General features: G+C 38.6%; 2 protein-coding genes across 3 annotated transcripts; both read left to right on the top strand.

Annotated features, from left to right (window-relative positions):
* Positions 1-1,280: 1,280 nt before the first annotated feature.
* gm2a (GM2 ganglioside activator) lies at positions 1,281-11,665 on the top strand. The gene is made up of 4 exons (XM_041990774.1): positions 1,281-1,465; positions 4,319-4,471; positions 9,715-9,897; positions 9,979-11,665. The coding sequence occupies exons 1-4, from the start codon at positions 1,370-1,372 to the stop codon at positions 10,132-10,134; spliced, it is 588 nt and encodes a 195-aa protein (XP_041846708.1). The 5' UTR covers positions 1,281-1,369; the 3' UTR covers positions 10,135-11,665.
* A 14,623-nt stretch (positions 11,666-26,288) lies between these two features.
* On the top strand, positions 26,289-46,386 carry pcdh12 (protocadherin 12). Of its 2 annotated transcripts, none has more exons than XM_041989891.1 (5): positions 26,289-29,583; positions 35,894-35,979; positions 40,130-40,278; positions 45,493-45,660; positions 45,786-46,386. In XM_041989891.1, the coding sequence occupies exons 1-5, from the start codon at positions 26,722-26,724 to the stop codon at positions 46,040-46,042; spliced, it is 3,522 nt and encodes a 1,173-aa protein (XP_041845825.1). In that variant the 5' UTR covers positions 26,289-26,721; the 3' UTR covers positions 46,043-46,386. The 2 variants fall into 2 exon arrangements, with proteins under 2 accessions (XP_041845825.1, XP_041845824.1); XM_041989890.1 differs by having other exon boundaries at positions 26,289-29,589.
* The last annotated feature ends 75,725 nt before the right edge of the window (positions 46,387-122,111 follow it).

Below are 122,111 nucleotides of genomic sequence, written 5' to 3'. Positions count from 1 at the left end.
AGACATGCATTTATATTTATTCGGTCTCGCCGGTGTGTTTGTTTTCTGGTTATTAGAATCAATGTAAACCTGTTTTTCTTGGCGTTTTTATTACGATTATTTTATAATAATTTTCTTACCTATAATATTCTGATAAATGTGTAGACCCTAGCCAGCTGAAAACAACGTAATGTTATCATCTGTTAAATCTTTAGAATGTATTTATTTAATTATTTGTTAAAATCATTACATAAATTGGTTAATAAGAGGTTCCACCTTTCACATTGTGCTTTTTTACTGTGGCTGCATGACTGAAAACAGCTGTCCTACAGCGACATCTACAGGCGCTACGCGGCAGCTGCAGAACATTTTCACCATTTCTGCATGGGGCATTTTCAGGAGCTCGAGAGTCAATAATTGGCAACATTTAACAAAGCCTGAACACTGATAGACACGTTTTCTTGTTATTTTCTTCAGGAATAGTTTACATAATCAATTATAATAGAAACACTGATAATTTTACAAACTCGATCTCATAATCAGCCATATCTTATCTGAACAAAATACACACAACATAGATAAATACCACATATGAAAACAGAGGAGAAAAATCAAGCTACATTAATACAATGAAAGCAACATATGGCTACTCTGAATTTTAGGAGTTTTCGGGAGGGAATAATAATTTTCCGTTTCCAATCAATCTTAAGGGCCCATTTTTTTTCTTCACTTGGAAGAAAAATTTTTATAAGAAAACAAATTAGCTAAAATGGAATGGTGTAATGCTAAAGAAAGTCATTAAGTAAACAGAAATCAGACAGAAAAAAAAAAAAAAAAAAAGACTGGTTTTGTACAGTGGCACCACACGAGTTTCCAGAAGAGTCTTGTGATTTTTGGAAATAAATAAATACTTTGGTTGTGCTAAAAATGTCCCTTTTATCCCTGAATCTTCTATTTGTCTTACTCATGTTTAATGACTGGCTCCTGTTTTGAATTGCTAAATTTGCCAATATGAAATAAAAGCGTCAAGGAATAAATTTAAATACATTCAAGTGATAATATCACATAAGCTGAACATGCTTTTATTTAGTTGTTCAGTCAAACTAAAATTTATTTTTTAAATTTTCTCTATATGAGAATTTAAAAAGATAAATAACTATAGACATGCATAGCGTCACAGAGTGAACTGAATTAAATAATGAATGTGAATAACAGTTTAATATTTAATAGTTCGCTTTAACAAGCTTCCTGAAAATGTCTGCACGTGACCGCCGAATCACGTGACAGGCTGGGGCGGCAGCGAACGTAAACACGGAAGTTGCTGTGTAGAAATTCGCTTGCCCTGCGTTAACTGTTTCATACAGGGTCGAGTCTCTGTGAGAGGGTCAGGATGGACATGTCTCTGACGGTCTCCGTAGTTGTCGCTGTGCTTCTGTCGCAGGTGAACTGCGACTCCTTCCAGATGACGAGAGTCAAAAACGCGAAGGTGAGTTCAAACCCGGCAGTCCTCCGTGGAAACAGCCTATTAATTTCTCCTGGATATACACCGCCTGACTCAAGTTATTTAACCACAACTGATGCAGTAAGTTGCTTCTTATTTCATGTCAAAAGACACACGCAAGAAGCGTCAAATCACTGGGATGCATCAAACACTAAGAACATCTGAGGAGATGCAGGTGCTACTAAAATGGGGCTAAAAACTGTCCAATGCGTTATTTAAAACTCCAAGCGTAGAGAGGAACCGCCATCCAGGAAGAAATGTGGTCAGAAAAACATCTTGAATGATAATCAGTGATCACTTAAATGTTTGGTGAAATCAGACTTCAACTTGAGAGATTATGCGTTTAAAATATATCTAAATTAAGAATATAGAATTACAACATAGATGTACAATTTTCTGACAAAGTAAAAGATGAACATCTAAAAGAAAAACATCCAGCTAAACAACGAGGAAATGTAATTTATTTAGTCAATAATAATAATAATAAAACAGTTGTTTTACCACATAAATAACAAAACCAAAACTTCAACTCCTCCACCCTGCACTGAAGCTGCATTTCACACCCGAATAATACAGAAAAACCACGAACAGGACACAAGGAAAGAAAAGCGACAGCAGCCACAGTCAGAATACACCACAAAAGTAATTTAACTTATTTTCAGTCCATTTCTCGTCCCTGACCATTTCCAGAGAAATGTGTTTTTTCTGTGTAAGCACTTAACACTGATGAATTATCATTCAGGAGTAAAAAAGCTCCTAACTCCAGGGATGAACCAGAAAGATGGAAGACGTTCCACCAGCAGAACCATCCAACGTGGACTCATTCTGCTTTTGTGCAGCTTGTCCTGCACTCGGCTGCTTTTCTACAGTCAGCAAGAAGAAAACTGGAGCACATCGTGTTTGCAGACGCAGCCTCTATCTTTTTACCAACAAGTATAATTTCAGGCTGTGTTTTAAGGCTGAGACAGTTGGGAAAAACAAAGACATAAATTTTATTTCTTCATGTGTTGACCTCCAGTGTTTCTGTAGAAATGTCGTCAGTCACCGTTTAACCTGGAATCCAGCTTCTTTGATCTTTAAGGTCGCTGATCAGCCGTGTCTTTAAAACAAATCTGGGTGAAAGTTCTACTGTAATCTTTAAAAGGAAGATCACCGGTTCAGTCTTTGATTACCAAACAAACAAACATTACAGTGTGAGTTTGTTCTCTAAAGATTTCAAATGATCTAAGATGAGGAGGAGGAGGAGGAGACTTTCTGGATGTCAACTGTTACATTTAGATAAACTTTCTTTAATTTTCTTTTGATTTTTTAAAAAATTGTTTCTTTTTTAAGTGTTTGGGATTAATTCATGTTTATTTTTAATAAGCTTTTTGAAGCCAGAGGAATAATAATATAAATCTTTGTCATTGCCCAAACACAAACAAAAGTTAAAATATGCATAAAATAAATGATAAAATGCAATATAAAGGCAGCTAATCAGGTCAGGTGTTGGATTGATAGTGGCTGTTGCTCTGGTGTGAGTCTGTTTGTCCGTGACCTCAGTACCCTAAATCCCCTCCCAGAGGACAGTGGCTCGAACGCCTGCTATCCTGGGAGGACGGAGGGGGGCTAAGAATTTCCTGGCCGGGGTTAATGACTCTTTTTTTGTGCACCTTGGTGCAACTTGAGAACCCCACAGAGATGCAATATGTCTGCACACTCTGAATGGAGGAGCGGTAGAAAACAGTGAACAGCTCGCTCTTCAGATTGATCCTCCGGAGGATCTTTAGAAAGTGGGGAAGTTCTGAACCTTCTTCACAATCACTGAGGTGTTTGAGCTCCACTGGACTTGGCCAACATAAGTACAGGAGCTAAATCGTAAACTGGAGGCTATTCTAGCACAGAATGGCAAGCTGGTTGCGATTCCGGAGCTCGTACGCGGGGTGGACACCAACTTGGAGAAGCTGTCGACTCGGCTGGATGGAAATTGACCCGCAAATTTGGATGATTTAGAGTCGCCAGTGGGACCACTGAGAGACTCACGGCAGATGAAACAGCTCTGGCCTGAAACTAAAACAAATGCTGTTATCTAATTCGGCTCCCTGTACTGGCCATGGATGGCTGGTTATAAAGTTCTCCTGGACCGTTATGTTGACAGATGCTCAGTCCCCCCACCCTCCTCTCGGGCGGTGGACTTTTCCTGGATCAGCTCCCAAGGATGTCCCACTATCATCAGGTGGCAGAGACTGGAGAAAGGAACTGGAAGAAAGTTCACAGGCTCACTTACTGGTCGTCCCCTCCTTCCCTACACACTGAATTATGTGCTTTTATGTACTGAGGAGTGTTTTTTTGTGTCTATCTGGGCCCTTAGGCCCAACGTGGAGATGCCTTTTTTTCTCCAGCCTCATCTTATTCCCCTCATGTTATCTTTTCCATCTACATCTAATACTAATATAGGTGTGCTGCGCTGTGGCCGCTGCCTAAGTCTGCCTGATCCTGTTTGTGCTTACATGTTGTTGCTGTTCTGATTGGCTATTGTTATCATTACATATTATGTAATAAACACTTATTATTTTCTACATAATCTAAGTGTTTTGGTGGAATAAAAACTACAAATGAAGTCCTTTCCAAACATAAAAAACAAGTTGAAAAGTGAGCACATGACTTGTTTGTTTGGTGCAAACAGCAGCTCTGAGAGTTAAAGCAGATGTGATGAGATGCAACACGTTCACAAGTCTGTACAAGTTGGTTTCGTGCCTCAAAAACTGAAGTGAAGCCTGTAATGAAGGGAGGAAAAAGCAGAAGTGTAAAATGCTCCAAATGCAACGATGTGAAGTATCTGGGTCTGCTTCTTTGCAGGTTTTGGGTTTTGACTGGGAGAACTGTGGACAGCCAGATGCTCCAGCAGTGCTGAAGACCCTGACAGTGGCTCCAGACCCAATCACTATCCCAGGAGACCTGAAAGCCTCCGCATCTGGATCCACATCTGTTGAACTTGCTGCCCCTCTGTCTGTGAGTTCATTTATAACCGATGTCTTAAAGAGGTTATTTTTTATTTGTTAGTGACATTTCAGCTCAGTGAAGAGCAGAGAGGAAGCTTGTTCCTCATTTCTCTTCATTCAGGGTCTCTGTGTTTATGTCCTCATGCTACCTCAGTCATGTTGGATCAGCTCTGTGGTTAGAGGACTTCTTCTTTAAAAAAAAAAAAAGAAAGTACAACCCCATTCAGTTCTGAGGTGCTATATGTCAGGACATAAAATAAAAATCATCGGGTTTTAAAATGAGCTAAATTAAATCTCAGATGGAGAAAAAGCACAAATTACACATGTGGATTGTAGAAGCTCCTTTAGCTTCTAATTGTTCTGTCATGAACTTTTTGTACTTTTGAAGAACTTTGGGAGATTTTTCTCAGTGGGGAAAACCAACAACAGCTAAATAGTTATCCATTTTGCATACTGTCTCTTTTCTGAGCTCTATCCAGCCAGTAAAAGCCAGTCTGATGTTGTCTCTTGTCTTATCTCCTGCCCCGTCCCTTTGTTCTGTCCTGCTATCTCTTTATTTTCTTGCTTCGTCCAATAATCTCCTCTCACCATGGTGTGTTCAAAATGGCCAATGTGATGATATCCAGTAAATAGTGTGTGATGTGGTACGCAAAGCGGAACTCAGCTGAGCCGTGACACAGGGTGTGTTTTCTCAGCCTTGAGACGCTGCAGGGCAAAATGGTTCCAGGAATGTAGACAACGAATGTCACTGTGTCTTCAAAACAAGTCAGAAACACATGATTTTAAGGTCAGAAAGCTGCGTAGTGACACTTTATCATGACTGTACGATGTTTTAGCTGGTTGTCCTGCTGCAGAACAAATCTGAAAGAAGCAGAAAGAAAATGTTTGCTTAACAGTGTGATACAACATGCGCTCTGATGAGCTTTTCTTTGGTGCTGCCAGATTTGTTTAGAATCTCAAACCTGCTGAATCACCACGGAAGTGATCCAGTTTGGTTGGATTCAGTTATAAACTCATCCAAAACATAAAACCCTTCAATTCTGCAGGTTCGCTAATGTCATAGCAACAGCAAGAAAGCGTCCCATGAATAAATTTAATCATGGTTAAAGGTTAAAAAAAAAAAAAAATGGAGAAAAAAAATCCAATGAATGAAAATACAAAATAAAATATAATAATAATAATAATAATAATAATGATAATGACAAAATAAATACTACAAAAATAAATAACTTGTCAGAAAAAATAGTTTCCAATATGAGAGTAATATTTCTGCTTTTTTTTTTCCTTTTTTTTATAGCTTGGGTCAGATGTAGTGATAATATTTAACATTAACTGACATAAATGATTATAGACCTGTCGCTAGACAACAATAAACTGTTATTTTCTCCCTTGTGAAAAACAAATAAGCATCTCCAGCTCCAAAAGAACTTTTATTTATTTATTTTTTTTCCCCCCTAAGTCCCAAATATATTAAAAGTAAGAAGTTAAACTGAATAAAGCAGCAACATTTCTAACAAAGAGCTACAAAGATTAAATAGTTTTCCTAAGTTTTGTTTGTGACACTGATCAAATGATCCAAAAACAAGCTTGAAGCTCTCAGCTCAGTAAAGTGATGGTAAAACTCAGAAATCCCAGCTGCAGCTGAAGTGGTCCTTCAGTCAGTGGTTGTTAGTTTGAGACGGACATGAATGCAGCAAGAGAGGCGGATCTGCTGCTGATTGTCATGTGAGCCTAATGCCAGTTCGACTGCGATCACATGGGAACACAGTTTATAGTCGGGGAGAAATTCAGGAAATAAAACACTTTCAGCACATTAGGAAAAGGTTATTTTCTTTACCATTAGGTGTAATTAGAATGAAGGGCAGCATTATAAACAGTTTTAGGGATGTGCTGCAGGTCTGAAATGCAGACATAGATGAAAATTAACAAGATGCAGACAAACATTTCATATGCTGGGTTTAAAGTACCTGCACTGAGGTAAAACTCCAAGTAAATTTCAGATTCACTTTGTTGTTTTGCATTTTGGATGCAGTCCCAACTTTTTCCCAAGTTTGTGACAACTGCAAAAAACAGCGGTATAAAGTTTATGAAGCAGTTTTGATGGTAAAGTTGCAGTAAAATTTCTCTGTCATAAACCTGACTCATTTAGAGCTTTAGTTACTGTACATGAATGCATATTTTCCATTTCTGCTTGATTGAAACCAAATTTATGAACCTTTTAGGTTTTCATTCCCCCCTGCTGCTCTGAGGATCAAATACAAAGACTGTAACACTCATAAGGGCCATTTTTTCTATTTTCTAATTATCTCCTTTTATTCACTCTATTTTATTTTAGCTATTGTAGTAATTTTGTGTCTCTGCTGTTGGCAGTCTGACATCATTTTTATTTTTAATGAATCTGTCTGAAGTTAAACCCAAATATAAACATGATAAAGTGAGGTGTCAGTTAAATAATACCCAGTGAGTTCAGATGGTGAGTCAGGGCTTTAACTTTAAGTAGCTTCTGTTTGTGATCTGATAAGAATAAATGTCTTCCTCAAAGCTGAGCCCCACTCTTCCTCATTCCATGTAGTTTACAGTTTATACAACCGGTTTATTTAGTTATGGTTAGTGTTTGTCCATGTTTAGATGTATTTTTTTCTAGTTAACATTTTAAGCAGAGAACTAATTGGGGCTTTTTTAATTATTATTTTTTGTTACTTGACTGAAAAACATAAAGACAGGGACAAAGGATACAACATAAAGGACAGAAACTTGCCAGAACAAATATTGTGTGTAGGTGAAAGAAGTTAGGGGTGTAGTTAATGTGTTGTGTGTACAAACATGTAAAAATATATTAATTGTTAGTAATTTGTACAACTCAAAACTATTCAGTCACCATAGGTGTTCCCCATAGCTCAGTCCAGGCGTCCCTCTTTTATTTAACTTTCATAATTTATCTACTTCACCTTTTGTTCCATTTTTAAGAACTACAGTTTAGGACCGATTTGGATTTTTTAAGGCCAGTATTTGGCAGAAAAAATTTCCGATAACCGATTAAAAAATATAATGAATAAATTTCATTTTTGGTTCCTTAACGCTTACACCAACAAAAATATTAATTGCAGGCAAAACATTTTACTTTTCATAATATTTTGTCCTTTACTATATGTTTAAATTTACAACATCAGGAATTTCCAAAAACAAATACTGGGAAATTATATAACCTTTAAAAAAGTCAATCTATAAATGAATTGCATAAATAAATGATGAATTAATTAAATACATCTTGTTTTGTACTTCTGGCTGATGCAAATTAGAAGTAGGTTAAAGTACAGGTAGAAAAACCTGTTTAAAAAGTTGTAAACAGGGTAAATGTGAGAGGAAATCAACCAAAACTGTGGTGGTGCCCCAATGACCGGACCGGTATAACTCCTACACACAACAACATAAGTAAGATCAACAATATATCTAATATAAAGCAAAATTACTTATAGCTAGCCAGCTAATTTAGCAATCACTATCCTCTGCGGAGAATTGATGAAGATAGAGAAAGGAGAATTGATAGATTTTTGTGGCTCTTCTTTTTAGAGTAGTCTTGTGAGCTTCAGTCTCGGGGTAGACTGCCCTGAGATCAGACCTCCTCACCGGAGATTATTCTATCCCTATCGGTGGGAGTATCTTCAACCGACAATCCCAACTCCCTTGTCTCCTTTTTCCGTCGCAAGATATCCTCCAGATTTCTCCCTGGTTCCTCAGTAGGAGCACACTGGCTCCAGTGATACCATGTAGAGCCCTTGCCCTGGAGTCTAACAGCATGAGATGTTCTCTCCAGCATCTTGAGGGGTCCCGTCCACCTGGGTTCTGACCACATTCTTTTGATGACCCGTAACAACACCCACTCTACAGTGAAGGGTTCGGTTCCGTCCTTAGTTGTTTTCCGGTCTCTCACCTGGTACCCAAACCCTGTAACCAGAGCTCTGAGAGTTGGGGCATTTTATTTAAAAATTTGCGTTGTGCAATTTTTCTACCGATGGCGCACACATGAATGTAGCTATCAGTTGTACTGATTCATTTTATCTTTAGATTTGGCCATGGGTGTATGCCTTTTATAACCAACATGAGTGAAGTTGGCAAAACGTTATTTATGCAGCCTTCTGATGCCCTTTAATGTTAAATTACATTTTCTTTACTTCAGTATTTTCTTTGCCATGAATATGTCATGTATGAAGCAAAATAAAAAACAAATATGCTTTTCTCAAATGTCAAAAAGATGTTATTTTTGATAGACTTGTATTTTATATATAATGGGCATAAATGGTCTGGCACTAATTGTAACAGTGAATCACTGTTACAGTCTGTGTCACGTTAGTATTTTCTGGCAAAGTAAAACTAAGGGAGACAGACTGTAATATTAATAATAAGTTTTCGGTGCTGCAGTGAATTAACCTCTACCCCTCTGCGTTCACATCTCTCCTAAAATATGCCTCAACCTGCAGCTGACTGAGTGATGAACGGTCATTCTGTACTCTCAGGTGTTTCTGCAGTTACTAGCTACTTAGCTAATGCTATGTTAGGTTGGGATACCACAGCGATTCTGTTGCTAACATAGACAGGAGCACCTTCAGCTAATTTAGCACAACTTTAGCAATGCAGCGTAAATAAAAACCTGACTGACACCATGAAGCACGTGTCACTCGTCATTACACATGGCAAACAGAGTTCAACTGAAACTGAAGACATGCTGAGTCATTAATTTCACAACATTTTTATAAACTTACCTGTCAGCAAGCTCCACTCAGCCCGCTGCTGTAATGTAACCTGGCTGTAGCTGCCCTTGTTGAAAAGACAGGGATGACTGTGGGATTGAATGGAGTCAGAGCTCCATCTAGTGGACAAACGCTGCAAGGACATCATTCTGCACAACTCCAACACTTAACAGCACTTACTGTTTTATGAGAAATTAAGAATAAATCAGCATTTAATCGGCAAAACAACGGCCATTTTGAAAAGGGCTATTATCAGCCAATTTAATCGGCCAGCCGATAAATCGGTCGGGCCTTAATAGTTATAATTTTCACTGCTATGCAGATAACACTCTGCATAGCTCCTCACCTTTGGAACTCTCTTTCACTGGTACCATTGAGTCTCTATGAATGTGTTTGGTTTAAATATTATTTCAGCTGAAAACTATCCTCTGCTTTCTCCAGATCTTTCTTTCTTCCTGACAGATTCTGGAAATCTTGACTGATTTTAAAACCTCTTCCTCCTCAGCTGAACGTGACTCTGGAGAAGGAGGTGGCAGGTTTCTGGGTGAAGGTGCCTTGTGTGGAAGACCTGGGCAGTTGCCACTATCAGGATGCCTGTGATCTCCTAAACCAGCTGATCCCACCGGGTCAGGACTGTCCAGAACCACTGCACACCTATGGCCTGCCCTGCCGCTGCCCCTTCAAAGCTGTAAGTCTCATCATCAGATTTAGACTGAAATGGTTTAGAATTGGAGCGATACTATTACCTTTCCTCTCCGTCTCATCTCAGGGCTCGTACTCTCTGCCTGAGTCCGACTTCTACCTTCCCTACTTGGATCTGCCTTACTGGTTGACCAACGGGAACTACCGCGTTCAGGGAGACCTAGGCAGCGAGGGCAAAGAGCTGGGCTGCCTCAAGATCTCCCTCTCCATTCACTCCAACTGATCTCACCTCAGAGAAACAGCCAGGAGCTTCACCTTTCTGTTAGTTTGCACATAAATGTGATGAAAATTGGGAAATTGGAAAAGCATAGGTTGCACAAGGCAAACAAAGTGATTGAATCTCAGATTTTAAGGTGACAGATTCTTTTGACAAACATTTTATCGACATTCATTTAAAAAAAATCCTGCATGGTAATTAAGAGGTATGTTTTTGTTTTGTTCTTTAAAAATAAAAGTGGAAGATCGAAGATCAGAGAGGTAACTGTGAATTTACTAACAATCCTTTTTAATGCCAATATAAGTTTTTCTGCTTTGTTCTCTGAAGTTTTTTTTTCCGTCTTGGGTATCATTTTGTATATTCTCTCAATTTGCTTGATCTTCTCTGAAGCCGGGTTTAAGGTGTAGGTTATTTGGATATTTGAGGCTTTGATTCTTTTGTTTGTTCAAAGTTTTTATCAGTTCATCCGGCAGGAAAGATGTAAACAAAGCTGAGACTGAGATGGCAAGAGTCAGTTTCTCTTTGATTCCGTAAGTGATTTCCTCCTCAAGGATGTCATATCAGCATTTAATTTTTATAAATGTTTGGATAGTAATGACTTTGTTTCTGGTCATGTGTAGAAGAAAAGGGTGTTTCAGCTCCAGATGGAGGAGATTTTCTTCCTTACTGACACACATCTTCACTCAGATACTTCAACAGCTGTGACAGACATGTTTATTGCCAAATTTGAAGCCTTTAATAAACAGTATTTTGCTATACCAGAGCCTAATTTTGTTCCCAAGAACAAAAACACAAATAATCTAAAAATGATAGAACAAAGGGAAAAGAAAAGGTCGTACTTACACAGAAACGGTTGCAAATATTTCATCAGACATTCGTACATTAACGTTGAACCACCTGATGCTGGATGTTTATCCTCTGGACTTCATTTTTCTAAATGTTGATAAATTCCAGTTTGAAAAAAAAGACTCATGTTGGAGCTCATAACCATAGTATTCTCCCGTTTCTTATAGAAATAGGACTAAGAATCTTTTGTATGGCCAGAGTTTTAGTTGTAGATTTGTTTTCTTAATTTTGTTTTTGTCTTTCATTAAACCTAAGCCATGCTGATGCAACAGTGAGAAGAGGTCTTCATATTTAAAAAATGAAATTGTTGGTTTCTTAGAGAAGTGCTCACGTGCATGTGACAGGAAAAGAAACTGAGCATCTGCTGGTATTCCTGGGTTTTGAATATTCACAGAATATTTTTGAGTTTTCATCACTTTGTGCAGCTAAACTTGGTCTATGTTTTTAAATGAATTGTTTATTTTGATGATCACATGTCTTTATTTTATAATGGGGAAGTTTGTTATTAGTATGACAAATAATTTAAATTTCTACTTATTCTGCTAAAGTGCCTCATCAGATCCTTTAGGTAGGGAAACTATTGAGTTCTGGAGATTTTAGAATAATTAAAGAAGTTACCAAATAGTTTGTTTTTAAGGTGATAAAAGATCATTTAATTGCAACAACTTTTAATAAACTATTTCACAAGTTATGTACTTTTTTTGTGGTTTTCTTGTAATCAATGTGAATATTAAGCAGTTCCATGTGCTCAGTGATTCACCACAAGATGGAAGCATTTCACATTGAAAGTCTGGTCGCAGAAATAAAGAGCAGATCAAAGGAAAATATAGCATGTCATTGCACATCTTTTGTGGTTTTTATGCTCAAATAAAAGAATAGAAAGTACAACAGCAACACCAACGTGCTGCAACACAGTGTAAAATCAGTTTTCAGGTCAGTGCATTGATAAATTAACAGGAGGTAGCAAAAAAAACTGAAAACAAAAGGAAGAAAATGAGGATTTACACAAAACAAATCCAACAAACTGCTTCACTGGCAGGATGTGAGTCAGCAGGACAACTATCTACTCCAGCTGAAAATAGAAAAACACAGATTAAGGACAAAATGCTATATATTCATTTAAAAAAGAAAAAAACCCTCATGTATCTGATTTGATGCTTTCAGACTCTGGAAATGTTCATTAACTGTTTCTTTAATTGTTTCTTTTGTGGTCATTGGTGGAACCACAACTTTCTACCATTTAATTGGCTGACATGCTGCATTCGGCCTGGTTTGGGGGATTGGAGTTTGTCTGCGGGGTATGGATCAGTGGTGGGTAGGCTTTTGTGTGCTTTACCTGTGAGAGCGAATGATTGGATGTTTGTTTTTGTTTTGGTTGAGTTATATGCTTGGGTATGTGAAGGCTTATCTTTAATTTTGTTTTGTTGTTGATATTTTTTTGTTACTTTTGTGTAAAGCACTTTGTGCTGCTCTTATGTATGAAATGTGCGATATAAATAAAAAAATTATTTGATTTTGATTTAAAGTAATGTAACTGAATTATGTTGGATCTCATCTTGGATAAGGAAATTTGCATCCACAGTGATCCTGAAAAGTCTCAAAAGTCTTTCTTTTCTAAACTTAACACTGAAAATAGCTTAGAATAACAGTTCAAATAAATTCAGTGCAACAAAAGATTAATTTTTGAAGATGCATCTTTTGACAAATACAGATTTGGTGCAAAAAGGTTTTTAACAATTCTTTGGTTTTCCTGAGATTGAAAGATCTCCAAGCTGGTTCTTGGGCTGTGGTTTTAGGTTTAACTTTCTTTTACATTGGTTTTGGACAAAGATTCAGTTACTCTGCTGTTACATGCAGTGCTTTTTTTTTATATCATATACACTCACTGGCCACTTTATGTCCACCTGTTCAATAGCTTGTTACCATCATGTAGATCCATCTTGCCTTGGATCAAATGTTTAGCCTGCTGGTGTAATGATGTGGGGATATTTTCTTAGCACACCCTACCAGTCCCTCATGGTTTAACCAGCACAGCCTACCTGGATGTTGTTGCCGACCATGTCCAACAGCCTCCACAGTCTCCACAGCCTCCACAGCCACCAGATCTCAATCCAACAGAACAGACTTGTATGAAGTAAAATCTCTGAGAAGTGTTTCCAACACAGTGGTGGAAACATATAATATCAAAACTTAATGCAGTTCTGAAGGAAAAACCCAAACGAAGTGGACTTAAAAAAGTCTAGTGAGTGTATGGGTCCTTAAAACACTGTAAAACTGTCTTTTGCCCATCAATCTACACTTCCGGCTTAGACAACTATGCATATTTATTTTATATAGTCTTCAGGCCCTTTAACTGTCAGATAGACAACACATATCCATAAATCAGTGTTAAACCTTTCACTGATTGTGAAGAAGTAGGGGCATATTTTCAACATAACACCTGAAACCAGAACACAGAAAAACAAGTTATAAGCAGATGTTTAAAGTTATTTTCTCCCGTTGCAGAGCAGCCAAACACACAAAGCAGCGACAGCATGTTAAAATTGTGAATGAAGTGTGAGTAGTTTAGGGGTATCAGGGGTCCACATGCTGTGGCTGCTGTGCAACTGGAGCAACATTACCTTCTCTGTGGTTATAATGCTGCAGTCAAACCAGCGTACTTCCTGTCTGGGATCAGACCTACAACAAGTGGTCCACAGCTGCGTCCTACACATACTTAAAAGTCTAGAAATACTGATGTGATAGTGTGCAGACAGAAGGTAGATTTAATGAGACATATAGATCTGGTTAATCTTAAGGACTGAATAAGTAGCCTGTAATTTACAGTATACACTCACTGGCCACTTTATAAGGTCCATCTTGCTAGTACCAGTTTGGATCTTCTTAGGCATTCAGGACCATCTTAATTCATGGTGTGATAGATTCATACATAAGATTTTTCCTTATGTAATTGTTCTCATACATATCAAGCTACTTAATAAGTAACCGTTAACAACAATTGCCTTCAGTCTTTGAGGCATCGATTCACTTGGAAACATTCCTCAGACATTTTGCTCCATATTGACATGACAGCATCACACAGTTTCTTCAGATTTATCGGCTGCACATCCATGATGAGAATCTCCCGTTCCACCACATCCCAAACCTGTTCCATAGGATTGAGATCTGGTGACTGTGGAGGCGATTGAAGTACAGTGAACTCATTGTCATGTTCAACAAACCAGTTGGAGGTGACATAGTGCCTTATCCTGTTGGAAGCAGCCATCAGGGCAGGTCAATACAGTTGGGCAACACCCTTTAGCTCTCTGCAGGTCTCTTGAGAGGTGGTGGTGGTGATTACTATATTTTTGTTGGAAACTGAAAGAGTTAAACCGTACTGAGCATTTTGATGGTCAAAAGGTTTGAAAATTTTGAGTTGGAGTATCGGTAAAGCAAAAAAATTTGCCTGCAATATACAGTATGGTTCCATCCCATTAAAAAATGTTCTTTTTCTCTAATTATATAATTACAGAACTGATTTGATGTCACTGCTCACTCCGAACTGCTGTCTTCTTACAAATCTTACTGCATTAAATGGTAGGGAAACAAGAACATGCATGACAGACACCTACCAAAAAAAAAAAAAAAAAAAAGGAAAAAAGGACATTCTCTGACAAATTATTCATAAAATCTAACAAAGACATTACAGTGTCTTTAGCTGAAAATTAAATCAGTCCACATTTAGTTTCTTTCTTTAGCCTTTTCTGCAGATTTAGAATTGAACATTCAGAATTGGATTAGAGATGAATGTGCAGAACTGAGCTGAATATGTGGCTAATGCTGTCAGGACATGGCTTTGTTTAAACTCGTTTTAGTCAGATAAATGCTTCTCTCATCTCAGAGCTTTGTGTGTGTGCAGTTTTACCTAAATTAAATTAAGTTTAGCCATACTGACATCTATAGTTTGGCTGAGGATGCAGAGATGAAAGCAACCAGATGAACCAGATTTCAAGATACTTCATCACTACAGTTTTTTGATAGCTACAATAAAGTAAAAGCCAGGGGTTAATCTGTACATTACATATATATGACAATAAACACATTCAGTTATACTCTATAAACGTTTTATCCATTCAAAACTGTCAGAGGTTGAATTATAAGTCACTAATGTATTATTTTAAAATTGCCAAGGATGAGAAAGATCATTTCTGTATTAAATGTGTCATAATCAAATCAGCAGTAGCCTTGATTGAAGGAATAAATAGTTCTTATTATCAGCAAAGGTAAGTTTAACATAGTGTTTCTTTGTGGTAATTTGATCATAATATGTTAAATATATTTAGAAATTGTCACCTTGTGAAAAAACAGCATATCCTATTTAAGCTTGCATGCATGTTAGTCTTTACTTACATTTAATTAGTGGACATTGCCCTCTTGTCAGTAATCTTTAAAGAGTTCTACCTCATGTTTGGTTATTTTTTGTAAAAAAGTGTTGTTAAAAGAAAAAGCACTGCACTACACAGTCCATTGATAGCCTGTTTGCTAAATCTGTTTTATTTAACTATGCGATCTTTTATTAATTAGGTTAATATAAACATACTTTTGAAATATTATCAAAAGGACTACTGTGGATCATGATGAATTTGATATATTATGATTCAATTGGACTTGAGATGATTTTTTGGTTGACATACAAATAAAGTTGAACTGAATAAAATATTCATTTGAGATTTTCACTTTAACCCATAAGAGCCCGATGTGACATATTGGTCACATACAGTTTCTGAGACATTTTGCTTCAATTTATGGTATAAACTTTGCTTAAAATCCTGTTGAACACAATCTGATACTTGTCCCCTAATAGATACCCCGAAGCAGAAAACCACAATACAATATTTTTAAACTATCACATGGTAATAAATGGTAGATATCCCCCCTCAAAAAATGTTTTTTTTTTTTTTTTTACATTTTGTTAAAGGGCCAAATAAAGACCTCAAATTTAAAAAAATGGACTTTTCTTACCATTTTTTCATGGGTCAGGCTTTAACGGGTTAAAATGTATTCCAAATTTAGTGATCAACTCGACTGTTAAGCTAGTTTGCTTTACTAAACTAGTTCTTTAAAGGGACATTGTGTAACATTTTCTGTTGTTTACTGCATGTCCGCATGTATGAATGCGTTATCATTGGGCCTATGCTAATGATCTGACACATTCTCATAAGCGAAGAATTTTGCATTTGTTCACATAGGGTAAGTCAGAAGGGAAGCGCCATGATGGTCTGCCATGTTGAAACTACAGCTGCCGGCAAGGGACAAATAGCACCAACATTTTCCCTGCAAGCCAGCGCACAGTGATTGAAACACAGAACGAGAAGATTAACAAGAGCGGCTTACTACACGGGCAAGTTGGAAAGTCTGTTAATTTGTTATTCAGAAAAATGCAGGACCATGCATATGCAGCGGCAGCACAGGAGCCATTTTACCATCACCAAAAAAGTTAAAAAGGGGACTTAAAAGCTAGTGAGACCAGACGATACAAAAAGAAGGATCAACATTGCCCTAGCCTTACCCAGATGGAAAGAGCTCAAGAAGGGAAAGATTTTACAACAGCTGCTCAAGTTGCCAGCTTTCTGTTCAACAAATAAGTCTGCCTAAATAAGCCTAAAGCTAACTTTTTTCATTCGATTTTGTTAGACAGTGCTGCTCGTTACCATGGGCAGCATAACAGTTGTTTCTGCTAAAGTACACCAGTCTCGTTTGTACAGAAGTGTATGAGTGTGTCTCAAACCGCGCACTTACATGAGTGCACTGGAAGGTAGTGCGTAGTGCGCACTAAGCACTGCCTTCTGTAGTGCACACTATCGTGGGTAAGTCCTGATCCAAATTGAGCACTAACGTTTTGCACTTTCCGGTAGTGACGTACCAGCTTACCAGAGCCGCGTTAATATACTTTTTTTCCTTCCAAAATCCAAAATCACGTTAACATACGTGTTTGCATGTCATCATACTTTTATGCTATTAAATGCCTTTTAAAAGGCCTCATTAGTGAAACGAAGAACCGTGGCCTCCACTGTATTAATCTATCTCAGTTGATAACAATAGAAACCATTAGCACACGTTCATGTGTCTTTGCATGTCTCCCCCATACTTGTTAGTATAAAGTGCAATTTAAAACACTAATAAACAGCTTTTAAATAAGGAAAGATATCTTACCTGAATTAAAGTATTTTACATTATACATCTGTTTTCATTGGTGTTTACATTGATAGCGTTCACGTCTGGCAACAGGAAACCAATTATACTAGAAACCATCATTTAAAATATAATATGCAGTAATGAAGACGCTAAAACAGGGATGCAGAAAACATTTTATTTAAACTTTTCTCTCTTGCCGCCTCCTCTTCTCCACAGCAGCGTCAAAGCCCGCAGGTGGTAAATGCCTCAGTGCCACTGCTGGCTCGGTAGTTTGATGCCAAAGTGACCTACGGTGAACACAGAATGGCAGTTTATATAAAAGCAAACATTATTATATATATGTACTTTATGGGTACTTTGCAGACGCTTATCTAAAGTACAATCAGCTACGGCTTCGTCAGCGGTACCAACGAAACGGGCCGGTTCTCTAAACCAGCGGTGTTTCCTAATCAGTTTTCAGATTAAGGACCATTTCGTTTACGCCAGAGACCCCGCAGTGTTTTATCTGGAGGTTCAACAATCATGAATAAACATACGGAACCTATAGTATTTATCATTTTTAACACTTATAGCTCATCTACATCCGCGAAATCGGCTATAAAACTGCTAACATTTACGTGGCTAACTTTACTGCAGCCTCCAACAAATGATCAGATCCATAGCTGTCATCAGGGATAGAAGAGCTAAGAAACATGCTGCAGTTTATATTAGAATTTTGATAAAATATCTTCATACTTAGAACAGTAGAAAACACCCTCCGTCTGCATCGGTACCGCTGAGTCGGTGGCTGCCAGCTCTGAAAAACTGGTTGAAAGTCCCTCCCCTTCCGCTACGTCAGCAAGATGGCGTCCGTTTAGTGTGTGTAGTGTCCATCGTTTCGCACTAGATTTTTGACCGAGTTTAGGGCAGCATCCGGGTACTTTCAGTGCACTGAGTTTTTATTGAAATTTCTGTGTCAGCGCACTAAGCACTTAAATGTAGTGTCCGAAGTATAGAAGTGCGCGGTTTGGGACACACCCTATGTTTATGTCAGATGGCGGATGCCGTTGCTGCAATACTAGATGCAACACTCTAGATTCTAGAGTGCACTATAAGTTAGAATGTGATACACGATTACAGCATTAAATGGCAGTAATATTTACACAATGTCCCTTTAATGTCTTAGCTAGTTTAAGAATTTTTTTTTCGTTGGCACAATACAAAAAGTTGAATTGAGGTTTTCACTTTCGCTAGTTTGCTTGCCTGCTTGTTAAGCTAGTTAGTTAGTTTATTTGACAGCTATGAGATGATTTTGATTGGCAAAATAATGCTGAATTGAACAAATTGAGTCCTGTGGCGACCTGTCCAGGTTGTACTGCCTCTTGCCTGCTAATGGCTGGGAAAGGCTCCAGCCCTCGGTGACCCTGAATTGGACTGAACGGTATAAAGAAAGAAAGAAAGAAAGAAAGAAAGAAAGAATGAATGAATGAAATGGGTGATTGAAGCTTTCATTTCAAGATGATTTCTTGATTGGAACTGCTAATATAGTTGAATTAAATGATCATTTTGGTTTTCACTTTAAAACATATTCAAAATTAAGGCATCAGTTTGACTGTTATGCTAGTTATATAGCCTGCTCATTGAGCTATTACACTAATATGTTTGCTAGCCACAAGATGTTTTATTTTTTAATTTTTTTATTGGCACAATACAATAAAATTGAATTGACTGAAAAATGGATTTGAGGTTTTCTCTTTAGAAACATTTGCTAGCCTGCTTGCTAAGTTAGCTCTGTAGCCTGTTTGCTAACCTCGGGAGTTTTGAATTGGTAAAATAATGCTGATTGGAATTAATTATTCTATTCTACAGTCATTTAGCAGACGCTTTTATCCAAAGCGACTTACATTTGAGAGTAAGAACAACACAAGTAAGAATTCAAACAAGATGGGACGTCATCATTAAGTTGTAGTCAGACTGCTGTGAGTCCAGTTAGACCCAGGTGCTGTCATGTAGCAACATACACACATCCACAAACACTGAAACACACAGTAATGTTGTGATGATGCTGCTTTCTCCGCCTGCCAGCATTTTTTTTTTCCACAAATCAGATTGGACAAGAGAAAATAACTCACAGTTTATCCAGTTATTGTTCTATTTTTCTGGTCATTCAACATAAACAGGAAACACATCATTATGAACTGCCTGTTTTTATGAATTAGTAGACACAAGCAAACATGCAAAAGAAAAGTCAAAGGAAGAAGGACTCAAACATCATCTATGCATTTATATCCTATAACCAGGTGTAAAACATTAAACTCAAATGTGTCACCTGGTAAAAGCATTACTAATGTAACCTGCAGTCTTGCTGAGACTCAGATCAGCAAGTAAAATCTACTTGTTTCATTTTCTAAATAATCCCATCTAAGTTGCAGCTGTGAAGTGTACAACACTGCTGATTTCTCCCTTTTTATCCTCCCCTCTGCAGGATATCCTGTCTCTGACCTTCACCATTAGCCCGTTCCTGTGACAGGAACCTTGTTCAGGAAAGAATGCGGCAGAATGTAAAAAGAGGAAGGTCAAGAGGAGAGAGGAGGGGTAACATCTACAGAATTTTAAAGGAAAAGGCAAGGTGGAGGAAGAGGAGGCGATGCTAAGGAGGAGGAGGATGGAGAGAGGTTGATGGCAACATATAAAGAAACAAAACAGCAAAACAATAGAAGATGAGGTGAACAAGTTCAGCTCTGTGACTTAATGGATTTCAACAGACCCGTGTCATCACCTGTTGTCATGTGGGATCGACTAATGAGATGAGAAGAAGGTTTAGGTGAACGTAAACAATGTCATCTAAAACCATCAACACAAGGTTGATGGTAAACCTTTTGACTTCAGTTTCATCGGGACAATCCTTACGAAATAGCATGTTGGGACCTTTGTGGTGGTATAATGCCTCCATTTCAAATGAGTTCATAAACTTCAGGATCAAAACAACCTGATCAACTTTATTGACTCAGTCTTGTGACACAGTACATCCTCTTAATGTTCCTTGCAGGTGGAAACATTAAAGCCTTTCTGTCACTTCTTTGTGTCAATCTCTAAATTTTACAACAGTGTTTGTGATAAAAGAGAGAATTACCCAGTTATGAAAAACCTAATCTGAAGTACAAGTTGATTTATGCAAAGCATTTATTTTTGACTAATTTCTCTGGTATATCTATCTTTGCCCTATTTCTTGTATTCACTGATGCAATATTGCAGGCTCATGTACATTATTTCCAACAAACCAAAATGAGTTGCAAGGAAGACGGGACAAATTTTATGACTATTTACAAAGTTTAGACACAAGTTGATGAGCTGTGTGACACAGATCCTTATATGTGATCCAATAGCAGAAGACTGTTTTTTGCATTTCTCCCTTTGATATGTGCTGACAAGGATTTCTTCTTATTTCCTCTTCTTAAGTAAAGTGATTCACAGACTTTTAACTAAGTAATCACTGAAACTTATCACTTGAATTCACTTAGCTTCTCTATAATCCCAACCAAAAGTTCACAAACCACTTTTCACAACATCTTTCTGTAAAACCCTTGGCCTGCTCTCCCATTTTTTTTATAACTTTATGAGAAACCTTGAAGTAAATTCAATGAGATTCTTGATCTGCAAGACTGGAAAACCCCAATCATTCCTAAGAACAAGAACAAGTTTTTCCATACTCTCTGTGGTCTCTACTTCATATTAAGCAGAGCTAATGAGGCAGATGTTATATAATGTGAATAAAAACAATTCATAATATTTAAAAAGATTAATGCACTTTTGCATCAGAGGAGCCATTTGTGAACTGCAGCCTGCATCAGTATGTACTATTTACCCAAAACATGCTAATTTGAAGGGAAAAAAAGGTTAAAAATGTAACTTTTTCAAACTTTTTTAACTCTATGGGACAAAGGATTAACATAAGGGTGTCACTCACTACATTGGTCCATAAAATCAATATTTTTATGTGACTGTAATTAGACTGGTTGAAAATGTTGAATGTTACATGATTTCTCTTTTAAGTTACAGATTTCTAAGGATATCAGCTGAGTAAAATATTTTTAGTTTTCAGCCGAAAACTAGATTTGATAAAAACAGTCACACACAGTCACACACAGTCAGTCTTCCCTTCAGTGTGTGGCATTTGCATTCCTCCAGTCTGATCTTTATCTGGCAACATGTGGGTCAGCAGATCAACCATATCCTGCTACACCCACCCACCCTGTCATTGTGGAGGCTTTCAGATGCTTTCAGTGAGGCTTCAGGCCAAACAAAAGGCAAATTTACTGCCAAGTGATGGCAGCTAATGGGGTCACATATAAACACACACAATCAGGCGAAGCTCTCAGACTGTTACTGCTTTTCCACATAACTTTTTTTTTTTTTTAAATAGGTGCTTTTTCATTTACATCTTTGCAAAATTGGTGTAGTCACCATTTTAAATAAAATGCAAAAGCAGATCTTTTATTCCACATATTTTTGCATCTCTGTATAATATTCAGGTGTGTCATGTTGCTTGTAGCAAAGATAAGTTTTACCCAAAGGCCTCAGGCAAAGGTGAGGTTCAGCTGAGATAAAATGACGTGGCTCCTGGGCACAGACTTGTTGGAGTCCCCATGACCTCCTCTACAGAGAAGCAAGGAATCCAGACTGAGACAGAAGGCTCTAACTCTTTTCAGACATGTAATACATAACAATAACAGATCCATCAGTCTGTTATAATCGCAACATTCAGACAAGCCCGAGGCAGTGATGGAGCAGGGTTTGCACAGTGTGTGTTATACTTTGGACAGTACGTCAAATTAAGGGCATCACTTTAGTTGTTAAAAAAAAGTCAGTCAAACAACTAATCAGAGAGCAGAAACTTCAGCTGTAGCTTAAACTCTTAAAACACACTTTTCTTTATTTCAATTTAGTCAGATGATGTGGTAAAAAACAAACCTCAATGCTGCAGCTACTGAATGTCTGTAAATTTAAGGAAGAGGAAAATTTGGCTCATGCTTTTGGCTACTTATTTTACAACAGACTGTGTGATTCCTGAACAAACAGCCAAATGAACTCTGATGCTGTGTTATATGCTGCTGATTACAACCTTGAAGCACACTGACTATAGCAGCAGAGTGCCACTCCTGTTAGCTAAGGACAGCAAACTGAGGCTACAATTCACACAGACTTACAAAATCGAATAGGAGATTGGAAAAAAAGTTGCCTGGTCTGATGAGTTTCCATTTCAGTTGCAACAGGCAGATGGTAGGGTCATAACTTGGTGGAAACAACATGAAAACATGGATCCATCCTACTTTGTATTAACGGTTTGTATTAACATTGTGTAATCTTGGATTAACATACATTGCTTTCTGTTTCTAAATGAAGAAAAGGAGAAGCTGACATTTAAAGATTCAAACTGGTATTAGGGGAAATGTCGGGCCTGCGACATGTGGATGCTTTTGGCTGTACATCTGTTTTTGCAGAAACAGGAAACCAGCACCTCAGACTGAGCCGAAGCAGACAGACAAGGCTGATAACAGAAGATGCAGAAAAAATCTGCCTTGCAACAGTTGATTAGTTAGTCATTGAGTCCAATCACTATTTAGTTTAGACTAGGTATATTTGCTGGGTTCAGGGAAAGCAGCGGGGTTCTGATTTTGGCTATCAGCAGCAGAACTCCTTCCTCTGTAACCAGAGAGGGTAAGATAGTCTCAGAACCCAGAATTCTGTAACATTTCCAATTAATTGTAAAAATAAATATCTTGATTTTGAGAGAAGTTGTTTGTTCTCACTGATCAAACCAACGAACATGTGTGGAAGGAAAACCGCAAGTTTTCTCTAACACTACTTCCAGCAGGATAATAATAATGTCTTGCTTTGAAAGCAAAATAGGGGTCCAACCTGGTACAAGCAAGGTAAACCGCCATCTTTGTCCGAGTGTCCATGCACATTCAGACTCAATAATACATTATTAAACTCCAACAGGAAAATGCTTCATCAGAAATAATTGTAACTATAATATTTATAATAAATAAATAGAAATGAAAATAGACACATAAGCAGAATTGGTTTTTAAAGCTTGAATTTAGTTTGATTTCAGTCAGACTAACACATTTACATGCTTTTTAAAAGTCCAGCTTTGGTCTGACTTACACATTTCTTATAGTGTCATGTAAACAGATGACAAATCTCCTAGACTTTTAATCCACTCAGGAATCCATCCAGGTATAACTTGAAGTGAGGACATCACATTACTGTACCCAGCTTTTTTGTGGAGGCACAAAACATTATAGAAAAAAACCTATTTTAGTCAAGAGAGAGAGAAAACAGGTTGTGCAGACATTAATCTGTGTAATCAGTCACTTTGTGGGGCTTTGACTTCCGTTCCGGAACAAAAACATTAGCTTTAGATGTTAAGGTTTTAACTTTTGCTGGAAAATGTTTAATCAGTGCAGCATGACTCCAGCAGCTCCATCCAGATGATCTCCAGCTGAAGATGAATGAAAGCAAATGTTGGAACGCTAGTAAAAGGTACAGTAATGTGAAACAGCCTCAGCTGTGTGGCTTTAAGTGAACAAAGTGGTTCGTGCACACAAGAGCACACACAGTTTCATGCAGGTGGTGGATTAATTGGAGGCAGACCTGTGTGTGTGTTCTTTTCTTCAGAGTCCTGTTCAATAGAGAAAGGAGCCACACACTCAGTGTAATCTGATGGAAGCTGATGTTTGTTTTGGAGATAACCTCATCTGATTGGCTGACCTCTGCTCAGCCTGAACAGACTCCAGCTCAGGTTTGGGTCGAGCCAAACTGACTGCAGACATCAGAGGAGGTTAAAGGTCATTTTACATGTTTCTAGCCACGTTTAGGATTTAATCAGTGTTTTTCATTCAGGTAACAGAGGATGCGGTAATGTTTTTCTTCAGTATGTTATTGGAATCTGCTATTTTTTCCCCCTTTTCCTAATCCATGATATGAATTTGCAGCTTTCACTGTGAAGCTTAAGGGCTTTTTTACTGAATTTAGATTGTAAATCCTGCATACTTTATCTGTTTTCCATAACAACTGCAATAACCTCCTCATTCTACTCTGATATGTCTGATCAAGTCAGCTGAATTGTGAAGCTGTGTCTGTGATTGACTGAGGTTCCTGACTTGTCTTCAGTTTAATCTAACTTATGCAAATTAAATTATTAAATGATGAGTATTAAATGATTTTACTCAAACTCTGTTATCAAGGGTTTCCAAAAACTCCACCATTTGCTTTTCTTCCCCACTTAGAAACATTTGTGTAAGTATACATGTTTTTTGAATCATGATATTTGCATTTTTCATCACCATGAAACACCTAATCTTATCCAGTCGTCTTATTGATCTATTTTGGGCTCAAACTCTCAGCTCTGTCAACAATAGTTCTCACCTGTCTGTCATCTCCTCCATCATCCATCTCTTTTTGCTCTGACGTTGGCAGGTGAGAGACGGCAAAGTGTTTTCAGGCCTCAAACACTCCTCCTCCCTCAAAGCCCAAAGGAAAAGCGATACGCTTGAACCTTCCTTGGCCCAACTGTCTGTCAGCCTGCAGGATGTTCTGAGGGTTGAATGTATGATAAATACTGTGTATGATGCACTCAGTGGATCTGCAGTATTTGACCTTTTTTTTTATTTTTTTGTTTCATTCTGCAAGTGCAAGAAGCTCAGAAATCACAAAAACAGCTATTTTTTTCATGCATCTCTATAGACAGGTTGTGAACTCCATGCAAAAAGCTGCACATTCTTTTAATTCAAAGTATTTAAGTGTTGAGAGGTTTATTTTATGTCTACACCACATTTAGATCTCTAGTAGACGGGCTGAGACTCATCACACATTATGAAGCTCTGTGTCAAACCATATCAAACCGTCATGTTTTCTGAGACTAACCAAGGAGGTTTTCATGGTTTAGCCATACACTGAGTGAAAACAAAAGTTTAAAACGCCAACTAATTTGAGGTGCCAAGATTAAAGACAGGGCCACTGTGTTAACAGTGTGTAAACATTTGTATTTTATATTGACCTAAACTGACTACAAGCTTAAATAAATCTGCAAAAGAGAACAAACTTCACTGTGTACTTTGACAGCATGTTACCTAAACGCCGTCACTCTCGGTCTTTGTGAGTTAAGGATTCATGTAAACCACCAGAGTGGGTGACAGATTAGTTTCCCTTCCTAAATTCCTCTCCATACATGTAGAATAATTGATATGTCTCACCACATAAATTAGTTAATTTGTCAGGATATATGTTAGATTTAATATAAATCACAAATCTCATACATAATCAGACCACTCTGACTTAGACCTTTAATGCAAATAACTTCCAAGTGAAGCAGGATTTCTTCCCACTTGGTTTGGCTCCCAGCTCTTCTTACTAATAAACAAACCTGGAACTCCAAAGGAATGACAGAAATGAGCATCTGCCATAATTTCCTGGAAATGTTTTGACCTCTGTGGCCATGCGGTTCAGGACAAAATACTGTAATTATATTTGGGGGAAAGTTGGAATGTGAATTTTGTCACATTGTGAACAGACTTCTGGATTTTCTGTCTTCACTAAATTGTCAGTTTACTCATCAAGAATTGTTGTTCCCCTCCAAGAAAAACAATCACATTTACCTACAATGATTTACAACACTCTTCATGGAATAAAACACTGGTTTTTAAAGAGTTGAAAAGAAAAGATCTATGGTTTATTCTCTAAACACAAAGCCTGTCTGTTATGATGACGACTTATCATCTGATCTGTGTTTCTGTTTTTGCTGTCAGAATGGCAGACCATACGTCATTGTGATGGAGTTCAGGTGAAGTGCTGCAGGCTTCCATCCCACTGGGATGTAACAAATTTTCCAAGTGATTTAAGGGTCGAGACTGCAGCCCGTGATTAGTTTATGCAGACTTTTTGGGGGAGTTAATTGATGCAGAGGTGGTGTCATGTTTCTGTGAAAGCACTCGAGTTGTGCAGTTTCCTCAGGGCAGGAGGAGTTCTCTTTGTGTTGAGTCTGGCTTACTTTGCATTTGACCCGCCTCCTTAGTTTGGATTGGCTGGAGCTTCGCTGGCATGTGGAAACCCAAATCCAAACTTTCTCAGTTGGAGGAAAACTTCCCTGAGTTGAGGAGGATGAACTGAAAGGCAGGACGCCAGCAGCTGTGAGACTGAATAACAACAGCAGCAGGCAGACAGAGGCTGGACGTTTTTAGAAAGAGCAAGGATGATATTTTAATTGTAGCTTTTTGTAATTATAGCCTGACCAGACTAGAGGATTTGTTTTTCATTTTTGAAAACTATCTAGCAGTTTTCTAAGTTTTTTTTTTCTTCTTTCTTAGGTTGTTTGTCTGTTAAGCACTAACTATAGACTAAGTTGAATGAAATTTAGATTTTATCATAATTTTATTGGACAGACTGGATTTTTTAATTTCTATTTTTAAAAATCGTCTATCATTGTTATTATATAAAAAATTTGAAAAGTTTATTTTTCATGGCAAAAAACAAAACTGAAGAAAAAAAAAGTCAACTTAACCAGTCGGGAAGCGTTCATTACTTCACATCATGATGCTGCTGGCTTTGCTCATGGTTCTGAGTCTTTTTTCTGGGACTCTGGCCTCTGAGTCATCATCAATAACTATCCACTACCAGGTATGGGAGGAACAGCCCACGGGAACCCGGGTCGGCTGTCTGGTGGACGACCTGCGGGACAGGGACGAAGATGGCCCTTTGGAGGATTTCCAGGTGGTGGAGCATGCAAAGGCACTTCCTTTCTCTATCACCACTCGAGATGGAGTGGTCTCCACCCAGGGCCGGTTGGACAGGGAGGAGCTCTGCCGGGGGTCGGACCTCTGCGAGGTGGCCTTCAGTGTCCTCTACAGGAAAAGTGGTGTTGTGAACTGTTTGTGGGTTCATGTGCAGGTAATGGACCTGAATGACCACAGTCCCACTTTCCCAAGTGCTCTGCAGGAAGTGGAGATCTCAGAGACAGCCAGCATCCACATGCGAATACCTTTAGATCGTGCAGTTGATCCTGATGCAGGACCAAATGGCCTCCAGACCTACACACTGTCCCTTAATCAACACTTTGCTCTGGATGTGATGGCTGCTCCAGGTGGGACAAAACAGGCAGAGCTAGTAGTTATCAAAGAACTGGACAGGGAAGTCCGTGATTCCTTTGACCTCACCCTGGTGGCATGGGATAAAGGGAATCCCCCGATGTCTGGGAGTACCTTGGTGCATGTTAAAATCCAGGACTCGAACGATAACAGCCCAACATTTGAGGATAGCAGTCCCACTGTGACACTATCAGAGGATACAGCTCTTGGGACAACCATCATTAAGCTCAAGGCCACTGATCCAGATGAGGGAACCAATGGGGAGGTGGAGTACTCCTTCAGCAAGCACACTCGTCCAGCGGTTCAAAAGCTATTCCATGTGGATCCACAAACAGGAGAGGTGATTGTAAGAGCACCTCTGGATTATGAAGTTCATTCATCTTATGAGGTAATCATACAGGCCATTGATCATGGTCCCAACGCGATTCCTGCTCACTGTAAACTGCATGTCAAGCTTATAGATGTCAATGATAATGCACCAAGGATTCGAACAACCTGGATTACATCTGCCTCGGCTGTTGGGACTGTACTGGAAGGAGCACCGGTTGATACTTTCCTCTGTCTAGTAATGGTTTATGATGCAGATTCAGATAGAAATGGGGAAGTGAGTGCTGCCCTTAAGGAAGGATCTGGACCTTTCCAGCTTAAACAGATGCATAGCAACACTTATAAGATTGTCACCAGTGGCTACATGGATCGAGAGAAAGTTTCAAATTATAACATCACAGTCCTTGCTCAGGATCATGGCACCCCTCCTCTCATTTCTGTTGAACACCTGACTGTTTCTGTTCTGGATGTGAATGACAATGCCCCAGTGTTCTCCTCCTCTATTTATAAGGCTTCCCTAAAAGAGAACAACTTAACAGGCTACAAAGTTCTCCAAGTTGAAGCCCATGATAATGACCTGGAGTTCAATGGTAGAGTCTCCTACTTCATAAGAAGCCCCACTGACAAGAAGACAGAAAAAGAAGTTTTCTCCATTCACCCCAAAACTGGTGTCCTAAGTGCCCAGCAACATATAGACTTTGAGGAATCTCACACCTACTCTTTCATTGTGGAGGCTGTGGACCATGGGCATCCACCGTTGACAGGCACAGCCACTGTGCAGATTGAAGTTGAGGATGTAAATGACAACTATCCGGTCATCCACGAACCAAGACCAAGAAAGGGTGTAGCTCATGTTAGCATACCAGTCAATGCATACAAGGGTGAAATTGTGGCTGAGTTGGGGAACGACACAGAGGATGAACCCACCACCTTGCCAACTGATCACTCTTTGAGAGAGGGATTTACTGGGTTTCTTGCATCCACAATAAAAGCTGAAGATCTAGACTCAGGACTCAATGGAGAACTCCAGTACCTCATTACTGATGAAAACCCATATGACCTCTTCTGGTTGGATCAAACTACAGGTCAGCTCTTTGTTAATACCACTAATGCCACTGAGCTCATAGGGAGAACTTTTACAATGAACCTTACTGTATCTGACATGGGCACGCCTAGTTTGGCCACTAAGACATCTCTTGAGGTGACTTTCATCAACCTTAAGGACCATTTGAAGAACTCATCACCAGGAAACAGAGGGCAGCTCAGCTTCACCATGATGATTGCGATCTGCCTGGGTGCAACATGCTTACTCCTGCTGTTGGCCATTGCTTTGGTGACAACTTTCTGCCGCCCTGAGAAACGGGACAACCGGGCTTACAACTGCAGACAGGCTGAATCCAGCTACACCCGCCATCCTCGGCGCCCCCAGAAGAACATTAGAAAATCTGACATCCAGCTTATTCCTGTCATCAGAGGCCGAAAGGAGGAGACTACTGAGGACAGCGAGGTCCAGCCACTGACTCCATCTCCACCACTGGAAGACCAACAAACTGAGAGAGATTACAATTTCATACCATCGGTTATGAATACAAGCTTTCATTCTCAGGGCTATCTAGAAGGGGATACCTCCCAACATGTTGCCCATCACTACAAAACCCTAAGAAAACCTGGAAACATTGAACTTGACGGTATCTTGACTCTGACCCCTGCCACATCATTTCAGACTCTACGCAAATCCAGAAACCCTTCATCATCCTCTTCAGTCTCACATTCTAGCACCTTAAAGCACCACAAGCTGCAGCCCAACGGAGAAGAGAGAGGACCACCACGTTCGGCATCCCAGGCAACTCTCAGGAGGCCGAGGACGTCGGACAATCGAGGAGGACATGATGCAGAACATCAGCAGATGCTTAGGAACCTGGTTCGTCTCTCCATGGCAGCGCTCGGAGACTCCATTGAGCTTTCCTCAGCTTCACCAGAGGTGCAGGTAAGATTTGATACTTCACCTATTTTCAAATAAAGTGCTTCAATATACATGTTATACACCCATGTGACCAGAAAGATTTTAGCCAAAAGCTCAACAAAACCAATTTAAGAAAACAGAAAGACAATTCAAACCATAAGCACTAAAACAAATGTTCATAAACAGCTGAACAGGGCTTAAGGGATCTAAACATGCAAAGAAAGACAAAACAAGACCCATGTTTTGAGACATACAGGGAATCCATAATAGAAACTTGCAATGTCTTTGGATAACAAACTTAATGCTGAAAACTAACACAGCCTTCATTAAAACTATTTCCATTATGCCTTTAGAATAAAACTTATCAAGTTCAGAAGCTGCTTCCATAGTAGAACATGGTAACGTTACTGCAAGCTGAACTGACAAATGTTCCCATTTATGTGACATTAATGACTTCACTAATCTACATTATGTCTTTTTAATGTGTCTTATTTACATTCTACTCTATAGAGTAGACATTAAGGCTAATGTGCTGCTGCTGGCTCTCATTTAAATGCCATTTACTCAGAACTAAAATGTGTGATCACATTTATTTCAACATGTGCTTACAGTTAGCGTTGGTGTAATTAAGTGTCCCTCCTGCAGGCTTTGAGATTAATCTGAAGTGAAGTCCATTAGAGAGTAAAGATGAAGGGCCTCCCTCCTCCACCACCCCAACACACACCTACACACACACACACACACACACACACACACACACACACACACACACACACACACACACACACACACACACACACACACACACACAGAGCAGCTTCCTTCACATTTTCCCAGCAGCCTCTCTGCTGTTTTAGCCTTCTGTATGATAACTTACTCAGGGAACTCAGAGGCTGGGGTTGGGTGGAGGTGTGTGTGTGTATGTGTGAGAGAGTGAGAGAGAGAGAGAGAAAAAGAGAGAGAGAAAGAGAGAGAGAGAGAGAGAGAGAGAGAGAGCGAGAGAGAGAGAGAGAGAGAGAATAAAAGGGGGTATAACTAGCTGATGGATCAGTATGATGCCAAAAAACAGTAAGTTTATTCAGGTGCTCATATGTCACAGACAAAAATCCCCCTTGAGAAACTCAGTCTTTTTTTCTTTTTTTCTTACCTGAATATCACATATCAGATTAATATTAAAAGCAGGTAAGGAGGAGGAGGAGGAGGAGGTGAGCTCCCCTTATTCTCTATAGAATGACATGTCTGAGAATAAGGATGAGGGTGAGGGGGAGTTTGAAGCCAGTCAAAGTAAGCTGTGATATGTTTTTAGTGTAAGCTAACACCACCCTGAAATGCTGCTCTGTCACTGATAAATGGCCCCCAAATCACTTTTACTGAGCTGAGCTGCAGCAGAAGGGAAGAAAAACAGATCAGCCTAAAAACAGCCACTCAGAGCAAAGCAGGATACTAAACCAGAGCCGTCAGCTGCAGACACCAAATCCACTCAGACTTATCTACAATGGAACAAGCTAAAATTAACTTCTTCAGTTTTGCTAACATGAAACAAAGAGTGCTAAAATAAAAAATTAACACATAAACATCTCTGTATCTAAAGCATGAGACATTATTGTGTAAAACAGCAGCAATGTTGCACCAAACTCTACTAAAACACAAAAACATGAATATTTTAGTATATTTTTAAGGATTTTCAGTTCAATATAAACCCATGTGCTGACAGCAACAATTGCAAACTGAAATCTAAAAAAATACAAACTGTTTTGTTTACTTGATTTATTTAAGTTTTTCTATAAAAAACAAACGCATTTTTAAAAAATTGTCAAGCAATTAAGATAAAATGGACTTTATCATTTTAGTGATCCAAATCTGCTACAACAGAAATGTATGAATGGATGTTGCAGTATTACCCTGATTTGAACTATAGATTACTTCTTTAAAATATCTAAATTATAGATAATATAGTTAGATCCTTTTTATAAACATGATCTGTTGCAGATCATGTTCCACATGAAGGTCTGACCTGTGTGACTGCTAATATGACTGCAGAGGTTCAGATTTGTGTTGAAAGTGATGCAAAATGTTAATAGGTGTGTAATTACTATAGCAAAATAGTACAGGGAAGTACTGCAGTGTTCATGCAGACATGTTGCTGACATTGTTAGTGACTGTTGGATGGATGGAAGGGAGTGCATGTCTCATTTCCAGTGAGTCTGCAGTTGTGCCTCATCTTTCACACATTCTCTCTTTTATCAGTCAGGTTTGTAAGTAAATATTGTTGATGTAGTGACATTTGGCTGCTAATCAACACCTCACTCATGACTATAGGAGCTTCCAAGTCATGAATACAGGCTGTAAGAGTCATACAGGTCCAGAACAGCCCTCAGTGTACTTTAGACAAGCCATACATAGGTGTCAAAGACAATTACACCAGAAGCAGAAGGATTAAAATGTAGGTTTAACTTTGAATTGAAGAAACAATGTGCGGCTGAAACACAGACTCGCGTCATCAAGGGCGAAAGTCACTGCCTACGCCCAGCAGACAGAACAAAAACCTCAGCCAGGCCCAACATCCTCACGTGAATCCTATTAGAAAGAGGACAAGGCCTCTTTGGTGTGTGCCCAGTTTACTCTCTCCCCAACCCTCCAAGTCGGCCCAGTTGGCACTCATCGAGCTTCAGATGTTTCTCTCCTCACTTGAGGTCACAGAGGAAGAGGTCTGCTGGACGCCTGGGAGGAGGGGGAGTAACTGTTCACACACACACACACACACACACACACACACACACACACACACACACACACACACACACACACACACACACACACACACCCCTCCCCATATTTTGGCATCCATCCTGGATGGAAGCCACCAAGTGAAGAATGGGCTTTTACGAAGGCCATTTCCTGTTGCTGTAGCGGCATGCACGTGCAAAAACACACAACATTTGTGGCTACAACAAAGTCATAAATTAGCATGTGCACATATGCACACACTCACCTTTCCCTCTGTGTGTGTATTTCCTCCCTGGTGTGCGGCGTGTATCCGCTCTATAGCCGAGCTGTCAGCAGAAAAGCCAGCAGTGAGACGGACACATTTGCTTAGTTCTCACACTGTTACACTTAAAAAAAAAAAAAAGCACTTTTCACCTGAGTGTTGCTATGTTCATTGTTCAACTTGCCATAGAGCAGAGTGATTCAGTCACTGGTTCTAAAAATTCCAAGGACAGCAGACAAAACAAAGGACTTAAACCCCACTGAATCCCATATCAGACCCTTTTCAGTTCAGCTGATCAGTGTTCATTAAGAATACAGAAGAATATTTAAAACTTTCCTGCACTGTTTTAAGAGGTGACCAATTTTTTTTAGAAATAAATACATTTAAAAAACACTCAGATTAGGTGAGGTCTTGTACTTTAACACAGGATCACTGGCTTATCAAAATGGCTTCAGGCTCAGCTTGGGAATTCCTCTTTCATAAGGCTGTTTAAATTTTTTTTTTTTTTTTACCAGTTAGTATCTTGATGGCAACCGATGCTGGAAACCCAACCTGCACTGGAGCAGGTTATGTAACCTAAAACAGATACTGAGTACACTAAAGGTTATTCACCCCAAAATTTAGAACTGAAGTCAAGTCTTCTTATATTTTACAACCATCAGTGAACTGTAATATATTTCCTGCAGTCTTTTCCTACCATGTGTGACTGCAGAGCATCAAACTGTTTCAAATGATTTATCTTACTGAATGTATCTGGAATTGATTAGAATCTCTGCACAAATCTGGGCTTTTATTCTGTACAGAACTTTGATCCACTGTTGTTGTTTAAAAGTGATTTGTCAATAAAGTTGGATTGGATTGGAACTTCAATCCATTTATTTAAATTTATTTTAACAGGTGGACATTCCCACCGACAATAGTGTTACAGTTTTGAGAGTTAAGACTGATGAATTTTTCTCATGTATTTAAAGAATATACCTGCTGCCACACACTCTTTTAATTGGAAACACACAAACATTATCATGCTTAAAAAAAAAAAAGTATGTTAAACCTCTCATGTGATTATTTCTTTTTATTTTTGGAGCGATTACGTAATGCCAGGATGTTTTTCTAGGTGGAATTCCAAATATTTTTTGGCTTTAACTGTGAGAAGGTTTGGTCTCTTTTGAATTTTTTTTTCCTGACTTTGTTGCTGATGAAGAATAGCAACAAGATGACATGAAATATAAAACTTATGACTTGTTGGCGGATGTACAATCTAAACACATTTTACCACCAACATAATGCAACCTGAGCCAGTCTAGATACGTCGACTGATACTTGGTCCTGTAGTTTATGGATGTGCTCTCTTTTCCTGAAGACTGGGCTGAAATATGACTTCTCATCCCACATGCCGTGAAGGTGTTAGAGTGGATTCACACACAGAAACTGTAAAATGTAATATTTAAGGAGTATATTTAGTGGATATAACTTAATTTGAATGTAGTTGTTAGTAATACTAAATAAATCATATTGACTTTGGAGAACAAATTGTCCATTCATCTAAACTAAAATGTCTCAAAGTTTTTATTGTTTATCTTTCTTTTATCTCATTGATTTCCACTGTTCCCACATGAATAACACTACGTTTTAGGGATAATAAAACATTTAGAAACATCATCTCATGTCACCCTTGATGATCTCTACCTGCAAAGATCGTTTTCTTCACCTTTAATCACATTTTCAGTGTAGAGACAACATGTTAGGGACATGATGATGATGATGATGACAATGAATGATTTCTAATACATTTTTCTTGTGTCATGTGACTGCTCTGAAGTTACTGGGCATCACTGTGTTTAAAAATAATTAGCTGCCACTGCAGCAGAGATGTCTGTGGTCTGACCTTAGTTTTAGCAAAGAACACTACCATACCAAGTTCCTCCTGCAAAGCAAGAACAATTTTGAGTCCATCAGTTTCTTTAAATATAGTGAACTTCGTGTGCATTGACAATAAAACAAAGATTTTCTGAAGTATCGCCTCTAATTTATGTAGAATTTATTAGATCAAGTTTCTTTCACAACCTCATGCACTTTCAGCAAACTAAGATTTATCAAGTTAATTTAAGTTATACAAACTCATTTCATTCCAGTTAATTGTACCCAGTTAAGTTAACAAAACCTTAAATTCTTTTAATAAATAAAGTTTGCAAAGTTTTTTTTATTTTAGTAAAGCCAGCTTGTTAGATTTTACAGTGCATGCATTTCAGGGAACAGTTTTGTGACATCTTGCTTTGCCAAATTGAGTTCTAGCATTTTGTTGGTTTTAGAAGTATTTAGTAAAGTTTGTGATGGCAAGCTGAGCACAGTTCAACTTTTTCAAGCAGCATCACATTCTTGTGTCTGATCTTATGCTGCAGGTCCAAGCTGACTGTTCAAGTATCAAGTCTGTAAATAATGCAGGATCCAGACAATGTATTTAAAGTTTGATTCTTTTTGTATTTAATCTCATGACTTTTGCAGGCTTGCATACTTTTGGCAAACCAAGCCAGAGACCAAAACTTTTAATGTTGTACAAGGAAGATGGGAGACGTCCAAGTATTTTCAAAGTTTAGATGTGACTTCACACACCAAATACCTTATAAAACAATTTATCTACCTTAAAAAACAAGTTGAGCAACATGATTTCATAGTAGGAGTGCTCGATACAGCAAGATTTGGTATTGATCCCATACCAAGTAAATAAAGGGCTTGTATCGTTTTTACCAATACCAGTACTTTGTTATAAGGCTGTCAAAATTAATGCATTAATGCAAAGAGATTAATCAGTGGAATTATTGCATTATTATTATTTAACACATTAGGCACGAACAACATAGTTACTACTTATACCATAAAAACTGTGAATTATACTCATTATCTTAGTGAGAAAAGCTGACTTTCGGCATGTAGGTTAAATATAAGTACATTAAAATAGAGATGTTATCGATATTTGGATCGACTCCCCCACTATTTCATGGGTCCTTAAATCTCATCCAAGAAAAGATGTAAACTTAGAATTGTAGGATAACCCATCATATCAGTTCCAATATTTATGTTTTACTTTAATCAGTAAAACAAAAAAGTAGCTTTTATACCCACATGAACGTTAATTTAACAAACAAAAAGTTTGTTAGCCACTTTTCTCAACATGATTTTGTGAAATCCTTGATTAACATCCATCAGTTTTATACTTTGAGCAGCATTAACAACACGTGTGAAGCATTTTTCAGCGGTCAATAACATGTTCGACAGTTCTGGTCCCCAATGTGCTGGGTTGACCTCAACTTCACCCGCCTTTTCCTTCTTTTCCCATTGCAGCAGATCTCCCAGCTCCTCTCCCTCCTCCACCAGGGTCAGCTCCAGCCGAGACCTAACTTTCGTGGAAACAAGTATTCTCATCGCAGGTAAGTCAGATCCCCCCCCCCCCAATTTTTGTTTTCTTACGACTAAATGACATCAACTCAGTCAATATCTAAAAAATAAAAAGATGGTCACTGTTGTGTTTTTACTCAAATCAAATTTTCAATCAAAATTTCTTCAAATTTTTTTATGTAGAACCCATTAGATGTAGATGCAAGCCTTCTGCCATTATCTATTCTTATTTTATATAAGTAGAATTACAATTTGTAAAAATATGATATTGACTGTAGGCACAAGTGTAAAAGCAGGAAACCTACTAAGATTTCACCTCATTTCTTGCTGTTTTACCAACATATGAGGTGAGCAGAAACCCAGATGGTTAGTATCATGAGTCATATTTATCATGTTTTCAAAAGCACAGCGATGAAACAAATACTGATTTTAATGACTTTTATGGTCCATTTTCCCCCACAAAATAACTTATGATTTTAGTCTCTTTAAATGAGCCCTTAATATCTTCTAATCGTGTTCACATACATGGTAGATGCCATATTTGTGCCACCGTTTTTACTACGGTGTCTCTGAATGAACAAACAACTCTGTTTTGGATAAGCAACACCTTAGAAGGCACATAAAAGAAGTACATGTGTGTTTCCTCCAACATCTTAGGTTCTTTGGGACAAATAGGTCCAGTTGTTATTTTATAATCCTGTTCCACAGTACCGTAATACCACTTGTTACAAAAATTTGTTTAGCCTCTGATCAAGTTACCGTGCTGAACAGAGAATACAAACTCTTATCATCTGGTTCAAAACACTCAGAAACCCCAAAGGAAAGAGACTGTCATTGACTCTTAGCTTCTCTTGTCTCTTCATCGTCATCCTCATGTTTGTGTCAGAACCAGCTGGCTGTGATCACTGCTGGACTCTCTGATCAAACCAGGATTCCTCTGATACCAGAACAGTCGGACATTAAAGGGGAATGCCACCAATTTTAAGAGCTTACAGATGTTTTCTAAAGAGCTGCTTTAACTGACCAGTCTGATCCACCCACACCACTAGACATCAGTTCTCATGGACTGATAGAGTATTTTTATTACACCACCAGCAACCTGAACTGCTGATCCCAGGCTGCAATATGTCTTCATGTCATTTCTACCAAATGTCTACATGACTAAATACAGTGAGTTGCTGCAATGTGACTGGCTGATTAAAATATTTGTGTTAACAAGAAACTGAACAGGTGGACCTAATAAAGTGGCTGGTGAGTGTATATTCATGCTTTATAGGATCAAAACCCCAGAAACCCCCCGAAACAGGAATTTTCTGCACCAGAGAGCAAATTTCCTTGAAATGAATGTGGTCCCACTTTGGAATGGGACATCTACTTTGTACACCCATGGTCAAATTTAGCGTCAACAACATTATTTAACTCCCACTGAGTTGGATTCCCTGTAAAAGCATTTAGGGGAGATAAATAATTTTACTGACGACTGTTCAAGCTCACACCATAAACTTGCCTCATTGGGTGAGGAGCAAAGTAAAACCTCCAAACAAAACATTAAAAATTGTTTTGGTTCACAATAAAAATATATAATCTATTTTTTTTTTTCAAATACAAGGATTTTGACATTTTATCATGGGACCTAGCTTACATTTTACAGCATAATGCTTTATAAATTATTCTAGCATTATCAAGAAGATGTTTATTCAAGATAAGTTTGTCAATTTAGGACAACATTAGGGCAAGAGATCTTATACGCCTGGTTCAGACACTTCTGTCTGAAATTAACTTAATATTGATGGACTAATACTCACAATTACATTTTAGAACACAATTCCTTGGAATTATAGTTAGTGCACCCAGCTGAGAAGTGGATTAAAAGATCATGCCTTATAAATTTAATTGTGAGGTTTTGGAATGTGGTAACGATTTTTAAGACTTTCTCCACAGGGAATTTAAATTTGGCCCCATCAACATCCCGCTATCCAGTCAGCAGATAGCATGCATGACTGAATCTACCAAGTGCTGCAAATCAGATCAACGTGAAATTTGGATTAACTTTAGATACAGTGTTTAAATATTATAAGCACAGAATCTAGGGGAACTGATTCAAAACTGAACACAAGAAGTTGTGACCAACCTCTGCAGGCCTCACCAGGTATATCTTTTATTCACACTATCACAGGTAACACTAATTTAAGCAGTTAAGACCTTCAAGCCCATGTGCCCCCTTGAAGGCTGTTTTATTGCATATACAGGGCCGCTGTGGATGCAGAGGCTTGAAACATACAATTAGAAAGTTTTTTTTTAATGTATTTAGGAAAATTATTGACAGATTTATAGTTTTGATATTTATATAAAGGTGTAATAAATTACTTTATGCCCTCTCCACTACCCTGTTTCTGTCTCAACACAGTTCTGGGATAAATAAATGAGGCAAGTTGTGAGAAAATTACAGAAAAATAGTCTTTTGTTAACTAGTGTTTTGTCATGGTTAAACCTTTATCGACCTTCGGGTTTGGAACTTCTGCTCTTGTGTGTCAGAGTTAGGAAATTGTCTTCTTCCATGTTTCTGACCAACTGAGACTGAGCTGAGACTGAAAAGACAACAAACAGGACACAAAGTCAAACAGTCATTTTTACAGGAAGAGTGGCTCATAACCTTACAGCAATGTTTGTGTATGAAGACAGGTTGAAACAGCTTTATCTGAGTGATTTAGAGTCTCTGACAGGAAGCAGCTACCGCAGCATCACCGTGGCGATGAGATAAGATCTGACATCACCTTGTTACACACAGAGTGCTGTTTAAATACAATCACACACAGACAAACACACTTTGCTATTAGTGAATACCTTTAAACTTACTTGTAGGCTGGAAATTTGAACTTTTAATGAGACGTGTCTTCTGACAATGAAATCAGATGAACTAAAGATGATTTAAATAATTTATCTTTTAGTAAAAGAATTGAAGTGTTTGTGCTTTCCAGTGAAATTCCTGTGAGCCTTTATCTGTTGAGCACTTCCTGTCTGAGCCTGCCTCCTGCTGCGGTTTTGTGTGGCTATCAATATATTTGTTACCAGTGACCTCGGGAATTTTATCACCTTATCTCATACAAACTCTCCCTGGAGCTACACTAGAGCTTAAGGAAAAAATAAAAACGCTAAAAAAGCTTATTAGAATCACAGTAAAAGTGCTCTGAGAAGGTTAACTTTACACTATTTATTCACTGAAATTTCTTCTAAATTGTTCTTAAATTGTTAAATGAGCATGCTCATTAGCAACCCATGATACATGGTACAGCATGGTACCTTTTTAAAAAGCAGCCAAATATTGCAGGAAAATAATTGGGAAGGAAAACAGAAAAAAACAGTAAAAAAAACTATTAAGATGGTTGCAAAGCTATTGGAATTACCCTAAAATGTTTTTTTATGAAGAGAAATCCTGTTAAAAACTTTAAACAAAAATAATTTCAGTCAAAATCAGATGCATCTTTTAGAGAAAATATTCTCTATGCTAGCATATTAGCTTTTCCTACTTTTCCATCAGCAGGACAACACCTACTTAGTGGACCATTTATAAAGATTTGCAGTATGAATGAAGTGAACTCAGTTCCTGAAATGCTGGAGAATAGTTGGGTTCATATTCTCTTGATAATTTTAATAATATGGTTTAACTGAGGCTAGCCATTGTGCAATCACAGCCTTAGTTAAAATTAGTAAGGATTTAGCTTGTCTGAGTTCGCCCACTTTTCCATGACTTAATTACTGACTTATAAAAAGATAAATGATAGGAATAAAAAATTAATTCAGTTCCTGAAGTTTTGAAAAATCATAGTTGGGTATTTGTGTTGTTGTAATGATTTGAATAATTAGCTACAGCTGAGGATCGTCTGAGTTCAATCACAGTTAGCCTTAGCTAAAATAATAAGCTTGAGTGTTGTATATTTGGTATATAAACCATATTTATTTGGTTGAAACCAAAATTAGAACAGTAAATGTTTAACCAGCGTTTAACAGTTAAAAATGTTAAATGTTGGTTATGTACAGGAATAGTCTTCACTTTTAGTCATTTAAAAGCAAAGACAAGCAAAACTCTGTTTTAAATCTAACTTCAGATGTGCTAGACACCAAATGAAAGTAGATGGTTCAGACTACTGAAATCAGCGTTTTCTTTTGTTATGTTGTGGACAGATATGGGGGCCAGGACTGCGCAGACTGGCAGAGCACCAAAGACAGTGGACATGGTGAGAGTGAGGCTGGAGACGATTGGGAACCAGGGCGAGACTCGCCTATAGACCCACAGCTGGAGGAAGGGCTAAACAACCTGCTCAACAGCCCAGGTAAGTTCACAATAACATACTGTGCGGACGAGGGCCAGCTAGGTATGTTCTTAGTCTTTGTGTGTGAGATGTGTTTAAAGAAAGGATGGCTGTGCCTGGTGCCTAAATATAAATAATTCCTCTCTTATCTTTGTTCCAAGTAAAAGAAAGGAATCTTTCCTTGTCCAACAAAGTTAGGAAGGATCCACTGATGTTAAGAAGCACCTTAAGCTGCTGAAGTGAAATACTCCTTCACCATGACTGTATTAAGAAATATCAACAGCTGCTTCAGTTAGATGTTGCGTACTCTGCATCATTTATTTTCTTTCTGTAATGACTTTAAACTCAGTGATTAGCTGCAACCTCCTACTCAAACTTGACTGGTCACTTAGAATAAACTTACACCATAACTGAAGAAAACGGGACAACAATAACTCAGACACATGCATGCTCCGGCCATCTGAGATTCTTACCACTTTTCAAGAGGTTTTTGAGATCCATACTACTGATGGACATGTTTTATTTCTTTCTAAACCAATTAAAAAATGAAAATACAATGTTATATGTCCAAAAAACAGCAAACTTGCATTGTCCAATCCAACATGAAGTCTACCCACTGGCTTTTGTTTGTGTGAAATATTACAGTGAATATTCAGCACATACTCATGAAGCACCACTACAGTGTTGATTCTCACACCAAATGTGGTTTTAGGAATAATTATCATTTAGTTTTAGTCATCTGAATCATTTGTGTTTTAGTCTAATTTAAGCAAATCACATAAAATATTACAGTTGGCTAAATCAGACGGCTACAGCAGAGTTACTTGCTAGTAAAATAAAATGTAAGGATACTGTAAGTAGGGGGTAGATCAAATCTAGTTGCCTTCCTTCTTACTACACACACAGATTAAGAGTGCATTCACACCAGCCCTTCTTAATTGAACTCCAGTTTGTTTGCTTGGAAATCCTGGTTAGTTTGGGGTAAAAGCACAGTCAAACCCTAACTCGGTGTGCTCCATATGGACATGCAGGAAGGAGACTGCAATGTATGTGGAGGAAATGGGAGTTACCTTACCTTACATTAATCAAGAAAATAGTGAATAATTCTAGATGCAACAATACCATTGCTGAGGAGGAGAATACATTATTCAAAACGTCTTTGACCACATGTAGCGTAAAATCAAACTCGGACTGACTGTAAACAACTTAAGTCTGATTTAGTCTCTGCCAAACACTATTAATTCATTAAAGCAGCAACACCTAACTTTGGCACATTTCCTCACATTGACTCCTCCTAAGGGGAATTCAGCCTCCATCTTGCATACTGTCTCTTCTCCGAGCTCTCTCTGCCCAGTAAAAGTCAGTGTGTTGTTGACTTTTCTTTTATCTCTAGCTGTCACTTTCTTTCTTTTCATCGCTTCCTTTGATAATGCTGCGGGCCAATGATGGCTCCAGGATTGTGTTGTCAGTGTAATGAATATCAGTGTGGCAGTGAAACTATCGGAAGGTTGGAAACTTACAAAGTATGGCTTAATACTCAGAAAATTAACTTAAATGCAGTACATTCAAGTAATGTCCAAAATGCATCAGCAGCCTCTACTTGTGACTCTTCAAACGCAGCCAGGGTTTGACTTCAGAGTTTATTTGTACATAAAGGACAATAATAAGGAAATCAAACAAAAAAATAGCAAATAGCTATTCATATAGCTATTTGCTGCTCAAAACTTAGGGGAATATCTCAAAGCTTGATTTTCCATACCACTATAAATTACTAAAACTATAATACTCATAGTCATTATAATATTATTGTCATATTTATTTTAGTAGTATACACAAGGCAATACAATACATCATATTATAATGAAAAAATAATGTTAATAATAAAAACAATATTCAGCATATATATATCAATATTACTTAAAAAATTGTTTTTAAATAGGACTTTGCAGTTATAATAATAGTACATATGCTAGCAAAAAAACAGTATTTGTAGCAATAACAACAATATGCATGATTTTTATAAACCTATGTAACCACAATACTTAAAGTGGAGTATAGTATTATGAATATATTTATTATTATTATTTTTGTTATTATTATTATTTTCATTATTATTATTAAGAGCAACACATGGTATCAGTGGACTGTATTGGTTCACACTTACATTATATTCCCCAAGCTACCTGTCTGTTTGGTGGTCTTCTAGTTATAAATTTATGTGCCAACATGTAAAAAGTCAATTTAACAAGGAAAACACCTTCATTGCCAATGACTGACATAGCCAGGCAAAGGAAGGTGATAACAATGCAGTCTGACACATCAACATCACAACCAGTTTTAATTTCACCCTAGTAGGATGTTTGTAAAGGACTTCTTTTCAATCACCAAAAACTGCGTTTGTGTTTGGTTAAAAACCGAAAGGACACATAAAGAGAAATATAAGACTAACTTTCATTTTTACCCTAAAATTCTAAGCATGGTATTTCATTTGCTAAACCCTAAACACACTTTAAGTTCATTGTTTAGCTGGGAATTCCTGAGTGGTATGAAGGCCAACATGTCTTTGTGTAGCCGCCGAGTGTGTATAGTAGTTGTGTTAAACAGTTTCTTCCTGGCATTGTGGTGGTCAGCGCCTCGGGGGGGGGAGCAGAGGGACTTACCACCTGATGACTGAGCTTTGCTTTACGACAGAACGAAAGAGAGTTGAACAAAAGAGTGAGTGGGAGTTTGTGTTACGTGTGATGCTTGGCTCACCTTCTAGCCCGAAGGCTCTGAAATGTAACTCACACCTGAGCTCTGACAGCTCAGAGTGTGTTGAAGCTTTGATGGCGCCGTCGAGGCACTGCATTCGTCTTTTTGTGCCTTATTTTTCATGACCTGTATCTGTATGAATCACACACATAAATACACGTTTCTTAGCTCGTGTCTGGAGGTGATATTATGTGTTGTTAAGGGCAAAAAGGTTCTGCATGCAAATGTGTCTGCAGATCACAAGGGAAACAAAAAAAAAAAAAAAAAAATGTTTGAATAAAGCAGTTTCAATTTACAGGCTAAACATATGGATAAATAGCAGAATTTTATCCACAAAGAATTATCTGAAGCTCTACATGTTTAGTAATTTAAAGAAGATTTGTGTTTGGAGGGTTTGTAGCAAGAATGCTGCCAAACAAAGGGAGGAAAGGGGGCGGATAAAGGAGAAGGGGTTAACTTCGGGGGCGGTCTGTACCACATGGGTGGAATCGTCTGTGTGTGATGTTGTGATGATATGTTAATTCCCCCATCTGGTTGTGGTTAGATGAAGGAGACCACAGCTCTTGAGCAGGCTGATCTCTTTCTAAGCTGAAGGTCACCATCAGATGGCTGGGGTGACAGCGTATTTGGAAAATAGATCCCTAATATCGCTATAGTTGGATATTTCCTTTCAGAAAAAAACATTATCTGAAAAGTTCTAAAGGATTTACAAAATCCAGGAATAATGTGGAAACAAGAAAAGCTTCTCACATCCCAATCTTTGGAGTCATGTCAGCCAAAAGCACATAGATTCAGATTTCATGGTAAAATAAACAGAAAGATAAAGCAGCTGGTCAGACTTGCTGACAGAATATGAGTTCGTTGTACCAGCTGCTCATCTTCCTCAAACAGCTTCAGAAACTTGAACTGGTTCCAGCTTCATGCTGTGAGCATCTTTCATGTTTTTTTTAGTTTAATTAGTCCATGTGAAATATAAATAACTTTGAAGAGAAATCAAGCTGTCACAGCAGCACACCACCAGGAAGAGTAAAACATGAACAGGATGCAGTGACAAAATAAACAACAACAACAAAGAAAGATTCAAACAAAAGGAATTAAGTTTCTAACTGCTTAACCTCTGCATGTTTTTCCAGTAGATAAATAAGTTCAGTAATGTGTATAATCACCTCAGCTCTGTTTGTTTGAATTGGAAACTTAGGTTGTGTGTTTCAACACTCACACACCCGCTGTTTATGCCTCAGACCGTCAGGCCTGGAGGTTTATTCTGGCATTGTGGACGTGATGTTTAATGTTTGTTCAAAGGTGCGCAGGACGCCACGGATGGCAGGAAAAGCCTGTTAACAGCAGGCAGATAAAACCACTTTGTCGTTTCCTTTTTTTCCTCCTTTGTTCTCATGCTGCAGCCAAACAGAAACAGAGGACATTATCGTCTCACCTCTAATCTGAACTGCACCTTCAGAAAAGTTAAACTAGGCTAAAACAGAAGAATTCTGATTTTAATCTCAGTTAAATTAACCTAGAAAGGAGGACCAGACTATTAAACTTTCAGATGCACAAACTTCCCTTTATATGTCCCTATTATGGTCACTTTTTAAAAATGAGCTCCATGTCCTAAATTGTGCTGGTGCCCCCTAGAGGCTAAAATATTGATGACATCCAAAATGACTGATCTGCAAACACTTGTGTTTATATGAGGTCACATCCACCTCATTGGTCCTGTGTAGCATGAAGTGGTGGTCAGTCTAGCTCATTGTAAACCAGAATATGTGGCAAATGTATTTTTGTTGGCTGTAAAATGCATTATGTTTTTTGGCTGTTCCAACAGTTCAAATCATGAAACTCATCAAGGTTATTCTTCTTAAAGTTAGACAAAAGGTAGAGAGCCCCAATATGAAAAGATTTCATGAAAAATGACTTGGAAACCTTTTGATGGGGTCAGAATATTTTGAGTCAAATCAGTAGAATCATGTGTAGAAGCTCGTCTGAAGGAGGAGAAACTGACAGATGGGTATTTCTCCAAATCTTTCTTAGATAGTGATTAAGGATCTATGCCATCCAAATAAAAAAAAAAAAAAAAACTCTGGCAATGTGTCACACCTTCCTGCACATTAGTCATTTTGGTTTGTTTGATCACCACTATGTTTACTGGAAGAACATGGGCGTGCAAAAATCTGATGATTGCTGAGACTGAGTCAGTTTAACAAGCACAAAGGAAAGAGCACCACTCTGCTTTCAAGCAAACTCTAAAGCGGTTTTTTATGTATGAAAGTTGGACTTGAACAATTTTTTCATACAGTAACATATTTCCATATGGATCACCAGAAGACTTTCGACACTAACTAGCAAATCCCCCAAAAAAGAAAAAAAAAATGTTTCAGAGATGATGCACATATGATTAAATATGATATAAAAGTGGGAAACTCCTCGAAATAAAAAATACTTTTTTTTTATTCCTGCTGCTCATGTGGTTCTTTGTGTTTGTAGATGATGTTTTCTCAGAGGTCACTGACCCTGCCTGGATGGCTAGACTCTCCCTGCCCCTCACAGCTGATTACCACGATAACGTTTTTGTCCCCAATGGCCCTACATCCCCTGAAAGTGAGCTCCTTCCTCGGGATGGCCTAGACTCCTCGTCCTCCTTCTCCACCTTTGGTAAAATCAAAAATCTGCCTTGCCATAAATCTTCTATGTCTTCTAAACTGTTGTCAGGAGAATTTCTACAGCAGGGTAGCAACAATCAGTGTGTCCCAGTCACTAAATAATACTGTTCTTTTTAGGTAAAACTCCAGAGAAGGATGCCATGCTGGGCGGAGCGCTGCTCTCAGAGGTCAGCACGTTGTTCGAGATGCTGATGACGCAGAAGGCTGACGCTCACCCACGCCCTCGAGCAGATGTCCTGTATCGGCTGTCAGCAGCCTATCGCCGCTCTCTGGGGCTGGATGCCAACACCACCTCGGGCGCTGCAGGAAACGCCCCAAAAAACTGGGCTGAGAAGAGACCAAACCCTGTTTCGCCGTCACGGCTGCATCAATAAGTCGGTTCAGTGAACTTTGGAAAAGACTGAGAGTTGGGGACAGGATGTTGGAGCTGTGATTTTTGTCAGGAAGGATGTGACACTTTGAACACTTCTGTACTGAAAAGAAGGCTGAAACTGTGCTGATCCATAACACAGGTTCAGCCAAAAGCGTCAGAGATAACACCACCATCTGTTGGCAGTAATGAAGGTTAACATTAAGGAGTGTGCTTTTATGAGGAAGGATTTCTGTTTATATCTCATCAGACGTTGACACTGGAAGTCATCCTTCCATGCTACTAAAGAGAGAGAGAGAGAGAGAGAGAGAGAGAGAAAGAGAGAGAGAGAGAGAGAGAAAGAGAGAGAGAGAGAGAGAGAGAAAGAGAGAGAGAGAGAGAGAGAGAGAGTGTGTAGGGGGGAATAAACACTGGCTCCAGATTAAGACTTTTTGTGCCAGCTGTAGTTTTTCAGACATGCTCAGATGGGTAAAGGGAGCTACGTTGGATTAGCTTGTTGCAGTCCATGATTTATGTCACTAGATGTCACTACATCCCAAACACTGGACAGTTGTTAAAATGAACTGCAGGAGCTATAAACAGTCCAGATGTAATTCTGCAACTCCAGCTCCAAACCTGCCAGCCGTTTAACAAGCATTCTTTATTTTAAATTGAAAGAAGTGGTGAAAACAGAAAATAAATGATATACCAATAAAAGATGGAGCTTTAATATCAAGAAAAATTACTTATATCTAAGCTTAAAATTGTAGCATTGTCTGGTTTTGACTCCCATTTTTCTCCATTGTGACTTAAATAAACTGCCAGGATGTGAAACAGAAAACAGAAAACACAATGATAGATTGCTTAGAAAATAAAGGACCTCTTTTCTGCTGAACACACTTAAAAAAAACAGAGAGGAAATGAAAAAGTGGACAGTGTGGGAGTGTCATTGCCTCAGTCTTTACCCGCAGTGGATAGAATGAGCACCATGCTCATCGTTTAGCTGATTTACCGGCTAAAATGTGACACTTTTCCTCAAATAATTGATTACTGAAAATAAAAAGTTGCAACAGTACTAAGTGCATCAGGAAAACTTGATCCATCGTTCACTTGGTTTCGTGTGTTACAACAATGTAAAAAGACAGCGGATGTAAGCAAAGACAAAAGTGTCTGCAGGCTGATAAACAGGAAGTAAATCAGCACCAGGGGGAATCGGAGCGTAAGAAAGCACTAAAACTGTTACAGTATGTAGGACAAAAAGCAGGAAGAGCAGGTGACCAAAAGGAAATGTTTCTTTGTCTTTTTGTTTTTCTCCTCAGGACTGAAAACAAGCTAAACATGGGGGGTAAACAATTGTTCTCTCAGTATGAACAGTTTCAGATGTAAAGCAGCCAAAACTGTCTTTAAGTTATTGGTTTGGTTTTCCTCCAGTTGTCCAACTTTAGCTGTTTTCTTTCTGTTTCACAAACAGCACTTTGTAAATATGTTCTTCTTTGTAAAACCTTTTGGAACATAAATCTTTTTTTTTAATCATTGGAGACAAGTCTTGTAACATTTTCAATAAAATGCAACCTGTTTAAAGTAATTTATTTAAAGTGTGAGGTCAATGCATTTTTAATAGTTATGAGTAGTTAGTAATGGTAATCCACCTTCTTTCATTTAGTCTTTACAGCTGCTTTTTCAGGATGAAATTTATTCTGTCTTCTCAGGCGTTTCCTTTGAATAGAGCGCCCTCTGAAGTTTGATATGAACAATTACGCCACATAAAATTTTTCATACTGGTCCAGTCTGATTTAATGCAGTAAGAATAAAGTTATTAGCTGTGAGAAACTTTTCAGCCAGCCGTTGTTTGTTTATGTCTTTACATGAAAACATAAAATAAGTGCAGGTTTACTTTGAAACATAAATGGAAATACAGTGTGAGGCAAAAACAGAGTTTATGCAAATCTAAGGTTCTTGAAAGTGAATATTTGGTCTGAAGAGCTTTATTCTTCAATACATGTCATTTCATTAAGTAGTCTTCAGAAATACTTCTCCAGACTGCTTGTAGGCCTTTACAAAGTTCTTCTCTGAATGTTGGCTGCCCTTTGTTCTGTTCTTTGTCCAGATCATCACAAACTTATGTAGTCTGTGATGGTTGACACTCCTGTCTTTGTCCATTTTCTCTACTCCCAGTAGTATATCCCAGTCTGTGAAATCAAAGCAGTCTCTCAGTGCATCCCTCTCCTCTAGTGGTCACTTCCTGAAAGATCTGGTGGTAACAGGAAGCTTTTCTACACAAGGTTTGTATGTCGGTTGGAGATAGACCCTGCTGTGATCAGATCTGCCCAGTGGTAGGAGAGGTACACCTCTTTATGCCTCCTTCAAGTTGGCATTGAACAGATCTAGTGTCCTATCGCCACGTGTTGGACAGCCCACCGTGATTATGGTAATCCACAAATGCCCCGTCATCACAATGAAAGCATCTGGTTATTGGTTCTGTATTCTAGCAACTGCATCATGCATGACGTCACAGCATCATGCATGACGTCACACGCCACAGTAGGTGTAGCTCATGGTGGAATGTATGCAGTTCAATAGCTGTGTCCCAATTCAGGGTCTGTACACTTCGGAGTGTGCAGACTACGTAGGCTGCAGAGTGTCTTCTGTAGTCTACACACTTCAAAGTCTGCTTAACGTTTGTTAAATGGGACAGTCTTCCTAGCCAATGAGAACTTTCCATTGCAGCAACTGATTGCATATCATAGGACTCTTTAGTGAATGTTAACACCAACTGGGTAAAAAAAAAAGAAAAAAAAAAAAAAAACGAAAAGAAAAAAACTGTCTGAGGCTCTGTTGTTTTCCAGCTGGTAGACACTTCATTAATCCCTTAAAAATCCACGAATATCAAATATTACAGAATTTTAATGCCACCATTTAACAAGCATGTTTTGGAAACAACCATGTACTTGGTTTTGTCACATTTCTACTAAAGTGTAGCAAAAAAAAAAACAAAAAAAAAAAAACATACCTACTCTAATGAGCTTGGTTGCTGATTCGCCACCGTCTTGTGTGCAATGAATTCTGGGAGAAAAGACGCCGCGAAGGATGCATCACCAGCAACCTTCGTTTGAGGCCAAATGGAGTGCTGATTTAAAGGGTGGATTCGGAGGCTCCTTCAAATGGGGACAGTGCTTGGTGCACCACGATTTGGGAATTGGGAGACAGGGGTTAACCCATCTGGGATAAAAAAAAAATCTCCTTTCCACATCCTCAACTCCTCTTCCTGTCTTTATCTGCTTGTACAGCTGTGAAGCTGGTATGTCCACGCATGAGTCCGGTGTGTTGCTGTTGAGCCAGGACTCTGATAAACAAATCAAACTGCACTCCCGGTACAGCTGTTGGCTTCTCACAAGCACCTCAAGTTTATCACATCCAGAGTGAGGTGGATGGTGGAGGAGGATCTGAGGGAGCGGGCTGGAGTGGTGATTTGGACGAGGTCAGAGAGACATGAAGGGGCGAGGGTGTGGATGGTCTTAAAGATGAACTGGAGGAGTTTGTAGTTAATATTTTAGGTAACTGGGAGCCAGTGGAGCTGTTAGGATGGGAGAGATGTGATGAGATGATGAGGTTCTTGTAATGATCTTGGCAGCAGTGTTATAGACCACATGGAGCTTGTGGAGGGACTTCTAGCCGAGACCAAAGAGGAGGGAGTTATAGTAATCAATGCATGAGGTGATAAGACTATGGACAAGGATGGAGGCAGAGTGGATAGTGAGGCAGGGGAGGAGGAGGTTGATGTTTCGAAGGTGGAAATAGGCAGACCAGGTGATGTTATTGATGTGGGAATAAAATGACAGTGTACTACTGAGGATGACAACCAAACTCTTAACCTGAGGGGAGGGGGCGACTGAGAGACAGTTGATAATGAGGCAAAAGCTGTCAACAACATGTTGAGGTCCAGGCTCCATCCCTTCATCAGACCTGTTGCCACTGATTTTCAGTCCAGTTCTTGTGTCATGTGGTATATCTCAGCCTTCTCTCTCTGCTTTTCTTCCTTAAGAATGGCTTCTTGACAGCCACCCATGGAGACCATTTCTGATCAGGCTTCGGCCAACAGTATAGGGATCAACGGAAGGTCCAGCTGCATCTCTCAGGTCCCGTGTCGTATCTTTGCTGGATTTGTTCTTATTCTTCAGGGCATCACTTTCAGATCCTGTTCATCTGCTTTAGATATTTTATTTGGTTGTGACACTTCATATTTTTTTATTTTTTGTTGTTGTTCTTAACTTGTCCGGTTTCTTGTTGTTTTTAAGGACATACTACACACCTTCCTGACACATGCCAAGTTTTTAGCTAATGTCTCTTTGGGAATCACATTGTTACTGTAAAAATCCTATTTTATATATGTCAAACTGTGTTACTTTTGCTGTTTTGTAGAAATGCAACTAAAGAAATACAACAAATTATATGTCTTTGTGAGAGGCTACTAGTAACAGCAGCCTGGGACCACAGATGGAAATTAGCCAGTGGCTAAATCTGGTACAATGCACCTTTTCTCACCTGAGAATAATTTACTTTGTGCATTGTCCCTAACAAATAAAAAGAAATAAAAAGTAAAACAAAGAAGTTAAAGATCCTGTTAAAATAGGTTTGCTAAGTTTGCTAAGTTGTCTGTTATGTGTCAACAACACTGTTTTATTCCTTAAGCTAACACCAGTGAAACTAATATTTAACTTAAATATGAGTTGTGATTCATCTGCATCATTAAACTGTTGTTTTGTTAAACCAGTTTGATATATTTTATGATCTCTACCATTTAAGTATTCAGACATTTATGTTCAAGTTGCAGTACAATAGCTGCAGCATCATATAAGCAATGGATTCCTTGATTAAGTCAGCATATTTTCTCAGTTTCCAATCATTCTCTCTAAACTCTAGAAATGCTTGTGTTTGAAAATCCAAGCAGATCAGAAGATTTTGAAACACTAAGACCAACAACCATGCCATATTTAAAGTCACTTAAATCCCCTTTCTTCCTCACTCTGATGCTCAGTTTGAACTATAGCAAGTCCCCTTGACCATGTGTTTGGCTGGTTAGGAATTACAAATGCATCTAATAAAGTAGCCGGTGAGTGTACATTTAGATTATGGCCAAATTAAATAAATAAATACACTGGGTTATTATTAACTAAATGTTTATTTTTGTGACATACAGGTTGTGTCAACTGAATATTCCTTTCTAATTGACTCCTTGTACACCACTTTCTTTTACCATGAGCTCAATTTGTATTCTGTGGACCATGAGATCATTGATTGCATCATTTCTGTTAAGTTTGTGGAGAGTGTCTGCAGGAGTTTACTTTCTTGTAGGAACGTTGGGGGAGACTTGAGAGCATTCAGAGGGATCCCAGCCTGTAAGGGAAAATATTAATTTAAAAGACAAACTGGTTCATTTTGAATTTACTGAGCAACAAAAAGAGCAAAACACTTTTCCTCCACCATAGCTATATAGTATAAGCAGGTAGCAGCAGCAGCAGGCCTGTGGTAGGAAATAAATCTGGAAGCTGCTAATTCACTCTGCTGTTAAGTGTGCCACCAGTGATTTACTGAATATGAGAAAACAAACAAACAAACAAACAAACAAACAAAAAAATCCCATAAAAACTCAATTAAAAACAACACTTGTATTTTATTTGTAAATTGCAACGAGACAAGCTGAGAATGAAGTCATTCGAGGCAGAAATGTGAACATGTTTGGGCTGTAGAGAGAATCCCAGGAGGAGGAGGAGTCGATTCCCTCGCTGCAAAATTAAAAACAAAGCAGGTCTGGCTGAAATATGAAAACACACAATAAATAAAGGTAGATGCTGAAACCGTGTTGGAACAACAGGTGTTTAATTTTGCTCCAGTCCTTTTAGATGATGGAAGAGCTGAGGAACAACTTAAAGCTGCAGTAATGAGCTGTTTGAAGAGGAAAACGAGGGGGAAAGAAAAGAAAATGGGTTTAATTTACACACTGATAGAAGTTTTCTGATTGTTTAGCAGAGTTATTACTGTTACAGCGGCTGTTTGTCCGTCATGGTACAAATTGGGAAACCAGTTATTTTATAACCGATTACAATGTAAATATGAATTCGGTAAAAGAAAAGCCATATTTCCATTTTTCCCTGTTTGTTGACGTATGTTTTCATCCTGCTGCCTCCTTTTTCACGACAGATTCATGACAGATTAAATACTCAAATTTAATTAATCACAGCAGTCATGTTAAAATAAATCAGACAAGAATCACTTTTCTTTGCTCTCTGAACACACATAAAAACCTGTGACTTTTCCTGTTCCAGTTACTCTGTAATGGATTGGTTGCAGCTATTTTTGGATTATCATAACCTGTCTGCATAATCAACACAAGAGTTTATAATCAACTTTATTTTAAACAGCTGGGTTCATGTTGTATTGAAGTTTGACTGACATTTTAACGTCACTATCTCATCATGCACCGTTCATTTGCACCTCGGATGCACCAGACGCTGTCTGCTGTCAATCTGAAAGTGCTTTTAAAGTGGAATACAACCATCATCCACTAGCAGCTGGCTTCAACATTTCTGGGTTGAGTCAGCCCCCTTAAAAAAGCCCCAACTTTAAAAGTTAAATACAAAGCCAGTAAATTTTCCATCGGTTTTGTTAGTTATTGCTGTGTTTCATCTGGAGAGGTAACCATTATTGTTCCAGCTGGAACGAAAACAAGAAGATTTGATTTGATTTTTTTTTTAGTTTCATGAGTAGGTTGGCTGTTACAAACACTACATGCTGATAACAGGTTAGGCTCTAAACTCACCGTCCAGCATCACACAGTTGCTGCAGATTTGTCTCCCGTTCCATTAGAGTGCAGTGAACTCATTGTCATGTTCAAGGAAACAATTGGAGATGATTTGAGCTTTGTGACATGATGCATTATCCTGCTGTATATATATATATATATATATACACACCACCGTTCAAAAGTTTAGGGTCACTTTGCCATGGGATTCAATAGGGAAGTGACCCCAAACTTTTGAACGGTAGTGTATATATATATATATATATATATATATATTCTGTTCATCCACAAGTAAAATTAGAAAAATCTACCAGGAAAAAAATATATATATATTAAAAAGAACTATCTTTGTATTTAAGCTGACTTAGATACTGTATGAAAGATTTGTTTCATACCGTTCCATCTCTCGGTTTTCCCACCTTATTCCTGCTGCATGAAGTCTAAGACTTGATATTCAAATTCGGAGTGCCCAGAAGCACTGCACCCGCCGACCTGAACCTCCTCATCCAGATTTATGAGCCTTCACTACAGTCTGCAAATGAACCACAGCTTCTGAGGCAGGAAATTTCAATTCGATTCTCCTCAGTCAGCACAATTAGCTGAAAGGGCTCTTTCTTACCTCAAATGCAGTTTAAAATCCCGAATGTATGAGCTGCAATGTGAAAGTTTTAGTATCTTCTTATCAGTTTATCTGGAAATAGCTTGAGCTTATGGTTATTTCTATGCATTTTAAGGTTTCCGTGTGTCATTTTATGTCATTAAATAAGCTAAATGGTTATAATTAGCAAAATTAGAGGACAGGGTGGTGTCCTCTGACATTATATAACATGAAATGCAATCCTAAACAACAAAAAACTAACCATTAATAAAGCATGATGTTACTTTTCATGCAATAACTACATCTTTACGAGAACAGGGACTGCAGGAAACTGTCCATGCCAATAAACTTAATCATCACAACACAACAGCTTTGTCCTGCAGCTTACAGAGCCCTGATCATGATCATGAGCTAACAGAGACAATCCTGAGTCAGATCAGGGCTGTATATGACCTGCCATGCCCCTTAAATAGCAGTGCAAGCAGGGGAATATGTGCCACCTGAAAACCTGGCACAGAACTACATCCACCTCCATCTGCAGAACAAAAATAGGCATTTACTTCTAAATAACATGCAAATGCTGCTGCAACAACACAAACTAACCTGTCTCACCACATGTTTGCTATGTGACAGCAAAGCTTGAGGCACTTGTTTCAGGTGGAATGTAGATGCTGAAAGACTTATTCTCAAAGGTTTCTCCTTGAGCTGCTGTCTTAGGTTGCATTTGGACAAAAGTTGACGGAATAAATGTAAAGTAAGGTAAAGAAGCAGGAATAAGATCTCCAGAGGTTCATAAATGCTTGATGTGATGCTAATATTAATGCAACAAGTTCTCAACCTAGATGACTCACACACTTACTGCATGTGGTGAAGAAACATTTTAATAGAACAGAAATACAGCAGCTTCTTTTTAAACACTTCTGATTCATTTTATGTAAACACACACACAGTTTGCATTTTCTAGCTGTTCCTGACTGCTTGTCTGCTTTTGGCCTCCAGGCTTGCCGTAGGCTGTTTCTTTGAGTTGTCTTTGTTGTTATTTTGACTTCGCACATGTTCCTCAACATCCCGTGCATCTCAGACAGAAGCTATCGATTGTTTTGGGCAAAACTCACGGCAAATGACGGACCAACATAGAAGGAAAAAACAGTCTGGGTTTGCTTTTGTTTTGTGGCTGTTTTCTCCACCCTGGTTGTAATTCAGCTCATAAGCTGCAGAAGAAAATGTTTATTGGGTTATTTTTTTTTTTTTTTTTTTTTTTGACAACATGACTAATGAATATACCCCAAGTTTTTTTCTAAATCTATCTTTATCGACTGAAGCAGTAAATGCCACAGAAAAACTAGCCTCTAAACTTTTCTGTTTTCTGATGCTGTTAAAGATTTCCTAATATCATGTTTGTTGTTGTGTTTAATTTTAAAATTGAATATAAAATGCTCAGATTTTTAGATTAGAAGTAGATTTCATCTTTTAGATTGCCTGTAAAACAAGTTATCTAGTCATCGCAGCAAATATATCTGTTCTTTTTTTTTTTTTTTTTTTATCATGATGGCATTTTAGTGCATTTAAGGACACCAAGAAAAGAAGGAAATTGTTTACCCAAAATGAGAGATAAAACAACATGTGGCTCCAGTGATGCACAGAGAGAAATGGTTAATTAGTGACCACAATTCACCAGCAGCAATCATCTGTTAATATTTAATGAACTATTCTGACTGGAGGTGGCTGGATTTGACAGGCTGCACATTATATAGAGTTTATTTTTGCACATTTTTTTGAGTGTGAGACTAAAAAGCTGTTTGGATTGGAGCTGTGAACGCTGAGTGATGCTGCAGCTGCAGAAAAACACTGGAGGGCAGCAGCTGCCTGCGAATGAACAGGTGCAGCTTCAAAACTCAGAGAGCTCAGTCAGGTGGAACATTTCATCCACAGCTTCTTCTTCAACTGGGCTTCACAGGGTAAAGTGCCTCTATACAGATAATTGATTGATAATCAATCACACAACCAAATAATGCATTTAGAAATACAGTAGCAACACACAACAAGGAGAAGTATTTCTGTCTGTCCAAACAACATCTGCACACAGCTGCAGCCACGAAACTACCACTCACCAAACTCCATTCATATAAGCATCATTTTAATAACACAGCCTCAGATGTCATTGTCGGCTCCCTGCTGAGCACTGCAGACAGCACAGAGCTGTTTACAGCTGTTACCACAGCAACAGCATGCATATGACACACCAGGCTGCAGCCGAATGTTTTTTTTGTTACGTTTGTCTCACATGCACCACTGTCAATGTAAGAACCTCAACATGTTTGTGGCCATTTTCTGTAGGTTTTTGATGTTGTGGAATCAGCTCAAATTGTGGGTCTATTCTCTGTACTCAGGGACTCTGGTCCTCAGAGTCTGCTGTTATTATGTTGTAAATAAAGTCTGTAAGTGTTTGAACAAGGGCAGACTTTTTATCATTTTGTCTCTGTTCACCAGTACAGTGGATTTTACACAAAGGACTACAATCACTGTAAAAATATACACTTAAAATACATTTACCTACAATAATCATCAGAAGTGTAACATGAATGTGAGGCAGTAAATATCAAGTCACTGCGGCAGTCCTGTACCCTTATTTAATATACTTTTTTACTTTAATAAAAATCATAACTATTTTGGTATAAATGTAAAAATAAGGTGACCTTCTGGAGAGAGAAAAAGGACGAGGCATTGATTGGTGTTGGCTCGGCCAGCAGTGATGTTCATCGCGAGGTAAAATCACTGCTGGTGACAGACAGACAAACGGCCAAACACACACACTCAGAGCCGAGGACGATGTCCAACTGCAGCGACAGATGTAAACGGCTCGCTGCCTGGAACAGCGTGGACGCTAACGGCTGCTACGCCCACTGATCTGCTGCTGGCGCCTGTGTTTGTCTAAACAGCTGCAGAGAGACAAGCTCAGGATGCCGCCTTCAAATTCCCCTCCATCCTTCATAAACATTTATCCTGAGCTTGATTTGAAAAAATATGTTTTATTTGACTGGGTTTTCCCCACAGCAGCTATCATAAAGCCATGTGCTCACTGATCCAGCTGTTAACACAAACTGAAATATGTTTATGGATCCAGTGTTTCAGGTTTTACACATTTGAAAATCTAACCTCATGTGTCAAATGTGTGGAAGTGTTTTAGCACTCCTAGATTAACTTCTAGTAGGTTTTCTGACACCAGCCTCTCAAAGTAAAAGGGTTTAGAGGAAATTGTACAATAATCTGTGCAGTATAAATCTTTCAGGGACTTTTAGTTGTTTAGAGTTTGATGATAATAGTATATTTGGTATGTCTGACCTGCCAAAGAGATTTTTCTTAGCATGTAGTTACATTGATGTTAAAATAATAGAGGTACAACCAGTTTATTTTTCCTCCTATAAATAAAACAGTGGTAACTCACCAACATTGCTTGATCAGATTCCAGTGATCCATATTACTTAAAGGAAAGGGAATTATTGTATTCCTTTCTCTAACACACACTTGCATACACTGCTGGGATAATTGTGTTTACAGTACCTGAATAATCCAGATTATTCAGGTACTGTGAGGTAAGTTGGTTGTTTTGGGGTGCAGTATGTGGTGTGTGGTCCTAGGTTGCATGGCTAGCTCCACATTAAAAACTGTTGCTGACATTGGGGCTGGAGTTTGTCCTGGCCTGATCTGTCCTTTTTCTTAACAACAAAGCTAAAAAATAGCTCTTCACTCACTGAAAACTAAATATGGCATGGTTTCCCCACATTATCTTAAAACTAATCTATACTACCATATAACCATATAACTAGATAAGCACTACTACGTAACTACAGGCTAACACCAGGTTAAAAGCCTTACACATCATTAGTAGTTGTACTTGTAGTTGTCTTCTAGAAATGTAAATTAACTGTGTTAAAATCATGACATGGAGGTGTCTACAGAAAACATGGAAAAAGTGAGCCGACTGGCTCTGTGCATGGATTTTGAGGGCATCACACCTGAGGATGTGTCAACATCTGCATTGTACCTGCATTAAAAAAAAAAAAACAAAACAAAAAAAAAAAAACGGGCCGATTTCAGGCATAGTCACAAATGGTGATTAATCATGATTAATTAATTCATAAGCTGTGATTAATCAGATTAAAAATTTAAATCACTTGACACACACACACACACACACACACACACACACACACACACACACACACACACACACACATATAATACCTGGAGATACCTCTGTGACCTTGCTCGTATCTCAAAGCTATTTTCCCCATTTAAATTAATTGAAATCCCATTAATCCGTTCCAGATCGCAAAATTCCACTCCAGTTGTTTTGTTTATGTGTTTATGTGTTTTGAATATCCTGTTTTAATTCAATAGATATCATCTTCTTATTCTTCACAGCACTGTCCTTTACTCTCACTTTCTTAGGACCCATGGTTTCAAATGCAATAAAGTTGTACTGTACGCAAAATAAAAGCACAAAATACGAGCACAGCTTTACACAAATGTTAACAAAGCAAGCTACATAAACACTAACTGTGTGAGACGCGGGAAGCTGAGGCATGGGAAACAGAGCACACGTTGTTGTTGTGGGTCTTTGTTTGGTGGCGTCGGCTCGGATAGTCGTAACTCAAAAATTTGTTCGTATCTCAAGGCAAAAATTTGGTTGAATCACAGCTCATATCTCAAAAAATTGGTATGTCAGTGCACTCATATCTCTAGGTATCACTGTATATATATATATATATATATATTTATAAAGTATTTAATACTGTATTTCATTCCTTCGTGCCTGTTGCAGTGACAACGAGCACAGTCTGGTGTGACAAGGCCCATAATGGAAACCTGTTCAACCACAAAAATAACCAAAAATGGTTTTCACTCTGAACACAACCTCAAACCATAAGTGTGGCTTTTACTGCTGCAAAGGTTTTGAAACTCCTGGGCCTTTATGTGCCATTTGGAGCCAGAAAAACACAGATTTTAGTACTGCCAAATCCTCCACCAGATGATGCCAGTGATAAACACACACAGAGGAGGAAGCAATCCATGTAGTTCTGATGAAAATATTATTTCACATGTAGTGCTGGCTTTATGTCTTTTCTGTGGGTGTTTCACAAAGAACCAAAGCTGCAGATAAACCAGCAGGAGTCACAGAAATGAAAAGAAAATACAATCAAACGTCAAGTAAAACCCTGAAGGAGTAAAAGATGCTGGCCAGAACATCATGTCTAGCTTGTCGAATTAACATGTTTTCTTGCTCTCTTTATTCCTGACTCCACTGAGCAGATAAATGTTTATTTGCTCTCAGGCCTCAGCAGTGGAGAGAGCATGAGAGGCCCAGATGGGTTCTTTCAGATGTGAGTTCAGAGGCTGTAAAGCTCAGCGACAGAACAGACTGTGGTCAAACTCCAGCAGCCAGCAGGCAATTTACTCCACACTAAACATTTATTAGAGTCCAAACTGCTGCTGATGATACCGGTTTATCTTCTAGGTTCACTTCCTGCACTTATCCTGCACTCTTTTCCCTTTTCTTTCTTCTGTGTTTATCTGGAATCACAGGTCCAAATGTTTGAATAAATCAACTTTCTTGTCTTGCACATAGCTGCTATAACACTTCTGTGTTGTTTGGCCAAGCCTGGATGAATCACTATTCACTAACTAACCTTAGTTCAGATCAGATAATGAAATGAAATGAAAACACTTCATCATGGTAGCCAGCCATGTTAAAAACTGAATATGAACATATTCTGTAGTGCAGGGCGTAATATAATATCAGCTAAACAACACCAAAGATTTTACAAAAATTGTGGCGTTCACCTAAATCTTTCTATCTTGTGTTCCAAACACTCAGGAGCACTCTCACGAACATCTGAGCTGATGTGTTTGCACAAAATCAGCATTTGTGCTGTTTTCTGCTGTTCTGTTCATTAACATACAATAATAAACCTATAGTAATGTTTTTGTTAGATTTTTAAATAACTTTGTGTGAACCATAAAGCCTTTTGCTATTTAAAATAAATACCAATATATATCCAAACATTTTAATTTCCCTCAAGGGAAAATGTAACTATGTTTCATCTATTACATTCATTCAAGAACAAGTCGCAGTCAGACTGCACACACCAGAGCTGTTCCCTCAACCACAACAATATCACACCATAATGTCCAAGTCACCTGTGGCTCCCAGATCCACCTGCTGAATCTGGTCTTTAATAATTAAAATTTACTACAACCCTGCCTTTTTATTACAAAAAATACTTTTACTAAGAAATCTGGTAGCTCTGGGTATCGTCACTAATGTCCTAAATCGATTCGATTCACAACAGCCTATCTGAATTCAATTTTGATTAAATCCTATTCGATTATACTGTTTAAATGTCCTGATGAAACCGTATCATTCAGAGGAGTCACTCTAAATATTCTTAAAGATCAGATCTCAGATAACGTGTTGATGCTCATAAAACCTACAAAGAATATTGGATAGATTCAAAGTCGTAACACAACTCAGAATTCCCAGAATGACGAAAAATTAAGCTTGTTTAGCTGTGCAAGTTTCCATGACGACCATGACGCTATTGATGCAACACGGAGCAGGAGAAATACTCCATCTGCTCCTCACTGGAACAAGATGCTTCCATCTTCATTTGCCTGAGAGAATTAAGAAAACTCATATTTTTGTCATGTAAATCAGATAAATAGCATCAGACTGTTTACTTTTTGATAAAAGGACAAATTGTAAAACTTTTCTAGAGGAAATGTGACTTTAAATGACCATATCGGATTTATTTCAAAGTATGTACAGGTGTGGTGACATCACTTCCTGTTGATGAAGATGGTGGTGCCCTGTGGTCTTAGCATTAATGTGAGTGGTAATATGCTACAAAATACTTTACAGGTGAATGTAATCCACACTGGTGAATGAAAACATCTGAGCAAGAGAAGCAGTTTTTGGTTCGAGGCATGTATGTGTATATATGCTAAGATTTCGCCAAGACTCAGTAAGTCACCAAGAGGAGGATCACGTCATCGGAAAAGAGGACGTATAAAAAATCATTTAATCTGTTTTTCTTCTGTCTTTTTGCACATGGCCTGTAAATCATGACCTTTTATGGGCATTTTTTGGGCATAGAGTCAACTGGCCCATCCTTTCAACTTATGAGAGATTGGTATTCATCCATCTAAGAGGAAAGATACGAACAATTCTGCAGTCTACGAACCTGTTCATGAATCTGACACAGGGTTTTTGTAAAAACTTCTCAAGTACAACTTAAGAACAAATTTAATAAGAAGATATTGATGAATGAGGCCCGATGTCTATTGGACAGACCGGACCAAAGTGGAGATGTTTGGTCATCATACACAGCAGCACATAGGGTCACCTTGCAGTCATTAAGTGGATCATGAACTCCTCTGGATACTAAAGTATTCTAGGGTCAAATGTGACGACATCTGTCTGACAACTAAAGCTTGGCTGAAACTGGGTTAGTGTGCCATCCATCCTTCCATCCATCCATCCATCCATCCATCATCCACCCACAGCAGACTGTGTAACACTCTTTGAATAAAAATGAATCATCTCTTTTAAAGTACTTGTGTCCACCTTATTCACCCTCTCAGTTTATCTAACAGCATCTATCATATTTGACAGCAGTGAAGCTCGACTGAAGCTCATTGGCGTCAAACCACTATGGTTCAGAGCGCTCTCATAATCGCTACAGCTCTTTAATATTAAATTTATTAAGATTGATAAGTGTAATATAATATGCTGAAGAGGCAAACACTTAAACGTTCATGATTCTTCCTTCCTTATGGACTCATAGTATTTGGTGTTAAAGACTTCCTGTTTCCTCCACAGAAATGATTGGCATTAATTTAGTCACTATCCTAACTTTCTTCTGCTTCTTTTTTTAATACAGTTTCAGTTCAGATTTCAAGTCAGCTTTATTTGTATGGCGCTGATTCATGACAAAGTCACATTTTAAAAGAGACCAATCTACTCACATTTTAGTCTAACTCACATTAGACAGTCTATTATATGATCCATATTAATCAAACTTATCAATAATTGTATTCATATTTGAATTAATAAAAAGATTGCCTAGCTAAGGAAACCAACAGGTTGCATCAATTGTTCTCTCTCTGTCCTGAAGATCCAACTGTTAACAGTAGGGAAAACCTCCAAGACAACAAGACTCGGCAAGAAATTTACAAATCAAAAATGTCTAATCTTTGAAAACACAGTTCATGAGATCATGAAATCAGGATTAAAACTTCATCCCAGCAGGAAATGTTTTACTGTTTTTAGCCACGTCATTGATAAATAAGTTAAATTGGAGGAAATAGAAGCTCCATAGAGGGAAAAAAATTATTTCAATATTACATTTTGAGAAATAAACAACTTTCAGGTTCGCTCCCTGTTTTGGTGACCAACTTTTCTCATTTATGGAACTTATTTGTTGGTCCCACAAGGCAGGAAACAGTTGGAGGAAACAGTCTGTGGGCTGATTTAAGGAAAATATTTTGATTTGGCTCTTCACTTTGGATCGCTCACTTCCTGTATGGGGGCGGAGTTTTTCCATCAGTGGCCAGACTAACTCCAGAAATGAATTTAAATCCAGGAGAACTGGAAAGCACAATTAAATGCCCAGAATTTATCACTGGGAGATGGAGAGAACAGCCGGTCCTCTGATCGGGTCCAAAGCTAACCATGCTACGTGGCCAAAGTACTGTTGACATCTGAATATCACACTCATATGTGACAGAGAAACATTTATTTCCAAAAGCATGTTTCCAACCATTAATCTCCTGACTTCAGATGAGGTCCCTCCAACAAACACAAGCACAAGAAAAAAGAACAAATTATCCCAAATAGGCACTTTGTTAAAAAATGGATAAAAAGAGAACATTGGTAAACACCAAAGCAGCCTCTACCCTGCAGTAACTGCAAAGCTTCCCTTTGAGATCCACGCACATCAGAAATAAGTTCTTTCTTTCGTCAGCTTTGCACTTTGTAAAGTAAAACGGGATTAAAAACAAATCCTCCAGGGGTCACCATGTAGGAGAAGTGCACTGAATCCTGAACTGTTGTGTACTTTGAAGGGGCTGCTTTATATTTTTCTCCAGTACACCTTTGTACTGAAGTTCAAATAACAGGGGGTGATGCAGATATAATCATCTCCCTGTTTTTATTAGCAGATTGATTTGCCATCAGGCCGCTCCATCAGTTTAACCTCCTAATCAGGTGTCACCTGACTCGCTCTGCCACCACTGCTGCTTCGGCTAAAGCAGAGAGTGAGATGGAGAGGAAATAATGAGATGGTGGAGGAGATGCAGGGAAATGAAAGTGGCTGACAGAGACAGATAGATGGAGAGATTTTCACATTCATGAAAGAGCAAACAGAAGATAAAAAAAATGAAAGAAGGAAGCCTGAAGGATGATGTTATTCTGCCGTTTTTCATTTATTTCTTTGTTTCAGCATGTTTGTCTGTTTATATTCAGGCTTTTTTAATATTTCCTATTCATATATCTGTTTGTTTTAATATCTAAGATGTTGTGCTTCTGTTGTTTGAGCTGGAGTTTATCCTCAATATGTTTACACTGCAACATTATTAGCAAGCATAAAATGAGAAACAAACTTATCTAATCATGCATAGGTTAACTAAACACATATCTGGGGGAAATTACATTACATTCATGTTCTTTGTGTCCAAAAGAGCCAGGCCTGATGCTTGCTTGTTCACTTGATTTCAAGAATTGAGCTTCCAGTTTTGACTTTTATTCCCCATTTCCATCTCAGATATATTGATCTATTGCCAAACTATTTCAATCTTGGGACACTTCCCATTTGTTGCACTGGTATGACAAAACCTACATATAACATATAACAAAACATGAAAATAGACAATGTTCAATTTAAGGTTCTGCTAATTTCTGCGTGTCAAGCAAACACACATACCATGCATCATGTGAAAGCAGAGACTGCCAATCTCATCACTGTGCAACAAAACTCAGGGAGCTAGCAGCCAAAGAGAAGCAAAATGCACTTCACAGAACCACAAAATAAGTCTTAGCTTGTGTTTTAGAACCAGACAAAGGAGGTTTTACAGTGGAGAGCGCACTCTTCATACGACATACAAGTTTTGGGTTTACTTCTTGCTTTGTATGGTCAATTTGGGAGCGATCCCTTTATTCTCTGTACTGTGATTAGTTAATAGAGGTGTCAGTCATGAAAATCAGCCAATGGATTGCTAGATTTTTTATTAGTGGGTCTGCTCCATTTACTACCAAGTGGCTAACCGGGTGGGAGGTGTTCTACCTCCATTTAAAATGAGTGATCAGGTGGGGCCTCACCTGGATGACCTTCTTAGATCTGCTGATTTTTTCAGCAAGAACCTTTGAAACATATGCAGGCAGCATACAAATCAGAGTGAGTTTGCACATTAGCCTAAAAAATGCTTCAAACTGATAAACTGCCTGATGCTGCTGTGTGGCCCTTCATTTAAGTTCTGTAACCACACAGTAAAATGATCCCAGCAACAACTTCTGCTCTATGATGCTCTAAGCAAGAAAGTTATGTGCCAATACAACTCCTTTATTCTGCATTTTATTTTAGGTATTTCTTTTATATTTCACTTTGTTCTGAAAGATCATCATTTGTTTTGGTAACACCTTTTCCCATGACAAACACTTTCCCCTCCATCCATGCGGCACAGCTCTCTTCCCCTCGTCATCATCTATTCTGCCTGAGCCATCACCCGGCTGACTGAAGAGGAATGGACAAAGTGAAATATAATAAATTTTCCAGCATGATACCTGAGAAAGGTCTAATGGCACTTTTAGGCTCATTAAGGTGGTTCCTCACGAACATAACTGTATTAAAACATCTGTAAAAGTGCTCAAGTTCACTTTTCTAGCTTTGCCTTGGCTCAGTTACTCATCAGACATTGCTGTATTAATTTCTAGGACTGGGCTGCTATCTTATGTCTCAAAGGTACATAGTCTTTGGTGGTGGTACATACAGAACATAATTTATTTTAGGTATGCCATTTTAGACAGAAGACAGAAAAATAGGCCTTGTGATGAACAGTTTAACCCAATGGAAGCAATGGTCTTAATGATAATTTAAACCTTCCAACACAATGTCATAGATTTATACATTATTTTAAGCTTCTGGTGTTTCATTTTAGGCCATTGTTTTAATATAATTTTATTCCTGTTATTCATCTAATTTTCACTAAAAATTACAGTCAGACTGATAATATTCATTCAGCATCAAATCTCCACACAGGTTCCTCCACTTCATGAGATTTACCAGCAGATCAGATGCCCCACAGCCCTGTGCTAAGTCTCACAGCTGGACCGAGACGAATTGATCCACAGATACAGGAAGGTTTGTCCATTGAAAAGTATAATAAAGGTCTCTTCAAACAAAACAGCATATTTGACAAAAGGTGCATTTCAACCAAGAGCACCCAAAGCTTAAATGTCCAATATCTTTATTCTTGAAGATAAAATATGATTTCAGCTCTGAGTCCTCAGCATTTCCACTGAAGTTTGAGGTGCAGGATAGATCAGGGAGTTTAAAGGCTCCGTTCACACTGCAGCTCAATTTCGATTTTGAGCGTAACGTATCCGATCTGTGTGGAAGCAACCTCTAAACGGCCATGCAGCATTTAATCCGTACATTTCCGTGAAAAATTAAATCCAACCGGACACTTCAAAGAGGCTCTGATGCCGGGGGGCGATGTAAGGAATTGTGTTAGTTGAAACACCCAACAACCGCACATTTTGACTTGACTACTGGTAACTTCAGCATAACTAAACGTGGACTACAGAATCGCTTTGAGAAGCAGATTCAGCAGACACACAGCAAATACTGTGACGTAATAGATAAGAAAACGTAATAGAAAACAGAGAAAACTAAACAGACTGAAAAATATGACCCCAAAAGAATATAAAGATACACAACATCTGGAAAGAATGTTTTTAAAATTTCTGTATTGATTTACACTAATAGTGCACAAAAACATGTATTTAAAGGCTAAAAAAGTGGATTTTTCATGATATGTCCCCTTTAATAATATGGTACTGTAAGATTACCAACTAAGAGTTTTCATAATGAATATGTTTCCAGTATGTCAACAGTATGAAGACGTACTTGATGCAAAGCATTTGTGCTAACAGGAGTGCTGAATATCTTCCTTTCATCGGGCCCACCTTGAAAAATCTGTCCTGCCCTATAAAAGCACACTAACAGCACAATTTTTGACTGTGGATCATTAACTTACCCCTATATTCCACCAAATGCGAAAGCTTTTTTATAAAAAAGGTTATAGTAAAGGCTGTCAGCATAGCAACAATATGTAAACCAATGAATAACAATGTGTAATCTTTATAACAAAAGACTGCCCCCCTACCATCTCCACCTCAGTCTTTAGTCGACCTCCTGTGAAGGTTTCCAGCAGCTCCTCTGTACACTGCAGCAGTGAGTCTGGAAATCACTGTGCTGTGTGTCTAATTACGCCTCTGTAATGGATCCACCTGAGCGAGTTCATCGCTGGCTTCTCTTTGCTGCAGGCAGGAGACTCTAGCTTGGTTTAATGGGGACTTTGTCATTCAGGCCTGCAGCTCCCTGATGCAAACAGCCAGGACTTAACTGGCTTGCTTTACCTTCCTCCTCCACTCCGCCTTTCTTTATTTTCCTCTCTTATTTCACGCTCTGCTCTGACTCCACCTGGGATTATCCTCATATCATTATTTCCCTCTGCTGCTCTTCCACCCTCCTCACTTAGTACTGTTAATTTTAATTATTATTTCTTTCCATTTGTCTATCTTTTGTTATTCCTCCTCGCTGTCCCTCAGCTCATCTCATTCCAGATTTAATTGCATGGATTTTTTTCTTCATTGCCAGGCTTCCATTAACAATGTTTGCTAAATGCTGCAAAAACAGTCGACATCCTCCTCAGCAATTACTAGAGACCATCAGTCGATGCCAGAACTGTTGTCAGTCAATGGAAGACATTTGGAACATTTGTTAGTGTGTTAAACCTCTGGGAGGGTATATAAATGGAAAAGGAAGAGATGAAGTGAGGTCTTTCTGTTACTGCAGCTCTTCACACTGTAATTAATGACTGACTGTACAGTTAGCTCAAAACCAAATTTCTATGACAGAGTTTAGGTGGAAGGGAGTTTCATGAAAATATTATGAGAGCAGTTAAAGCTGGATATGAAGATAAGGCTTACATGAAAGGCTTACATTAAAACAGGATATGAAATACAGTATATATATATATATATATATATATATATATATATATATATATATATATCACCTACACGGATTTTCAAGCATAGCTAAACATTCTTTGCCATGCTTGTAACATCCTGTGTTTTCCCACTTCTACTGAGAATCTGTTGTGGGGCCTAAAACCTTCTGTTCATAAGACTATACATATCATGTCCACAATGAGCACCCTTTATTAAAGATATATTATGAAACAAAATAAACACAAAATAACTCTTCAAAAAAAAATTATATATATATATATATATATATATATATATATATATATATATATATATATATATACATATATACAATAACACAATAAACACAAATAAACACAATAAACATCAAACTGAGTCAGAATTACAGCGTTTAAAAGTTGGAAATTTATGTAGTTTCATTTATCCTAAAGGATGCCAACAGCTGAGGTTTGGAAGAAACTTTGTATAAAGATTAGTTTTTTGACAGAGTTTGAAAGAGATCTGGTTTGAATAAATGAAAGTTTCAGGCTTTTAGGGCTAAGAAAAAAAGCTTTAGAGGAAAATTTGGAAAAATATTAGTTCTGATTTGTTTTTAATAAAGCTTGAGCTTTGGGGAATAGGTGTGTTTTGTAAAAAAAAAAAAAAAAAAAAAAATGTGTATATTAGAAAAACATATTTTAAGTGAATGCCTGGGCGATCTGTGAAATGTACATGTGACTACTTAAAAACTTTGTTTTTGATTGTTTATTTGTAGTATTCAACAAGCCAGACAGATACAGGCAGTTTTAATAACTGCAACCAAACAGCCGAGAGCTGAAATGCTTCTTTTATCAGACTTTTTCTGTTTTCAGCTAACATGTACAGGTCCATTTAATCAGCCCAGCAACCATAAATGACATTTTGAAGTCTAAACTCATTGGAAAACAGCCTTCCTTCCCCCTCTCAGCTGTTTTCTAAGTTTACATTGATGCCAACCCTCTCAGCTTGGACCGCTGTAATAAGACTTAATACGTGAAGCCTCTGGCCACTCAACCAACACACTGACTTACTGAGTGGATGCAGTGTGATAATAACAGCCAAAAGGTAATGTGCATGCAAGTATAAATGCTATATCATATTTGTGCTGGGTGAAATCTATATCTTTTGTTTGGCAGGAGAAGCAGCAGGCGGATGCCAGAATTTAGCTGATCATCTGCAGCATCTGGACTGAAAATAAAACCTCTGCTTGTAAATGAGCTGGAGTCGGATGCCATTTAAAAACACTTAACGGAAAGATTAGCCACTCTCACATGAACTGATCTGAGAGTACAATTAGGGTATGATGCTGATATTTGCAGACAAGTAAAATACTTTTGGTTTAAAAACTGGTGGACGAATGGTTAAAGTGATGAAGGCCAGGTGGTGGAAGATGGAAGAATTTATGTTCGGAAACACCAGCTCCATCTTTAGCTGCATTTTTATCATTGTGTAGGTGGATTATAAGCAGACACTTCTTACTTCTACTGCTTACTTCTTACTTCCTACATAACTAATTCACAAAATCTAAATCAGTTTTCTGACTCCAGATTCAGAGTGTAGATTGCATTTACTGTGTCACTTTGTCCTACTGTTTAAAGAAGAAGCCTACCGTCCGACGCAAAGGATATTTGGTTTACAGAACTAAAATGCTTCAATTTGAATTAGGTGGAAATGATTTCCATATTTTCTTCAAGTTCATTCAACAAAATAAAATAAAAACGTGTGTGTGCTGCTAGAATAAAAACACAGATTACATGTTTCAACTTTATTTGAGCTAAAAGATTTTAGTTTAACAAAATATTAGACTAAACCAATGCTTCTCAAACTGGAGGGCATGGCAACATGACTTAAACATGATTGGGAAAATACAGCAGACAATCTAATGTTGTGACATCTTGGGTTCTTAAAAACATTTTATATATATATATATATATATATATATATATATATATATATATATATATATATATATATATATATATACATTTATATATATATATATTTACACAATTCCTATTTCTTTCTGTTATGAGTCTGTCAGTCCATTAGACCTCTGACACACAGCTAAGCTAAGCTTGAACATTAGCCTGAAAAATTCAGCAACAAAGGCCCAGGACTATTGAGCAGCTAGAATCTTGCAATAGACCAGAATGGGACTAAATTCCTTTCCTAACACTCCAACAACTGGTCTCCTCACTTTCTAGATTTTTACAGACAGTTGTTAAAAGAAAAATGGATGATACACCACGGTAAACAACATCTTGTTTCAAGTTTTTAGAGGTGTGTTGTGCTAATAAAATTCAAAGTGAGCTAATGTTTTCAATGAAATGGTAAAACGTTTTGTATGATATGAGCTCACTGTTGACAACTCCTCGAAAAGTAGCTATGGACTGTCCAAAAAGTCACTAAAAGTTGCTAAATGATGTCACCAAGTAATTTGCATAATGGGCCTGATACATAAATTGTAATGGAAGTTGCAGAGGAGAGACAATAAGAGAGACAATAAGTGAAGAAAAGGCTAAATATGTTTGAAACAGCAAAAAACAAACAACAACAAAAACTTTCTATTGTCTATATTTTCTTTGTTTTTAGTGTAGTTTTTATTAAGTCTGGTTTGGTTTTTAATTATAAGTCTTTTGTTCACACCCTTTATTATTAGGCATAAATATGTGATGGTAAGCCCAGATGGTATCAGCCAGTGGCAACTTTATATGTTTCACTTTGAGTCTGGTCATGAAGCAAAAGTGAACATTTCTAGCTCTGACTGCAGCTCACAAGAGTATGAGTGCCTGAGGTGAGTGCTTTTAGGTGGGTTAGGGACCCCAGCAACACCAGCTGCTCATTGAGAAGAAACTAAACAATACATGCTTTCACGTCAGTCTCCAAAAGTCTCCAATCAATAACGCCAAAAAAAGTCACTAGATTTGTTGCTAGGCACTTAAAAAAAAAAGAAATGTTACTACAAGTGTCTGAAATCTCACTAAACATAACAATAAAGTCACTTGTTTATTTGGAATAAAATAAACATTTTACTCTGTTGGAATTGGGGGTTGTAGAAATCAACTGTATAGAAACTGTTTTAATCCAGGATATTTCCTAACACATGTTGTAATGACCTTAATAACACACTCTTGCATACACAGGCAAGAGGCTTTACAGTTAGAGGAAATATTGGAAACCATATTTTTGGATTGATGAACATCTTCTTGTTGCATGTTGACTGACAGCATCCCCGCCAGACCCCTCTCCTGTTAGTAGAGATGCCCTCTACTTCTGTTGGTGTTTGAAAATCCTCTCTTGTTCTGCAGGAAGATGAAGCAAAGCTGTTCTGCCTGCAGAGCATCTTTGCCTCAGGCATCATGTCGGAGATTTCGTTTTTTTTTTTTTTTTTTTTTCCTTTTAGTTTTTCACCTTGCACCTCTTCCTCCTTTTGTCTGCGAGCCCTTCGCTGCCTCCCAGTCTGCAGAAATAGATACGAGCTCAGTGGGGTTTGGTGGTGCAGAAAAGCAGAACATCAAAACTATGTAGAAAGAGTCGAGTGTCATGGTTTAGTAAGCTGTAGTTGTTGTGTAAATTATTCGAAGAACAAAAAACTGTATAAACAGACACAAATTATCTGCATAAAGTGGCAATAACATCAACCCATCACGGAAATGAACAAAAGAAGGGTTAAGCTGGGCAAGAGATAGGAATAAGCTAATTAACACACAATTAACATCTGACTTATTAATTTTAACAGTGCAAATGAGTCAGGCAGTTTTAGTACCTCATTAAAGCTGCATTTATCAAAACCAGCTGACAGCCTCTTCATCATAAGCCAATGAAAGGTGTTAAAATGGTGGATTCCTTCTTCTGCTTCCACAGACTCAGAGCTACCCGTGTCTACCACTGTCTACATTTTAATGACTTAAAGCCTTAAGTCAGAATTAAAAAGAAGGTGAGAGTGAACAATATACCTTTTCCTGGTTAAAACTCTATATATCAGCTCACCCCATAGGATGGAAATGGGGTTGTGGTCAGTTTTCTGTCCAGTCACGTTCTGTCACTCCAGACTGAGTAAAGTAAAGTAGAATCATTGTTTAAGTCATTACTTTATATGTTTTAGCTTTAATATTTCTCCTAAACTTAATTATACTAAGGATTGAATCAAATAGTGACTGTTCATACAAATGTAGTCATTGTACAATGATTCCAAGTTATCAGCTCCGTGCAGGTTCATTAAAGTGTTACCAGTACTCAATCTTGGCATTTATGTGGGCAAGTAGCAAAATGCTCTACTTACTGGTTCACATCATGGATTCTGGTTTTAACCCAATCACATGGGCAACAAAGAAAAAGGAAACAAAAGTAATGTAACAGTGTTATGAAATAATCTTTTTAACACACCCATTCTTTTCCGAAGCTTGACTAAAGGCGACCACACCTGGACCAAACTGGATGTGGATCCATGCTGAATGGTGATCTAAAGAATTGATATAGACAAACTCAAAATGAGAACCAGAATAGGAAAGAAAGGATGATTAAAGTGACTTTAAACATGGCATGGTTCTTGGTGCTAGATGGATGATATATTCTTTTAACCACTTTAAAGATCTGATCTATTGTCTGTTAATAAAAACCTGAATTTTAGAGAAGATGAAAGACAGAAGATGAAAAAATGTTGTCAAGTCTGAGTCTCCATGTCAGCTGGGACATTCAGATGGTAGGGTCATAATTTGGTGGAAAGAACATAAAAGCATAGATCCATCCTGCCTGGTGGTGTAATGGTGTGGGGGATATTTACTTGGCACACTTTGGGCACCTTAGTATGGTTTAATCACCACAGCCTACCTGAGTATTTATGCTGACCATGTCCATCCCTTTATGACCACAGTGCAGCATCTTCTGATTCTTCCAGCAGGATAATGCAACACGTTACAAAGCTAAGATCGTCTCGAACTGCTTTCTTGAACATGACAATAAGTTCACTGTACTCCAATGATCTTCAGTCACCAGAGCTTAATCCAACAGAGCAGCTCTGGGATGAGGTGGGCTCACAGCCCAACACCATGCAGCCTGATTGGCATTTTCAAGAAAACACCAGGATTGAGCCATTGGTGCCCTGTGTTCTCATGCCTGTCACATGGAGTATGTTTGACAGACATGAGAGATTCTGGAGACGCCGTGGAGAATGTTCTGCTGCCTACAAAATCCTCCACCAACCTCCAGCATTTGTGATAGGTTGGTGATGGCCTGGGGGAGGCATATACTTGGAAGGCCGCACAGACCTCCATGTGCTAGCCAGAAGTACCCCGACTGCCATTAGGTACAAGGTTAAGATCCTCAGACCCAGTGTTAGACCATTTGCTGCTGCAGTGCGACCTGGGTTTCTTCTGATGCATGGCAATGCTTGGTCTCGTGTGGCTGGAGTTGATCAGCAGTTCCTGCATGATGAAGAGCCTAATGCTAATCCACTGGCCTGCCCATTCACCAGACCTGAATCCAATCAGCACCTCTGGGACATCATATCTCATTTCATCCACCACTGCAATGTCACACTACAGACTGTCCAGGGACTGACTGATGCCCTGATTTAGGTCTGGGAGGAGATGCCTCAGGAGAACATCTGTTATCTCATCAAGAGCATGCCAGATGTTGTGGGGAGTGCATAAAGGCACATGGAGGCCACACACACTACTGAACCTTATTCTGAATGATCTCTAGGAAATTCCACAGAAGTTGGATCAGCCTGTAATCTCATCTTTCCACTTTTATTTTGAGCATGATTCTGAGTCAAGACCCCTGTGTGATAATGATGGTTGATTTCCATTTATCATTCTTATATTATTTTGTTACATTCCACTATGTAATAAATAAAGTTTTTATTTTTACTTGTCCTGTCCAGCATTTTAGCAAGCAGAATGATGGTCTGGCTGCTGTGGTATGCTGAACAAATTTGCTTTACCAAGGGGAGGTTTATGGGTATAATGCTGCTCTTGATAATCTGATTTTTAAATTTAATCTTATTTATTTATTTTAAATTATGAAATTCATGTGGTCTTGCTGAACCTGACTGGAGGGGACAGAAAAAGGAGGAGAATAATGAAGAGAAGTAAAAAGGAAAGTAGAAAGAAGAAAGATGAAAAGATGAGGCAGTAGGTTCCCCCTTTCCCAGGAAGCCCCCCAGAACAGGACAGCTTAGGAGCAGCTGGTCCCATGACCAGGACAAACAGCAACCGCAGCCAATGAGCCGCCACCAACCCCAACAGACACCAGCCATCCAGGGCAGCCTGAGCGCAGACTCCCCCAAGGCAGAGGACCTACACCACACTTAGGAGGACCAGGCCCACCAGACGGCCACCCGGCGCAGGCCAGCACCCACTCCAATGTCCCAGCCTCACATCCTGGGAACCAGGGCACCATCGATCATTGACCATCGACCCACCCCCTACAACAGCACACACAGGAACCGCAGTCAATGAGCCACCACCAAACCCAAAAGGCACCCACCCACCACATGTGGGTGAGAAGAGGAAGGGGAGGAGGAGAGAGGAAGAGCCCAGACCTATGGCCCACCACTCGTGAGCCCACACAGGCCTCCCCCAAAAGTGCATGTGAACGGCAGGGCCAGACCCCCCGGCACCGACCAACCCCTCCACCCCAAGAGAGGGGGCCACCCCCCGGCACCAGCGCCCATAACCCCCACCCAGTCTGGTTCAATAATCGAGGCGGCCCGAACCGCAGACCCCCCACAGTTCCTGACGGAGCAGCCCAGATTCCCATATGTGGGAAACCACCAAGGACCAGCAGCCATCAGGCACCCCCCGACAATATCTATAAGCAACAAGATTACAATCCTCCACCTACACTAAGTGATGGAGCTAATAGCAGGGACCCGAAGGAGTGAAATTCTGCTAATGATTCCTTGAGTAGCAGACATTGTCTCAATACTGATGTGGTCTAGTAAGAGATTTCTAATCAGCTAATTTTCATCTGGAATATTTTATTTATGAAGATGTAATCTAAGATGTGTTGTTTAAGTGTTCCCTTAATTGTTTTGAGCTTATAATCTTAAATAAGGTACATTTTCATGGTGTAGCTTATTTTAAAATGAACTAGCAGCCTTGGAAGCTACTTTAAAATTGACTTCAAACTGGTGTAGTGACACTGGTGATTCATACATGTCTGGAAAGATGTTTCTGTCATCCTACAGTGTTCTGTCAATCACATAAGGTTGCAACTGTGGTGTCCAATCAGATTTCCGAGGTAGTCAGTGCAACCCTGGCCTCCCCTCAATCTCCGCTCCTCCCGGTACTAACACAGTGGGCATAACAAAGTGGCTGGTGAGTGCCTTGTCCAACTGAAAAAAAAGCTCCACAGTGGAAGGTACCTGCACATCTATAATGACTGCATTTTGTACAGAAACATATTTTAATCTCTTTTTTTCTTCTAGATTTAGCTACTGCAAAACAGAAACAGCTACAAGCTGGGTTAAATACAAGTAATTCCAGCTGTATAAATTCTTGCAAACACACCCACTTCACTTGCAGCATTTCCTGATTTTTATTCATTTTTTTAATGCAGATCTTGCACAGCCCGCAATTAGTTATACATACTGGAAAACCCCAAGCCTGGGCAATACTCAACCAAATGCTTAGCTCTTTGACATCAATTTTGGCATGTGCTGCAGTTCACGCATGCATGCATGACCAGATTCATCATTTAGATAGTCAGATTCTGCCTAATTGGTGTGCCATCGCCTATGATTTAAAATAGGTGTATTAAACATATGGCCTGGGGGACCAAAATCAGCCCACCAGAGGGCCGAAGCTGGCAATCTGAATTAATTTGGTAAATATGACAATGACATGAAGATTACCTGCAATTTTTTAAATAATAGTTTGTAAAAATCAACAATGGCTAGTTTGTTCATGTGAGGTTGCATTCTTTTGTTTAAATATAAAACATTTACATTTCAGGGGGATAAATTGTCATTTGTTTTATATTTTTCTTACTCAATAGATCTGACTTCAGTTTGTATTATGAGATTAATCAGTTCAGGTGGTCAGGATTACTACACAGATGTGGAAACATACAGGTCCATAAAAAAAAAAAAAAAACTTCTAGCTCTTGGCAAGTGAATATAATCAATGTGTGAAATACTGTATTTTTTAGTTCCAGCTGCCAGTGATTTTATTTATTTATTTTATTTTATTTTTTGCGATTTTGTAGATCCATTGTGAACTGTAAGCTTTAATGCTTGTGTGAATGATAAACTGAGGGAAAATATTGTTGAAACTGGACTTATGTTTCTTCAGATTGTTCATGATTAGTTTTTTTTTTCAAGTTTAGTTCATAAAATGTAAACATCTTAATAGTTGTACTTCTTTGCACTAAAATGAAGAAAAAATGTTTAGTTGTTTTCATCAATATGTTATTATCCTATTATTTTACTGGTCTGGCACACTTCAGATCAAATTGTGCAGTAAAACATAGTTTTACAACCCTGATCTACAGTAACAATGTTATTTTCCACCTGTGTTTGTGTCACATATAGGGTCAACTACTCTCCTCTCAGAAGATCTTTCAGTGGCTTACCATGACACCCTCCGATATGCACAAGTTCCAAAAGTTGGAAAGCCATAAAACAAACTCACCCATGAGAAATACCTTTGAAAGACATTTCTGGTGCATCATAAATTGTGAGACCTCCAGCGCAAAGCCACAAGAACATGCATGGGTTTATTGTGAGAGGAAGCAAAAAAAAAAAAAAAAAAAAAAAAAGCCTTGACACTGTTTAATTATCCCTCAACGCTGATGTTGCTAAAGGACTCGGGGATCTTCATAAAGTCTGTAATATTGAACGGTGTCTTGCTTTTGTGCTGCCAGTCATGTTTTTATTCTCAGTCTCATTTCAAAGTTAATACCTTCAGATCGAGCTGCGGCTGATCATCCTCCATCCTGATGCTAATGCTACCAGAGACACAGAGCATCTGTTGAAAATCGCCCAGCGGACCTTCCACCTCTTGGCATTCTTCTCCTCGCTCTGCCGTTCACAGACTATTAGAGCGTTTACGCTGCCAGTGGAGAGGGAGCCGCTGAACTCATTTCACAGGTTAATTAGAACAAAAGGATCAGCCTTTCAGTGGGCGAGAGGCTTTCGATTATTGAAAGGTTGTGGCTTGCTCTCGTCCCTGCAGGCCTCCGGTGAGAGGACTGAGTATATTGGGCTCCATCACAGATAAATGCCACCTATCAATCACGTGATCATGCCTGGCTGCCATCATTAGCGTGTTGTGATTGAAAGCTAAGCTTTGTAATCATCCTCAGGCAAATGCAGAGTGAGGTTATTAATATGCTGCATGTCTGTGGGAAATGAGATGACAAGTTGGGTCAACTTTTTAAAATGAGAGTGACCAGACAGACTGGAGAGGCTGAAGAATTGAGAGCCAACAGAAAGGTTCAAATGCAGAGTGAAAACACAGAGACTGTAATGCCTTCAGTAACGTTTTCATAAATATCCTCAATGTTTCCCACAGATAACTAGTCTGGGGGTTGTTTGGTGACATAATTTATGTCTCAATGCTTTGATATAAAAAATGCTTACACAGTAATAAAGAGGAAGAAAAGACCTGCTCCCGGCTGATACAAGGGTCTATGGTCTCTGGGTGTACAGGCCAAAATAATATTCTTACAGCAGATTGGGGTTATCATATTGCTTCTTTCTTCCTTCAGTACTGACTGTGACCCACAAAATGAATCTTTAAGAAGATCTGAATAATAACACACGTGTGATTCATGTTTTCTCAGAATCCATCAACCATCAGACGACCCTGCAGGCAGGTCAGTTCTGATCTACATCATGTCATAGTTAGATTCCCTCTGTAGCTTTTCATCGATTAACTTCAGCCAGATAAAGGTCAGGAATTAATCTGCTTCCGGGTGTCTTACCCTCAGCTTCACCTCCTCCTCATGGATAAAGCCAAAGGTCTCCTGTAAACACTGTGTGCTCTAATAAAGTGAGTAGAAAGGAGAACTAAGAAATGAAGCTAAAAGCAAAAAGAAGCATTCAGACTGCTGTCAGCAACAAATCCAAAAGCCTGGTTCTGTCTTTGTATGGTGTTCAGCGATCTAAATGAACACCCACCAACCATGCAGTGGAGACTATCACTACAGCATGAACACTACTCCATGACATATCAAACATCTACTCAATGTGTGATTCCTTTAGTGTGTTATGTGGGTGAGGTGATACCATTTTCCGCCATTTACCAAATTACCCAGGTAGGCAGTTTTTAGTCTATTTAAAACGGCGATCAGCTGCATGTAATGTAAAAAATCAAAGGTCAATGACAGAAAAATGTAAGATATGAATTAAAACTGTGTTTCCATTTATATCCAATCACTTTACAAAAATAACTGTTGTATTTTTATTCTCTTAAAACAAGCCATTTTTATGTACTTGGCGTGGTTCCACATCCATGGCAGCTGTCATATTTGTGCCGCCATTTTTGCTTTATTTTTACTGTCTGAATGGACAAACACCAGAGTGTGAAGTGATAACCTTCTGATCTTTAAAACTGCAGTAATGGCTTTGTTTGATAGGTGCTAGAGCAGCATCTGGTATAAGCAACACCATTAAAGGACCGTGAAAGAAGATAATACACTAAGTACCTGTAGTGCAGTCATTGCTGCACCTGAGGCCGCTGGATCCACTCGCAAATGAAAACATCTTTCTTGGTGGAAAAATTTTGTCTACAGATGGCCACCGTCCATTTGAAGTAATTTCTTTGCCCATCTTTACCACTATATGTCAGGAATGCTTACAAACTGTACCTTTAAGTTGAATAGATAACTGTGCATTAAAATGATTTCATGTGAATATAAATCCGCCTTAAGTGCTCGGTAACTGCCAAAAATTAAACAAATTACAACAGCCTGAAACAAATAAATTAAAAATTAAGATTTCATTATAACCCATTTTTTTTACTTTCTACGCTCTGAGAAATTCATGCTGTTGTTTTAATCTTTGATCTTGTTTTGTTTTGGCAATGCTTCACCTCACTGACAAACCCTTTCCCCTCTTGGGATGCATACAGGCAGCTAGCCCCTGGGTTAGCTGCCTGTATGCATCACTGTGTGGTAAGACAATGTCGGTGGCCCCAGTGCTCCCGATGGGATCGCCCGCATGCATGACATTAGGAACAATGGTGATGGTCCTAAAGGGTTAAGCAACCTGTGAGCTGAGAGGTAAGGTCGTGTGATGCCTAACTTTATTTTAAGCCTATTATATACTCAGCAAGAAACAAGTACTTTTTTCTTGTTATCAAGGTCACAAGAACAAAATGACGTAATTTTGTTCTTGCGTATGTGGATGGGGACATCTTGCGGCTCTTTCTCGATGCATCGACCAAGCAGAACTTTGTTCTTGTTGGCTCCGAGAAGTATTGTGTGATTGGTTGGACATTTGAACATTTGAGGTAGGTGTACTTAATGTGGAAAAGCGTGAAGCAGAAATTTGTCACTTCTGCATTTCTGCTGACATGAGGTTGAACAGATAACTTTAATAAACAGCTGACTGAGGTGGAGAGAAAGTACGAAAAAGAATACAGCATGTTGTACATGTACACAACCTCACCCTGCCACAGACAAAGTTTTTCATTAAGAATGAAACCACTGGGTCAATATAAATACACAGACCAGGGTTTGAATTACAGGGGAGCTAAGGGGAGCTTGGCTCCCCTAAAAGGCAGATGAGCTCCCCTAAAGACATTTCAACTGATACTTTAGGGGGGAAGCCTAAACATAGTACAACTTCACGTTACATTTAATTTTTCTACATGGTTCCTGATGTTTCTTGAAAAATGTGGTTAATTTGCCAGCGTTGTGTATTTATTCATTTATTTATTATAAGTAATGCAGGTGATCCTGTTTCCCTCAGCATCGTGGACTGCAGCATTGTTTGTTGTGTGCTGTAAGTGTCCATACAACAAAAAAAAAGAACTTTTCATCCCGGTTTCTGATTAAACAAGCTGCATACAGTAGTCGTTGAGGGTTTTTTGGTAGTATTTTTGACCGAGCTTCGTGTACTAATATATTTGCATGTGACTTGTGAAGTTGTAGCGTACGCTCGAAAAAAACTCTCCCTCAAAAGCCCTGGTATAATTTGAGCCCTGAGATAGACACCCTTTTAACAACAATAATACCTGCCACAACTTGGAAGAAAGTTCCTGTGAAGTATGAATTGACTGGACTAAAATGAACATTTTAATTTTTTGCAGCCTTGAGAACAAGAACAAAGTTTTTGCTTCTTGGCAAAGGGATGTAAAAAAAGGTTGACTTAGAGGCTTACTAGTCTTGGTTATCTAATGAAAAAGTTCATTGTAATGAGATGCCACAACAGTTTTTGCCATTTAAGAAGTCTTCTATGACATGTAACTCTTTATCAGCTGTTAAAGTTTAACAACACAAAAAGACAAGTAGTGAAATGAATCAAGGCCAAACTTCCTTCTCTCTTTTTTACACAATCACAAATATTGTGAAGTATTTTAAAATGAAAAATGTTAAGTTTTGAATGGCTTTTTAAAGGATTTGTTTAGTATTTTGGCTGTGACTTCACTAAAAGAAATTGCACTTAAAAACCTGAGAGTGATTCTTAATGGAATATTTAACAAATGCATGGGGAAAACATATTTCCACCACTTCACTGTGCATCTCCATGCACAATCTGGCAAAGCTGAGTAGTGACAAATCATTTTTTAGCAGCTGAGTTCAGAAATGACACCTCTATTCTAAGGATGCCAGCTCTGAAAATGATGCTAGTTTGACTGCTGGTGTGTAAGTTTCTTCCAGGTGTCTGTGGTTGGTTTCACTCCAATCAATGTTCTGGAAAATAAGAGGAAGGCTTTCTAGACAACCAGAAATGCTTTTTCTTTGCTTCAGCTGAGCATGTTCAGTTTGACCAGCAAGACATTTTCTTGGGGATATTACACACCCTCTGAACATCCCATTAGTCACAGCAGGATGAAGTTTTCAGCCTCTGACACGATGGCTAAAGGTAGCGTTAGCAAGTCGGTGACAGGTTGGACTCAGCCATCATGAACAAGAAGCGCATCCAGGAAGTGTGGACCCCTGAACTCCACAAACAGCACAGTAAGCACGTTTGTGTGGACATAAATAACTGTCTTTTTAAAGCAGACAGACCATCTCTTACCATGAAGACTGGGAGTTTGTTCAGCACTGATGTGAGGACAGATGTGATATGCTGTTGCACATGTTGCTGTATAAAGTCAAAGTCATTCTGAAACACTAAAGTATCTCTCTATCATAAAGACAAAGGACTAGAGAAGGGCTACTCAATTCGGTCCAGCAAGGTCAAAGTCCAACAGTTTGTCAATGTTTCCCTGCCCTAAGGTCGCCATTTTCTTTACTTAACTGTAAGTATTGTAGCTATCCAGTGCAGAATTATAAAAAGATATGTTTTTATTTTAAACAAAGCATAAGAATCCCAGTTGGAACAAAACAAATATGTACACTGTCAAAAGTTGCAATCTTCATCTGTAGTTTGACAGCTCACTGACTTGCATCACTGTTTAGTTTTTCATTTAATCTTTTCCAAAGTCAAGTGTGTCCTTCACAGTTCCTTTTGAGAAGTATTTCTTAAAAAACAAACAAACAAACAAACAAAAAACATTCTCAGGAGACAAAGCACTGCATTCTTGAACCTCACATCAGAGTAGATGTTGAATGGAGGATTTCCTGCACGTCCACAAAACACTGTTGCAGCTCAAGCTCCCTGGTCATAATCTTCTCTAAATATAGGAGAGTCTTGTGATTCTGTACTGAGTTAGTCACAGCCAGTGATGATGCCTTGTTTTCGCTATTACCAGGGCTGTATCGTGACCAATTTACCCGTTAGGACTCACGCCAGTTCTGCTTAATTCATCAGGATGTGCTCCCCCTGCCATAACCGGCCAATGATGACCCAAAGGGCTGAAAATTTCAGGATGTATTTTTTGAAGGGTAACAAGTGAGCAAATGAGTAGTAGTAAAATGAGTGGTAAAAAAAAGCTATTGCATACATACATATATATATATATATATATATATATATATATGTATATATATATATATATATATATATATATATGTATATATATATATTGGTGCTGGGCAACGATTACAAAATTTTAATCGTGATTAATCACATTGTTATGTGCAAAATGTCTCCTTCCTTTATGAGAAGGCCTACAGCTATATAAAGAAAATGAAGTACATTTTGGTTTACAAACATCAGGGGTCTCCAACCGGCGACTCTGGAGCTGGTAGTGGCTCCCTGGACCTTCCACAATGCCTTTAAATATGTAGCTAAAATATTTTTTTTAAATCTATCTTTCTTGTCATTAGGTTGGAAACCAGTGACTTTCTTTTCTTTTACTTTACATCATTTTCCCCAAATATCTCCATCCCTTAGAAAAAAGTCTCTCTATTCTCTTTTTATGAAGGTTTATCTTTTTCTTTATTTTAAAACCTAAAAACCGGAAATAAAAATGTGGATCTTCAAAAATAACACATATCCTATGGTGGCTCTTCATTAAAAATATATATTAAGTTGCCTTTTTTAAAAGCCTTGTAACATTTGCAGCTCTAAAGGAGTTTTATTTAGCTGGCTGAGGAAAAAATGGCTCTTTGGATTGGAAAGGCTGCAGACCCCTGCACTAAAAACATAAACTGGCAGTTTCTCTTTAAACACCAACAGTTAAAATATTTCTTTATATATATTTATAAAATCAAGTATTTGTGACAAAGAAGGATGAAATGTTCAGGATTTTAACTAAAAGGTAAAAGGTCAGCAGGATGAATTTAAAGCTGTGAAGCTGCTTCCTTCTAAACACAGAAGGAACAATATGTGATGAATATCAGCATCAGGTGAACAGACAGAAAGCAGGATGAGAATCTCACAGCTTCTAGATGGTGAGGAGAGAGAAATATTCACAATATGCACAATAACTTCCATCCATGTACCTTCAGTGCTTCATTATCCAGGTTTCTGCCTTATAATTTCTCTAACCTTTCATTTTTAGCTTGACTGCACCTGCAGCCTCCGAGTTAAGGGGTTAACATCACATTTCCAGCACAAAAACCCCAAACAAACAAACAAACAAAAACAAAAACATAACAAAACAAAAAACAACGTAATGCGCAATTTTAAGAATTAACAGCTGGTTGCTAACGCGTGATTAACACGTTAACGTGCCTAGCTCTACTCAAACTCATCACTAGAGGGTGGATAGGAAAAATAAATCATGCAGCAGATCTCTTAAAAAGGCTACGAATATACTGATAAAAGTGTGGTGACCCATTAGGACAAATGTACATCGTTTTGCTTGGTGTGTTTACATAACAAGGTTTAGCCAAGTCATATCTCGTTGCTAGTGATGATAGTAGTGATAGAAGTGTGTTTTGATAGGTTTTTGAACTGAAATAAAATGAAGGGATGGCTGAAAACTTCTACAAACTGCTGTAGTTGATTATTTAACACAATGCCCTATAATAAAAAAAACTACATCACTAAGCGAGCACCGTTGTTTTAAAAGCAACACATTAAACATTTTAAAATAACTAACATCTCTCTTTCTCAGCTTTTTGTATAATTATTTTCAATAACTTACTGTTGCACTTTTTGACAATGAAAAGGTTAAAAAAATGTAAATATACATAAACATATGTTCTTTATATGCTGTGAATGGATTATCCAGTAAATATTTGAAGCTTGCTGTGTTTTGGTGACATTTTGCAGTTGGGAGCAATTCTTAGTGAAGCAGCTTTGATTTAAATAGTGCTATTTGTTTGTCTTTAAAGCAGCAGCTGCAGAGTTTCAGGGCAGTGAACTAGAAAATGACATTTTAAAATTATCTGTGTCCTCTGCAGAGTGCTGCGGCCTTTCCTCACTGAGGTAAACATTACCACCGTCAGCCTCTTCTTCGAGAAGACAACACATCAAACTAACTGAAAGACGCTGCTGTTGGAGCGACTAATCTCTGCTTCTGTTCCCGTAACCACCAGTAATGAACTCAGAATTCAGCAACACTTTAATTCCCTCTTTAAGTATTTCAGGTGATGACATTTTAACCCACAAATAAAAAAAAAACTGTTAGGTTAGATTGTGACTATGCTTACATGTTGACCTTTTTTAAAAGTACTTTACAGTTTTGGTGTTCAAATGAGCTGCAAATAAAATCTATTCATATTCCTGTTTACATGCTACAGAGCAAGTAATGAGTCTCATCTACATTATCTCCTCCTATGCAACTTGCTTGCACTTGTCTAAAACGTTAATTACATCTTTAATGACTTCCTGTTTTGCATTAAAGGTGCATTACAGTTGAACTTGGAAATATGAAGTCCCTTGTATGAAGGCTGAACTGGAAAACCCCCTTGATTAAATCTCACCATCACCAACTTTACAAATGCAAGGACCCTTCCCCATTCATGAAAAATGACAGCTGCAGTAATAGGCATGAGTAATGGGTTTCAATTTTTTTAATAGTCTTTTATTGTAAGAAATCAGTATTTTTCACTATCACCTCAATATGCAACTGTTAGTTTAGCTAGTTTAGATATTTAAATATAATATTTACACATTTGCACACCATGTCCAAAAAGGTGTAAGCAGTATAAACTTATATAACCCAGTTGCTACACTATGCAATGAGAGTTTAATATGTGGCTTGTTTTCCCCAGGAAGGTAATGTTCCATGCCAACAGATTTTGTGTTCCAAGTTTACACCGAGGAATTTAATTTATTTTAGTTTTTCTATATTCACTTTGTTAATGACTAATTTTACTTTACTATTTATTTAATGACTCCCAAACAACATCAAACTAGTTTGATTCAAATTTAAAGAAAATTTTTTTATATCAAACCACTTTTTTGTCTATTAAGTTGCTCTGTGATCACCTCCAACAGCTGCTGCAGTTTTACAGCTGAACAAAAAACATTTGTGTCATCTGCAAATAACACAAACTTCAATACATTTTATAATTAGCAAATGTCTTTAATATACATAATAAACATTTTGGACCACTATTCCTTGGAGTGCCCCACATGTAATATTCTTCAGTCTAGACTTGTTATGTCATATAGAGTCCTTGCCTCATTAGGGTCAGGGCTGTTTTAATGACAAAAAGAGGACCTACTCTTCCTCTGTAGAGCAGTCTTTTTTTGGGATGCCACTTTATCCCAATTAAAATAAAAATTGAATAAAAGCACTACTAACAATGGTGGACCCACATACAAAGCTAATGCATGCATATCACTGAAATACAATGTATACTTTCTGTAAGTCTAGTGCCCCTCAAGTGACTCGCGTTGCTTGGTTGATTTGGATGATTGACCACTCTTAATAATGGCATCCAATAGCTGATGTGACCCTGTTTACACCTATCTCACTAATGGTAAGGGGAATATTTGTTAAGCAGAAGATACCAGTCTTTATCCCAAGCCATGCAACCAGGCAGAAAAATAGTGATTTTGAACTGAAAACTGCTCTCAAAGGACACTGGGAAATGAAGTTTTAAAAAAAAAAAAGAAAAAATCTGATGTTCCTTAAACAAAGTGTCACAGCTGAGTCCAGCCATCTGAATAAGGTGAAGCAGGACCCAAACAGACATGAAAACTGTAGAAATGGAACAAACTTTGTTTACTGAGGTCAGAGCGGCCAGAACTGGGGAGGGTCCGGGGTTTCTGGATCTCTGGGAGGAGAGAAGAATGATAAGGGGCAGTCCTGATCAGAAAAAATATCCAATTATCCTATTTTAGTGGGTGGCTTACTGAATCCAGGTGGAGATCCTGAGTGGAGGGGAAGGTAGCTGCTGCACAACCTGAGCTGGAGGAGGGTGGGGCGAGCAGGCAGGTAGGTGAAGGTAGCAAGTGAGCGACCAGTGGAGGAAGACTGGAGGTGGAGGCGAACTGAAGTTCCGGAGCAGCAAGGCAATGCTAGGAGGGAGGAAAAAAGAGGCAAGGCAGGGTCAGAGTACTTGAGGAGCAGACTGCACTCTGCCCAAGGCTTCCTGCAGCCTGCACAGCCCCACCTAAAGCCCGGGAAAGGGAAAGACAAGCAGCAGAACCATGACACAAAGGGATTAACAAAGGGATTTCCTACACAACTAAATCCCTCATTGTCCAGTGTGTTGAGGATATATTAAAGATAAAATACATTTAGAACCAAAACTTTTCCTTATAGGCATCTACCCAGTTAATTGCAATATAAGGTGGAAACAATAATTATATTGCTGGCCCAAAACCTCATGCTTGGAAGGAGACTTGGACAGACCAAGGATAGGGAAATGGCTTTCAGAAATGACAACAACTTGGAAAAGGCCAGGCAACTTTATTTGATTAGGACAATTCAACGACAGGGTGATTCAAAGTACTTTACAGAATACAAGAGGCATGATTTAAGATTAAAAACAAAAGAAAAAGGAAAAAGAAAGAACACTGGATAAAAACAGTATTAAAACAGATTACATATATGATCATTGGTTAGCAGCAAACTTAATAATATCTGAGGTAGCAAATAAAGACTTGTCCCATATATTGGAAGCACAAGTGGTCGTCTGCAGTTCCTCTATTTTTGCTGATTGGTATTTTCAACATGGCTGTAGGATCAAGAGCATTATGTTTTAGGGTTTATGTATGTATCTGTAAATGCTAATATATATATATATATATATATGTATATATATATATATATATATATATATATATATATATATATATATATATATATGTATATATATATATATATATAAGATATAGTTTCCCAGTGGATATAAGTTTTGTAGATAAGACAGCAAAGGTAAGGTAGAATTTATGATGTTTTTCCAACATGAATTTTTCTTCTGGTTCAGTGATTTCTGGTTGGAGCTCAATGAAACCAACAGTTTTGGAAGCTGTGAGATATGTGTTTTCAGTTAAGATGTTGATGGTCTGTGAATGTGTCAAAGGGTGAACTGGTGAATATTTTATTTTGGTTAATTTGTTAACTTGCTCTTTTAATTGTGTGTTGACATAACTGTGTTTGGTGGTCTGTTTTGTTTTGCTAAATATAACACCATAGATTTTAAGTTTCCACAACTCTTCTGTATTCATGTCATCTTTGGTGAGAGTCATTTTCAAAAACAGAATTTTGCTGCCATCTTGGTTGTAATCCTTTAGAGACAACTCTGATCTCAAGAGACCATCACGCCAAAATGAAAGGTCAAATAAGAATGGAAATAAACGATAGTGGACAGGTGTTGTTGCTGTTGCTTCTTCTGCATGTGCAACATGTGACAAGAGTAATTGGACCAGCCTTGTGAGCGACCACATCTCTCAGTGAGACAAACAGGTCCTGACTTAACCCGACTGTCTCAGGCTGTGCGTGCTGGAGGTCACAACACAGACAATTTTGCACATTATAGGGGAAAAAAACACCAATTTTTTCTCATTCTCTGGCTTAAAAACACAATTTAGCACATGGCTAAGTGACGACAGCGAACCAATTCCTGCTCGGACATTCTCTGTTGTCTCGACCTCGTGATGACCGTCTGCAGTCTGTCCGTCACATGTGGTTGTTTTTGCCGCCGCTTTGCCTCTTCGCTCAGCACTGATTTGCCTCATTAGTCGAGCATATGTGCGGATTGTGCTGTCGATCCCAATCAGCTGATTTGGAGCTGGGCCTCATCTCCTCAGGGAGCTGCCTCCTCCTTGCTGTCCTCTCCCTTGTCTCGATCTTCTCTTTGTTCCATGTATTTTTACTCTCTTGCTGTTGAATCCTGAATTTTTATTTCTGTGTTTCCTCATTGGGTTTCTTTTTCTTAAAATATTTCTTTAGAGGATTTCGTCACTCATTTTACTTTTCCTTTTTCACCTTTTTCTTTTCTTTTTTTTTTTTTACAAAACTTATTCAGAAAAGTCCTCATAAAATGAGGAACGACTTAAAAGGGAGCATTGTAATATACAAACACCTTAAACTCAAGAGTCCACAAGTGCAGTTTGTTGATTGTGGTGTATATTTTAGACACATAAGTACACATTGCACTGTTGTTGCACAATAAGTACTTGTAAAATAAATCAAAAGCACAGATGCACTGATTAACTAAGTATTTTGCTTTTTTTTTCACTTAACCATGAGTTTGTTGATTTCCTCTCACCACAGATCCAACTGTGCTAAGGTCAAAGAGCCGTTTTGTTATTTTGGGTGGATTAATGTAGTCACTGAACTGAAAAAGAAAGGGCTTCAACAAATAAAAAAGTCCTGTAAATGTTGCGGTAACCTAGTGTGCACCTTGACAGCTAAATATTTATGCTGTCAGTGTTGTGTTTGATTAAAAAAAAAAAAAAGCTGCATTGGGTTCAAGCCTGTGAAGAGAAGAAGCCATCAAAGTCCAGATAAGTCACAGTGAGGTTCATGAAATCACACATAACTCATAAATTGAGTGGCTAGGGTTAAGCTCATGTGGCTTCTGTGGACATGACTCAATGCACTCAACAGTAGCTGTCACATCCAAGTTGAAGTACCAGGATTGTTATGAGTTTAATTTTTGTTGCTTCACCTGGTCGGGTTATCAAGCAGCCGTTAGAATCCATGGCTATCGCTTCTTAGTTGCTGCAAACAGGTTGCTCTCATTCCTGACTACGCAAAGCCGTGCAGCTGCTGGGAGGCCATTGCCTACAACACATTCACACTGTAGACAGACAGGCCCAAATTGGACTTTTATTTTGCCACAAATCAGATATTTTTAAATCAAATGCAGGCCATTTTCATATGTAATCATAGATCAGATATATATCTAAAGTTTATTAAAGTAACTTCAGTCATGTTGCATTTCATCTGACTTTTACATCCCAGAAATGAGACAGACATCACAGGTCTATGCTGGAGGAGGAGGGATCAAAAGTTATATCTGTGAACAGTGTGCTGCTTATAATGTCATGTCTTCTTCACATATGGATCACTTCATAGACTGTTCACACTGGAGATGGAAGAGCAGTCATATGCCAACCTGAAAGCTGGTGGATTGATTCCAGGCTTCCTCCGACTACATGCCGTAGTGTCTATCGGGGTATGAATGTGTGTGATAGGAGAAAGCACTTACTGTGTAACAGTAGAATTGCTGTATGAGTGTGTGTGTGAATGGGTGAGTGTGATGTGGTGTAAAGGGCTTTGAGTTGTCAGCATGACTAGAACAGCGTTATATTGTATAAGTACAGTCCATTTACCATTTCCATCTGATTCACATTAACGCCCCTCCTCTGTGCGAGTCTGTTAATGAGCAATTCATTTCAGCCAGGTGTGTTGAAACATCTAAAACAGTGGTGGGCACCCTGGGCCTTGAGGGCCCCACTCCTGTGAGTTTTAGATATTTCCCTGTTTCAACACACCTATTTTTTTTTTTTTTAAAGGGATCCCACAGCCTATCAAGTTCTGCAGTGACTCATTGCTTTGAATCAAGTGTGTTGGAGCAGGGAAAATGTAAAATTTGCAGGACAAGGACATGGGTTCCACACCACATATTTAAAGCATCCAAGGCAGTGGGTCCTGAGGACCAGGACTGAGAAACCCGGCATCACACAAGCAGCAGCCTGGACTGCTGACACCAGACAAGTTGACTTCATGGAATAATGCTGCTCAGCTGTGTAGAATGAAACATGGTCTCCTGCTGTTGCTTTTTCCTAATGTCTGCTATTTTATTGCCTTGCATCCTCATCTACCTCCTGATTTCCTCATGTTTTTACTTCTGCAGCTGATCTCTACTATAATAATAATGTTTTTAAGCACAGAAGCATGATTACTTTGTGGTGTAGCATATGTTTTAATCCTGATTTTGTTGCAATTTCTTTGACTTCTGTTAAGTTTTGTTCTGCTCTCAGCTGGCTGATTTATCAGAAGGTGGGAGGTTTCTGTCTTCACACAGAGGTGGCAGCTTACTGTATGAATGTCTAACTTGAGTGTGTGTGTGCAATTAGAGAGTGAGAAAGTGAGCAAGTAAAGCTTGTCAGCAGCCTCTTGACAAAGTTGCCGTTGGCAGTGCGGCTCCTCATCATCTTCACATCGGGATAAAATGAACCCATGAGACCAGTGCCCCCGAGTCCCTCAGTAGACTTAATTTAACAGAGTTAAAATCAATTTCTCTGCTCTCTCCTGGGTCAAATTAACTGTCTCCTTGTATGAAGAAGCACCAACGATTTGACAGCTTGTCCAGTTCCCAACTGTGTCCGTCTGTCTATCGGCTGGCAAACGGCTTTTCATTTCTCATCCAATCTCCGATTCTAACTTGGAGCGCAGGCCGCCTGCATGGCGAGCTTCGATCTGCCAAGAAAGTAACTGGATGTTGACGCCACTCGCGCCTTTCTCCACATCCCAGCATGTGGGGCTCTCAGTAATTGCTCTTATTTGTTGTGACACACAGTGAAGATGACATGAGATGAAATCGAGTGTTTCGCCCTGGAATGAATGCAACACTGATGTAAGATTCAAGTGATGATTTCAGCCGGAGTTAAACAGTAGCGGCGCTCTCTGGCTCAGTCCATTTGTTTTCAGAACATTAAAAATATTTTGAGCAGCTTGGTAAACAAGCTGAGTCTGCCGCCTCTTCGTCTTCTGACAAATATGATGAAACCACTCAAAGCCACAGCTCTAAATGTTGGCTCTGGCCTCAGTGGCTCCTTCAGCAGGTCTTTAAAAAGATTTTCTTAGGGTTTAAGTAAATTTAACCCCTTAAGCACCTATTGAAATGGTCTGATTCACTGTTTGAAAGAATAAAAAGCACATTGTTTCATTGTGGGCACAAAGGCCTTGCACAGCGTGCAACATTGTTTGTGAGCTTGTCAAGGGGTTTGAATGAAATTCACCAAACTGCTTGATATTAGTATAAAAGGAAACCTTCAAACTCAAAATGCTTGAGATTAGTATAAAGGGAAACTTTCTAACTCAAAGTGGCAGAAACACCTTAAATACAAACACATGAATAATCAAGTGCATTCACTTTAATCATTTAAGGTTTTACTTTTCAGGACATCATAAATAATCATGTGTTCCTTCTCAAAAGATGAACGACAACACATATCACACCGTATTATTATTTATGGAACAAAAAAGACGCAGTACAGAAGCAGTGTGTGAGGAGAGGTCCAGCCCATGATGCAGTTGCTTCTGGAAGCTTCTTTAGATGAAGTTAACCTGTTAGTTTTGGTTCAGGAGCAGGACCACCACTCCTCTCATCACCCGGTGAGCCTCAGAGAGCTGATTCACCCACTCAGCTCTGTTGCCTTCTTTAGACTCCATCCTCCTTTTTCCTTCATTCATCCTCCCTCAACCATTTATTTTCCCCTTATCTCACCCATCCATTCTTTCCTTATCCATCCATCCTGCCCTCCTTTCATACATCTTCCATATCCCTCATTCATTCATTTTCTCTTCCTCCTCCCTTCTCTCACCTTTTTATTCTTTCTTCCATCCATCCATCCATCCATCCATCCATTATCAAACCCTTCCCGCTCTCATTCATTATTCCATTCATGCAATTTCTCTGATCATTGTCTGAACTTGGACTGAACTTGCTGGAAAGCCTACATGGGAAGATTGTCTTGAACATTTTCCACTTTGTTCTCACTGTAGAATGATGGAGTCCAGACAGTTTGGAAGTTTGGCCTTTTGACACTTCAGAGATTGATGGGCAGCAACAGTTGTTTCTCTCACATGTTTTTCCTTCTTGGCATTGTGTTAACACACCTGAATGCTGCAGAACAACAAACTGACAAAACTTCTGTTTTTATAGAAGAGGTCACATTAATGACAATCAAATAATCAGTGCACTGATTAGCAGCAGCTGTCTGTTACTTCGCCTCTTTATTCCCATGGAAGCAGTAAAAATGCACTGAATCAGCATATTTTCCATTTTGACTTTGCTTTTGTCAAATACATAATGATATGGTGTACTATATCATGTGTTGTTATTCATTTGAGGATGTATTTACCTAACATTCAGACCTGCTGCATCCGAGAGGACTTTTGATTTTGCTGTAATTATTAATCATTAGAACTGATAGGTCTTCTTTTTTCACATGACTGCATCTGTACTATATTAAATGTAAGGCATCCTCCCTCATTATAACAGCAACACAGCTGCACAGGGATTAAAACGCACAATATGTCAGAAATGTGTTTGAGCACTCACAATTTTGGTATAAAAGCCTTTAAATAGGACTATTGAGGACAGAGCTGTGGTGTAAGCACTCTGAGCTCCCAGCAGCTTCTAAGCTTTGTGTGTCAGTGCAGTGATACAAGATTACTCGCCATGTCACAGGATGCCGTTTAATAATGGCCCACATGATAAATTGCTTTAATCAGAGGAGCAGGCTTTTCCTGTAACTTATGATACAGGAAGCTTGTGAAGAGAATTGTTACGCCAAGCCTCATTGAGTTTCTTAATGTGAATCTTTAAATGTCCACAATTAGATTAAGGCTGTGACACGGCGGCTGGCCCAGCTAGCAGCAGATCAGCCTCTCTGATGGCTTCTTCTTCTTCTTCTGAGCAATTGATGGAGGCAGTGGAGAGCAAAATGGAGGAGTGATGTGTGTGTGTGTGCATGGGGGACAGGAGTCAGTGAATGGATCAATGGAAGTCATTATTTGGTGCTTACCGTTTGGCCAGGTCAGAGTGTGATGGATGTGTTGTGGCAGGTAATGGTCTTATGTAGCTTCTGCCTGAGCAAGCGGAGATGATGAACTCAGATATGTTCACTTGTCAACAACCCGACTTGATTTCATCTGGTTCAGTGGCTACCAGTGGAGCTTGTGCACTTCTAAAAGAAGAATCTGTGGTCAAAATATAACAATAAAATATGAAGTGGGACATAGATTAATGTCGTCATATAAACTGATGACTGACCTGTGAATTTCTATACATTAACTGAAAGGATCATCAACACTGATTTCATCAGGATTCATCTGGAGTCACAATGTTCTACCTTCTGGTTATGTTCTGGTCAATCTGTCCGGCATCTTATTGTTTGGTATCTTATAATTTCATTTCTGTTTCTGTCAAAGCAACAAATCAAATTACTTTTGGAGCAAAACAGTTCTCAGTGTTGTCCTCTAGAAATGAGGACTCTGTGGCCACAGTGTTGTTATAATGGCTGTGAACTAAGAAAGCAGTTGAGACATTCTGTTTCACTGTCTTTGAGTCTTTGCGTCGGGACTACACTACAACTCAACTCAACTCAAGGTACAAAATAAAGCAGATATTTTCTCTGAGGCTGTGTTTATAAAATCAGGGGCTTCATGTAACAGTCTCACAGATTTGCTTTCTGATATTAGAAACAGAAAAAATATCTAATTAGAACGGTGCTAATTGGGAATCAGCCTCTACTAAGATATTTTACTCAACATTTATCAACTTAGACTGGGAATAGCTGGAAAACGCTGGAAGTAAACCATTTCAGATGTCACTATGTCAAACAGAACAAGTTTTCCAGGCTTTTGGCCGACATACTGTACTGTCACCTACCAACCAGTCCTCGGCTAGAAAGTAGCATGTCAGTGGTAGCGGCTACAGAAACTTATCTGGTTTCCCATAGCCTCACCTCTGATCAGCTGGTGGATAACAGCCTTTGTATTTTAGCTGTTGCTTCAACCTTTTAAGACTAGACTGGCTGTTAGCCTTCAAAGACTAGCCTTAAGCCTACAACAACCCTGGGCTAGCCAACGTCCCTTGTCTAGGGCTTGGCTGGTCACACTGCTCCCTAGAAGTGGGTTAGAGGGATCAGTGTTATTGCCATCATTTTGTTAATAATACAAATAATACACAATAATAAAGTTGGGAACTCTGACACAGAACATTCTCATTACCTGTTCATAGAATATCATGTGAAAAGTTATGCACAACATTTCGTACATTTGCTGGAAATTGCCAGCAACACAGGAGATCAGTCGCCTGCACATTCGTTCATCCTGTCTTTTTTTAACAGCAACAGCAAACTGAATATTATGCATTTACTTGACTAAGTTAATGAAAAAAAACATCAAATTTTTTTCCACAAAAATAATTACATTGTTATAGAGCAAAACTTTCATGATGTAGCATAGTTAAATCAGTGAAATTAGGACGATAATAAAAACAAAACATGTCTGCATTTTGTGCCTTGGAAGCAGAAAAGTCCTGCAGACAACACGTCAGAGTGTCACCACTGATTTATCATTGCCCCGATGAGCTCAGGATTTCATTGGCTATCTGCAAATATACGTGCATTATATTTTGTAGGAAATCATACAAACCATTTGTGATTGCTACTGAAGATGTGTGTCATTACTTTTGTGCTAAATTATGCTGCTGAACAAGACCACTCAGTGTGTTTTTAATGTTATTTTGAGACGACCCATGTGTGAAAACATGTTTCCAAGAAACAAATTAAGGCTAAAAGCGTTTGAAGATGGTGGTATAACACTAAAGTTATTATTATATTATTCTAACCAGTGAGCATCCATCCATATAAGGATATTTAACTGCAGGTGCTGCACAAAACTGTCTGCTTTAATGTGAGAAATGGCAAACAAGCCAGCAGTGCAGATGAAGGTTAGATCCAAAGTGATGTTTTTCTCCATTGTCACTAGTTGAAAGCTGCTGTTGATGTGTTTGTTCCTGATGGGACAGGATGAATACACTTCAAGGTTCAGACACTTGAAATGGAGCATTTTAATACTAGACTAGCAGTTAGTATTTAAAGGCTATCTAAAATCCTACAACTCAACCATTTGGCCAGTCACTAGCATCGCTTAGCTAGTTCTTGGCTTGTCACCCTGTACTTGGTGGCAGGTTAATAGACTAGTCATTATTTGTTTTTAATGACTAGCTGGTCTTCAACATCCAAAGGCTGTTGGTCATCAACATCCATAGGCTGGCCAGCAACATAATAAAAGTAGCATACCAAAGCTAGCATTACAGGCCAGTTCATACTTAATTGGGTTCTATCATTTATTTGCTAAATATTGCTGCTGAGCAAGACCACTCATTGTGTATTCAGTGTTCTTTTGAGACCCTACATGTGTGAAAACATGTTTCCAAAAACTGCATTACAGTGACCACATTAAAATTTTTTTTAACATGATTATTTTATACTCAAGTTCTTACATCATTCTACAAACTACTGTATGTCTGTCTGCTTTAATGTGAGATATGACAAAGAAGCCGGCAGTGCAGATAAAGGTCTGACCAAAGTGCTGTCTTTTTCCATTGTCACTAGTTGAAAGCTGCTGTTGATGTGTTTGTTCCTGATGGCACAGGATGAATACACTTCAAGTTTCAGACACTTTATGAATATGAATAAAAGACAAAAAACAAAAACCCTTAAAACCACGCCTGCCTGCTTTTATCCTGTGAGACGGTGGTTTATTGTGTCTAGATAAAAGTCAGGGATTCTTATGAAACAGCTTGACTCGTCTCTGCCGCCACGCTGTCTCCCTTCAGACTGAAGGAGGGACACATGACACACAGCAGGGATGGAGAGGCCATTTTGCCTTTTTGGAAAGGCACTTTAGCAGCTGCTACCCTGAGTGCTTTTATCATTATATGCCACTACAGTCTGGACATTTGTTCTGACCTTGGGAAATGGTTTTAAAGGTCTAACAGTATGTGTATGTGAGTTAGAGAAATTGCCTGGATTGAGATGTTCCATGAAAATATGTTATGAACTGCCTCTGTAGGCCAGGCGGGGGTGGATAAGGGGAAAGCTATTTGTGGGACGGGGGCACAATCCAATTTGTTTGTTCACACTTCAGCAGAGCCAGATCAGAACAATTGATACATTAGGGCTGGTTTTAGAGAGCAAATATGGCATACAAAGAGAAAGCAGAGAAGAGGAGTACTGTATATTGCACAGAAGTGCTCTGCAAGTAAATTTACCTCACGGGCCATTGCACAGGGTGCAATATGAAACTATGATAAAAAAGAAATTGCTTTATTCTTCAAGTTATCAATATAATTCAGTCTGTGTCGCTTGCTGTCTCATTTTGGCAGCAGGAATCTTTTGTTGCGGGGGAATTTTATGGAGAGAGAGAAACACACACACCCACACACACACACACACACACACACACACACACACACACACACACACACACACACACACACAGACACACACTTGTATAGGTCTATTCAACATTTGGAGATAAATGTGCTCTGGAGAGAATGATGCCTCTTTCAATTTGAACATCCCCAGCATGATGTAACATCCAAATCCTCCAAACCTGAACATGTCATATACTCCAGCAGTGACAAAGGAAATAAATTAGGAGAATACAAAGTCCTTCAGTGACAATGTGGTGTTGGTTTGGCAGGGGAGTCACAGCAGACCTTATCGGGGAAGGCAACACAGTCTGGCTCGGTGTGGCTCTGCACAGAGAAAAGGGACAGCTGTTATTTCCTATTCAGCAGCAGGATCCCAGGTCTGATAATGTCTAATAATACACCATAAATTAAATCTGCTGCTTCATTGGTCTCACGACAGCTTCTGCTGGGATAAATACCGAAGTTCAATGTCTCAAAACGAGATTTTGGCAAACCATTATAGTAGGCTGCAGTAATCTTTTTTTTTTCCCAATTTATTCAATTAATAGGATTATTCATGAGGCAATGATGGCGCCATGAGGGGATCATGTTTTCATACTGGAGAGAGGCAGGAAGATTGGATTTATGTGTGATGTCATGTGTTACAGCTTTATAAAATGATTTAAATTATATTGTTATAATAATTACCAGTGAAAATCTTGGTTGGGGGGATACTTTAGGTGCATCAGCTTTAAACCATATATTTGAATACATTAATCTAACTTGAATCCGTCTCTGCCCATCATGCACCACCAATTTTGACTCAGTACAGCACTAGTTTCTTAAATCTTCAGGGCTCCATGGTGTAGCTGTGTGGAAAATAGGCCAATTTCCTGCTCAAACAGTCTGCAAAAAGCAGCATGAATGTGCAGCTGCTATGTGAGGGTCAATACGTGGTGGAGTTTGACTGGAAATTGTTTAAATAAGGTCTCACAGAGGACACAGCCTGTGAGCAGCCCTTTTCTGAAGATTGTTTATCGATGCAGTTAAATGTGGAGCAAACAGAAAATATGCAATTTCAAGAGATGAATTCAGATATTTTTGGTATTTAAGTAACACAATCCAACAAAATGAAAAGAAAAATTTGGCACCAACACTAGCAGGGGGAGCAGGGCTACCAAACAGCTTGAAAGTCAGTTTTATGAAGAGATAACACTGAATCAGGTGTGAATTTTAATTTAAATGCAGGCTACTTGTAAACATGTAACGTTATCAGGCCCTTAAGGTCCAGAAGTGGACATACAGTATCTGCCTTAAGACTAATTTATTTGTATAGAACATTTTTTGTACAAGACAATTCAGAATTCTTTACATAAAACATTAAAAGCATTACAGCAGTATGCAGAAAAAAGCAGTTTAAAAACAAAAAACGATATAAAAAGAACAAAATAAGATAAAGTACTAGAAATTAAAGCTAGGAAATAATATTTGTTTTGAGTGGCAAATAGAAAAGTTTTTAACCTTAATTTAAAACCGCTGAGTTTCAGCAAACCTGCAGTTTTCTGGGAGTTTATGTCAGATGCAAGGAGCATAAATACTAAATGCTGCCTTTTCTGACTCTATGAACAGAAAGTAGACTCGACCCTGCTGATGACCTGAGACAATAAGCCCAGAACACTGCAACACTGCACTGCTGTGGGCTCTTAGGACACCCATGAAGTGTTGTTGTTACGACCCACTTTTCAGGGGTATGAGGAAGGGTGTAACAAAGAATAAAAACGTTGAGGACAGGTGGTAAAGGAAGCACATTTTATTGACATCCCGTGAGACAACGAATAAAACCTGTAACGAAAATACACAATAAAACAAGTGTTGGGATTCGAGGACCTGCTGAAAGAAATAAATGAAACATACACCAAAAACCACTGAGTGGAACAAAAGGATGACCGTACAGAACTCGGTGAAACTAAAATCAAACAAAAGAGCAGCAGATCCATAAACTAAATTGACCGTCGTCACAAACAAAACAAACGCTAAGCTAGCCCAACACTGCAACAAAATAAAAGACAAAGAAGGCAGAATACACACCAGGAAGTAGCATAGCTTAAACCAAAACTGGGTGTGAAAACAAAAAGGTACGACCAACTAAATGGACTGTTCTACCGTCCCCCACCGGGAACACACACGAGCAGCCAGGACATCCTGCTGCACACTCTCGAACAGACCAACACACACACACAAGTCTACCACATAGCACAGCGGACACCCAGTAAGCCGTGCTACCAATTTCTGCCAAAGTCAGGATGAGACCACCTGCGCCAACCAGTCTCAGCCTGATGCCACAAACACAAACACAAACACAAACACAAACACAAACACAAACACAAACACAAACACAAACACAAACACAAACACAAACACACCCAGTGCACACCGTGAGAGGAAAGCGGCCTTAGCCATTCCAGCTTTCCCCTCCTGACTGGCTTCTGCTGCAGCCTTTTCACCATTGGCTTCTCCTAAGCTGCAGCCTGACTGGTCCATCGAGTAGCCAATCAGAGGGGAGGAGACTGAGGAGCGTCGGTTCCAGCCACTCCCGACAGAGCTCTGAATCAGGCAATCAAACGGCAAACGAGCTGCAGCTGCCTGCAATAAGCAGTGGCCGTAACAGTTGTCTCTAAGTAGAATGTGCAACTAAACCCATTATTAAGGACTTGAAAATTTAAAATTTATCAGTATTTTAATGTCTATAAAGCAGAACGGCCTTCAGAGCCGATAGGCTGCCAGATAAAGTGTTCTGACTACATATAGCTTAACTTGTTCAACAATGGAACAGAATTTCTTTTACTTAATCATGTTATGCAATAAGTTTACAAAACAACAGTGCTCTAAATAGAGAGATGTAAAAAATGCTACAGAAGCTGGAACATAAGCAGAGAGTAGCTTGGAAAAATTGGGTTTTATCAAGAGTACTGTGCTGAAAATAAGATGGTATGAGAAAGAGTTGCAGGGCCATGCACTGCAGAAAGAGGAGTAATAATAGAAAATAACAGTGATGGCTGTTCTGATGCATGGCATTGGGTGGAGGTGTGTTGTGGCCACAGAGTGCCTCTAGAAGTGTCGGGTCCAAATGATTCTGATGTTGGAGCTTCTGCTCATTCTTTATTATTGTAGACTACACACTTCACTGGTTTAAACATGAGAATTAAAAAGTTTTACTTCATCCAGTTAATCAGTACTTCCTCAGTGCCTGACACATATAATTCTTTGGATGTTGATATATTAGTACTCTGGTTTCAGTTTAAATGGTTGTGAAATAACCTTGGTTTAAAATGTAATACTTATAATATAATAATATAAACAAAATCTTTAACATTAGCAAAAAAGAAAGAAATAGGTACATTCAAATTAGCTGCTACATAATTTGCATTTATTTGTTAATTAAAATTTAATGTAAAAAAAAACAAAACTGTCTTGTTTAGAGCAGGAGTGACAAGATTGTGTCAACCAAATTAGAAGCTTACAAACCGATGAGCTACATGATAATGACACTTAGAATAGAATAGAATAGAAATACTTTATTAATCCCTTTGGAGAGTCCTCAGGGAAATTTGGGTACCAGCAGCAATACAACACCAACAGTAAAGCAGGATCAGCACAAGATATAATATATACAGGTATAAAGTAAAATAGAGGCAATAAGGAGCAAGAAAGTATAAATAGAACACAATAAATAATAATAAGATAAGTTAAATAAAATAATATAAACAAGCATTGCACACAGTACAGCGCTTGTCTTACAGTTGAAATGTCTGGTAGGCTCAAAGATCGATAGAGATGTATGGTCTCCTGAAAAGGCTGTGGACGCCTTTAGACCAAAAGGACTTTGTTTGAAATCAGTTCCTCCACAATAACGAAAGTAATTTACAGCTGATTGCTCTTCACACGGCCACCAAGTTATTTAGCTAAAGATCAGAGCAATCAATGGAAAATCGCAGGATCTGCAGGTAACAGCAACTTCATTTGTGTGTTGTGCTATGTTTACAATGGGAACAAGACGGCATATTAATTTGACCTACTTTGGAGGGATGTCTGTAAAAAAAATATGTTGATATCCAGTAGAATATTTAAACCCAGCCACAGGGAGCTGCTATGCACAGATCAATTAAAAGTACAAAATTTTAACAAGAGAAGTTTAATGCATGCCTGTAGGCCACATTGAATAACTTCAAAACATCTGTAAAGCACAGTACAGTACATAAAGACTGGGGCAGCTAGCAGTGAATAATGTAACCCTGGGATGTCCAGTTCTGGTCCTCAAGTGCCACTGTCCTACATGTTTTAGATGTTTCCTGCTTCAACACACCTGACTCACATTAATGGGCCACTAACAGGCTTTGGTAGAACTTAACATTCCTTAAGGGCCAACATTAGACATCCACAATTTTACTTTTAACTCTGCACTATAATAATGTGCATAAGGCCAATATCAGATATTCTGTCTGGAAGTTGAACCACTGGATGATGTTTCATCAGGATCCTCAGAACTCTCAATAGTTATTTAATTGATTGTGTAAAGGAAATTATTAACATACAAGTATTTAACAGATCCACCCAAAAATGCTTGGGCCCTGGAACCCGTCTTCTCAAGAAGGACTGGACTCTCTTCCACTCTGATGTTGCTCCAAGCGATAGGCACTAAGCAGGTGTAGGGATACTCCTTGCCCCCCGGCTTGATTCTTATACATTGGGGTTTACCCCGGTGTAAAAGAGGGTAGCCTATCTCTGCTATTAGTGTGGGATGGGTCCCGACTGTTGTTTGTACCTATGCAACAAATGGCAGTTCAATGTACCCACCACCACCTTCCAGACCCCCGGACAAGCAGAATAAAGTGGCTGGATGGATGGATGGATGGATGGATGGATGGATGGATGGATGGATGGACCAAAAAAGTACTTTAAAATAAAGAAATGTGTGCAATGGCTGAATCAAGATTTTAGACATGTACTGACAAAGTAAAACATGGTATACCATGTTTTTCTTGGTAGATTCTACTACACTTATAATGAATAATGTCTACATGAAATAAGACCAGGAAATAAGAAAACTATAACCAACTGTAAATGTATTCATATGTAGCCGTTCCTATCTCAAGTCTTTGCTCACCTTTACACTTAAAAGTAGCATTAAGATAAAGGTACTAAAATTACAGTAAATGACTGTTGCAACTTTTGTTTTATATATGTATATATATATATATATATATATATATATATATGTATATACCTGTCAGTTTTCACAAAAGTGCTGTTTTACATGCTGTGTTTAATAAAGTAAAAAGAAAGAAGTAACAAGTGCTTCGTTACTAGGGAACAACTTAGGAACAAATCAGGAACTAATTGATAGTTAGCCAGTACTTACTGGTGAACACACAGTCCAGGCTTATTAGGGGACTAATGGTGAATTATCAGAGAAACCAAAGAGGAATAAATCAGGAACTAACAAACAGTTATCAGGGAGAAAAAAGAGGGACAAATCAGGGATTACTGGATAGCTAACATGTACAGGGAAAACAAAGAAGAATGAATCAAGAACTAATGGGTAGTTAACCAGTACTTATTGGTGAACACACAGCCTAGGCTTGTTAAGCAAACCTTGAGTACCAGGGGAATCAAGGCCCAGATCTGACACACCAGACAGGACCCCAGGTGCAGGCTGTGCAAAGAGGCCCCTGAAAAAATCCAAAAACTCACAGCAGGGAAGTAGCCATCATAGTGTACAGAAACACCTGTACAGATTATGGACTGGAGACCCCCTAGGTCACAATGGGAAACACCTTCCAAGGTGGCGGAGAAAGAGAGGGCTAAGATTCAGACCAACAAGATGTTTGTGGCCAACCACCCGGATATTGTGATCATGGATAAGCAGCAAGGGAAAGGGATCAATGGAGCCATTCCCAAAGATGGAAATATCTGGAAAAAGGAACTTTAGAAAATGGAGAAATACCAAGAACTCAGAATCTTGACAGCCGTTGGTGATCAGCTGATCGGCTTTTCTCTCTTGTTGTGTGAGGCACAAATAATGCATTTTTTTTTAAAGCTAGATTTTATGAAATTTTAAACTGATTATTACAACTAAAGTGATAATCTTTTACCACTTTTATCACTGCTGCACAAAGACCTAAACTTCAATGATAAAAGGAAAAATGTGTTTTTATCCAGATCATCAATTTTATCAGAGTTTCTTTATCAATGTTGGTTGTTTAACTTCAGTTAACTTCAGTCACAGCTGGTGGTTTAAATTTTAACCATGGAGAAGGTTGGTGAGAAGATGATATATGAACTCTGAATTATGATCTAGAACATGATACAGATTATTTAGAACTACATATAGGAGTACATTACATGCTGCATTTACTGACCCTTGGACATCTGAAGGTCAGTTAGCACTAAATATTTGTACGCACTAGCTCATTCTGTTTATACCATTTAGTAAAAAATGGACAAATTTCAGGCACAGTTGCAAATGGTGATTAATCATGATTAATTTGAAAGCTGTCATTAATCTGATAAAAAAAACTTTTTAATGATTCAACAGCCCTAATATACAGTATGTATATATTCACATACACACACACACAAACACACACACACACATACATATATATATATATATATATATATATATATATATATATATATGTTTCCAAATACATTTTAACATTAATTTATCATTTTTAAATACAATAAAATATGAAAATGTCTTAATTTTAAGTCTCTTAAAGACCCACTGTGAAACACCTGCCAGTTTGTCAGTGATGTGCCCCCTATCAACGGCTAATTTGCCATCCATCTTGCATCCTACCTTTACTGTAAGCTCTCTCCAGACAGTAAAAAAAGAAAACAGTCTTATGTTGACTCTTGTCTTATCTTTTGTTCTGTCTCTGGCTGTCTTCTGTTTCCTCTCTTCCTCACGGTAATGTCTTGGTAACGTTTCTTTGTTGAATCAGCCATGGTGCGTGTTTAAAACACCCGGTTTGTTTACATCTGCTTGCACAAAGTGAAACTTAGCTTTAACGTCATGCAGAATCTCAGATGAAAAAGTTTCACAGAGCATTTTCTCAGCCGTGAGACGCTCCTGGGCATTGACTGCTTCAGAAATGCACATAATAGATGTGACTGTGCCATCAAACAAGCCTGGAATGTAAGGTTGAAAAGTTACAGAGTGGGTATTTAACATCATGGTTTTAAACTATTTATTCAAATGTATTTCCACCTTTTCAGGCAGATTACAAATGAAAATCTGGATAACAAGAGTGCCATATAATTAATTTCTGTCTGTGCTTCTCTTGAGGTTACATTGATTATGTGTCAGTCCTGCCAGACAACCAGAATCAAACCACTGCTTATTTTGTTTTCTGTATTAAATTTTTGTCTGAAAGTAATACTCAAAATAAAAGCTTCTTGATTCATCTTCCCCTGCATAAGACCTCTTTTTCAGGCATAAGAGATGGTAAAGTACATGGGTCTGCAGCACTGAGGCAGCCATTGTACAGAAAAAAAACATCTGTCTTCATCATTCTCCAGGCACAATTGATCTGCAGCATTCTGGAAAGCATTCATTATGAAAAGTCTCATTTTTTAAACGGCCCGTTTAAAGTAGCAGCAGCCATAAATCAACCCTGAATCAGAGCAAATCAGAGTGCTCTCCCACTGGAATCCATTATTCCTATTATATCAGCTCTAAATGGACATAACAGCTTAATCCAGTATCGATCTAAGCATGTGTGTTGGTCATCCCATCCAATCCAGCCTTGATATCTGGGATGCTGCTTTATGAGGCTCACATGTGCTCTCACTTTAAATAATCACAGGGGAGATTCGGTGTGCTAGCTTGGCTAACTTCTTACTCATTAGAAAACCTTAAATAATGCGTATGTGTGAGCGTGCATGTGTGTGAGGTCTAATCCTAGCTAATACTCCATTTAATACTGGAGAACTTCGGCAAGCTGGCAGCGCTACTAATTAAGTGAGCAGCAGTCTGTTCTGATGGCTCTCACACACACACGGGCATAAATTATTCAAGTGCTGTTAAAATAAATAATGAACTTAATTGCAGCATTTTGGATGTGGGCGGGAGGTTAAATTATGCATGAGTTCAATATTTGTAAGTGTAATAGGAAGTAAGTGCGGTGGTTTTTTAAACCATGAGGAAAAAAAAAAACCCACTTACAGCTTTTAGCCCGATTTGACGAGAGGGGGGACTTAATGAAAGTTGACAGCAGATATTATGGTAAATATAGAAGACATATATTTTGGATCTTTTTTAGATGTGTCGGTGTGATCTTCATCTGCTCCAGGGGGGAGGACAACTGGATATAGATACTGAGACTGGGAAGGAGCGCAGGTCTCTGCAGTTGGAGGGGCCAGGATGTGGGGGGTGTAAAAGATCAAATGCTGACAAGATAATGGTTTAGTAAGTCAAATTTCTCAAAATGACAGTATATTCTAATAACAGTATAATGTAACTTGTGTCATACGCATGTACCATGGTTTGCTTTACTGTTGCCTCTGGCCCAGGCCGTCTTTGCTAATGAGAACTGCTTCTCAGATGATCATTACTGGATAAAAAAAAAAAAAAAAAAAAGTAGATTGAAATTCTGAAATAAATGTAGACATTTAGTTTGGCAAACTATAAATATATAGCTAATAAAATTAAATAAAAAATTATAGCAAAAACAGTACTTCAGCAACTGCCTGATATTCATGTTCTTGCACACACAAACATAAATAAATAAATAAATAAACTAATGAGAAACTCTGCTCAAAAGGGAAAATCAAAAGGTACCTGACGTATTTCTCTGTTCATAAAAGTAACATATTTCTTCATTTTGTTTTTTAGCTAACACAAAGCCACAAGGTTTAATTGTTCCATCTTGAAGATTGGCTGCAGTTTTGTTTTTTTCACAGCTCAGGTCACTTGCATGCTCAACCAAAGCAGACAGTTTTTTTTTTGTTTTTTTTTACATGTTTTATTTACACTCGAAAAAGGTAAACAGAAATTGTAAAGTAAAAACTTCTGTGAGAGCTCAAAGAAGTTTAAATATTCACTTTAGGTGGGTTTGAGAGTGTTTCCAAGAATTGATGCACAGAAGGCCCATAGACACACTTCTGCAAACTGAGTCTGGCTGGGTTTAGATTGACTCTGTTTGGAAAAGATACTAGGACAAAGGGATACCAGGATGACAGGTCAGGAGGGAGGTACATAGTCATCTCCACAATCTGAGAATGAGTACCAAGCCACCGCTTCTATATGAATGACATCAAGCTGAATGCCAGGGCTGAGTAAGACATCAAATCAGTGATCCACCTCTCCAGGATTTGCAGCAAGAACATCTGAATTTTGTTTGGACTGGATAAATGCAGCCAAACAGTACCAACGGGAGACAAGATTATCACAACTGAAGGGGGTGAAGTAGTAGAAGGCAGCATAGCAAATGTTCACAAACTAATAACAACCAATAGGCGTCTGCAAGGAAATCTACTAAAATGCAGTGCCTTCAACAAGTACGACAGGTCCTGAAGAGATCGCATAATGGAAAGAAAATGTCCAAGTAGGAGGAGATGGAAGCCACTGATGTCAAGACTGGAGAGCTCCTTACAATGCACCCCAAGTTCAGCACCCCAAAACTGTAGACTAAGAGGAAGGAGGCTAGAGCCAATAGTTAGGATAAAACATGAAAGATCAAGGAGTACATCAGGAAGATACCCCCCGGTAGTAAGTAGTGGTAGACACAAGCAGCTGAAACCCAACATGGAAAAAGAAAAGAAGGTGGAGCCATGTGGAGGGATAAAGCCCTATGTACCACCAACATATTGAAGAACAGCCACAAGAAAAAGATTGAGAGAGCTCTTCATCAGGAGCTGTTCTTTAGGAGAAACATATACACAACATAAACTCATTTAACTGGACAAGTCAACAAGCTAAAGTAAAATTGGCATGAAATGACAGCTGGGTATATTTTAAGTGTATTAAAGAATATATATATATATATATATATATATATATATATATAAAGTATATATCCTTGATTTACTAAGACCTCTGATGAAGAGCGCAGAATTGCGTGTGCACACAAAGAGATTGAAAACAGGCGCAAAGAGCAGTATTCAAATGAGGATTTAGGTGCATTATCGTTTTGCCATGCAGAGTACAGAAACAGAGCAGAAAGGTCGCAGGCTCAAAATAAAATTTGACCTGATGGAGATACAGATAATAGTCGATGAGGAAAATAAAAATATTTTTGAGTTGCAGCAAAGAAATCTGAACATCACCAGAATAACTTCAAAATGAGGATTTGCTAAACAGTAAATGCAGTTAGTAAAACCACAAGAACATTAGATGAGGTTAAGAGGAGGTTATAACATACAAGACAACGTTCCAAAACAAATGGCTTGTAATAAAACCTCAGCAAATAAAACGTGTGGGTGGGCACAGGAGATGCATCTGACCAGTATTTAGCAAGTGGTGCAGCTCACTTACTGTGAGGAGCAAATGACTGAAATGACCACTAAAACTGATTGCAGACAAAACAATAGATTTTATTAACAGATTAAAACTTTTAGCCTGAGACATATAAACACGTGGCACCTTTTATTACGCACAAGGTGTGTGTGCTAATGAGGTCGCACTGCAGCGCACACTCGGCAGGTGGTCAGTTCTGTATCCGGACTGATGTTGGTCATTAATGCTCTTAAGACAGGGATGGAAGATGGGGTACAGGGGGTCACGCTAGCAAACAAAGAGCACAGCAGCAACAGCCCATCCTGCATAACACAGCACAGTAACACAGCCATATGTTTCAATTATCTTTGACCCTGGCATTCTGAAAACATTTACACAATCAGAAAAGATTTGGTGTCTCTGTCATCTTTGAGGTGTCGCCTCCTCTTTGCGACAATAACTGCAGCCTTTTATGTGTTGTGCCAGTTAATACCTGCCTTTCAGATGTGCTAAATATAGATGCAAAATTAGCCATTGCAATCAGTTTTATGTTTGGCAAATGTTTGGAAAATTCTATTATTTGATAAATAACAAATCAACATGGCACTCAGATTCGTTAATTGAATACAGGAGACTTGCTCCATTGTCATTTCAGCAAGCTACGTTCAGCATGTGTCCAGTACTTTAGCCCCAATCAGACATTTCCACTCACGCTTAGAAGGGAGCTTGGCGTCTAACCAGCAATGATCTGATCGGGAAGTGCTGAAGGAGACCTCTGCTGGATTTATCTGTAGAAGCACTGAAAGTCAGGAACGGGGGCGTGCACCCAGTTGTCTTTAAGGCCTGGTACACACATAACGATTTTTTTAATCTTTTGAGATTTTTTAGCTGGTCGAGACCTCACACGTGAAGATAAAAAAAATCTGTTTTGATCGTGTTGTGTGTGGTGTGCTCCAAAAATGTAATCACAGAACAACACACATGATGATGCTGTCCCGCAAATCATCTACAATCTAGTCATCCGAGCCGGACAAACGTAGAAACGTAGAAGAAGAACTGAATCACTCCTTCATGCAAAATGTTCCTCAGTGCGCTGCACATATTCTATTATCTCGCCTGGAACTCTGCGTTGGCATACAAGGTTCTGCTTTGAGCTGCTTCAATTCCTAGTTGAACCTCTTTTTTTAAACTTTGTATTTGTTTCCTGTAGGCCTTATATTGAATAGATATAACATCTCTTTTTATTTTTATGCAGAGATTGGCAGACACACACACACCCCCTTACAAAAAAAGATATATATAAAAATTAAGGACACTCTGAGTTGCCTTAGGGATATTAAAGAGTAGTTGGCATCCGACTTCTCGTATTTTAGTTAAAAAGAAAAAAAAAGAAAAAAAACTGAGGGCATTTTGTTTAAATATAGTGAGCTCTCAACTGCTCTATCTGCAGGTCTGGACTTATTATCACCTTCAAACCCTTTGTTTCAAGCCTGGGTGTTAGAGTTGATCCCAGGTTGAAACTGGACAGATAAATAATGTAGTGATTTATTTATTCTGAAGCAACTTGCAAAAATTAAACTGGCTCCTGCTTGCAAATGGTCTAAAATGCAGCTTCAAGTCAGAGCACATTTCACCTGTACTTGCCTTGCTAACCTGTATGTTTCAGAATTCATTTCAAAATTACCCTTATAACTGTCCCAGGGGTGACGAGACGGCTTGTGAGTGTGTGTGTGTGTGTGCATGACTGCAACCCTGCCATTAAGGATAATTAGTCACAGGTGTGTGGGAGGGGAGAAAAAGAGTGTGGCAGGGCTTCAGAAGGTGTGGCATGTGGGAAGAAGGAGCGGGTCCGAAGGTCCAGGGGGATTCGTGTACCAGGTTGAGGACGTATTGGGGACATCCGGCGGGGTCGAGAGCGTGGACAGTAAGGACCGGCCGAGTGACGGGACGGCCGTGGGCACAGACGACGGAGAACTGCCTGTGCGACATGATGCGCCGTGGGAATTGTGGTAAGCTAAGTGTCTATTTTGGTTGCGTTGGGCTCCGCTTTGCATGGACTAGATGTTTTCCTTCTGTGTTTGGGTTGGAAGTGGATTTGTTGTGTGTCAGTGGTAGCCCTACTTTGACCCGCCAGTGAAACCTGCAGAGTATTTCCTGTCGCCGGCCTACTGAGTCACAGCCTGTCGCCTACACAGGTGTTCCGGCTTTTGGCATCCCCAGAGCGGAGGAGCAGCGGAGAGACTGCGAGAGATGGAGGTGGAGCCGTGGAGGGGGAGAGCCCGACAATCCCCCTCCTGTCAGCTAAGTGCTCCTTTCTGTTTTCCTCTGGTGGCCTTTAGTGCCATGCGACCTAAGATCGGCTAGAATATTGCCCATCCAACTCAGGAATTCCTTTCCCCCCGGTACAGGATCTCCTACCCTCCCCCCCCGACACTGAATAACACACAGTGAGGGATCCGCTCGCTTACGGGAGCTACCAGTAGAGGGCCACCCCATTACTCGGACTTGGCTTAGGCTTATTTTGGCTTATTTTGTTCTTATAAAGAACTGTAATAAACATTTATTGGTGGGATATTGTGTTGCATGTTTTTTCATATAGAGGACCCCCCCCCCATCTGACCTATAGCTGGTATATCAGGGCTTTCCACCCTGTGACATAACTTAGAAAATCCTGAATGGATCAGCAGCAACTCAAATACCTCTGTGTGGTGAATTCAGCTGTACTTAAATCTACTGTGACCTCCTACAGAGGAAATTAAAAGCTGCAGAATGTCTTGAACATCTTCTCAGTCAACAGTTTGCATCTTCAGATTTCCTTTGGTCATTAACTGTATCTCTTTCTGTGTATGTCTATGGAATCAAAGATGGCTGGTTAATGTAAATGACTGCACTAAACATTAACCGGAGCATGTAATCATACTGACTCAGTCGGCATTTGTTAGTCTATAGTTTTATGACACATTCATACATACAGTACACTCACACACCAATAAACAAAGTGGAGCCAACAGCAATTCAACTTTCACAGCAGCTCTACAATCACTGATTAGCACATTTACTGGACAGACACTTAGATTGAGAGTTGGGGTTACAGTTATATACTTTCCATTTAATCCGACTACTGCCCTCCTCCCATTACACAAGCAAAATACAGTGAACTGATTTATCAAAGAAGTTTTTCCCAGACTGCTACTGCATGATATGTGGTGACATTTACCCCTTTTCAGCTTGTTGATATTCAGATTTTTCCAGTTGACCTAAAGCAACTGACAATTTTGCAGCATTCAATTTCAAACCATGTTTAGCATAATGAAAGATGAATATCTTCAAATTTCTTACAAGCTTTACATTTTTACTTCGATAATAAATTAGATGTTTTTTTTTTTCCATTTTAACTATCCTCTGTTGTTAGCATATTCATCTCTTCCATCCAGGTCAAAGCCTGTGATTAGCGTGGGAATAACTGTGGAGCATCTACATGTTTTATAATCCAGTTTGAGTGAAACCCACCAAACTATATGTGGGAAGAATTCAGCTCTTAAACTTATTTTTTGGGTGTGTTCATCCAACTGTGAAAAATTTAAATGGAATAACAAAGAAAAAAAGGTCAGATTTTTGTCAAATTAACACACTATTAACACAAAATTCCTTTGCATTAAAATGCTCTGTGTGTGCAAGTCATATTCAAATTATTCTTTTAAGCTTAAAAAAGGCTCATTTAGTATGAAAGAGCACCAATTCACAGCAAAGTCATCTCAATGCACTTTTAAAGATACTCTCCAATTCAATCCAGTTAAAAATCTATTACATGAGCCACATTAGTTTATAAAAACTGTTCATATAAACCATTTCATAAAAAGTAATTACCTAGCCAAGGAAGTCAACGGATTGCATTGTACATCCTCATATCTAAGTATGCATTGTTTGGCTGCTGACAAGGGAGAGAAAACACCTCTTTTAACAGGGAGGAGAGCAGAATCAGAACCAGAAATCTGCCTCAACTGGTTGGAGATGCAAAGTAATGAAAACTGAGATGAACAAGCACCATAACTGTAAGCCAGAGACACCTGCTGAGAAAGAAAAAGTTAGCGACAAAAACAATGCCGTACATATAAATGGGGGCAAAAAAAGCAAAATTAGTTTAACCTTTCCTGTGAAAATTGATTTTTATGAGCCTGTATGTTGAAAAATTGGCTCTTCAGTGTTTCTTTACACACTTGAATGTATCTGATTTTGCTATTTGCTGGAAGGGTAAAGAATCTTTTCCGCAAAATGTTTGAAATTCAAATCTCAGCTATATTTCACCACCATCATGCAAGATCAGATTTTTATGGGAAAATGTCTATAACAATTCATGGTGCAGTGTGCGGGTCCACTTCTGGATGTATGACAGGAGACACACGAAGGGTAGTTCTCGTCAGTAATGGCCTCCTGCCTCCCTCCTCCGTCTCGTCTATAAATAGGTTGAAGCAGAGCGTGAAATGAAAAGCAGGAGAACAGCATGAAATGGGACTAAAGTTGGGAAAATGGACATATTTATCCTTTTGTTTTTGAAGAAGGCTGGGGAAATAATGGTGCAATTTTTTACATAAAGCCAGGCAATCTTCACAAACACTGGTGATATTATGCTCATTTTTACAGCCTGCTCTTTTTTATTCTGTGTAAAAATGGATCATTGTCATCTGTTGTACGAGTGCCGGTCTGTTGTTCTCGTATGCAGATGAGAACTACATGGGTGACAACAACAGGAATTATCTCTCAAAACAAACAAAAAGCTGAAATATTTTACTCACTGGCCTGCAGCATGGGCTATCTTCATATCAAACTTGCTTATTTTCATATCTTTTTCTGACATTTTTTAAAATCATAATGCACTGAGACACCATTTATTGTATTACAGGCGGTATTTGGTATCTGATATTCAATGTCAAGTTAATGACGCATCATACTGTACTTTAACTCTCAGCCTGACCTTTGAATATTTTGGTTTGGATAGGTTGGATAAATAGTAAAATAGTCATCAGTCATCAAGGATGGCATATCCTGGGATGTTTATAGCTGGGTGTTACAACCTAGCTTGGCTGGAGAAAATGGAAGTAACATGAAATGTAAAGATATAAAGAGGAGAACAGGGAGTATATTGTCCCAAGTGGCAGGTGGAATTTCAAACAAACAGGAGGGATGGGTGGGTGGTGCTGCTCAAAATCAAAGAAAGAAACGAAATAGAAAAGAAATAACTTCATGTCAAACAAACAAAACACATTCTAATTGACTAATGTTCAATACAAAGAAACAAAACCTAACTGACTGTACTGAATAGAAACAAAAACACAACTGAAAACAGAACTTCTAACTAATAAAAAAAAACACTATGAAAGATGGCAAATCTAACTGGCCCAGTCTCCACACAACAACAAAGGTTAACGCTTTACATAAATACAAACAGCCCTAGAAGATGTGAAGCAGAGCCACTGCTCTGCCACATTGCAAGGAGTCAGCTGAGGCAGACCTGGTCTCCAATTACTATGCATTCTGGGGGCCTCCCTTTAGAGTTGTTTTCAGTACTCTCAAATGGGACGAGACATAGAACATGTTGGAAGTATTATAAAACCCCCAGGGTGAGCTGGGGAGGGGCTGTCTAGGTGTCCCTCCTGATTTTGTTGCTTCCATAAGTTAGAAAAGCACACATGAATGGATGGATAGTATGGATGATATGCGGAATAGCATCTCTGAACACATAACATGTCCAACCTTGAAGCCGATGGGCTACAGCAGCAAAGCAGAGGCTACACTTCCCACAGATTTAGCAGGACTGATGAGTCTGCATGTCAGCTGCAACATTCAGATGGTAGGGTCAGAATTTGGTGGAAACAACATGAGAGCATGGATTCATCCTGCATTGAATCAATAGTTCAGGCTGCTGGTGGTATAATGGTGTAGGGAATATTTTCCTGGCTCACTTTGGGCCCCTTAGTTCCAATGTCTCATGGTTTAACCACCACAGCCTGCCTGAGAATTTATGCTGACCATGTCCATCCGTTTATGACCACAGTGTAGCATCTTCTGATGGCTACTTCCAGCAGGATAATGCACCATGTCACAAAGCTCAGATCATCTCCAACTGGTTTATTTAAGATGACAATAAGTTCACTGGACTCCAACGGCCTCCACAGTCACCAGATCTCAATCCAATAGAGCAGCTGTAGGATGTGGTGGAGATTCTCATCTGGATGTGCAGCCGACATATCTGCAGCAACTGTGTGATGCTGTCATGTCAATATGGAGCAAAATCTGTATCCTAAACCTTGTTAAATCTATACCTCAAATATTAAAGGCAGTCCTGAAAGCAAAAGGTGATCCAATTAATAACGGTGGGCCTAAGAAAGAGAAGTGAGTGTATCTCTAATGTAGGAGTTTGTCAAAAAAAGCCAAAGGTCTCTGTCAGTTTCTAACTTTTAAGAGGATGTAAATGAGAGACAGACGACCTTCTATTCAACCAATATGGAGCAAATCCCTGAGGAATGTTTCCAACACCTTGTTGAATCCATGACACCAAGAAAAAAGGCAGTTATGAAGGAAAAAGCAGATCCAACCCTGTACTAGCATGGTGGACTTAATAAAGTGGCCAGTGAGTGTATGTGTTCCCCCAGGTCATAATGGGATGAACACAGTAAAGAGAAATGGATCATTTGTATAGTTTTTATTTATTTATTTTACAAGTAACGCACTGAAGGAGTAAGAAATACTATTCCTACAATAGCTTAATTTACTTTATCATTCAGCGCTGTTCACCCATCTTACCCAAGTGCACCATGGGGAAACTCACATTTCCATAGTTACCAGAGAACTGATCTCAGGCAACACCTGTGTTTGTGACAGAGTGCTCAGTAGCATGAAATAGAAAAAAAAAAAAAAAAAAAGGCAGCCTCTCACCATACAAAGGTTTATTCTGCAAACTACTCAGCACCATTTTGCACACATATCATGCACACAAGCCCTGGGAGCCATGTGTGTGTGTGCCTGCATGCTATTGTGTTTGTGTTTGGACACAATTAATACGCCCTCTTGGTGGCGAATGCCAATGGATCACTCTGATGATAGTGGACAGGCTGTTTGCTTTAGCCGCCGCTGATATCGAGCTTAATGATGTTGTCCTTCTTTGCGACTGCTGCGGCTGACCTGCCCATCACCGATGCTTGGCAGTTGGGTTTCAATTGGTTTGAGGGTGTATGTGTATGTGTGTATATACATGTGTGGTTAGGCAGATTGAATCTCTTTGAACCTCAGGTTGGGTAACGAAGTGTAAAGATGTTAGCTGGGATTTGTGTAACTGAGCAGCTAAGAACAGATTATAGTGTGTTTGACAAGCAAAGCTGCTGGGTGTGCTGCTGTTCATGGTAAAGATAGGGGTAATGTGGGACACTGTTAGGGAGGGTCAGTGTGAGTCCTCCAGGAACTCCAATGTGAGGTTTGTCTAAGGTTATCCATCTTACACTTCATCTTCCTCTAATTAGGTGATGAAACTTTGTGTCTGATTATTACATTATATTAAATAGACATTATAAGCTAATTCGGATGTACTAACTATATTTAGGTGTACTAATCAGATTCAGATGTACCAGTTTGTTTCCTCTGCGGACCACATGAACTGTACGTATGGAGTATTGTACATCCCTCACATTTAAGTCTCATAATTATATTTAGATGTTAATAGAGGGGGTTCTTTGTCTCATTAATCTATATACAGTGACCTGTGACAAGAGTCAGTGGAATTTTCCACAATTGGCTTAGGAGTCCTCACAGATTCGGGAGATCCGTTTTTTTATTATTCATCAAGCTGGTGTCTTAGAGACCTTTTTACCTTGCAACCATCTTTCTACATCACCTGCCTCATGTAATTCAATGGATTTTATTGTAAAAAGTCTGATAAAAGTACACCTGAAAGACTAATCATGAATAAGCAAAGATCATCCAGCTGTAGTTTTCTGAAACAGCATGGCTTCATTTTGTGGTCCAGGTCCACACCAAACATCCTTCTTTTGAATTCACATGACCAAAAAATGTGCTGGCAATGACCATTTGTTTAAAAAAACACAAGAAATTCTTCTCAGAACAACAGAGCAGATGGCCGCCCGCCTTCAGCCTGTTTCCTGTTAGAAGGGAGTTGTTACCCTTTCAACTGTCACCTATGGTGCATGGTCAGGGTTGGGCACTGAGTAGTGGATGTTACGTGTTAAAGTAGCACTATGTAACATTCCAACCTTAAAACTGCTTTCAACTTGTTTGATGGCACAGTTTATCATGTACATTCCTGTAGTCGTCTTTGCCCAGCAGCGTCTCGAGGCTGTCACAACTTTTATTTCTGGGCCGTTGCATCACTTTATATCTTAGTTTTTTTATGCTACGCATCAAACGGTAGCCACTGTTTCTAAACATACTGGCCATTTTGAATGGGCTCCATGGCTGATTCAGCAATGAAAAGCATAAGGACATTATCAGAGGAAGAGATGAAGAGCATGGGAGAAAGGTCCAGAGCAAGAGACAAGACAGGAGTAATCATCAATCTGATTTTTACTGACTGGAGAGATCTCACAATACAGGTTTGCAAGAAGGACTCAAATTAACCCTCATTATGGGACAGTGTCTGAATGTGTGTGTGAATGGGTGTATGATGTAAAGCACTTTGGTTATCATTCCAGGTACAGTAAAAGTGCTATAGAAATACAGACATTTACCATTTGCAATTTAGAAAATTTGTAAAAAGTTCTGTAGTGCTTCCTTAGTGTCATTCTTTCATTTAAAAACCCTTTTAACTCTTATGTTAGAGATTGTTTTCTTACTTGCAATGACTTCTAGCATTTTTACCCAACATGGTTGAATGCATCTGTTAAAGGGAAATTGTGTAAGAATTACTTTCATCTAATGTTGTAATCGTGTATTGCATTCTAAGGTGTAGTGCATTTTAGAGCCTCACTTTCTCAAACACGTGTTGGAAGCAACTGTCTTAAAAAACCTCAACAACACACAGGAAAGCATGTTATCCCATAGTTTGTTGAATGTTCACTCAGATGAGGAGGTTCATGATTTCATAAATTTTGCAAACTGCACCCCAATAAACTGTCAGATGTGGTTCCTCTGGGTTAAGAAGGAAGAATGGTTCTGGTGGGGGGAATGGATCTCGACGTGGAAACAGGCCTTGACACAGCACTGGCTTTTTGTCACTGTAAGAGCCAGAATAAAGCTTTCTCACCAGCTTTTAGTCTGGCTTTACCGTGACTGACAGCTGCCATTTACCGTGACTATGAAAGTGACTGAAACATACACTTCTGTACCAATGAGGCTGGTGTAGTTTAGCAGGAACCACTGCTATGTTACTGCTGCTATGCCCATGGTAACACTGTCTAAAAAAAAAAAAAAAAAAAAAAAAAGGCAGTACTGGTGCCAGTACTTGTTTGTTGAAGAGAAAGCTGATAACTTCAGAATCCCTTTAAAAATCTTTCTCCTTCTTGAGCTCTTTCCACCTAGGAAATGTTGATCCTCCTTTTGTGTAAATTAACACATTTAATTGAAGTTTGAATTCTGTTTGTCAGTGCATGAATTCCCGATACACCAAAATCACTGGTGCACACGTCAGAGCTCTGCTACCAACTTAGCGACTTTGCCGCTAAATCTAGCAAGATTTCAAACCACTCTGGCCACTTTAAATAAGCAACTAACAGCAAATCTAGTGAGTTTTTCTTCTGTTATTGGAGACTTTTAGATAGTGACATGAAAGCGTGAGCGCTGGGTGCTGCTGCAAGCCCCACCAACTGTCCAAAAAGAACACATACAAAGAGCCTCGGTCCTCACACAGCACCCAGTTACAAGCTGCAGTCAGAGCTCCAGGTCCTGACTGGCAAGCTAACACTGGCTGCCTATTGATTGCCTATTAATGAAGAGTGTGGAGGAAAACATTTAAAAAGTTAAAAGCACTGTAACATGTTGTAGACTCTTAATTAGAGAACTGCCAAAGCTGTTGTTTAAAGTACTTCAAATTTCTTTTCATTCTGTTTAAATGCAATTAAAAGCATTTTTTCCTGACATTACTAGAGCTTGAGATTACAATATAATATCTGTGTCGGTATTATTTGATTTCGTCATCCACTAAAATCCATTTAAATTAAAAAAAATGTTGCTTTTTGGAGAAAACGTGTGATTAAAATGTGATTAATCCAGATTAATTACTTACAAAGCCTCAAATTAATTAGATACATTTCATTTAATTAAGCCCCACCCCTAGTATCAACAAATCTAAAATTCTTCACTTACAATGTGTCAGATCAATAGCAGAGGTCATAATACACCAGTGATAACACACATATACATGCAGACATTGATTTTGGCCAGTAAACAACATAAAATGTTACACAATGTCCCTTTAAATAAATGTAATGTGAAGTGATGTGGACATGGCATGGCAAATATGACTCAATGCCATCTTTGATCACATGGGATCAATGCTAATAGTTGAAATGTAAATGTAAGAAAGAAACTTTAGAAAAAGGTTTCTGTGATGCAACATGATCAGCCACCTGCAGAAAAAAGCCCTCCACACAACTGGAATATATTTTTTTCTAAAACGAAGTGGTAAAAATAAAGAATATTTCCTGCCACCACTGATGCATGTTAAAACTGCCTGTGCCAACCTGAAAATCCTCTGATGTCAGGAAGCCTCCATCCTTGTTGAATAAACAGATAAATCAGAGCAAGCATGGAAATGGTTAAGTGCCCCACCACTCACCTCCTTCGTTAATTTGTTCGATGTCCCCTGAAGTGTAAAACAGACCCCTGTGACTCATGTTATGGACTAGGTGATGATGGCTTTCCTGACAAGCTCCTGCTTCAAAAGAAATCTTTAGCTGTGCCCCATCACTGCCTTCCTCCACTTCCCAGTTACTCTATCTCTTTGTATGCATCTGAGCTGAGTATGTGGGTGAAGTGGGAGTTGCTTGAGTGGAAAGTGAACTTTAACGAAGATGGAGACAGAAGTGGTGAGGCAGAGAAGGAAGAGACTGCCACCGCGAATGATTATCATAATGGCTGAATCTCTGAAGGCGGATGGACTTGGTTTGTTCTGTCTGCTTGCAAACAGAATGCTAAAGAGAAGCTGAAAAGAGGTAAAAAGAAAAATCATAAAATCATAAATGAAACTGCTGCAGAGTAGCCAGACAGTCTTGATGTCCATCCACAACAGCCATAAGCTGAGGCCTGCACTATGAAGCAAAGTCTACACATTATCTTGGTTAACTCTCTTGACTGTAGTTAAACAAAGCAGACAACACTAATTATCAAGCTGATAAGGCTGCCAATGTTTACAAAAAGAGACCTGTGCAAATATCATTAAGAAATAATCCAGACGATAACACACCAAAATCTGGAAATGTGGAAAAACTGTCAGTTTGGGTAAATGCATAGATTAAAAGACCTATTAATATTAGTCACCTCATTTAGAGACCAGTGGATCAGATTGTAACCTTCTTATTATTAGTGATAGTGTTATTTATAAATGTTTTTTTCGTTTTATTTCTTAAGAAACTGAGCTGAGAATGGAGAACAAAAGAGATTTGGGATCCAGTTTCCACCAAGGTGTGCAGTTGTAGCATTTGTGTCAACTAACACCTCCAGATGTGCCACTGGACCAGTTCTAGGTTCTAAGGAGTGGGAAATGAAGTAAGTGACTAGACCAGAGACCATGACTTTAAATACAAACAATTTAATACAACAATAAATGTGTGAACAGCACACATGAAACCAACAACAAAAAAATGCAATATATTAATACTCCTGCAGGCTCTGATGGAACGGTAAGTGAGATAAGGTAACAGGTAAGTATTATTACCCCTTCTATTTTATCCACCTAGGTTAGAAGTAATTCTAACCTAGGTGGTTATTTTTACTTTCATTTTACACAACTGTACTACTTCATATTTACTTATTTATTCATTTATTTATTCATTAATGCAGTCATTTTTAGCTGGAAGGTGGGTGGGGGGATTGGGCTTGGGCTTCGCGTGTTTGTGTATACATGTGTGCGTGTGACTGTGTGAAAGATTTCAATCAGTGTTTTTATTCTTATGTTTTTAATCATGTAAAGAACTTTGTGTTGCCTATGGCATGAAAAGCGCTTTATAAATAAAGTTTGATTAAAAAAAAAAAAAGTATGCTTTTTTTAAACTACACTTTAGTATATACGTTACAAAACCAAGTACATTTAAAGTTTGTTAAACGGTGACATTAAAATTCAGTAATATTTGATATTTAAGGACTTTTAAGGGGTTAATGAAGTGTGTACTGGCTGAAAAACAACAGAGCCTCAAACTGTGTTTTTTTTTTTTTTTACTGTCGGTGTTGCCGGTTCGTGTTCAGCGTCCATTGAAGTGTCCTATGAGTAGTTTCAGAAGTTTAAGTGATTCAACGTCCTGTGTTGTTGCTATGTGGAATTCTTGTTGACTAGATAGACTGTCCCATTTCACGAACGTTAAGCAGACTTCGAAGTGTGTAGACTACTGAGGACACTCTGTAGCCTGTGTAGTATGCACACTTCAGACCCTCAATTGGGACACATCTAGTGTCAAAAATTTGGATATAAAATGAACACAAATGAACGGCTCACAGCTGGGAATCGGTTCCCATGTCACATCTCTAATTTTCTTTATGGAAAGGGCAGAACCACTCATAACAGCTAAAATGAGTTATCAGGCGGGACATGTGTCTGCGACGTTGCAGACACTGCAGTGTGGTGCTGATATCTCAGCTGACAGTGTGATAGAAACAGGGAGGGACAACTCAGGACTTGCTGGACATTGGTAGAGATCCGTCCCTATCATCCCTACCCAATTCTACACCCATGGTTAGGTCTAAGATTGGGCATCGAGCATCGATTGGAACTGGAATTTATTTTCAAATTCTCCCAGAATCGTTCAAAATTTTAAATTTTGATTCCTAATTTTGATCCCTGGTCCGCCGACTGGAGAGTGCTTTAATTTGGGCAACAAAGGAGAGAAATATTGGATATGGGTGAACATACTTTGTAAACTGTCATAGTCCAATAGATTTTTCTGTTATATGAAACTTAGCACTTGTCTTATGTATTGACTTCAAATGCTGCATCAATCCTAATACACAGTTTGCCAGAGGAAGCTGGAGAGTCACATACAAAGCTAAATGATCAGAGATGTTTCACACTCAGCACAGAAACTGCATTTTCATGCAATTCTTTCCGAGCCACTTTCGGTTGCTGAAAGCTGATTCATAAATCTTTTTTTTAGTAGGGAACCAAATGAGATATGTGGTTTTTACAGTGAGACCAAGCAGAAGACATTTAGCTTTGCCCGAGGCTTTAGCTTCATGAGAACATATTACTATGGGTGTAGAATTCGTTCGGGACAATAGGGACATGTCCCTACCAATATAACAAATGTTTTCCACCTCTGTCAGCATCGTGGTACATTTGCCACATGTACACCTATTAACAAGGGCATGTACAAAAATATGAGGCGAGTGAAGGATGGCAAACAACATTATGTGGCAGCGTTGAGGCTTTATTGTAAACTAAAGAGTGACAACGCCAACTGAGGGAGTTAAACCCCCAGTAAATCTAAAACTAAGATGCAGGTTCAAATAAATGCACCTTGGCAGGCGGATTCCCGTATAAAAAGCAACGTTTTATTTAACAATTAATTTTATCTTAAAAGAACACAGTTAAAAATATAAACCCTGACAATTCACCAACATAAACCTATGCAGGGGTTTAGTTCACACTAGCAGTTACAACCCTGTAAACAGAAATAGAATTAATACATGCAAGAGAAAATCACTTTAAACAACCAAATTATAAATTAAGACAGGTAAAACAAGGAAAACCAAACAAGTCCCTCTGTTAAAGCCTGGGCTGAATCTCACCTTTGCTGAGTTGTAAAAGTGATTAGTCTGTAAACAGAAACTGTCCAGTCTACCCACTGGTGAACTGGGGGGTATTCCACCAGTGTAGTTAAAGAAAGCCAGGCTGTATCGGGAAAGCCTTGCTTGAACTAACACCATCTCTGAATTAAGGCTCAAGGTGAGGTAGAGTACTGCCTGCCTCACCTGCTGTCTTCTCTCTGTACTTTATTGTACGATAAGCAGGAATAGTATGTTAAGCTGGGTGTGCATGTCTCTGACCTGGGGCACCAAAAGGGAGTGGTGGTGGAAAGGAGGATTCTAGGGGCCCATGATTGACAGCGGCCCAGAAGGGCCCTCAGTGCAACTGTAATACTAAAAAGTTATCTAATACTCAATGATAAGCTTACAATCACACTAACATTTTAGTTACAATGCATTGGTATCACTAAGTTTCTTTGTTTTGTAAACATTTATGAACACCCCCCCTCTATATTTCCCTTAAATGGTTCAGTCCACCTGCACCATCAGCTGTGTGTGCAGCCAGTGTTGCCAGATTGGGCGGTTTTCCACCCAATTGGGCTGCATAACACACTCTCATTTTATGGTAGAAAAAAACAAAAAAATATGATAAATCAATAAAACTATAACAGCATAATTAAAAAAAGTTCAGTGAAATATTTGATTGACATGAATTTTATTTCATGACAACTGACTGTGACTTCAGTGCAACAGACTAGCTAGCAGATGGACTGAGGCTACGCTGCAAGCCTGAAGCACGTTGAGATAGCGTTTTCCCAGGTGACGCTGCTAAAGGATGACACCAGAAATCGCATCGGATTACAACTTCTTTCCAGCCTCAAGGATTTGCACTCTGCCGTGAGCAGAAACGGACTGATGTCCGCTACTTTTAAACCTCCCCGGCAGCTGTTATGGAGATTTGATTCATCTAAGTAATAGCCAGCTGACCTGGCTTCCAGTGACTGTAAATAGTTCTTTAATTTTTTAACATTGTTCAAGTAAATAGAAAGACTGAAGTGGATTCTGCTATAAGTAAGCTGATTTATTTTCTAACATGATCCTATTTGCACTGTGACTGATTCTGTTGCCCATTTATTCTAAGGCATTGCATTTAAAACATTTTTTCATGTCTTTTAAATATTTGTGTTTTGGATTTTCTTCTTTTAGCGCCTTGTTTTGTTGCTCCAGTAATTTGATTTTATTTTTCAATGAATAAAATGTGGCACATTTGGTCTTTGATTCCTCTAAATCCTTTTGGAGCTTCTTAACTTGCTTTGTAAGTACCAAGTTTTTTCTCTGGATTTCATCTCTGTCATCCTGCATTAACTGTTCGTCCTGATAAGATAACCCTATGGCTTGATCGAGTTTCTTCTGCAGAGTTACATTTTCCTGTGTCTTTTTCTCATAGTCGTCCACCATTTTGCTGAGTTCCTGTCTTAACAAATCTCTTACTGCGAGTGTACTGGCCAGAGAAGTTTCTCGAATTTGAATGTCCTCCATCAGCTGCACAATTTCAATCTCCAGAAGTTCTTTTTCTGTTTTACTATTTTCCTCCAGGACTTTTTTCTCATTCTCCACTTTTTCTAATCTCTCCTGTGTCTGTGTGTTATTTTGGTTTTGGGCCTCCATGTCTGTCAGCAGAGTCGCTTTGGTTTTTTTCAGCGAGTCCATCTCAGACGAAAACTTCTTATTGACACTTACCAAATGATTTATGCGTAGCTGGAGATCCCTTTCAGTTTGATTTTGTAAGACCTTCTGTTTTTGATTCTCATTCTTCATTTCTTCTAATCTCTGCTCTGTCTGTGTGGTTTTTAGGTTTTGGGCCTCCATCTCTGTCAGCAAAGTCGCGTTGGTGTTTTTCAGTGCGTCCATGTCAGACGAAGCTCCTTATTGACAGTTAACAAATTATTTACTTGTAGCTGGAGATCCCTTTCAGTTCGTTTTTGTAAAGACTTCAGGTTTTTTTTCTCATTCTTCATTTCTTCTAATTTCTCCTGTGTCTGTGTATTTTTTTGGTTTTCGGCCTCAGCAGATTTGCGTTGTTTTTTTTCAGTGCGTCTGCTGACAGAGATGGAGGCCCAAAACCAAATATATATATATATATATATATATATATATATATGAATATATGTATGTATGTATGTATATATATATATGTATGTATATATATATATATATATATGTATATATGTATGTATGTATATATATATATGTATATATGTATGTATATATATATATATATGTATATATGTATGTATATATATATATATATATATATATGTATATATGTATGTATATATATATATATATATATATGTATATATGTATGTATATATATGTATAAATGCATGTATGTATATATATATATATGTATATATGTATGTATATATATATATGTATATAAATATATATATATATATATATATATGTATATATATATGTATATATGTATGTATATATATATATATATATGTATGTATGTGTATATATAATGTATCTATATGTGTGTGTGAATATATATGAATCCAGCTTAACCCATAAGATCCCGACGTGACATATTTGTTACATACAGTTTCTGAGACATTTTGCTTAAATTTATGGTATAAACTTTGCTCAAAATCCTGTTAAACACAATCGGATACTCGTCTTCTGTCCCATAATAGATACCCAGAATTTTTTTTTTTAACTTGTCCTGTCCAGCATCATAGCAGCAAAATGATAATCTGGTTGCTGCATCGTGCTGAACAAATTTGATCTGCCAAGGTGGAGGCCTATGGCTAAGGCTCCTCTTGATAATCTGATTCATTTATTTATTTACTTTGAGTCACGGAATCTATGTAATCTTGCTGGACCTGACCAGAGGGGACAGAAGAAGATG

Source organism: Melanotaenia boesemani, chromosome 7, assembly GCF_017639745.1.
Source record: "Melanotaenia boesemani isolate fMelBoe1 chromosome 7, fMelBoe1.pri, whole genome shotgun sequence".
NCBI classification, from domain to species: Eukaryota; Metazoa; Chordata; class Actinopteri; order Atheriniformes; family Melanotaeniidae; genus Melanotaenia; species Melanotaenia boesemani.
Note: the sequence above shows the minus strand (reverse complement) of the source record. Positions and strands in the feature narration are given on the sequence as shown.

What these genes read in the sequence shown, in the direction of transcription:
- gm2a (XM_041990774.1), top strand. Translation starts at nt 1,370, where the DNA reads ATGGACATGTCTCTGACGGTCTCCGTAGTTGTCGCTGTGCTTCTGTCG. An exon ending in CGAGAGTCAAAAACGCGAAG is followed by an intron (nt 1,466 to 4,318) that starts GTGAGTTCAAAC and finishes GCTTCTTTGCAG; the next exon opens with GTTTTGGGTTTTGACTGGGA. An exon ending in GCCGCTGCCCCTTCAAAGCT is followed by an intron (nt 9,898 to 9,978) that starts GTAAGTCTCATC and finishes GTCTCATCTCAG; the next exon opens with GGCTCGTACTCTCTGCCTGA.
- pcdh12 (XM_041989890.1), top strand. Translation starts at nt 26,722, where the DNA reads ATGATGCTGCTGGCTTTGCTCATGGTTCTGAGTCTTTTTTCTGGGACT. An exon ending in AACAAGTATTCTCATCGCAG is followed by an intron (nt 35,980 to 40,129) that starts GTAAGTCAGATC and finishes TGTTGTGGACAG; the next exon opens with ATATGGGGGCCAGGACTGCG. An exon ending in GTCCTCCTTCTCCACCTTTG is followed by an intron (nt 45,661 to 45,785) that starts GTAAAATCAAAA and finishes TGTTCTTTTTAG; the next exon opens with GTAAAACTCCAGAGAAGGAT.